Genomic DNA, 144,179 nt, shown 5'->3' with positions numbered 1-144,179 from the left:
CTTAGACGTAGAGCCGAATTTCTCATTCATAAAACTAGAAGAATTTATTATTTTAACGGCTCGAGACCTAGTCATCTTCTCGCTCAGAGATTGAGATATGATGACAAATTCTCCACTATTTCCGCTATCAAGTCCAGTCACTTATATAATACTGTTTCCAAACCCGAGGAAATAGATAGTGAATTTAGAAATTTTTATGCAAGGTTGTACTCTTCGGAAGTTACCCTAGACAGAGATAGATCTTTTTTTCAGAATCTAAATCTCCTGACCTTAAATCAGGAGGAATCTGATCAACTACAGGCCCCTATTTCCTTTGAGGAACTTGAAAATGCCACACAACTAATGAAAAATGGCAAATCACCAGGTTGGGATGGTATTCCTCCTGAAGTTTACCTGGTGTTTTGGGGTCGCTTAGGTAAATTTATGTTACAGATGATCACTACTTCTATTGATAGAGGATTTTTAAATAGTGATACTAACTCTGCCATTCTCACTGTTCTTTTAAAACCAAACAAATATGCCACCATTTGTAACAGTTATTGACCCTTGTCAATTTTGAATGCCAAAATTAAAATTTATGCCAAAGTGTTAGCCACCAGACTTGAAACACATATGCCCAAACTACATCATGATCAGTCTGGTTTTATTAAAACCCATCAAGTGGCAGATAACATACGAAGACTACTCCATGTGATCAACTTCTCTCAGGACATTCCCTCATCTTGTGCAGTCCTTTCTTTAGATGCTAAACAGGCCTTTGATCATCTAGAGTGGGAATATTTATGGTATGTACTTGACAGATGTCCAAAGTTCATTAAGATGATAAAAACGTTATATGCTTATTCCTCAGCTATGGTCATTACAGGGAACATTTTTTTATCTTCCTTCCCCATATCACGGGGTTCTAGGCAGGGATGTGTTCTATCACCTTTATTATTTGCCCTTTCACTTGAGCCATTAGCTCAAAAGATAAGGCAGCATCCATTGATAGCTCCTATTACTTTATGTAACACATCTCACCACATATCATTATTTGCAGATGATATTTTACTTTACTTAGATAATGTCCCAACCTCCCTTCCTGAAGTCCTGGATACTTTCGAAGAATTTAATGCTTTGTCAGGATATGAGATTAACTGGTCTAAGTCATCATTACTTCCATTAAATTCATTTTTTGACCCCTCAACCAGACCAGTGGACCAGACCACACACTCCAGTGGTGAAGTCCTTCAAATATCTGGGAGTGGATATTTTTCCATCCCTATATTTAATTACAACTAAAAGCTTTCGGGGCATTCTAAATAGAGTACAGGCTGACATGTCCCAGTATCCCCCAAGGGATGCTCATGGTGTTCCCTGGGGGCAACCTCTCTACACCCATTAACTCCATCTCTTATTTAATGTGGGAGTTCGGTCAAGTGGTTTAGTTTCCAAGGTTAATAACTTGTTACTGAATTCTTCGTGTGGTCCTCTCACTGTCCATTAGGTGTGGGAAAGAGAGTTTGAACATCTCGGTGGTGAGATCAATTGGTTTACAGTTTGGGCCCCCTTCACGTTGTAGTGGGATATATTACGTTATTATACTTTGTTATTTTGTGTTGTTATTGTAACAAATTCTGTTATGTTTTTTCTTTGGAAATAAAAACAATTGATAACAAAAAAAGGAATAACATATTAAATTAAACTGTGAATTTGCAGTAAATATACAATGCTAGGTTATTTTTGTATAAAAGGATCTATTAAAAGAAGGCTGTGGCAAAAAAAACATGATACAAGATAGATTAACACATATAATAGCATATCAATTACAAAGGCAGACCTAATTGCACTGATCCTTTTAGGCCTTATTCTAGATTTAGGAATGATCTGGAGCATAATGTCAAGGGACTTTAATTTGCACTCAGGATTACAAAAGGTTATGCTTTCATACATAACCTTGGCGTTAGCCTACAACTGATTAGCAATCAGTTAGAATTTAGAAATTCTAACAATCAATTTAGAAATTGGGGGGTATGCAGATATCCATAATATCCTAGTTGCTACAATCTTCACACATTAGTTGTATTGAAAATAATCTTGATATGGACAGGAATTAAATTGTTGTAATCTACTAATCTCTACATTGTTGAAAGGTTAAACATGATGACTTCAAGCTTCCACACTCACATCAGTTGTGAGAACATTGCCCAGAGGACTTCAAGTGGTTGTTTTGTACTATTTTGAGAATACTATTGTTTGTACAATTATTGTGCAACACAGTGGTGCTTGTATGAGTGCAGCTAGATCTTCCTGCAGGGAAGTAGTAGGACTACACACCTCTGATCTTCAGGGGTGATACTGTGTGAAACAGTGAGCCAGTGAATGGGCTGGAAAAATCACCGTCCTGAATCCTGTATTATAGCATAGTCTTATAGCACAAGATGGGAAAGTTTCCTCCCAGCAGGCATCTGCTAGCAGGAGGAAATCCATTCTGCTTGCTATTGCAAGGCCCAGCAGTTATCCTCACAGACCTGAACAGCAAAAACTGTAAAGGCAGTTCTCAAAATACAGAGAGCAGAGATCATAATTTAATCAAATGACAAATGAGATTATACTGCTGTAAGAAAATATGGTAGTATGCTCAGGCCCGTGTGTAAAGGCTGGGCAGAACAACCTGCTCATAACAAATAAGTAGATGTAATGTTAACTGCATTACAGTAATCACATTTAGGTTGTAAATGTAGTACACATAACCAGATTAATAGACTGAGATAAAAGATAAGAGATACATATTTTGTATCACTTTGTCATTTCCGCATCTCAGTTTTAAATCTGTGTATGTACCAGAAAAGTGAAAAAGCAGATCAAAGTATTATTATAAAAGTATAAACATATGACATTTTCTTTTTACATTTTCCTTTTCTTCATGTACGACCCTAAAAAGACCATCAATCCTTCTTGGACATGTAATAATTTACCACATGAGCTCAGATTGCTGTGAATAATGAGGAAGCTTTTATGAATATTAGCATAATCTGGTTTTTCAAAGTAAGCAAATATGTCAAAGTCAAATGGCACGTACTTAGACTAATTTTAACCATCATTTGCATGCATATGATAATTATAGTACCAAGGTCCTTGTCAAGCTATTTAGATGGCACCGAGTCTAAGAGCTAGCTCGTCATGTGTGTTGTAATATGTTAATGAAAGTTGCTGAATCTGCAATGATAGTAGTGTTGCCTGTGTGACCTTGAACTCAAGGGGATTAACAATTACTTGCATGGATAATTTGAATGTCAGTATACTCACGTGCATGCACATTTTTTGAAAGCACAAGATGTCCTGCACTGATAATTCAGGAGATAAAGTCGACAGTAAAAATAGGTGACACAAGATTAATATGCACCAATATGTTAAGAGGTGATCAGAGGTGAAAGACGCAAAAGAAAATAAAGGAAAAAAGTGTATGTCCGTTCTGTTGCTGTTGGCAAAGACAGGCTGACCCACTTACCAAGGATGTACAGCCTGACAGAGAGCGTGCATGGAGGCCAGAGAGGCCACCAAGGAGCTCCAGCCACATAATGTGTGTGTGAGTGTGCCAGCTTAGTTCTATTACTGACTTATTGCCTCTGCCTCTGTGGAGTCAAGGCAGGCTTTGAAAAGGTATGGACCTCCCATGGTACCATCAGTCAAACACACACCACACACACACACACCTTCCTTTTCCCTTTTTGTCTATCTGTAAAGCACACAGTGGGGAGAAAGCCACAGTAGAGAAACATGGAAATTGCATTGATGGGTGGCCTACAGTGGAGGCCATCCTTCCCTGAAGTCCCCCACGATGCATTTATACAGAAGCTAGCCTCCGTTCATTCCCTATAATATTGCATTAAGTGACCCTTTCACCTGCTGATCGACATGAGGACACAAAAAAAGGACAGAACTTAAATAATTTAATTAGAGGGAAAGACAATATCTACAGATTAGTCTGACACAGGTGTTGTACTGGTAGGAAAATGACTTCATTGACTCAACTACTTTTCTTGAGCATATCTACAGCGTAACATGTTTGGCTCTGCAATTTTTCAACTTGCTGAAAGGATAACAAAGCCAAAGAGTGCACATCTGTTTCGCATATTGAAATGAAGAGCGACTTTTACATCGTTTTTAACAGATAATCGATAGATTCTATATTGTTGTATATTCAAAATTCTTTAACTAAGCTGTATTTAAAGCTGCACTTAGCAGCTTTACAGATTGTTGGCTCCATGTGGCTGTGAAAGATAACATTGTAAATTTTCATCACCACTTGAATGTTATTTGACATACAGTATGTAACTTGATGAAACTGTGGATCTTCTGTAGTTAGTCACTGTCCGCAATGACAAAAAATGTATCTGGTTCAACTGTTTTTGGTAAATCTGGTTTTCTCTCAGTGGAGTGCAGGCTCAGTGGTGCTTAGGAAATGGTTTTGTGTTTCACTCTGTTTCAGCCCCATACATTATTGATTTGGGAAAACACTGTGATGAATGTACAGCATCTCCAGCCTCTGTTTTGACCAGGATCTGTTATTTGGTCTGAAAAACAAAAAAACAGGTTTTATTGTGTAAAACATTGCTGCTTTAGCAAATCAATGTGGGAAAACTACAAATGTATACAGCACTGACTCTATAAGTGTAACATATAATCATCTACTTGTTTTCGCAGGCAAAACCAACACTTAAAAACCAAAACAATTTAGCACATTTTTTAAAATTGATTTGTGTCTGAAATTGAATCATGTGGTAGTTAAGAATGGAAGTTCATCCCGTAAGACAGTAGGCCTCTGAGGATGCATATCTCACTGCTGCATGTACCAGCAATCATCTGGACCAACTGGGGACACGGTGGCTTACCTCAGCAGAGGCTTGGTGGAAAAGCAGACAGCGGCACAGAGAGGAACGTGTCAAACAGAGGTGAACTGTAAACACAGATGGGTACAAATATGTTCCATTTATAAAAAACAAAACAAAACAAAAAAACATTCCCCCAACAAATGTATCAAAATACATAAACAAGCACTTGCAACAGTGAACCCATTCAGTTACTCTGTCAAAATACATAATAAAATATTTCATAGCATAAAATCATGAAATAAGATCAGAGGACTGCACAATAACATAGGTCAGTATGTTATGAAATACATTTTTCTTCTTCAAAAGCATCACATTATTGCACCAGATCAGCCACAAAGAGATTGTGCAAAAAAGTAATATATTACAAAATCTAATATACAGAAAATGTGTGTTTCTTCCCTTGGTGCTCATGAAAGTAAAGAAAATAAAATAAAGGTATGCAGCAGAGAGAGGGAGCGAAAAAAGGAGATTATGTATTGTGCCTCCAAGGAGAGGACAGAAAAGTTAGGCAGATGAGAAAAAAGATTATAAGGTGTGGAATGAGAGAAGTGGAGGTGAGAGACAAGGAGTGGGAGAAGATGAGGTGAGAAATGAAGTGTGAGCCAGTCAACGTGGGAAAGAGGAGGGGGGGGGGGGGGGGGTGAGGAAGGAGGGGATGTGATATGATGTGATGGGGATCTCACATTTCTGCTTTTTTAAAATCCTGAGACCATGGGAGGACATGGCTTCCCCAGCTCTTACCAGATCTGCCATCAAGGGAGACTCATGAAGACTGACAGATGAAGTAAGTAGTCGCGTAATGCAATTATTCAGCAGCTGTTCTCATGGCTGTACCTCTTACTTCTTCTGATTCTCTGGTCTGAGAAAGATTTGATTTCTAAGGAGGGTCTAACTGGGGCAGAACACAGAGACAAACACTCTAATTAATAGATAATTACAAGGCTTTATAATTCATCAAAGTCCTGCATAGTCTCCAGAGTTTCAATACAGATAAAACATTAGAGTCCTCAGTTCAATCAACCTCAGCCTTGCAGTATTTTCTCCTCCACATTTGAAGGGTTTTTCATGTTTCTGTCCTCATTCTGGGTATAAATGGAGGTGGTGGTGGTGGTTGTGAAACAGGGAAGCCCCTCTCTCTCGCTGCTGCAGCTGATATGCTCTGGTGGGACTGTATCTATTATGCATACATATTGCCTACCGCTACATCTTCATATTTATGACACACCAGTCATGCTGGATGTCTCCAGAAACCTTCACTGGATCCAAGTCAACCTGAAGAGCAGAATCATTTGAAGTGGCAAAGTCAGATTAAAGATGTTGGAAAAGTATAGCAAAGTAAAGACTGGTCTTCTGTGTGTGTTTGTATGTTTTTTCATGTGTTGGTCCACATGAATGCTTTACCTGCACGGCCACTGTTTGTTTATCTCTTTGTCTCCACCCAGCTCGCAGAGATCATCATCAGGCTCAAACAATAACAGAGTGCCACAGCCAGATGATCTTCAGCCATATTTCTCCCTCTCCCCTTGCTTTTTGTCTGTCTCCACCATCCCTCTCTCCGTTGCCGGGGTTACAGCAGGACCTGATGCAGTCAGGCTTTGTTCTACAGATGGCCCTGTCCTTGCTCTTCCTCTCTGTCATGTGCAGCTGCACTCTTGCAGTGATATCTAATAGTTATGCTAATATGAGCAGTTGATTAATTAGTCCACACACTCAGGTGCTTTGTCCATATGGGCCTCCTCTTCATTTGTGGATATTTGGATTATAGCCCCCCTGTGTGCTTTTCCTGTTTATGTATGTGTGGATAGGAAGAGGATGTGGGATAGGTCACTGGCTGAGAAACAGGAAGATACTGCTCGTAAAAATGAAGTGATTAGAATCTGGAGCCAATTTATCATATACAGTAGATTACTAGTGGATTTAATTAGTTGTATATGGAGTAATAAAGAGTCATGACTATGGTTGCCATTGCATCTCAGAATAGCATATCAGGCTAGTGTATTAGCAGTAACAATTACGATAATAATAAGAATAGCTTTTCTCATTGAAAAAAAAAATGTAAAGGTTACAAATGCAGATATTACTATGTAAATCACCCATGAAGTCAACATATAAAATACACTCCGAATACTGTTCCCTTGTTAATAAAAGATGTCTGACTTTCTCTTTGATTCTCTGACATTAGTCCTCCTGTCATTCCCTAAGTCCTCTCCTGGGGAATATAACCAGAGACACACTTAAACTTTCTCTGCAGCTCAAGGGAGACGTGACGAAGCAACATTTACATCCAGAGCCTCACTGACAGGATGTTTCAGCACCATCCTGTCACATCCTCCACGGAAGTTTCCCCTTCATACAATGAAGCCTGTCTTTGAGATTTATATGTTCACACATGCTCAAACGTATCATTACCATTTGATCCTTTTCCCTCCTGTGAGTGGCTTTATCTTTGAACCTATGATGCAAAACCACATAAAGCAATAGTACAGTTTGTAACAGCTGTTAGACTCACTGTGAAGATAAGAAAAAACCCTCCAAGAACACCTTATGAGGAAAAAAACTTAAGAAACCCTTGTTGGGCTGGTTCAAAGATGATCCTCCTCCAAGATGGCTGCATGTAAACAGATGCCAGAACAAAACAAAAACTGGGCTGTAGCATAGCTTAATTAGATAAAAAGGAAATAAATAAGCTTCCTTTTTATAAGCTAAACATCGAGTAAAACAGATGCTCCATTAGAGCAGCTGTGGCAAAAGGTGGTTGGTGGTAAACAGTCAAATGTGAGTATTTCCTGATGAGATCAAACAGCAAATTTTTAGTCACTAATGCACATGTAGTCTACTTGTGGGGTAAGAGCCATCAACCACACATAAATGCTGACCTGTAGACGTTGGGACAGGTTGCCGGATACGTGATCCACATGCTTGGTTTTCTCTTAAAGACATTAACTTCACCCTTTTCCAGGAACTGTGTGAATGGAGACTGCTGTGCATCCCTTACAGAAGATCCAAACCAGCCCATTTTCTCAAGTGCAACCAGATGTCCATGACCTCAGCCAGCTGAGCTGTTCTTCCTGCAAAAATGACCCATTTCCCCCTCACATGTTCTCTGGGCCTGTTTCAATGCCTTTCACACAGCCACATTCCAGTTTCAGGCATTCAAGTGCAATGTGCAAGGTAGCCTAATTTCGTAGGTTAATAAGGGAGTTGGGGTGGTCCTATATTTAACATGGAGAGTGGAAACCACATTAAAAGGCCCTTTGGCTGTCCCTGAGCTGTTTCCCTGTGGACCAACTGGCCCTTTTAATACAAGACAGCTTCAATGTGGCCTCAATAGGAAAACAGGCTCTTCACACAGAGAGTTGTCAAAAATTAAACTCTCAGCCCCAGAATAGGACTCTGACTGTGACTGCAGCCTTTAACTAATTTCAATTTCTTCCCCTTGTATCTATTAGATTGTTCGTTTTATGTTTCTGACAACCAGAGGGTTGTGCTTCCAGTACTGGGTTGAACAGATCTCAGTTCAGTTTCAATGCATTTTTGGAACCAATGTCACTGAAATTTTAATCTTAATAAAAGTAGCAATACCACAATGTATAAACACTCCATTACAAGTAACAGCCCTGCATTCAAAATATTACATAGGTATGATCAACAAAATGTACTTACCATATCAAATGTATTTATTATGTCCATTACATGATGATTTAAGGGCTACACTATTTAATCAAATTTCCTTAATTTCTGATTATTTTTTCTGGATGAATGATTACAAAAAAACTTGAGCTGTGTTTCAGGAAGGGAATCTTTTTTGTAGCTTATTTTATTTGTAGATCTCGTTACAGAAGCTTTTTTTTTTTTTTTTTTGCAATGTAATGTAAGAAGGTGTTGTTCTTGTCTATTTTTGACAAATGTTTCACTACTGCAGCTGTTTTGGTATCCTGTCAGTCCATGTGGGCTGACACAATAAATAAATAAAAAATATATGAATAAATAACTATTATGCAAGAGAATGGCCTTTGTCAGAGTTACATTATCATACAACAATAAAGGTTATTATTATTAAGTCACATTTAAGCAGCATTTTAATATTGGATCATGTCAAGTTGAAGCTAATTTTAACAATGTTATATACTGTTTAATCTGTAACAATGCATTGTATTTCATAAACTCTTTAAATCTTTATCTAAAAAGTAACTAATCAAAACAGCTGACAATAAATTCAGTGGGATAAAAAGTACAATATTTCCCCTTGATATGTAGTGAGGTAGAAGTGTAAAGTGGTGGGAAATTAAAGTCCTCAATTAAAATACAAGTGCCTCTAAATTGTAATTAAGTATGGTACTTGTGTAAATGTGATAACTTACAAATTGCTGGTTAACAATAATTTGACATTCTAATGAGTAGGTCTAAATTATGAGGGAATGTATGAACAACAAGTTAAATAGCTAACATGATTTTGGGTTCAGTTAGAGTCTATTGGAAAGATATTAAAGTTTTTGGACTGCATCTAAAAGTTAAAAGAATATTTGTCTGTGTCTCTGGAGACTCGCTTCCCATCCATTTTCTAAATGCAAAAACCACAATTGGTGCCCCCCTGTGGTAGTATCTAAAAAGTAACTGCAGCATTACATTGTGGTCTAGGTTGGGATAAAGGTTAGCAGTTGTCATCACAGTTAAGGTAAACCTGTACTATCCTTACAAGTACAGTGCAAATACAACACTAGTTTTTTGTGTGAGGGTGGGACTCTATTTGTCAGGTTGGGTATTGACATACATTGGCCATGTTAATAGGGGACTTCTCAGATTAGTCCGGTCATTCAATGTTTGTTTAATTTAATCTGGAGGAAGCAGATGTTCATGAGCGCCTAACACAGTCATCTCTCACAATTAGCCCAAGGTCCCTTTCCTCCTTTCCTCCCTTCCTCCTTTTGGTGTTGTGTTCCCTCCACTTGTTGATATGTGGTCTGAGTGTGTGTGTTTGTGTGTTTGTGTGTGCATGCCTTACTGTGATGTACAGAGTATGAAAGTAAAACACACTTTTTTCAAGGTGGACCCCATCTGTGAAAGACATCAGAGGAGCTGACTAAAAGTGAGCTGCTGGAGGTTTTATGACAGATTTGGTATGTTCTTTGTTGAGCAGATTCAAGTCAACTTTCAGGCTTCCTCTTTCTCATTTTATTCTAAGCTCACATATCCACCACCATCCACCCACTTACACCCACCCACACACACACACACAGGGGTGCATACACAAGTGTTTGGCATTAACAATATTATATTTGAAGACTTTCTACTGACTACATTTATCCCCAGACCCAGAGCAGCCCTTTGTAGAAGTGAGGACCAGCACAAATGTCCTCACCTTGGGGGATTGTCCTCATTTCCTCTGACCTTGTAAGGAAGTTTTAGACTCATTTATAATGGGAGATCCCCTCAAACCTCTAACTTTCCCCTACTTGCATTGCATCCCGTGTAGGTGGTGCTTCACTGACCACACAGGTACTCAAATTCACAGTTGGCAAAAATTCTGAATAAAGAAGGAGGCCGCATATAGGTCAACATTTGTTTATTTGTGAATGATCTAATTTCATCACCAATGTTCTCATTTTAAAATGATCAAGAAATCTGGCACATCTTAAACCACTGAAGGCCAGCAACTGAGGGGTTTCTTTAGTTAGTCTGTCCCTACATGTGAATTTTTTTGTGTGGATGTTGAGGAAAAACATGCTCCCATTCTACAAAAAAGTGGAACTGTCATACAGGAAGCAGCCAAGAGAAAACACTTGTAACCCAAAACACTGAATGTCCAGATTAAGGTATGGATAGTGTTTAAAGGTTAAAATCTCATCAGTTGGCAGGTTGGAGTTTTAAACATTTCTAGGTGGCAGAGCAACTCTGGAGGCAAAATAATGATATTATTGAGTTGAACCTTAATGAGTGGTGCTATTTTTTTCCCCGAGCAGTAGCTATTGACTTGGCAATACAATGCAGAAATACAAATAGAAATAACAATGACTTTTTGGGACCACTTAATAATATGGCACCCTTTTATAATGCTTTATAGATCAGTTATAATCCATGAATAAGAACAACCTTTGAGTTGTTAGGCAGTGTTAGGCTCTTTGGGTTTATAAACCCTTTATAAAGGGTGCCATATAAGAAAGTGTTTTCCCCAGTTAATACATGACCACAGAATGTATGATCGGCTTGGCTAACTAGTGGAGATCACCAATTGCAGCCAATGGCCAGACTTCATAATATCGATTGCCATCTGTATGACCTCTTGTCTTTTACTAGGTTTTATTGTATTTGCTGAAGTGCTTTGGATCCTCGGATATGAACCAACCAATGAGATTGTTTCTGCCTGCAGAAAGCTTTACCTCAGAAATATAAAAAGATTCTTAGTTTGTGGTAGTTTTCATTGGTTTTTCATTTCAGCACCTCGGACAGCAGCCCCCTGGGGTTCACAAATTCCCCGTGACTGGACAGTGAATTTTGAAAACCAAACTAGTATTGGATAATCTGTAGAGACAGGCGGATCAGAAACTGATTTCTAAAACAATGTATTAATCTATTTGATACTTCACCAGACTATCTGCCTGTGATGAATCATTGTTATTCATTTTTATAAGTTTCGTCTTGTATTAATGATGACATCTTTGGTCACTTGTCAAGTGGCAAAAATGCCTGGTCATTTTTGGCAGCGAATATCATTAAATTCATTCCATATGTTTGTAAAGTAGGATAAACATCACCAATGAGCAAAGCGGAGCTTGTAATCTGTGCGAACAAAAACTCGTCACGTTTCAGGTGAGAAAAACGGGAATCTCTCTCTCTCTCTCTCTCACTCTCTCTCTCTCTCTCTCCCTCTCTCTTTGTCTCTCTCTGTGATGCTCCTGTATTTGCCCTTTTGATATTCACCATATTAGTCCTTAAATATTATATGGGGTTAGTGTCTATGTGTGCCCACGATACCATGATCATTATTATGTCTATATGACATATAGGACGTGGTAGTTCATTCATTCTTTTTCATATTGCTCTTATGTGAGCAACACATTTTCTCTTACACCGACCTGTTCGATCTTTTTCTTCTCTTTCCCTTTTCCATCCCTGCCCTCCCTTTTTGTTCCTCTTCACTTGAACACGTACCATCGCCACTTTCCCCTGGGACGCAGGGATCAAACACTTCAGCTTTCAGGTGGGATGGCAATCATTCCAACAAGATTTCTTTGTGCGTAATTAAGAAAGTAACGATAGTATTATGAACTGTATTCCACCTCCATTCAATTGTGCCATGGCACACCCAAATTCGTTTTTTGAATGAACTAAAGCTGTAACAAAAGGTAATGCTGGTGCGTCTGCCCTGGAAAAATTAGGCTCTGACATATTTATGAGTAGCCCATTTGAAAATGTCCTGTCTGTGGGCAATGACCTTGTTTAAAAATGAGATTGTTTGGACTCTCCTAAGTGTGTGTGTGCATGAGCGCGTGTCTACAAGACGGAGAGAGGGGCAAAGCAAGGCGGGCACGCCCAAACGATGGTGTTGAATGACGCTCGTCTGTTGCTTCTTGTGTACATCGGTGCGTCCTGCGATTGGAGGAAGACGGGAAAGGTACCCAGCGCTGGCGCGCTGTGGGCGGGTGAAAGGCCTGTTTATAAACCCAGATCTTCGCCGTGGGCGGGAACAGCAACGATAGAGAGTGAAAGTGAAGAGCAGGAAGAGAGAGAGAGAGACGGTGGAGGAGACTAGGCTGTGGCGGCGGCTGTGGTTGACCGGGGTTCGCGGAGGGGGCGAGGCGGCCGCCCCTGTATGCGTCTTCATCCGCGCATGGACGACCACCTCAGCCTCCTACAATCACCCCCGCCGAGCGCAACCAAAACCCGGGGCGACAACCTGGTGAACCACGGATACACCGAGACAGAGGCCGACGTGATGACGGTTGTGGCGTGTGACAACATGCTGGAAGAGTCTGCGGCTCTCCCGGGCCACCACTCTCTGGACCGTTATGAACCGGATCACGAATGCTGCGAGAGGGTGGTTATCAACATCTCAGGGTTACGCTTCGAGACACAACTCAAGACTCTCTCGCAGTTTCCAGAGACGTTGCTGGGGGACCCCAAGAAGAGAATGAGGTACTTTGATCCTCTCAGGAACGAGTACTTTTTCGATCGGAACCGACCCAGTTTTGATGCCATTCTGTATTACTACCAGTCTGGTGGGCGCATCAGAAGACCCGTAAACGTGCCCATTGACATTTTTTCTGAGGAGATCCGCTTCTATGAGCTGGGTGAGGAGGCTATGGAGAAGTTCAGAGAGGATGAGGGCTTCATAAAGGAGGAGGAACGGCCTTTGCCAGATAATGAATTTCAAAGACAGGTGTGGCTGCTTTTTGAATACCCAGAGAGCTCGGGTCCCGCCCGGGGCATAGCGATAGTGTCTGTCCTGGTCATTCTCATCTCCATTGTCATCTTCTGCTTAGAGACATTGCCGGAGTTCAGGGACGAGAATAGGGATCCGATAACTATTGCGCCTGTGATAAATGGCACACTCCCATATTTCATCAGCCCCTTCTCTGACCCATTCTTCGTGGTGGAGACGTTGTGTATCATCTGGTTCTCCTTCGAGCTGCTGGTGCGCTTCTTTGCATGCCCGAGTAAAGCCACGTTCTCAAAAAACATTATGAACATTATTGACATCGTGGCCATCATCCCCTATTTCATCACCCTGGGTACAGAGCTGGCAGAGAGGCAAGGAAATGGACAGCAGGCCATGTCATTAGCCATTCTGCGCGTAATTAGGCTTGTTCGGGTGTTTCGCATCTTCAAACTCTCGCGTCACTCCAAGGGGCTTCAGATTTTAGGACAGACTCTAAAGGCCAGTATGCGTGAACTGGGCCTGCTCATCTTCTTCCTATTCATCGGTGTCATCCTCTTCTCCAGTGCTGTCTACTTTGCTGAGGCAGACGACCCAGATTCGGGTTTCAACAGCATCCCGGACGCATTCTGGTGGGCTGTTGTCACCATGACCACCGTGGGCTACGGGGACATGCACCCCGTGACAATCGGGGGGAAGATTGTGGGGTCTCTGTGCGCAATCGCCGGTGTGCTGACCATTGCTCTGCCTGTACCTGTCATTGTCTCCAATTTCAACTACTTCTACCACAGAGAGACTGAGGGCGAGGAGCAGGCACAATACCTGCACGTGGGCAGCTGTCAGCCTCTGGCAGACACAGAGGAGCTGAGGAAGACTCGCTCCTCATCCTCACTCAGCAAGAGCGAGTATATGGTGATAGAGGAACATGGGATCAACAGCGCGTTCAAACAGCAGCCCAACTTCCCCACCAACACACAGAACAACTCGCAGAATTGTGTGAACATAAACAAAAAGATTTTCACCGACGTGTAGCCAGTATTAGTCTCATGGCCCTGAACACAGGAAATGGGTGATGTGTCAACACACAGCTGGTTCTGTTGTTGCGCACCAGTGTGTTGAAGCAGTGGTAGATCAGATTAAGAAAAAAAGGAATAAAGAGAGAGAGAAAAAGAAAGAGCAAACCCTGTCTGTTCAGAGACGCTGCTTTGTGCTCCATTCAAAGAATCAGGATTTTTCATTTCAGTGATCTGAATTCATAATTCTCTTCCATTCGCGCCTGGAGAGAAAGAGCTCCTTAAAGTATTAGGCCTGCTATTCCTTTCTGAGTGGGGGAATTGACCTGTTGTGCATTGTGCAATAGCCAGTATATTATCACAACAGGTAGAAATAGACGCTTTATAACTGTGAAAGATGACTGCAAATGTATGCTATACTCGAAGGACACTCACATTGTATTAACATGCGTTATGAGTCGTGATTCGTCAGTCATAGCCTGTGTATAATATTCAGAATCATTTAAATATGTGTGTGTGTTTAAACACATGTAATGTATTAAAAACACAGTTCAGCATATATTATCTCAATTAGACCGTTCTGTGCTCTGCCTTTATTGTGCGTTAAAGTCTAGTCCAAATGCTACTGTCTTTAAAATCAATCCCCTATAATTCCTTGATATTAACTGTCCTGGTAGCTATTTAATGCGTAAACGGCACCATGTAAACACAGGGGCCAGCCGTCTGTCAGTGTGTCATTATCGACGCAAGACACACGTGAGAGAGGAGCAACACAGAGCTCTTTCACGCACACATACAGCGATCAAAGATGGAGCGCGCTTTTCTTTGGATGCCTCAAATATAGCCCGCTGTGATGCAGTCTCCATGGCGACGGTCGTTTCCTCGGTAACCCCAGTCACCGTTGCCATGGCTCCTCTGTTTCCACAGTAACCTCCCAGATGGCTTGGAAGCTATATTGAAGATTATCATCTAAATAGCTTGTCTCCAGTCTGTAATAAGACTGTTTTGTCATCACGTGCGCATCACTCTGCGTGCGTAAAATACAAGCCAAAGCATGCCAGCGCCACTATCGCCAATCAACGAGCCCACTCAGTGATTTACATTGACCCAAAGACAAATTGGAGTAAGGAGGTCTGTTATTAAATTGCCACCATGTACTGCCCCCCCAAAAAAACGAACCAGGCTCAACTGGTGCTAAACCCGAGAAGCGGAAGGAGAGGCAGAGCATAAGGAATTATGAATGGACTGGGAGCACATTGTGTCTGGCTGTCCTGAGTGCGCTACTGCGGGCTATCAGCAGAGGCTGCTGTTCTCCCACTGATAACATTGGTAAGTTCTGAGCACTGTCGTGCCCGTCTCCTTGTGAATTACTCTTTTGCCTGTAGCCATGAGACCAGCGTTTTTACTGTTTGTAGATTTACATAAGTGTTTTATAGACCTGTCAATTCAGGCAGAGCCGATATTGACTTGATTCCCAATCTAGAGAATTACTCTCAAGAGAATGCACCTTATTGAAATGACATGACCTCGACTCTCAGGTGCAGACCAAAACACTGTAGTACAAATATGCGTTTTATAGCTAGTTTTGTTTCTTTTTCTTTCTTTCTTTCTCTCTTTTAGTTTTTCATGTTAATCCTTAACAATACAGTGATGTCTAACCAGCTGCAGATGTGTACATGTTTACATCTCCATCATCCTGACTGTGTACATTATATAGGTTCATGTAGTGTTCCCAGGTTGTCTTTCACCTTCAGCTGACTTTGTCTATAAAATGAGGCATGAAATGGGCACCTACAGCGTGCCCACCCTGCGTGTCTCAGCGCTGCCCCCAGGTGGCCACCATCCCCTACTAACAGAACAGGTGGCTTTGTGACCTCTGTCTTCTTTTGCCAATGACAACACAGAGACACAGAGGTCAAATAACCTTTAGACTATGGTTTGATACTTGTATCACTATTGGATACTTTACTGTTTCTTACCTCTGCTTTGTCAAATGAATACACAAGAGAGTATTTTCTTTTGTGCAGGTTTTATTATGTATTGTATGAGCTAAAAAAACAATATATTATAATTTGTTTATATTAGTGTGTGAATTGGGTTGAAAATTCTCTCGGCCACAGTGTGAGCCACCACCTCGCCTTTTTTCTTGCACCACAGTCTTCTCTTTGAAACTGCTGCACTTCTATCACTGCAGATTAACTGTATGCCTAAATTTATGTTCAGTGTCCTCCCTGAATGTGATTATTCTAACTGAAACAGAGACGATGGTGCGAAGGACATAAGAAATTTAAAAGACAGGATGGGGAATCTATCAAGCAACCATGTGTGTGCACTTGCATTTGTATGGTACTAGAGTAATAATACTTACGCCTCTCCAGTCATGGTTGAGTGATAACAAGGTCATTCTCATTAGCCAGCTTATCCTGAAGGCAAAGTGGGAGGTCCCACAGAATGACCTCTTCATCGATTATTCCTTTCCATGTTGACCCTTGACCTTGACTTCATATTTTTAAGTGAAAACCTCCATACTGGTCATCAGTTAAATGGCTTGCTCATTTCTCAGGTCGAACAAAAAGCTCCAACGAGGAGAAACACTGGTCTATTGATCAGAGATATATTATCCAGGAGACAAGAGCTACTTGTTTGTCATCTAATAAGATTGGTCAGTCTGGAAGCTATTCTCATGGGAATTGGCAGGATGGATTGGAAAAGAGACAAAAACACTGACATAATACATTACCATGCATACTCATCTTTTCAATTCTTATTCTGTCCACCTCTCCTGATGTGCATCTCCACAGCTCACTTGAGTTTCACACTTTTTTCTCCTTACATTTGCTCTTGTTTCTTTAAATTTACTGTAGTGTAGGCATTTAGCTTGTACAGAGTACTTTGCAGTAATTGAGTTTCTCTCCTCTCCTCTTGAGCTGACAGTGTTTACAGTTTGATTTTTGCATGAATGGTAATGAGACAGCGGGGAGAAGCGGAGCAGCCTTGTGTTGTCAACAAGACCACTGAGCTGTGTGATGGGTCTGGCCGCACTGTCCGACTCTAACAATTGTGCTTGTTCTTTTCCCTACCCTCCTCCTCCTCCCCTTTTACTCTCTCAGGTGAAAGCTGTTCCATTTTTCTTCTCAGACCTCCTGGAACCCCCGATGACCCCAATCAGACAGCCTCCCATACAGGTTAATAGACTATATTTGATAAGGAGAGTCAATATGACATGACTGAACTTCAATTAACATTCACTGAAAATCACTGATAACGGTTTTCTCATTATTAAAGGATAGGTTCACAATTTTTTAAAGTCCGTCTTAAAACAACAGTCCCATATGAACACTGAAAGATGTTTTGCTCACTGTAATCATTCATCCTGTTTATTCTGGCTATTGCAGTTTTTCTCAATCGCTTACACACTATGACTGGGACAGTTAACTAAAAATCCTAAACCATGACGCCATCTACCAAAAGACAGACCCATTTCCAAAAACTATAAACACCATTCCCGTTTTCACTCATGTGCTCAAATGTGCTCATTTAGAAATCACTGGCATTCAATATCATTAACTCAAGTCATCACAGCTGGAACCCAATTAACCCAACCCAATTCTGCAGGTGGAAACACTAAGAGTCAAAACTGTTCACACACCAATCAGAAGCTCAGGATAGATAGATAAAAGGGCCATGGGTCATTTCACTTGATTTGGAACAATGGATCCACAAACAATGGATTCTATTGGTTTATACTGGTAAATACATGAAAATGATTTTACTGTATTCATGTAAAGAATACAGTTCATCATGTAAAGAAGTTGTTCTAGGGGGAAAATCATAAGCACCATGATTCATTGCAGTTACAGGTTTTTACTGTAGTGTTTTGAATTGATCTCACCAGTGTGTAACCAGCTATTTTGTAGTGTGTATGTGTGTGTATTTGATGGCTTTTGTGTCATTTCTGAAGGCAAAGTTTGGTTTAGATGTAAGATTACATGGTTTTGAGTGGAGAGTTTGGTTTTGACATGGAAATTTGAAGTTAGTGAAGATGAGTGTGCAGTTAAACAAGAGTTTTGGGAAATGGAGCATAATTTCAAGAAATGCGTCTTAGCAATCAAGAAAAACTGTAAAAGATAACTTTCAGCCATCTGAGTGAGACAAATGAAGTGGATATCTTCCAAAGTTACATTTGTTTTAGTATAAAATTCCCTCTTTGTGTTTCCTCGGACAGTGTCTCCATATTGAGCTGCAGCAGAAGTATAGTAACAAAAAGAGGGAATTTGGTACAAAAAAGACGATAACGTTGAAAGACATCTGGTTGATTTGACTAAGGAGGTTTCCTCCATACGGTAATAACGGTAATGGTAATAAAAATCTATTTGAGCTTGAATATTGCTTTAAAACAGACTTAAAAAATTGTGAACTTACAGTATCTGATAAAGATTAATAGCACATTAACCTGCAGTGACCCTTTTTTCTCCTTAGGGATGCTATAACTCTGGTCTTCCTGTTGGGCCAGATGGGCCAAAGTTAAGAATTGAGACAGAACTCCCACTGGATCAATTTTTCTTCCCCTTGCCCTCTTCCTCCTGACTGGTGTCTTCAAACCTGGACTTCTAAAAAGATGTGCCTAGCAGTTCTCCCCCTCCAGTGGATCACCACTCAATCCAAAATTCAGGAAATGCAAGAATTAACAAAAATAACAGTTGTAAATACTCCACTTATGGTTTTGTAGCCGCAGTTTTATGACTGCTTCTGTTCTGGAGTTAACGCACTGTGAGTGGATCACAGGATCAAATGTGATTCAGGCAGTGACAGAATTCAGCTGGAACTGTGTTACGGACTCTGACATTTCACCATACTGCTTTCTCTATGAAATTCAAAAGGACAGATTCAGGAAATAGCCAGCAGTTTTGTAAAGCACATTTAATTCCTGGGATTTACAAGGATTTCTACATTCTGTATTCATGTTTCTGGGAACTGATATTCCATTACGGACAATAACTGACAAACAGCTTTTGCTTCCAGTCAAAAGTGGCAAAAACTGAGGCCGGTCGTGATTTGCTGATATGAAACTGTGATACAAATCAAAGACTGTTAGCCATATGCCTTTGTTAGCCCTGTGCGCTCTGTATTGCTAATATGTGAAACACACACATATGTACATACATGTGCTGGTTGCTGCTATTCCCCTGACCTACACATGGAGAACAATACAAAGGCATGCACACAAACACAGACACACGCACACGTATACGCAAGCCTGTGGAAGGCTCTCTTTTTTTTCCCAGAGTGCACTGGTGTTTTTTGGGATGGGGCAGAATGTTGTCAGGGGAAGACTGTGTATGTCAGTATTTGTTCTGTGTTATTCTGTGCTGTCTTAAACATGACTCATATAAAGAGATTATGAGTTGTACTGTCTTTATTTGACAGGAGCTGCAGCCTGCTTTCACTCAATTATCTAGAAAATGTTACTCACTTATGTCTTGGGGAATATCTAGGTCTATTATAGACCTTATTATCTATTCTGTGTACAGTCAGTATGTTTCAATCATGTCAACTATGACCAGAGTGGGTTGAAACAACATAACCCATGTGGTTTGTGTGCAGTTAATCCTCTTCTCTTATTCACTCCAATATGTTGTTATTCATTAAAAGCAACCTATTCCATTTTAATCATTAACATGATAAATTGTTTACAGTAAGCCATTAGATCAGGTGGTTCCAGTACTCATACAATATATGATCTGTGGTTTTGCACATGATAAAAGAAATAGTGACACATTTTTAATGGTTTAATCATTCAATATTGTCCTCATTTCCTGAGTAAATTGGAGCATTAGTATCCAGAAAATGCTGTTGACATACAGGAAATATCACTGATTAACAAGTGTTTCCCATGTAGAGACTGTGACAGTGAGTCTTTTAGTAGGGAAACCACACTGACTCGCAGCCCTTTAGACAGCTGGTGACAGAGAAACACACACACTTGTACAGCAGAAATCTCTACTGTAGTTCTGAAGAGACAGAACAAAGGAACCTCTCTGTAAAAGGATAACCAAGCCAGTGGAAAACTTCATCATCTCTCTGCCGGGGAGATAAATATTAACATTCTAGCAGAGGTTTACAGCCATCACACTGTCATGCTGTGCAAGAGCAAGTGTGCTTTATTGCTCCAGTGAGCCCACCAGCTTGCAAATAACTCTGCCATCTCCCTCGGCTTTTGTGTGGCCGTGAGTATCAAACTATGTGATGCATAGATGGAATGTGAAGATGTAATTCTAGATTAAATACTCCCCAGTACAGCACAATTATGGACAAATCTATCCTACACTGTTTTCTGGCTCTTTTCCTGATATTTTCTTTTTCTCTCTCTTTGGTTTTTATTGTTAAACAGGTTAATGAAAGGTACACAACCGCCTTCAAGATCACAAAAAAAAGTACCTGCATATGATGTCATGAAAGCTCACCACCAGCCATGTCGCTACAATAGGAAATCTCCATAGCAACAAGGGAGGGTTGTTGGTAAGATAAAGAGAATGACCATACAGACCAGATACAGCCCTCTGCAGGTGCATTGGAGGGATCACCACTTAAGCTGTTTGTATCAGTGTCAACTGCTGCAGCGTTAACACACACACAGCCTCTGAGAGGGCAGGGGTTGGCCGTGTATCATCTGTGTCTGTGTGTGTTTATGGGTATTGTATATGTGTGTCTCTGGCAGAGGAACAGCGTACTGCCCTACAGGCAGACTGGGTCTCACCATGCAGGGACTCCATTTGACAGCAGGTCTAAGTGGAGTTAAGACAATGCCAGCAGAGATATTATGGAGCCAAATGCCAACAACAGCTAATGAGGAAAGTGTGATGGAATGACTTTAAAGTGCTAAACAAGGCACATTAAAAAAGACCTGCGTTTCAGCATCTTTAAATGAATTTAGCTTCTTAACATGTTGTTTTAATTATGTTCCTGACATACATAACAAAAGATAGCAATAAGATAAAACCATTAATCTCTGGGCTACACTGTATGCTGTAAACATAGGCCTACTATATGAACATGCACACATATATATTGATTCACTCATTCGTGTAATGACATATTTTCATAGATTTAATCATTTAGAACTGCCAGCTTCACACATTCAACCTTTTGTACATGTGATTTACTTTTTTTCTTAGGACTTTTCAATTGTGTGATATTTCCACATTCACCAGCAGAGCCACAGTATTGGCAGCGCAAGCATATATTGTTGCTAAGGATGATGATGCTGTTGCTAGTGCTCCCACAAAAATGAGATTATTCCTGGATGCTTATTGGCTGATCAGTTCCAGTTTTCAGCCACAGGCGTAGAAGACAAGGCGGGACTCCCATCCAGATATATGCTCTATATGCAAAGACACACACACACACACACACACACACACACACACACACACACACACACACACACACACACAAGACAGTCTCAGACATACACATACACACACTCAATGCAAACAAACACATTGAAAATAATATATGCAGCATAGTTCAGACCCAGATGTTAAGATGCATTTTGTTTTTTCTAGCTGGTGGAAGGGGTGATCTGCTGCCAGTCATCTCCATTTATGCTGTCAAAACAAACAGACAGATGGCAGAGAGGGTTATAGTACAAAACAGAGGGAGAGAGAGATGCTGCTGTGCTCTACTGGATGACTCATCACTCTGTCACTGTGACCTTTATCTGCTACCCTCTCCACCGTTATTGTTCCATCCCTCCCCTTCATTTTCATTTTCTGCACACCTTTAACTACATTTCCTGCTGACTATGTTACTCCCCTGACTCCCTCTCCCAGTCATCTTCTTCTTTGTGACATATATCTGCTCTTTCCGACCTAATTTCAACCATTTCCTCTTTTGTTTCGTATCATTGCTCTGGAGTCAGGTGTTGTCTTCCCCCAGGGATTAATGCTGGGTCTGACACAATATTACCACATGTTCCCAAAAGTCGCTGTCACATGAGTCACAGAGAGAGAGAGAGAGAGAGAGATTGGTAGCTGATGCTTGTGGCTGTCAGGCTGTGGCTCGTATACATTAACTGTTGAGTTGATTGAACTGACCAGACAGCCAGCACTTTACCGCTGCCTGCATTGTGGGAAGAGAACGTTTGCTAGGGGAGATTTCCCTCAGTGTCACTGCACATTCAGTGGATGTGTAAGCAAAGAGATCTTTGTATATAATGTATATTTAATATGAATTCTGCCATATATACGTACTCATGCAGTATTAACATCTTTAATATACTCACAAGTTTCCTCTTTTAGCTAAGCCACACATCCAGGGCAGTTAGGCTCTCATTGATTTTTCCTTGTTTTCTTAGGCTGAGAAAACAGCAGAAAGTGAAACCACATCCAGAATCAATAGCGGAGTACTATACTCCTGGTAAGAACACCATGAAAGCAATGATCATCAACAGCCTGGCTGCTCTCAACAGGCAGGTAGAGAACTTCCAAGGGCAATCTATAAATACAGAGGGACCCCAGTGGGAGACATACAGAGAAAGAGAGAGGAGTGAGGGGAGAAAATGTAGGGGGAAAAAAAGGATGAGGGGTCAATGTAAGCTGATGTTGTAATTAAGTTACTTAGCTGGTTGTCATCGAGGAGGAGGCTCCCTCCTTGAATCCAATGCCTGTTGTAGGAGCACTATTTTAATAAATGTCATAATGAATTAAGAAGAGAAAGAGGGATTTCATTTGTTCATAGTGAAATGAAAGGTTATGATGGCATTTGGAACTGTCGCTCAGGGAGAAACTAAATTGTAATTTAGCCATATGAGGTGTGTAACAACGCAGGTGTCATCATTAATGCCACTTTATGCATGAGTATGCACTTGGTTAAGTTTCCCCATTCTCCATTTAAGTTGTATACAGTTTGATAAAAAATCAAAAGATCAACTAGGAAGCACATGCAGCTAGTGTGACACTATCCAAGCATGTGTGCGTGTGTATGTTAGCATATCAATTTTTCTTACACATATGTTTTTACTTTACAGAAACATGTGCAGTTAGGGTTAGGATTAGGGTAACCCTAACCCTAACCCTAACCCTATGGTACAACTTTTTTGCATGCACATGTTGTGTATTACATCCGTGTGTGTGTGTGTGTGTGTGTGTGTGTGTGTGTGTGTGTGTGTGTGTGTGTGTGTGTATTGTAGCTTGTAAATGAGTGATCACCTGCTGCAGCACCAGTAGAGGTCATCCAGGACAAAGCTCCTCCCCTGCAGTCTGCTGTCATAAGTTGGATCAACGCCCTCTTCTCTCACTCTCCTTTTCCCTCTCTCTCTTCTACATGTCTTGCTGCATAGAAAAGGGTGGAGATTTTAGGTGTGCAGTAGGTCTGCTGACTCACACACTGATACATAAACATGCTGATCGCACTCACAATAAATCTCAATGGAGCCATTTATGTGGGTCCTCTCTTGGATTGCAGAGAAATTCATGAATGTAAATGATCAGAAGTTTATTTATTCTCTCAGTAAATTTATTGAATGTGCACAAGTGGGCATGGTGCACACTCCCTGTACTTTCCTGTCCTGACCATCATTATTTGATCTACAACAAATATCTGTTTTCTTGTCCACAGCTCAAACAAAACTCAGGCCACAAATACATTTCTGTCTAGACATACTCAACCTCCCCCTGAGTCTGGGGCCCTTGCCCAGTCACTACAGTGCACCAGCTGGCAAAAGCAAAAATTGCCAAATACATTTTTAAAAAGATGTTTAATACAGTAAAAAACACTACTCTGCAGCAACAATGCTCACACACGGTTACTGCAGCCATGTGGGGTCATTAGTTGGAAAACATTCTTAAGTTCCTCCACGAGGTTCCATCTGGTCTGCTTGGCTGAACATAAAACAGAATCAATGGTTCCATCCTGCTGAGACTTGGCACAACCTGAATACAAGAAGGAACTGGAGACAGAATTTAGGATCTAAAATGGTTGGAGGGTTAATGGCCCTCAAAACAGCTGATCAGCTTCCAGTAAAACTATTTCTACAAGACAGAGTATACTGCAAATGGCTTGAGTTAGAGAGATTAGTTTATTAACATCAACTGTATCTCGCACAGATTATGTTCATATGCAGCTTTTTTTGAGTTATTTAAAGTTTCCATCTAATCAAAAAAATGTTTTTCATCTTGCCACTTTACCTGGATGTTTGAGCTTCACTGTGCAGAATGGTGTATGTGCAGAATTTGACACCGGAAGGCTGTTCTCATATTCATTGCTGTGCTAACCTTAAATCTGATTTAAAGGCATGTACATGAGTGCGATTTGTGACATCACAACTAGTTTGAAGCCAATGGGCCAGTATGCAACTTATACAAATTTGATGTGGAAACTTGAAGCCTCCAGTGCTCCAGTTAAAATTATGAAATGAAAAATATTTGCAAATTCATATATTCTGGATTTTTCAGTGAGGGAGCAGAAGCAGAATTCATTTTGAGGATTTTAACAAGGTAATTGAACCTTTGAGGAAAAGCCATTTCAGAAACAAATCAGTATTCACTTTAGTCAAGCACTTTGGTCAACACCTGTTCTTTTTAAATGTGCTCTATAAATAAATTTTACTTTGACTTTTGACTTTATCCAAAGCATATTTTTATATTTCTTAATACATGCCTGGAGGGGATCTTTAAATATGTTTTTGGCAAAATCCGAAGCTGAACATTTTCTTCAGTGTATCCAACAGAATATTTTTATTGCATGTATCTGCCAAAAAATCCCTGTGGCATGGCAGCTGTAAAGGGATTTTTCGGGAATCGTAAGGTTATAGAATGGTTTAGAGTGTGCAACTAAAACCAGTTGGTTGAGGTCAGGGATTTTTTTTTTTTCAACTCAATTTTATTTATATAGAGTCAAATCATAACAAAAGTTATCTCAGGGCACTTTCCACATAGAGCAGGTCAAGACCGTACTCTATAATTTATAGAAACCCAACAAGGAAAAACTCCCCTTTAACAGGAAGAAACCTCAAGGAGAACCGGGCTCTACGTGGATGGCCATTTGCCTTGACCATCATAAGAATGTTCATTCATATGAGGACTGACTTTTAATATGAGATGTGATGTGAATGTTGCCACCATATGAAAATTGTTAATGCAGAATAGCTGCAAGAATGAAATGAAACTACATTTAATACAGTATATGACCCACACTTCCACCAATCCCAGCAAACTCAATCCCATATATCCCATTCTCTAAGTGCCCTTTTCTCCATCCTGTTACTAAAATTGTGTTATAGATAATTGTTGAGAATGTGGTGGTGGATGATGAATCATTGCACTACTGACACCCAGCATTGGATATTGGTGGCCGGGCTCTCAACTGCCCTCCATTTAATATTGGTCCCTCTTCATTTACATTCTTGGACGATGAGGATTTAAGAGTTCCTGGCCATCAATCAGCCTGCTTATGTGAGAGTGTCAATACCTCCTCATTGAGACCTTCAGCCAGAGTGGAAAACTGCTTATCAGCTCTGTGCAAAGTGAGCCACTGCTGTGGTCCCTGTGGTCCCATATCATCATCTTAATCAGTATTTTGACACTTTGATTGGAGTAAGATTGCATATCATGTTGAACCTGTCCTTGGGCAGTACAGAATGGCAGAGCAAGGAGAATGTATGGGGGAGGACGTGCAGTATTCCTCATGTATTCTCTGGAGAGTTGTGGAGTCTCTTTTTCTTTCATGTGCAATTCCCGCTCTCTGCCTGAAGACATATCTGGGTTTTCACCTGTCCCACTTTGAAGCAGTGGAGGAAAGCAGGGCAGGGAATAATCATTGGACTCTCCAGCATTAATTCCATAATTTTTAGTTTATGATTGCATTAAGAGCTGTTAGCATCAGTCTTGTGTGTGTGTGTGTGTGTGAATTTGTGCCTGCATGTGCTTAATTGGTCTGGGCAATAATTAGTGGACTGTGATACAGTAAACAGGTCTGTAAATAATCAGAGCATCATCAATGGCTCGACAAATTATACTGTGTAGAAGCCTGCCTCTACATTCTGCAAATGTTAAGGACCTCACAGGGGGATTTTTCCTGTTAAATGGCTTTCTTTTGGGGAGATTTCCTTATCCAAATTGAGAGTCTAGGGATAAAGTGTGTAAAGGCTGTAAAGCCCCCTGAGGCAAATTTGTTATTTGTGATATTGAACTATATAAAATACTTCAAAGCTACTCATAATATGTTTTAGCAGATAGTGTCATATTTGTGCAAACATAAAGCACAAACACATACAATATTGGAGAATGATGTTTAAATTACTCAATTTGTTACTGTTCTCTTAGCTCAGACGAGTTGACCTGGGACTTTGGTGTTCTGTTCACACAATGATTACAGGTATTGTATCATGTAGGCCTATGTTGCCAATTATAGATGCATCAGGGGAAAATGGCAGGCTGCAAAGAATATTTTAGGGGTATTTGTTATCAGTTTATATTTCTAAACATTTTGTTTGTAAGTATTCTCACATGAGATGAGTATGTTTGGCTGAAACCCGTTTCCACTTTGTGGTGGGCGATGCTTCCCCTTTAATGTGGAGCAGTGAGGACAGGAGTGTCGGGAAAGGGGGAGCGTAGAGGGATGGGGCGAGGCGCGCAAGAAGCTCTTAGTATGCGCTGCGATGCCCAACTGCAGCCCACGCAGCTCAACTATGGTGAATTATGGTGAAATATGAGAGACATGGGAAGAGCCGGCAGCTCAAAAACAGTTGGTCGTGATGAGATGACACAGCCGCTGGACATATTAGTCAAATAAGGGAAGAAGGACAGATATGATGGAATGGACTCACGACCTCTAGGCACCTTTTAAGAGGAGACAAACTGGATACAAATACATGCGTCTGCGCACCAAGAGAATCAGGGTGAATTCCTGCATGCCATTATCTGAAATTATTCTGTAGTCCAACAGATAATGCTATGTTGCTTTGTTTAGTGCATGGAGTATATTGTGACTGTCGATGATCCACACAGGAGAGGGTTGCAAATGGCTTGAGCATGTCTGGCACCTGCCACTCCAAACTAACTCACTCGCACTTATCAATCAACTACAACACTGCCATTTAATCTTTAAATACCCCAGTGCATGAACTTGGCTGCTTTGACACATATTTTCTGAGAAAAAATGTTTTTCACCTTTTAAAAACGCCATCAGAGGACGTGTTATTCCATGGAATGGGTTGTGAACATAAGCCTCCATTTGTTACTAATGTGCATCATTGGTGTATTCATATGGATATTCCCTATTAGAAAAAAGATGGTGGAACTTACGTGGAGATGAAATAAAAATTAACATTTTAACGAGTTAAAAAGCACAGATGAAAAAAAACATAATGGTGGAATACGGACCTGTTTGGGATCAAACAGGTGATTTCGCCTTTGATGAAATCTGCCGATGTATGGGCGCTTCCGACTAGAAATACTGACAGCAGCGCCTCCCGCAACCTCCCTTCTTTAAGTCTGCAGATATCAGGCTAGAGGATTACCTTTGCTGTTATTGACAGCGGCGGCATATTGTTCTGAAGTGGGGGCGTCACATTTTGCTGATGTCAGAATTTTAAGATTTACTTTCACGAAAATTACTTTGTTCCCACCACAACATCATCGCCCCTCCAGCCGACTTCAACCTGTAGCCTACTGTAGCTGCATCACAGCATGTATCTGCCGGTCACTGAGGCGAGGGAGGTAACACCTGCATCCTCATCCCTTGTCCCCTCTCCCACTCCCACTGCTGCGTTGCTGCAGAGCTTCGGGTGATATATGGCTGGCAGAAAGGAGCTGCTTTGACCGTGGGGGCTGACTTTGGACACTTCTGCTGGGCCCGTTACGCATCACCACCACAATCAGAGGGCAGACTGTAAACAAGTCTTAGAAGAGCCTGTGAAAATAGGTAGGACTTTTTGATTTGCATTTAGATATTGCAACTTTGGTTGTGTCTCTAAAGTAGCCTTAAATACACCTGCATTTTAAGACAGCTTTTGTGCCATGGCCTATGACGTGTGAAGTATATGTCACTGGCCTATATGTCATCTACTGGCTATGACACATTTCCCTAAATGGAACTATTAATTTAATTAAATCAGTGATTTGCTGAAGTTTTTCTGGGCTTTGGGAGAGAATGTTGGTCACATCATATATACAGAGAGAGGAAATTCATCTCAGAGATTGTATGGAGCACTCAGTATATAATCAGATTTGTTGGTTGTAATTGCACCCTGTGAGAGCTGATGCAGTATTACTGGCGAGCATATTGATCCTGCAGTGTGCTCTTATGAGAGAGAACTCATAACCTAATACACATAGACACAATGGAACCAATATGCTCAAATGGTTCGGCCCCCCCGCTTGTTATTTTCAACTGGTCCTGCGCTTGACTGTTTGCATGAAGGTCTTGAAATAGTAATATCTGTAATATCAGTAATTCTGGGAATTACTTAGCCTGTGGAAATGTTACATTTAACAAAATAAAGAGACTATAAACAGTTGTAGGTTAGAAATATATGCCAATTAATACAAGTTGTTGAATGTGCGTGCTTAAAATCTTTCATGCTCATCCAGTACAAAAGACAAAAACATGGCACACATGGTAATCACAGCTAACATCACAGCCTTTCTCTGCCCTCTGTCCTGTCTTTTAGCTCCTCACAGGCAGATCTGCCTATACCTGAACCCACAAGCGTGTGGAGCCTTTATCTCCTCGTGGCCTGACGTGGCCCCACCCTGTCTGAAAGCTGCAGGTCCCATCTCCCTCCAGTATGACGGTTGCGACCGGCGACCCTGCGGACGAAGCAGCAGCACATCCAGGTCAGCCTCATGACCAATATGACCCGGAGCCGGATCATGAGTGCTGTGAGAGGGTCGTCATCAACATCTCGGGCTTACGCTTTGAGACGCAGCTCAAAACCTTGTCCCAGTTTCCAGAGACACTGCTGGGCGATCCCAAGAAACGGATGAGATATTTTGATCCTCTCCGAAACGAGTACTTTTTTGACCGGAATAGACCAAGTTTTGATGCTATCCTCTATTATTACCAATCAGGAGGGAGGTTGCGCCGGCCTGTTAATGTGACCCTGGATATTTTTTCTGAGGAGATCCGGTTTTATGAATTAGGTGAGGAGGCTATGGAAATCTTCAGGGAGGATGAAGGTTTCATAAAGGAAGAGGAGCGGCCTCTGCCAGAGAATGAGTTTCAGAGACAAGTGTGGCTGCTGTTTGAGTACCCAGAGAGCTCAGGTCCTGCTCGCATCATTGCCATCATCTCTGTCATGGTGATTCTTATATCTATTGTCAGCTTCTGTCTGGAGACACTGCCAGTTTTCCGAAACGAAGATGAGGAGATGTACAATTATCCATTCCAATCTATGTCCAACGTAACCTCTACCTATGACAGCTCTACATATTTTACAGATCCTTTCTTCATTGTGGAGACCCTCTGCATCATCTGGTTCTCTTTTGAGTTCCTAGTCAGGTTCTTTGCCTGTCCAAGTAAAGCTGGATTTTTTGGCAACATCATGAACATCATTGATATTGTGGCAATCATCCCCTACTTCATCACCCTGGGCACAGAGCTAGCAGAGAGGCCAGAGGACAGCCAAGCAGGCCAGCAGGCTATGTCTTTGGCCATTCTCCGTGTCATTCGTCTAGTCAGAGTGTTTCGTATCTTCAAACTCTCACGTCACTCCAAGGGGCTCCAGATCTTGGGGCAGACTCTGAAGGCCAGTATGCGTGAGCTGGGCCTCCTCATCTTCTTCTTGTTCATCGGCGTGATCCTCTTCTCCAGTGCTGTCTACTTCGCTGAAGCAGACGAGCCACATTCCCAGTTCAGCAGCATTCCTGAGGCCTTTTGGTGGGCTGTGGTTTCCATGACCACTGTGGGCTACGGAGACATGGTCCCAACTACCATTGGAGGGAAGATTGTGGGGTCTCTCTGTGCAATCGCCGGTGTGCTGACCATTGCCTTGCCAGTACCTGTCATCGTGTCGAACTTCAACTACTTCTACCACAGAGAGACGGAGGGTGAAGAACAGGCACAGTATCTGAATATCCCAAGTGTGCCTAAAGCCAACTCAGCTGAGGATCTGAAGAAGAGTGGACGGAGTGGCAGTGGATCCACTCTCAGTAAATCCGACTATGTGGAGATCCAGGAGGCTGTGAACCACAGCACTGAGGACTTCAGACCAGAGGCCATGAAAACAGGAAACTGCACCCTGGCCAACACTAACTATGTAAACATCACTAAGATGCGTACAGATGTATAATGTCAGCTGCTGTAGATGGTTAACTTAAGCTCGGGTCTGCAGGGACTGTAACAGGAGGATGAAGGTGTGACTCCCTGTACTGACCAACGTATGGCACCCAGTATGGAGGTCCAGAGCAGACGAGTGAGATTAACTTGGAGAAGAGGTCAGCAGAGAGAACGTCATGTTCTCCCACGTCCGAAGGTCCAATCAGAGCATATCATAGAACTGCCATCCGTCTTATTTGGGACATTGTTTGTGTCTGCATGGAGTTAGTCTTACCTATGTGACAGTAGTCGTCCTGCTCGCAACAGTAGCCAAATAGTAGCCTAACCAGTAATAATCTATATTAACAGCATAAGGGACCACCTGTTTCTACTTTCCTTCTCAAACTGCCGCCGGGAGAAGATGCACGCCAACAATAATTTAGATCAGCGTAACTTTTATTTTAAAATGTAACTTAATTAATCAACTTGTGATTAAAAACAGGCCATACTATCAGCATTCATGAGCAATTTCTGCTGCTCTAACTGCCAAGGTCCTGACTCAGAGAAAAACAAAATCACTGAGATCACAGCCATTGTGTCAGGGCGAAACTGAATTCAGCAACAGAGAAAGAAAGAGAAAGAGTGATACTAATATGCTTTTGGCCAAATGGTCGTGTGTTGCTTTCTCTGTGAGAGAAAAAAAGCTTCATTCAATGGACCTGAGTGCACTAGCATTCCTGCCTTGGCCCTAACTATATATTGTCTAGTACAAACTAGTGGCCTCTATAGAGACCAAGAGATAGATGACAGTGCTGTGCTGTAATTCTGGACCACAACAGCACACCACCTTATTTTTCCTGCCATTGTTTCTTGATGAAGCTCAAGAGGATTTATCGCATGTACACATACCAAGACTTTGCCTTTTTTTGTTTACAGCCAATGCAGGCTAGCAGGTGGATGAAAGAAATATGTCTTTAAACAGAGTGAATGTCTTGTTTATTTATTCGTGTTTGTACATTTTACTTGTCTCCATCAATGTGTGCTTCTTTAGCAATAGGATGAATGTGTGCTTTTCAACTCTCATAGGGTGAGCACCCACATTTTTTATGGTTGAAACACCCAACGTGGAAGGATAGATAATGAATATAAGTAGTGTTCTGTGTGAGTGCCTATTTCTCCACCTTTTTAACTGTACCTTTAAGTGTCTCTTTAGCTGCCGCCTGGGTCCACTGTAACAGATGTGCAGTGAGTAATGTTTAGTTTGACACTACTGCCCAGCATAAATGTTGCTGTTCTTGACTTCATAGCATTCCATGTTTGTAGAAATACATAAAATGAGATTAAGGAACCAACTACAGTGAGATTTAAGTTAGTTGTTTTTGTCAGAATCCAGTTTTGTAACAGTTAAAGGTTCATGGCAGCAAAGTTAACTGGTTCAATGTACAATTAATTAAGGCTTTTAATGTATTAACCCTAATATTTCACAATTCTAAAGGCCCGACCAAAGCATGAGCTCAATCAGGCCAACTGAAATCAATTTAGGAGACTTTTAAGGTCCATCTATTGTCATACCAGCAATGCCAGCTTTGTATTATTCAGTCTTACTGTAAGCTTGTGTATAATATCCAGACACCCATTAGCAATACTGATGAAATCGATTGCTCCTAGCTAATTTAAATGGATGAAGGATCTAGCATCATCAGTTTATCCTGGCATGCCCTCTCTCCCATATAGTTCTCCCGTTAAAACAACAAATCAAAATTAGTGAGCTTTGTCTGCCTCTGGAACAAGTTAGATAAAAATATTTTGCAATTATTTCACTGTTAGATTTTACAGCATCAAGTGTCAATCATCAGGTCACCAAAGACAAATGTGCTGCCACCTGGCTTATCTTGGATTGTAAAAGAGATTTATTGTTTTCTCAGTATTTATTTATTTAACTTTTTTGTACCCATGCATTTTGAACAATCATTACATTGGTGCATTTTGCCCATATTCTAATGCAGGACGTAGGCTATGTGTTCTTCATCAGCTTTTTATCAAACAGATGCTGTTCTGCTATTGTAGTACTGCATGTCCTTTGAAGTTTTCATTGTAGCATGCGTTAGTATGAATAATACTTAAAAGGCAAATTGACTTAAATATATTCCAATATCTCTATAGGTACCGGCAGTATGTGCAATATATGAAAGACAAGTGTCTTGTATTAGATGTGTGTACACTTTGTATATGCACCTTCTTGCCGTTGCTATTTGAAATCCATGTGAAGTATTTACCCAGAGGGCTTTGTGTGCCCACGAGAAGATTTGTTTTCCATTTATAATGCAAGGAAGATTGATAAAGTAAGAGCTGGTTAAACAAGAGAGGAAATAGGAAGTTTGGTGAAATAGAGAGTCCAAAGCCACAGGGACAGCTAAACATATGATCCACAGTTCAGACTTTAACTTGTGTGCTGCTCCCTTTAGCTTTATTGTCTTTGTAGTCAGTTTCAGTCACAGCCCAGTAACTGTGTCTCATAGTGAAAGCACAACAACAGCTACCTACTATCTGCTGCCAGCACAGTGGATGCAGACTCAAATAGTTGGTCAGTCAGACTTTTTGCTCAGCCAAGTGTATCATAATGCTCCAAGGGACTGTCTGAGTGCCCCTATCTCTGATATATAGGTCCATCAAGCTCAGTGTGTAGTGTTTTCTGTGTATGTGTATGTGTGTGTGAGAGAGAGAGACAAAGAGATTGTGAGAGAAACAGAGCTTTTAGATACAAGCTGAGCATGTAGCTCTTAGAGACAACTTGCTGGCAGTTATCGGCCAGAATGACTATGGTGCTCTGTATATTCTATTCCATCACAGCACACTGTTTACAGCCTGTGTATATTTATTCAACACATGCATATAGTATATTCAACAGGTAAACAGAGGGGAATGTCTTGCCACACTCACTACAGATCAGATCTATCAGCATGTGTTGACTTATGAGATATGCTACGGCATCAGCCAAGGCCAGTTACTGGGAATTGTGGAGTGGAAATAGAGGAAAGAAGAGGAAAGGTTGGGAAGGAAAATATGTTAATGAAAGTTAGATAAACACTGCCCACACCCTCCTTTGCTTTTTACTCTGATGTGTAATTGTATTTCTCCTAACAAGCTTTTATGTGCTGGAACACCTATGTGACTTTATGTGGCCTGAAAGCTTCGTCTGGACTGCCGTCTTTTCCACTCTTGTTACCAAGCACACTGTTGAAGTGACACTCTCTGTCAAGACAAAAACATTCTCATGGGAGAAACCAACATTGACGGCACATCAGGATAATCCGAACACAAGGAAAACACATCTCTGCTGTACTTCATAATACAGACTAGAGGACACTTGATACACACTCAAAGACTTTTAAACATATACAGCCAGTGTACACACACTGCCTGTGAACATACATATACCTTCATGGTCACCTCTGCTGTCAGGAGAGTCACCTGTGGTTCTATCAAACATCAAGGCCACAAAGTGAATGGACTTCAACCCACTGCTGGTGATCAACAAACGTAGCCATGTAAACAATGTATCTATAAGCTGCTTTCAATGATGTCTTAAAATGCCTAAAGCTTCAGCTTTAAATTGAGCTTCTGCCATGTTCAGATTCCTGTGTAGCAGGGAATCGAAATGTATGCTTGCTGAACTAATCCAAGAAACTAAAGTTGTGCTGTAGGTGAATTATCTCTTAGTTTTGGTATGCTCCAGGGACAAAGGATGGAAGTATATTAAAAAATCAAAAAGGAAATATAATTTCTATGAGAACTTTAACTTATTTGTGTCATCAGACACTGTATAATTGATCTGTTTGTTTGTTTTTTTCACTATGTTTTTCTATTTGAATGTCATTATTAGGTCACCTTTGAGCCTCACACAGTGCAGGGGCTGAAGTCTGACTAAAATACACATGCAAGCCTTGGACAAATAGATTCTGCCTTTATATTTTTACCCTTAGCCAACCACCTCCACTTACTTTCTACTTATGCCACTTCCTCTACCTTATTCATCTATTTGCCAATCACAAATCTTCAGCTCCTTCACTGTATTACGGCCTCTGCTCATAGTGGTCTATACTCTGTCTGTATAAAGCCTGTGTTTTTTTCTACCATTGTAAGACCATGACGCAAACTGTCCATTGTTACACACAAAGGAAATATGGATCTGAACACTTGACATGCCCTTCACAAGGACTTCCAATGGATATAAACCGATTGAATAGAGAATATCTACACAGAGATTCTTTCATCATTCAAAATAATTGTAAATTATAAAACTACTATGAATAATAATGGTCTTGATGATGATATAATAATAACATCTTTATGATAACCTCAAGCTGCTGTTGTGTCTTTCTCGTGATGCAGGATGTTTTACAAAAGGCCTTGTGTGAAGACAAGCGTCTTTTTAAAAAAAAAACAAAGGGATTTGTAATTCAAATTGGGGATTTAGATCAGTTTGGATCATAATGATGCCCATACTGTCCCAAAGGCCACATCAATTTTCCAGGTGTTTGGGATAATGATTTTTAACTGTGATGTTTTTCACCTTAACAATAAACAGACATGTGACAAATTAAAGGAAAAACCAACATACAGTGTTTTAGTAAGGTGTTGGGCCACCATGTGCTGTCAGAACAGCTTCAATGCTCCTTGGTATTGGTTCTACAAGTCTCTGAACTCTACTGGAGGGATGAACACCATTCTTCCAAAAGATATTCCTTCATTTGGTGTTTTGATGATGGTGGTGGAGAGCGCTGTCTAACGCATCCAAAATCTCCCATAGGTGCTCAACTGGGTTGAGATCTGGTGATTGTAGAGGCCGTAGCATAAGATTCATTTCATTTTCATACACATCAAACCATTCAGTGACCCCTCATGCCCTATGGATGGGGGGGCATTGTCATCCTGGAGGAGACCACTCCCATCAGGATAGAAATTTTTTAACATGGATAAAGGTGATGACTCAGAACAACTTTGTTTTGATTTGCAGTGACCCTTCCCTCTGAGGGGATAAGTGGACCCAAACAATGCCAGCAAAATGACTCCCATAGCATAACAGAGCCACCAGACCCCCTCACTGTAGGTGTCAAGCATTTAGACCTGTACCAGTTTTTCCTTTTATTAGGTGCACTTAATGCAAAGAGAATTAAGTCATGGGAATGAAAACTGAAGGTTCCATATACAGCATAAATTTATGAAAGCACCACTGAAATTCCTGACCATTACAGAAGGTATATTTGAATTGACTGTTGACCCTCACCTTCTCAATGGTTTTGTGTCCCGTTTCCCATAAGTGAATCTTACACTCTCTGTGGTTTACTGAGAAAGCAAAGTGGTCTATTTATAAAAAGCAAGGAGGAGGAAAGAGAGGCAGAGAGATTTAGAAGGAGTGTAGAGAGCAAAATGCTCTCGACTCCTGGTTCAACATGGAGTGGGACAAGTACAAACACTCTGTAGTATCCGTGCCATTTAGTAGTGTCTCACACATCCTAGTAGGTGGAAATGTTTGTCTCTCCTCTTGTTGTAACTCCCTTATGCTCTCATCACTGCTCCTTGAGTTCTGGCTTCGCTCTCTCTATTATTTTCCCCTCTCACATTTCATTTCCCACACATTTTCTCTCTCTCTCCCTCCATTGCTGCTTCTCCAGTGGCTCTAAGCACCAAAGTAATGCACAGTGGGTGATCTGATTCTCCTCTCAGACATATATTAGCAGGAGTAATGCTCCATCTGGTTGTCTAGGTGGACTGGGTTCCGGTATGTCAGCTAAGGACAGTAGCCAGGCAGCCTTCCAGATAACTGATGGATATTGATCCACTGATTGCTGTAAAAGGAGCTTTGCTCAAGTTCTCTTAAAGCCCGTTAGACAGCCAATATGCCACCTATATCACAAATCTTTGGTTTATCCTGTCTTACAATGCATGCGAGGATGTTCCCTGCTTTTGACCTGACTTACTTTGAAGGCAAGGCTCATTAAATGATTTAAAGCGGCCACAAGAAAATAATAAAACTGATATATTAACAGTTAAGTTTCCCTGCCTATATCCTCTTCTGACGCCTGTCATTTTGATGGACACAAGTGCACTTGTGTTTGTATGTTGTATGAGGCAATACCCAATAGACCAAGTGAATGCCTCACACGCTGTGAACATTTGCCCATTGCAGTATGAGCTGATTTATAACCTAATACACAGCCCATTTAATGGCCTGTCAACCTGAACTTGCTTTATAGCAGACCAGCTTCCATGAGGGAAACCTCTGTGTGTACTGTGCACATCTGTTCATTTATGTGTGTGCATGTGGAGGAGGGGAAGCCCTTTTTTCATTATTCCTGTCCCAACAGTGGAAGCCCCCTGTGTTCACCTCTTCTATTAATAGCGCATACAGCAGGTTTCCTTTGTGTTTATAGGGAATGCCTCCTTCTTGCTTTCAATAGGTAAATAGAAGATTGTGTATATTGCTGCTGTGGAGGACTAAGATTTTGTGTTAGATCTGTAGTTTTTGTCGAACACAAAGGAAAATCTAAATAGATATTTTTAAATAATGTGAACTGCAATGTAAAAAAAAAATTTTTTTTTTAAATTCAAAAAGGTCTAAAAAAAAACATTTTGGTTGCAGGAAGGATGCATGTTTGAAAGAGGGAGAGAATAATGGAAGGGGTGGAGTGGGAGCAGGGTCAGATTTTGAAGAGGAGGTGAACATATGAGAAAAGAAAAACGCCACCAGGGAGCTCCAGCCCATCGATGTGTTTAATGAGCAGAATTGATTTACGGGCTTGGCCTACATTCTGTAGGCTGCTCTCCATCATATATGTGTAGTTACAGCTAACCACGGTACTGTAAGGGTCTTCAATGTAGACTTTAAGATACCTGTGTAGTATATATAAAAGCTGTTTATAGAGCTCTGTTTTACAAGGAGAAATCCACGAAACCCACCAATTTCAATTAAGAAATATTTATAGATAATGTAGAATTAAATGTAGAATTTTGGCCCAAAAACCCCTCATTTGATCTTGTTTCTGCAGTTGATTTGCAGTTGTTGTCCAGTAGATAAGGTTACCAATTGATGTTGATTCCATATATGTGAATCAGCCATGCTGTGTATATCATCTGTCTTTATGAAGTGACAAAATTTAACATGGAAGCAAAACAAAGCACATGGCACCAAGAAATGTGTTCCAGAGGAATAGCAAAACCAGCTTAAGTATATACATAGCATAGCAAACACTGACATGACCTTCAGAGAAAAAACTCCCAGGAAAATATCTTATATCATGCATTAGTCTTTCAAAATGGTGTCAATGAATAAATTAGCATAAACAATGCTATATCTGCTATATGTATATATATGTACTTATGGATGACCCGAAGAGATGAAGCTGAGCCTTGTGCAAGCAGTGAACTTGTATCACAAGGACATACATACTTCAAGATTTTTTAAATGAACACTAGTTTTGAGACATTTCATGTGAGGTAAATCTGAGAGCAGATGCTCTCATGAGTCATGCAGATATCTATCAGATGGGTGGACAGAAGATAAAGAGCTTCCGTCAGAGTTTCCTGCTCTGCTGATTCATGCTCAATCTTTATGAGCCATGCATTCAGCAAGTAACTCACATAACTTAACACATAACTATTGTTCATTGTTCATTCATTCAGTTCCTTATTATGTTCCTATCTGCCCCCTAGTGTCCATGAGGAGGCATGGCAAAGTGTATTGTTTTTTAAAATTGGGCTAAACTTTCATACTCTCCTTCTTTCTGTAATGCTAGTATACTGTGCAGCATTCTTTGCATCTTTTATACTACGTGTCTGCACAGTATATATTTTTAAAAAAAAATCTATCATCATTTTTATTTCCTCTTTATTCAAAAAAAGTAGTGAGTATACTGTGTGCCAACTGATTTCACATGTAAATGTATAGGTGTCAAATTGTGCTAAATAAGAATGTTTACAGTAAATGTCATGCAACCCTAAAACTAAATGTTACAAGACAGACAAATCAAGATTTTATCTTTCTAGGTTTAATATCTGCCAAAAAAAAGAAATACAATTCCACAAGTACTTCGTCACCAAAAAGGAATTAAATTATGAATGAATGAAGGAAAGAAACAAAGAAGAGGAGTGACGCATCGTTCTTCTTTTTACTTTTTCTGAAAAAGACACTTGTTCTGTGGTTTTACAGTTTTTTGCTTTATTACAATAAAATGAATCAGAGGCTCTGTGACACCATGGACACATCACGATCAAAAAATCTCAATTTCCGTACACCACAGTAAACCCATTCACAAGAGAACAGAGAGCTTTTCTCTACTAGTGTTCCAATTTGCTGATGAACATTATGGACTCTTTTATGGTTCTTTGTATGAGTCCATGTGGAGAGACAAAGCTGTGTGTGTGTGTGTCCGTGTGTCACCACAGTGAGGAAACAGGCAAATGATACCCACTTCCTCTCCTCCTCTCTGTACCTCCGCCCACTCATTGGTCACAGACATGATATAGGGGGCTTAAAATATCCCACCCACATAAATAATTCAAAAATTCTAAAAACCGTGTTCTAAAATCCCTCCTGGTCTCTATTCCTCTTTCCCGTTTCTCCATCATTCTTTTGGTCCCATTGATATTTGTCTTTCTGGAGGTGGGTTTCAAGTTTCAGGTTCAAGTTGAATCTGCCTTTCCTTACAAGCACAATGTAAAACCACTGGACACACACACACTAGTCAGCGCTGTGCTTTTTTTTCAATACCTCTTAGTGTATTGATCAAGTATGCATCAGAAGTGGATTACATAATGGGGTGGTAATTGGAGAGCATTAGCCATTGATGGTTACTTCACTTTAGTAATTGTATCTCAAACTCAAGGGTTGATTATTCTGCCTCTATTTATCTCAACCCTTGAAGACTGTAACTATTTTCTTATTAAAATTCAGCATTATAGCATTCTTTAATGAGTCAGAAACTAGACAGAAAATCAGTGATATGGCAGGAGAGTAACCCAGACTTTTAACCTTCCACCTGCTTCTTTGTTCATCACTAATCAGCACCAAGCACGGAAGAAGACATTTGAGATCCCACCAATCAAATGAATTCCTGGATGGAGCTCGATAAAGAGATATCAGTAGGCCACAGATTAAGGCAAAATATGATGAACAAGTAGATTTTTTACTCTCCTGACAAAACTGAAAACCTAGTTTAACACTTGTACAAACTCTTCCCAGCATCCTTTCTCTTTCCCCTTGTCTTCACTCCAGCTTTGTCTTTGAAATTTCCTAACCCTATTCTCTTTGGCCTATTTTTGTAACTCCAGTGGGAAAGTGGAGCAGATGCAGAATGTTGGCGGTAACAGCTTCGTAAGGAATAAAGACAAGAGAGAAGTGTCAGTGAGTGAGAGAGGAGCAGGAGATCAGGCCTGTTGAGACATGCAGTCTAGGTTTCCTGGAAGAAGGCGGTGCAACTCATGAATAGGGATGCTGGAAACAGACATTAACAGTCAGAATTATCTAGACTCATGTGGCTGTGTAGCCTGGACAGCTAGCAGTGAAGATTCATGCCGTGGGGAATGCCTGATCTATATATAGGGTGATGATTTGAAAAATCAAGAAGACATGTTAACAGTGCTGGATGAGGCTTAATAAATATGGCTCATGTACGTATGGCTTTAAAAGTTTAAAAATTGGGAGAACAGTCAAAAGTTGTGTAAAGAATTGAAAAAGAAAGTCTCAAATCTGTTCTCTTCCCTCCAAGTTGAGTGTGTCAAAGTGCACTCCCACCATGAGCCTGCAGAGGGAAGCCTATCCATACTGTGCAGCACTGCCCATGTGACTCTGTGCCATCCATGCTCAGTCATGAGCCAGACAGTAGCATCTCCTCCCCAGCCTGAGGCTGCATGCAGGTCCAGAGGTCAGCCAGTGAGAGCATCTGTGCCAGACACATCCATTTAAAGAGCGATGATGGGAGATTAATATGACACTAAGCAATGCAGTGAATCAATCTTATCCAACTACAGCGAGTTTACCCTTTTGACCTGCATGGCTTATTTAAAATGCATTATACTGTCGGTACTTAGGCTACTTGTGAATACGCAGAAGACAACAAAGTAGCGCAGATGGCATTGTCAAAAGTAAAAAGCCTGCACTGAATCCTGGACTAGGATATTTTCTCAGGTCTATTTTAAAACAACACTCATATTCCCATATGTACATTGAAAGAATTATATACTGTAATCAATCCTGATCGTCATACTAGCTGTGAAAAGATCTCCTCTTAAACAATTTCACTATAAGTGATGAAGGACAAAATCCACAATCCTCATCCTGTACAAAAAATAATTCTTAAATTCAGCTGAAGCTAATATGAGTCTTCTGCAGTTTTTCCAAATCAAGTGACTATCTTACAAAGTTACAGTCTATGGACAGGAAACACTGTCCATCATGGATGCACAATTCATGCTTAAAAGACTGTAACTTTGGAAGATCCCACTTAATGTATCTATAACTCAGACCAGTGAAGCCTCGTATTAGCTTCAGCTGAATTTAAGAATACATTTTTGCATGGAACGAGGACTGTGGGTTTTGTCCCCCATCACACTGAAATAGAGGTTTAAGAGGAGATGTTTTCACAGTCAGTATGGAGAGGATTGTGACCAAAAATGCTTTCACTGTACATATGGGCATCTCTTGAAAAAAAGTGAACCTTTCCTTTAAGGATTTTGTTGTGATAAAAACAGTTCCTTGCTTCATTCAGCATTGGGATTAGAAATGAGAAGAGAAAGTGATCATGACTGATGGTGGTGCAGTCAAGAGAGCATAAGGCAGCCGGCAGAGGTTAGAAAACAACCCTTTTTAATCTTCTAAGTCTCTCTCTCTCTCTCTCTCTCTCTCTCTCTCTCTCTCTCTCTCTCTCTCTCTCTCTCTCTCTCTCTCTGTCCCTCCCCTCGAGATAAAGCGACACAGCTTTTGGTTTGAGTACGAAGAAAAACAGGGATTTTGCAAGCAGGGAATTGGCCAAATTAAACGTAATCATGCTCTTGTTATATCACTCTCACATCTGGCCCCGGGGTGACCTCCACCGTGCCTGCTGTCGGTGTGGTCAGCACCGGGGTGACGGGATGCGCGCTGTGGTCAGTCGATCCAGTGCGCACTAACCATGCCTCCGGCACGGCCCGGAGCGCCAAACTTTCACCAGCAACGTCCGGAAGTTTGTGGGATCGTGACGGAAATGAAGGTAGGCTACTTTCCTCTCCTTAAACAGTGTGTTTCAACAAGTGCTTCAACACGGTTTCTGTGAGATCGTTTCAGTTCAACCAGCTGTTGCACAGTCGCGCTGCAGGAGCGGCGTTACTGTGTGTCGCTGGATCAACTGAGAAATCACAGCTTTCATCTAAATATTTCTAAATAAAGCTAGGAATGGAAAACTTGACGTTAAGGCAAACAGAATAACAGGAAGGGCCTGTAATCTCTCCATACTATATGTTTTTTCACTGAATGTATAAAAAGTTGTTTCTGAAACTGTGTAAATGTCAACATTTCTCAAGTGATATTTTGTTTTCTCTCTATGTAGAGTTTGGGAATATTATTTCAGCACTCTTTAGGACCATTTTGTCTTGTGATGTACATTTTCTAATTTTCCAGTTATTGTCAAAGATGTTCAGGATTTAGGAAAGTCAGCACCTGCTTGATTTTTCTTGCATTATGAGTATAAACAGCTATTATTGCTATGATATTTAATGACTTAATGTAAAATCTTAATCTGCAAAGAAAGCCGAAAATACAACTGGCACAAAAATGTAATGAAGTAAAAAGAAGGATGTTTACTGTAACTTTGAAATGTATGAAATGGAAACCTTCAGGTGAAAAGTGTCACTTATTATTTCCAACATCTGGCCAGAGGTGATAACATGCCTCTGCAGCATTATATTGCTCTTTTGTCAATGTGTAATTTTTTTTCCTGTGTATGAAAAAAGGTGTGAGGTAGAGATACCGATCACCTGAGTAATTCCACCACCATTTTATGCACTGTTGCTGTTTGCGTTGGCCTCTGTCTCATGCAGGGTTACATGCTGCCATTGAAGTTCAAACTATAATTTATCTCTAAGCAAACTTTCTTTCAAGTACTTGGTGACTAACAATGGTTCAGTCTACACTGTTCCTGCCATCATGCAGGAGACAGAATGAGCTTTGGGGCAACCTGAATGCCTGATTTGAGATTCCTTGAATATTTAAGCGTCTCATTCATTTTCCCCAGAACTCCTCAAATCTCCACCGCACCTCCATCCTCCATCCACCTGTTGTGGTATTTATAGCACACTATGGAGCAAAGATTTTGTTTTAAGGATAAGATGTTTAACTATCTTTAAATACAGTATGTGAAACAATTGTGAATGAATTTACCCTTTTTCTTATTTACCTTAACATCAGCAGTTACATTTTTCACAAGCTGGTAAACAAAAAGTTGTAGACTTGTTGCAATGAGTCCATGCTGTCCAAGCTGTTGTTGAGAGAGAGAAAGAAAGTCTGTAGGGGTCAAAAGGGGTACACAGCGTGTCATATGGTTGTTTTAACAGCAGATGTGGTGATTCACTCAATATGCATGGTGTATTTTGGCATCTGTGTTTGCGTGCGTGCATGCGTGCGTGCGTGTGTGCTTGTTTGTACGGCACCTGAGATTAGTGATATGTAATAGAGAGTCAGACCAGATGGCCGTATTTTGGCACAAAAGTCTGGCACAAAAAAGGGTTTCTAAAACATAATGCAATATTTCTGTAAATGAGACAGGCTTAATCCCCACTATGGAGGAAGAATGCTGGGGTGGGGTGGGAGGAAATAGAGGTCATGCATGTATTTCATTGCTCTTGGGGTAAAATTAAGGACAGTATTTAACATTTTGGCTCTGTTTTGTGAGGAAATAACCTGTTACTACGTTGTGATAGGTGATAGTCATTCAGATTTCAATGAAGTTTAGTTACATGAAGAGACATTTATATGAATGCTTGTAAGGGAAGGTAATGCAGACATGGCACGATATTGCTTGTGGAACAATGGACGATGCTTGTCATCTGGCACACAACTGTTCTTTGCAACAAGTTAAAGAAAAAAATCTGGAAATGGGAAGAGATAATAACATTTGTTCCTTTTTTCAGTTTCTCTTGTCTCAGGAAATATGAGAAACTATATATGGTAGGGAGATCACTTAGACTGACAGAACGAGTCATGATTTTTTTCTCAGTCAGCTTTAGGAGTAATGGGATCCTATAGGAATATACTATTCTCTGCCAAAGTCAGAACAGGGTTGGTTATTTCACATTTCTAGATTTCTGTGAGGGTTTTTTTCCTGTAGTCTTCTCACTAGTTTGAAGTGGGTGTGGCTCAGTCAGAAAAAGGTGATATGTACTTACATGCACCAGTAAAGATTTAGCAACTTTTAAACAGAATCTCGAAGAACGAATATTGCATGAATATTTTATGTGATCAAAAAATACTCCGATTTGTTCTCTGGGGTACTTGTTTAAGTGTATGATCTGGTGTGCTGTAAATTTGAACCTGCCGTTATCATGAAGAATCAAGTTGAAGCATGTACTATTTATGTACAACTATGCTTTGACAATGATTAGCCTCTGGCTGGATATCTGCGCGCGTGTCGGTGGGTGTGTAACACTTTCATCCTAAGGACAGACAGACCCATGCTGGCACATCAGTCTTTTTGTCAATCTCTGTGCCAGTAAGTGAGGATGTCCTTCTGTCAGAGTGTTGATTTGGCTTTTTTTTCTTTTTTTTTTCAGTATTCGATACTTCAAAAGCGGCACTGAAGCAAATAAATGTAACTACAAAGGTGACTACTTTACAGTAAATAGGCTTACTACCTCAGAGATTATCTATGTTTTTCTTGAACCAGAACAGTAGGTTAAAGAGTATGTATACACTATCTATCTCTAGATGTTTATTTTAACCATTGAATAGCTCTGACTGAGAGGTAGGTGTGAATCTAAAGCACAGCATGCTAAATGCAGTATTTTGGGGACAGCCCGAATCTCTGTTCCGGTGGGTGGGCTTGAGATATTGACCTCAATAATACAGCTGTAAATCTTCTTAATCTGTTGATTTATTTCTCTGATTGAATGAAAAACAGATGTCTGTACCTGTTGGAAAGCCAGAGTATAATTGCCAACAGTTCTGTCAATATCTAAAGTAGGCCTACTGTATGTGCTGTTTTTAGATGCTCTACAGGAAGTTTATAATTTATTAGGAAGTGATTTTGGCTGCGTTTTGCTCGTGCTGTTGTTGCTGTAGTATGTGTGGGTTTTGTCAAAATGCCAAGGGAGGATTTGGGTCCCAGCTGCTGTGCGCAGGGACTTGGCCTGGAGCCTGCAGACACACCCATGTCAGCATCAGCAGCTTACATCTTATGAATGCCTTGCGGAGACCACATGTAGACCACAAATCTGCTCCACACAGACACATGGAGTAGGGATGGGTATGTGTAAAAATGATATTTTGATGTTTTCTAGCATTTTATCAAGAAAACTCATATCAGCTGTCTTTAATTCAGTGTGATGTGGTTGTGTCATCCAAAATGATGTACTGGTATCCCTGAATTCTTGATATAACTAGTCACTATGGTAATAATCAATCCACAGTTTCCCTTAGAATAATCTTCTTTAATCAATGCTAACACAGCAAGGTGCACAACACAAAACACCCAACTTCCCTCTCTTGGTATTCACATCACACTCCTTTTTACACTCACAACTTTCCTCCATATGACTGCATTTTGAGCTAAAATGAATTGAGTAAAGAGGCAATTAATGGTTCAGGTTGAATGTTACAGATCTACAATAATTTCAACAGAATTAGAGGTGATGGTGAAAAAACTACTGAATTAATAATGATAAACATTTAATTCTGCAACCCTAAAAATCCCAAATAATAATGAGGATTTTTTTACAGCTAAAATATGTAATATACAGCAATGAATTTTATAGTATAATAACATGAATTAGTGAAGTTAACCTGAATAATTGAGGTAAAACAAGTTGTCATGTAACCAATGTTGCAAAAACAATAATACTCTCATTCACAGCATCCACAAATAAAAATCATTACACACACATACACGTTCATACTCTGTACAAACGTACAGGATAGTGTGCATCATTTTACTGCCACTGAAGATCACTATGAGTCTATTTTGCATCTATTTTTAGCTAAATGAGAAACAGCGTTTGGCTCTGGTTTTGAGACCTGCATTGCCAAATGGACATTTGTAATTGTAATTGTAAAAAAGCTCGAGATGCTTGATAATTTAAAATATATTCTAAATTTCCATCTGTAATACTGTCTGAAATTGTTTGTAATGCTAACATTTATTATTATTATTATTACTGTATTGCTATTTAATAGTATGTGCTTGTAAATGTAAGGCAAGGCAAGTTTATTTGTATAGCACATTTCAACATCAAGGCAATTTAAAGTGCTTAACATAGAGCATAAAAGGCATCAATTAAAAAGTGTTAAATTTTGAAATAAAAAAGAAGCTAAAATAGAATAAGACAGATAAAACAGGAGAATAAAAGTTACAGTGCAGTGTAAGATATTAACCTTCAAATTTGGTTTAATTAAAGGCAGCAGCAAACAGAAAAGTCTTCAGGTGTGATTTAAAAGAACTGAGAGTTGCAACAGACCTGCAGTTTTCTGGGAGTTTGTTCCAGATACATGGAGCATAAAAACTGAATACTGCTTCTGCATGTTTTGTTTTGACCTGTCCCAGTCGACCTGAGCGGTCTGGATGGTTCATAATGTAGCAGCAGATCAGAAATGTATTTCAGCCCTAAACCATTCGGTGCTTTATAGCCCACGGTAGTATTTCGAAATCAATTCTTTGACAGACAGGAAGCCAGTGTAAAGATCTGAGAACTGGAATGATATGATCCACTTTCTTAGTCTTAGTGAGGACTCGAGCAGCAGCGTTCTGCATCAGCTGCAGCTGTCTGATCGATTTTTTTAGGGAGACCTGTGAAGACAGCGTTACAGTAGTCAAGTCTACTGAAGATAAATGCATGAACAAGTTTTTCCAAATCCTGCTGAGACATAAATCCTTTAATTCTTGATATATTCTTCAGGTGATAGTAGGCTGACTTTTTAATTGTCTTAATGTGGCTGTTGAAATTCAGGTCTAAGTCCAAGACTTCTGGCTTGGTTTGTGGTTTTTAACATTATTGATTGAAGCTGAGTGCTGACTTTTAATCGCTCTTCCTTGGCTCCAAAACAATTACTTCAGTTTTATCTTTGTTTGACTGAAGAAAATTCTGGCACATCCAATCATTGATTTGTTCAGTGCACTTATTCAGTGCTTGTATTGGACCACAGTCCCCTGGTGATAAGGTCATGTAAATTTGTGTGTCATCTGCATTACTGTGGTAACATATTTTGTTGTTTTCCATAATCTGAGCCAGTGGGAGCATGTAGATGTTGAACATGTATGACTGCAGGAAGTGCAGTAGTATGACGAGTGTGGCACCTGGTACCACCACCACAACAGGGCCCTAGGTCGCTAGCAAGACCCTTCTGGAACGAGTTACCAAACTCCATCTGATCCGCCGAGTCCCTCTTAATCTTTAAGTAAAGACTAAAAACCTAGCTCTTTCGTGAACACCTCCGCACTTGATGGACTGAAAAAATAAAATAAAATCTGCTTCTATGAAATTGTAAATTGTAATTGTTAATTGAGTATGAATCTTTCCCTAACTTTAACCAAGTTATTTTGGTGGCTTAACCATAACTTAAATAGAATTTTCACTCACAGGCATAGCAGTTGTAAGATATTAACAGTGAACATTTTGTATGTTCAGTTTGCACCTTCTGTCTCATACATTAGAGAAAAATATGACTCAGGCAGCATTATGTTTCTCCCCTGTGTGTGTGTGTGTGTATATATATATATATATATATATATATATATATATATATGTATGTGAGTGTGTGTGTTACTTTTGTGTTTGTGTGCCTATCTGTGATGGCTCGCAAGTATCTGTGTTGATCCAACGGAAGAGATCCCTCGGCTTATGGCACTGAGCTGCCCAGCCTGCATTAATCTGCTTAATAGGGTCAAAACTCTGGTCCAAAAATATCAGCTTCACCAACCAATGCCTTCACACAGACAAAGACCCCCCACATCACCAAATTACAGGAGCATAACAAAGGGTCCAACATACAAGGTCAACCATACTGTATGTACTGTACATCATGAAGTAAGAATGCCTCCCAAGGTTCTCTACACAGAGTGAAAAGTTAACCATAATGCCTGCACGCTTGTGTAAGCGCACTTAGCAGATACACCAACTGTGCTCAGCCACAAACATCTGGCACACTGCAGATTTATTCTTGTGATAATGAATATTATTCAGTAAAGTATGCTGAAATTAGGACTCCAGTATGTGATGAGGAGAGTGAACAGTCATTTAGACACAGACATTGTCTATTAAGCAGGAAGCATGAACAACTGCAGCAGAGCTTTACATAATAGTTAGAGCAAATTTACATAACAGTTTACCAGCATAGTATATAGTTTATACAGTATGTAGTTTAGCACATTATTAGTATAGTACAGTACCATATACTATACCTCAGTACAGTACAGTGAAGGAAAAATGGCAGAAATAATAAATGAAAGGGCTAAAAGTCATGAAAACGTAAGAAGATTAAAGAACTAATGAACTAGAAGAATAAGAGGCAAACTGCTACCCATGTTTCCAGGTGACTAATTAGGATCAGCTGTGACAAAATCAGACCCGAGGTCCTCTAAGATTGAAATGTGGAATATTCACATGGATCAGCTGCAAGGAAAAGATCACATAAAACTTTAATGAAGCCTCAAGCCTGAGTGGAATTACTTAGGACACACATACACGTGCACAAAGACAAAAACCTACTATAGCTAATGTCTGCTTCTAAACCATAGTAGTAGGTTTGGGAGACGTAATAGCTGTAATAAACTGTGTTTGTCTCAAGTTTGACCTCTATAGCTTTAAAAACCTTCTGCAGTATGTCTTGAAAGGTCTGACATCAGCAATCAAGTTCCTCCTCAAACAAACAAAATGGACCTAATGTGTTGTCAGTGGGGAGGGGACATAAATGTGACATGATTCAAATAAATGTGCATTAATATATGTTTATACATTTGCACAAGAGTGCAAAAGTAGATCAGTCTTCACACTATGCTTCTAAACTGACTGGTAATGTAAGTTTTTGGTGAATGCTTTTCATTTACCAAACTTTGTCTAAATGTGGAAACACTGTAAATCCTCTGTTGTATTAATCAAATCAGAAAAGCTTAATACTAAATGTTATGAGGACTTATGATATGTGTACGTTAAAAATTGGATATTGGACATACATGCATTTCTTGCCAACCAGCTAGGAAGGGATTGGCTAGTAGTTAAGCTAGATCTGCCTGAACATCTGTTCATGTTTACACATGGTAAAGTCACAGGGGTTAGCTTACTAAAATGTACAGCATGCGATACCATATTTCTGATGCAGATTCCAATATTGTGTTTGTGTACATTAGAGCATCACATGTGGCAAGAGCTGTTATCTCATGGGTTTCTCCCACTATGATTCGCTGTGTATTAATAGAATAGCAAGAATAGATGGAGCACTATGGGTTGGCATGGGCCCCACACAACACCTCTGTTTTACGCTGTAAAACCACGAGTCAAGGTCACATTGCCGTCTTTCAAGCATTTAGCACTGCTACAGAGCACAGCTGCTGTTGTCTGGCAAACTCTTTATCTTAAATATCTAGTAATTATTCATTTTTCATTCCATTAATTTTTCCATTTTTTTAAAGCCCTGTTAATCCTAAAATCAATTCCTAACCCCCCAATGTGTTAAAACATTGTAATTTCAAATATAACACAGAACCTCAGATAGTCATGACATTATTTGAATGGAAAGAAGTCAAAAGAGCAATCTTAAATTTCAGTATGTAAACAAATAGCATAGTTGATTTGATTGTGATTCAATTTTTAATATATAAAATATTATATACATATATATATTTATATACAAAACTGTTTGCTTAGGGTTTAAGCACATATCTGCATATGTAATCCACACTGGCTTATCTTTTAATTCATGAGACTAAAAGCTCGTTCAGTGTTTTATATCAATGTACAACATTTGTCAGTGTATATTGTTTTTGTTTGTGTTTGTTTGTTTGTTTGTTTTGATTTGGGTGGTTGGTTGTTTACTAGGGCAGGGGTGTTTTGTTTGTTTTTGTTTGTTTTTGGTTTTGTTTGTTTGATTGATTGGTTGTTGTATAGATTTTTGTTGTTTTTTGTGGGGAGGACGTGTTTAAGCATTTGCAAGTATGTGTTAGTTTTGTTTTTGTTTTTTGTTTTTGTTTAATTGGTTGGTTGTATAGATTTTTTGCTGTTGTTTTTTGGGGGGAATGTTTTTGTTTGAGCATTTGCATATTCACATTCAGTAGATATATTGTATACAGTACAGTAGATATACTGTATGTGAATATGTTCGTGACTGGTTCTCATGATGACCCTACTTAGGCTGAAATGCACAAAACTGATATCCTTGCATGAGTACTTTAAATTTAGTCACAAATCAAACTGAAGAACGTAAAACAGGATTTAAGTCATCTCACAATTACACAAATATGAATGGAAACAGAATAAGACATGTTGATTAATCAGCGTTGACAAGGTGTTGTTCATACATGCTCTTGAAATTATATGAATAGAGTGACAGCTTCCTTACATGCCTGTGCGTACAAATATGTTTTACAGTGTGAGGAGGTATGGCTGGGTGTGTCTTGAGTGTCAATCTGTGGAATGTGACATAAGACCATTTGTAACCCCTGCGGGAGCCAAAGAATACCTAGCCCTAACCCTTCAAGAGTTTAAATTTCATTTTTGTTTCCTGCTAATGATGGAAGATATTTGACTGTAGAAGGTGAGAGATGGAGTTTTCATAATTTAGACTGTATTTCATTAATAATGCTTGTTCTCTACCTGCACAGTTTAAAGTTTACAGTTAAAGAAAGTGAAGTACAGAGTTCAAGGAGGTGATAATATCGGATTTTACTGAGTTGAAAGTGAAAGTGGAAATCTGTGTGGAGTGAGGAAGGAAGCTTTGGATCCTCTGTCAATGTTGCTCTCGTTCAACATGTTAATGGATTTGTTAAACATCCATTATTTATGGTGATACCGTAAATAAGACAGATATGGAGACGGCCTATCAGTGTGTGTGAGTATGTGTGTATGTGTGCTTGTGTGTGTGTAGGGTGAGTGAGTCAAGCATGAAGAGATCTGAGGATGTAATCACACCGTTCTAGTCTAGGAGGCCATGAGCACATCACCCGAGAGCTTATTGCACTTATGTTTAAACACACACACACACACATACAGATACGTACACTTATATACAGACACACACAAACACACACACACACACACACACACACACAATTGCTTGCAAACAATAATAACAATAAGATATACCTAAGTGAAGCAATCTTGAACAAGTTGTTTGTGTTTCTGCATGCTTGTTTGCATGTGTTTGTGTGTGTTTGTGTGTGCACATGTGGCCTTTGCCAAAGCTCTGGTTTCTACTCCAGCATAAGGTTACCCAGTGTAGTCTGTGATAGATTAGTCATTCTGATCCCAGTTGTGAAGGTAGAAGAAAGCTGCAGCAGTAGCAGAACCTGTGGAGGAACCTTTTCTCCCTCTCCTGTTTTTGCTATTTTACACATACAGCGTATTGTACACACATGGTCTGTAGAGCTTTTGCTAAGGAAGGTAAGCTGTGTTTGTGTTGCTGTTTGGCGCTCTTTTTGTGAACCTGTCTGAGTAGTTTATAGTTCCCATTTCCCATTTTCTTCTAGTGAGAGTGCAGAGCAGCTTTTGCATTGCAGCTTATGAAATGATATGATTAAAACAGAGAGCGTATTTCATATGTCTCAATCTCACTCAGAGGACATATCACTCTCAGCAGATCTTGGCCCCGCTGTAATTAAAGGTAAATAGCTGAATCAGTGTGTCCATCTGTTTTGGAAACCATTTGTCTTTTTGGGCAGTCACAGCAGTCACTTTCCATTACTTTCAGAGACAGACATTTAGTAGTTGGCAATTCTTTCTGTTGCATCAAGTAAAATTAAATATTGATGCCATATTGAATTATTGAAAAAAAACATTAGGAACTGGTCAAGCAGAGCAATATCACGGGCTAATTTCCAGGTATTGATCTATTGTTACAGCAGGACTGTTGTCAGGGTGCGCTGGTTTGCAGCTTCTATTTTAGGATCATGAAAAAGTTCTGGTTGCTCAAAGGGTCAAATAATGAGGAGAGGAGAAAGGAGAGGAGCAGGGGAGGAGAGTTCTTGAGGGTTTGATTTGATTTGGTCTTTATCATATAATTTATTATGTAATTTTATCTTATTTTTACAATCCTTTAAGTCTTACTTCTTCTGTTTCTGACTTGTTCTCATTAGACATCTTTACCAGTTTCAAATTAGCCCTCTTCCAGTATGCACAGTCTGTCACAGTTTTTGCTTCTTTTACCCACTCATCGTCATCTGTTTCTTCTGCTCTTGATTAGCCGCCCCTCTTCTTTTGTCAGGGCTGCTCTCTCATCATCCTGTCTATCCATCCACCCACCTATCAACTCCCATTCTATCTCATTGTCACTTTCCTTCTTTTGCATTCTGTCCTCATCCCACCCCGTCCTTCCTCCCACATCCGTCTTCCCAACAATTTTCATGTCATCCTCCTTATTCACTCAGCTGGTCCATCTTGTTCTTTCTCTCTCTCTCGGTCTCTCTCTCTCTGTCTCTCTCTCTATTTCCCAGCAGGATTGGTATCACTGGCACTGGTTTTAGGAGGTGACTCATCTCTGGAGTCTTTAATTAAACATCTGCAGTCATCAGCACTCGGTCACACACATACACACATGTACAGTATAAGCACACACACAGCATTCAGACAAACACATGCACACTTCACAGATAAGTTACTATTTGTTTTGATGTTTATGCCGATGAAAAGTAGTGGGTAAATTTAAATGCAGACACAAACAGGAAAACAGGAACAGTGACTTAAACAGTAACAGTAACAGTAGACTTAAATGGCACAGTGCAGTTCAAATGAGAGCCCTGGTGTCTGGAGGAAGTGAGGCCCATGCTATCATTCCACAGCCAGTTAATTATGCACTAATGTATGCACAGTCCCAGTTACCCTGCACCATCTTCTCCTCCTACAACCTTCATTGGGGTCATTACAAAGATATACAGGGTGTGTACCTCAACTCCCTTTCCCATGAGAAGGTGTTATGTATATGTTCATGTAAGAAAGAGAAAGGAAGACAAATAATGTGTGTATGATAATAAGAGAGCTTGGGGTTAGGTTTTATAAATTGGGCACAAACCCTAAAAAATATAATTAGTTGTAGCCAAATACACAGATCAGCCAGAACATCAAAACCACCTGCATAATAATGTGTAGGTCTTCCTCATGCCACCAAAACAGCTCTGACCCATCAATGCGTGGACTCCACAAGACCTCTGAAGGTGTCCTCTGGTATCTGGCACTAAGACGTTAGCAGCAGATCCTTTAAGTCCTGTAAGTTGCAAGGTGGGGCCTCCATGGATCGGAATTATTTTTCAGCACATCCCACAGATTCTTGATCGGACTGAGATCTGGGGAATTTGGAGGCCAAGGCAACACCTTGAACTCTTTGTCATGTTTCTCAAACCATTCCTGAACAATTTTTGCAATGTGGCAGGGTGCTTTGTCCTGCTGAAAGAGGCCACTGCCATTAGGGGATACCATTGCCATGAAGGGGTGAACTTGGTCTGCAATAATGTTTAGGTAGGTGATACGTGTCAAAGTAACATCCAAATGAATGCCAGGACCCAAGGTTTCCCAGCAAAACATTGCCCAGAGCATCACACTGCCACCACCAGCTTGCCTTCTTCCCATAGTGCATCCTGATGCCATCTCTTCCCCAAGTAAAGGACGCACATGCACCTGACCGTCCACATGATGTAAAAGAAAACATGATTCATCAGACCAAGCCACCTTCTTCCATTGTTCCATGGTCCAGTTCTGACTCTCACACCCCCATTATAGGCGCTTTTGGCAGTGGACAGGGGTCAGCAGGAGCACTCTGACCAGTCTGCAGCTACACAGCCCCATATGCAGCTGCGAAGTACTGTGTTCTGACACCTGTCTATCATTGCCAGCATTAACTTTTTCAGCAATTTGTGCTACAGTAGCTCCTCTGTGGGATCAGACCAGATGGGCTAGCCTTCACTTCCCACGTGCATCAGTGAGCCTTGTGTGCCCATGACCCTGTCACCAGGTACTGGTTGTCCTTCCTTGGACCACGTTTGGTAGGTACTGACAACTGCATACCCGGAAGTCCCAACAAGACCTGCCGTTTTGGAGATGCTCTGACCCAGTCGTCTAGCCATCACAATTTGGCCCTTGTCAAAGTCGTTGAGATCCTTACGCTTGCCCATTTTTCCTGCCACCAACACATCAACTTCAAGAACTAACAGTTCACTTGCTGCCTAATATATCCTACCCCTTGACAGGTGCCGTTGTAATGAGATAATCACTGTTATTCACTTCACCTGTCAGTGGTTTTAATGTTGTGGCTGATCGGTATGTGTGAAAAATGATTTGAACAACCAGAAATATTTCAACATGTAACAAATAAGCTACACTTACAAACAAATTAAAATATATATATATTGTGTTTGTTGTCTCCTTTTTTTACAGGTACATGAATCATCACACTGTCTCCACAATAACAGACTGTCAAAAAAGTAGCAAGAAGATTACTTCTGTCTTTCTGTCAAAAAGAAGTGGAATCTCCTCCTGTTGTTAAAATCTTTTTTTGTTCTTTCTTTCCATCATTTTGCTGCCTTCCCCTCTTCCTCCACTTTCTCCCCCCATTTCTGTATCTCTCTCTCTCTCACCTCTCTTTCTCTCACTGCTGGTTTCCAAAGAGATAGGTATCTAAGACACAAGGAGTCACGATAGAACATGTGCTTTCAGACGTCATATTCTTGTCACTTGTTAATTAACACCAAACAAAGCCCTTAAGCATGCACTGTCAAAAACACACTGACTCTCTCTTTCTGTCTCTCATTCTACAGGTGTTGGAGGGGGAAAAAAATAGAGGCGGTTGTCACTTTGTCCTGTTACTGTAGGTTCTGCTGAAGACTGGATGCTCTGCTGCTGATTCTGACGACTGAGCCTCCCATCTGTCTGTCTCTGTGTGTGTGATTGTCTTATCCTGGGGTCCTACAGCTTTGCATTGGCTGAACTGCAGCCATGGAGGTGGCCCTGGTAGACTTTGAAAGCCTGGATGACCTTGATGGCAGCCTTGAGGATGAAATGGACACTGATGCTGATGAGACCACAGCTCTCACTGTGGACATGCCCCCAGAGCACAACAGCCCAGGCAGCAGCTACCGTCTGCAAATCCCTCAACCATCCTCTACGCCTTCCCACCACAGTCCCTCAGTGACCTCCTGCATTTGGGATTCCACCTCGTCTTTGCCCATTCCACAGATACATACACTGGGAGTACCACAGTCTCCAACAATGCCAACTCCAAGCAGACAGGGGCGCACTAGCTGTGCCAGTATGATCTCCAACTGGAAATTGCTGTTAAGAAGTGAGGGCACTAAGGAGAGTGAGATGATCTTCAGCCGGCTCACTAAGGAGTGCTGCGAGGATCTGTTTGTAGATAAACGAGGGCTGAATGATGGAGACCAGAAAGTCATTATTAACATTGCTGGTCTGCGTTTTGAGACACAGCTCAAAACATTGGACCAGTTTCCTGACACGCTGCTAGGAGACCCTTTTAAGAGGATGGACTACTTTGATCCCATGAGGAACGAGTACTTCTTTGATCGGAACCGACCCAGTTTTGACGGGATCTTGTATTACTACCAGTCAGGGGGTAAGATCAGACGTCCAGCTAATGTTCCCCTGGATGTGTTTGCTGATGAAATTCTGTTCTACGAGCTTGGAAACGAGGCCATGGAGCAGTTCAGAGAAGATGAGGGATTCATAAAGGATGTTGAGATCCCTCTACCTGATAATGATATCTATAGGCAATTCTGGCTGCTGTTTGAGTACCCAGAGAGCTCCAATGCGGCCCGGGGTGTAGCACTGGTATCTGTTTTTGTAATTGTCATATCCATCATTATTTTCTGCATGGAAACACTGCCAGAATTCAGAGATGACACTGACACAATTGTGCCCACAGCAGTACAGCCTTTCAACCAATCCAGAGGCTACACTTCTGTGGCTCCACCTGGTGTACAGCCTACAACTTTCACTGATCCCTTCTTCATTGTTGAGACGGCCTGCATTGCGTGGTTCTTCTTTGAACTGTGTGTGCGATTTTTAGTCTGTCCTAGCAAAAAGGAATTTTTCCACAACCTCATGAACATCATTGACATTATATCCATCATCCCCTATTTTGTTACTGTGGTAACAGAATTGGTCACAACGCCTGAAGAGAACTCAGGACAGAACATGTCTTTGGCCATTCTGCGTATCATCCGTCTGGTCAGGGTGTTTCGTATATTCAAACTCTCGCGTCACTCCAAGGGACTACAGATCCTCGGACAGACTCTGAAGGCTAGCATGCGTGAGCTTGGCTTGCTCATCTTCTTCCTCTTCATCGGTGTCATCCTCTTCTCCAGTGCTATCTACTTTGCTGAAGTAGATGAGCCTAACACACAGTTTGTCAGCATACCTGATGGCTTCTGGTGGGCTGTTGTTACCATGACCACTGTAGGCTATGGGGACATGTGTCCAATTACCATGGGGGGTAAAATGGTGGGCACCTTGTGTGCTATTGCTGGTGTGCTGACCATTGCTTTGCCTGTTCCTGTCATTGTCTCCAATTTCAACTACTTCTACCACAGAGAGACAGAAGCAGAGGACAAGTTGCCCATGGCAGATGCTGTTGAACAAGCCATGAAGTCTGACACAGACACCAAACAGGGTAGCAACACCTCGCTGAATAAAGCCAATGGCATCTGGCAGATGGGCAAAGGGTAATAACTGTAGAAGAACAGTATTTAGGGAGTATTTTAGAAAGACTTTGCCACAAAGCAGGAAAGAAATATGAAAGAAAGGAATATAGAGGAAACTGTTTTGATTTTGATCTAATGGGATCAATGAGATATTCCATTTGTGAAAAATGTGTTTTATAATGATATACAAGATGTACCATACTTACCTCTTTTGTGTCTAATATGAAAACGACTCAGTGAAGATAATGGACAGAATCCACTACATTCATGTTCAGGATTTGTATGTCAACATATTTTAAATTTACTTTGGTTTAAGAATTTTAGTTGCATAGAAAGAGAATAACATCCTTTATTGTTATATTTCAGCGGTATATATGTTTAAAAGATTATAATTATAATTTGGTTTCATTGTTTGGCCATTAATCCTATTTCTTATAATATTTTACTCACCAGCTTCACAGTGGCAACCCTGTCTCGTAGAATTTTATGTTTATACACTACTAAATTGTTTTCCCAATCACATTGTGTTGGCAAACATGGATGGCGAGTGTACAAAATGTAGGATGTCGACACCAGTGTCCAGAATCCTGTGTTTGGTGTGTGGTTGAAGGGACTGCAGATGAAAATTAGCTATAAGCTAACTCTGGTACAGTACATCAAATGGTAACATTTATGTTTAACACTGTAAATGGTCCCTTACAAATAAAATAGATAAATAAATAAAAAATAGGCAACAAAGGCACTTTGGTTAAGGTTAGTGAAGATTGTGGTTTCAGTTAAATGATAATAATGATCTTTTTCTGATGTAAACAACTGCTGCCAGTGTCTAAAAGTAACCATAAAAAGATTAATAATGCTGTACTACCATTGGATATTGTACTGCTAGATTGGAACAGAAATCAAAGTGTAAGTTTTTTTTTGCTGTCACAGTTTATTAATATATGAATATACAGTAATTTCTAGGAGACAGGGGTTCACTTTAGAGATTAAGGTGTTAAGGACTCTTAAAACAGCTCAGGGTCTCAGAAAGGTTTAAATAAATCAAGTCTGCAAAATCTGCAGTGCAGAACTTTTAAATATAAATGAACATGCATGCTCTATGGGCAAAGCATGCACACTAGAGACTTCTGCCGGCCAAGCGGCTAACTTCTGGTTAGCCCTCTGCTAATTTCAATGGTGATAAAATAATTGAATTGTGTGGCTCTTCTAGACTTTCCAAATGTTATCTGGCCAAATGAATTAAATTCTGATAGTGAAACGAGTCATTTTGCAGGAGTTGTGTGACACTCAAAAAAATGTATTCACTGTTTTACAGCCACACCAGTAGCAACAGAGTAGGCTACACGGAGCCCATGAGGTAAGCACGTGTCAATAGTGTTTTTTTAATAACTCTCACTGCCAGAGGGAGGAGACAAAAGTCCCACACTCCAACTTTAATGAAAAGTAAAGTCAAAAGTTAAATGTCATAACCCAAAATGTTCACATGATTATAATTGTCCACTGCATTGCAGAGCTATTTCCTGGTTCAGTTTAAAGGAATTACCTTTCTGCTGCTGGAATAGCTGACAAATCATTGTATTTGTACAATGGTTAATAGGTTATGGAAAGGTGAGTAACAGATCATGTAACTCTGTCTGTGCAACACACAGTTCCTACAAGTTTAACAAGGTTTCATGGCTCATCCTGTCTTTAGGTTATGTTTTGTTTTTTCTTTCCCATTTAGTTCTGAATTTTCTGTGTTATTTTGGTATGTAACTCTCCTCCCGTTTCAGATCCACTTACTGCCCTTGTGTGTTTCCCACTCCTGTCTTCGTCATCATCCCTTAATGTCATCCACCTGTGTCTCTTTACCCTCACTTCTTTTGTGTATTTAGTCTGTGTGATCCCTGCTCCCTAAGCCAGTTCGTCTTAGCCTTTTTCCAGCATTATTATCCCAGTTATTGTCTTCTAGTGTTTTTGACCCCGGATCTGTTTTTTGACTCTGCCTTTGCCTAGCCCTTTTTGTCTTGTTGCCTTCTCTGACTGCCTGCCCATGTACCAAACCTGCCTAGTAAAGACTTTGTTTTGGAAACTGACTGTGTGAGTCATGCATTTGGGTCTAGCCCTGGTGTACCAGACACTCCTTGTCACAAGGTAACACTGGAGATGGCATTTATAGTGGACATTACCTTTCATCTTTCATCTTTAAAAACAGTGTCTAAGACACATGTTCTGTGGGTTCCAATAGATGCTACCACTGCCACAATGTGCAATGTGCATAATCATAACTGATAGGAGTAATGGCCAATCACATATAAGAGCAAGGTTGTTAAAAAAAAAATCATAAACACAAACTAAAAACACATAAAAATCCCAAACAAAATGTTCCTTTATGTGTCATGAATGAGTAACTTGTGTATAGTTTCTAGATTATCGCCCAGTTGTATTAATTTATTTAAAAAATGTATCGCATTTCTATTGTATTTATTCACTCTGTTTGATAAGTAGCATGGACAAGAATCCTCCACTATTGATAGCAATCTGACTCCACAGTATGTATTATAATAGAGTGCCTTAAATCATGCAATGTTGGGATACTTTTAATTTTGCCATACATAATCTTAATACCTGTATGTTTATCATGCATATGTGCTCAGTTTTTTTGATTTCAGCTTGAATGTGGCTGAAAAAAAAGTTGTAACTTTTCTCCATTCAAGCCTTTTGTCTTTTTTTGTGAGCAGCTAACTCTGTATCTTATTTTAACAACAAAATTGAAGAGGAGTTTTTTGTTTTTCAAAATGCTGTCCCACAAAAAAACATTCTGACATAAAATACAATTGAACATGTCCAAAGTATAGGGGATCAAATCAGCATCAAAATTTGCATTTCATGTTATAAACATGATCAATTTTGTAAATTTGTGAATATCATATTAAGAAAGTAAACTTTTCAGTTACATGTAAAATCATGTAAAAACACTGAGAAAGTGAGACAAAGAAGATAGAAGCCAAAGACAATTGCTGAATAAAGGGAATAAAGGGAACTGTTACAGGGTCATGGGACATTGGGCCAAAATGTCCTATGACCCATCTTATTTTGCAGGAGTAAATGTTAATTATGCTGTATCAGTGTAATGTATTAGTATTTCTTTTATAACATGTTTAAAAGAAATCTTGGAAAGTGACGTGTTAATTCAGATCCAGGAATATGCTATAATATTATCTCAAAATAGCTTTAGACTCATGTAATGTTTGTCTGGATTTCTGGTTCAGCATAATGATGAAACTGGGATTATATGTATGTGTTTTCTGTGTTTGACAATCAGTTTCATGGTGATGATGATTATGGTAATGAAGTCAGTTGTTATGATATAGTCAGACCCTCATTGGGAAAGTCACTGTTGTACAAGTTCAGAGGTAGATTGGCCTGAAGTGATTACCTGCGTCATCATAGCTACAGCAGGCTGGGGTTTATTACACCAATAAGACCAGTACACTGTATTTGTATTTGTACGTATGATAACATTTCAGTATATGATTTACTGTAATGTAGATGCAATATATTCTGGGATTTTACATGATGTCTCCTCATGTTTTTTGTGCTCTGATGTGTTTATAGAACTGTGTGTGTGTGTGTGTGTGTGTGTGTGTGTGTGTGTGTGTGTGTGTGTGTGTGTGTGTGTGTGTGTGTGTGTGTGTGTGCTCATGAGAGAAACAGAGTTAGTGTTCTTTTGTTTTCTCCTTATCTCAATCAGTGTTTCCTCTTGTTATATACGATTTCATCATTAGTTTCAGTAACCTGTCTCTGCTTTCACTGTAATGTTAGTGCCCACCACCCCCTCCACACACACACACACACACACACACACACACACACACACACACACACACACCAAGATAAAGGTCACATCAACAAGACAAGTAGGGCAGTGTAGCAACCGTATCACTGGAAGTCATCCAGATAACAACAGGATGCCAGTCTCTGGTTGACCTGGAGCAATCTGTTAGCCATTGATGCTAGGTTGCTTTCACCTGATACCCTTCTCACTGGACTCACCTCAACACCTCGTCTCAGACTGAGGAAGGCTCCTGCCAGCTAAACAGATGGATATAGTAAATGCGGCGCATCTCTTTCACTCAAAGCAATAATCTGTGGCAGGAGAACAAAATTATAAGACATCACTTCCCCATTTTATATATCATTTAAAATACATCTCACAGTCAGCAACAGGGATTAAAAAAAAAAGCATTTTCCACTTTCTCCAAGTGGGGTGTCCTGATTTCTTTATACCAAGCACCAATAAAAATGTTTTATGTATATTGATAGTAGGTTGCCAGATATGATACATTCAGAGAAGTGATCAGAGCACTAACAAGATGGCATCTCATGACAGCAGGGAATTGCTTGTTGCAAATATATAATATATTCATATTGTTAATGTGCATAGATTTTTTAAAACAGCGAATAAAAGAAAATAAATCATAAGAGTACACCATCATAATGTGAACACATATCAGGTAGCATCAGGGTTTTTTTAATTTATATTTAGCATTTTTTAATGAAATCCTTCATATTCCCAAAGCCAAGCGATAAGGTTTGGGTGCACTTCACTTACAAATACTTTTTTTTCAATGAAAGTCTGTATATGTATCAGAAGTTAACAGTAGCCCTGAGAGACTTAAATAAATCTAAACATAGACAAAAAAGACTAAAAAAAAAATTAGCACAGAGGTGGTGTTAAGTCCTTCCCTAATTGCTCATGCAGAAGATATACATTACCCATGAGATTTGACTGTTCCAGACTCACAACACACAACAAAAACTAATATAACAACTTTTGATTTGCAAGATATGTCTAATTAGCAATGCAGATTAAGATGTATCACAGACAACTTTCAAGCTGATTTTTTTTGTGTGTCTCATCACAGCTGTTGTTTTATTATGCAGGGTTGGTTACAATAACACAAACACAGTGTTTCCAATATTTCAGACTCTCAGAATGATGCTGAAAGGTGCAGATGAGTATTATTTGACAACTCCTGCTCCCCAAATCATTGTCTGGTTGAAAGGAATCCTAGACGATGAATGGATGTATGATACAGACTATTACTACAGGACCGTAAAAAAAAGAGGGACATCCAAGGACAAAGAGTGAAAACAGAGCTGCCAATGGAAAAAGAGAAATGGGGGATGAACATTACTCGGGAGGAGATGGGAAAGGAGAGTTCACGCTACCTGGTCTCTGGTAATGGACTGTCAGCCACATAGATAAGTTACACACAGGTGTGGAAATAGGTTACGAGTGAAATAGAGCTCTGGCACACACATAAATCTGTTCCCTCACACACAAACACAAACACACAACGAATGGAAAGCAAATTAACTTTTTTATGTTTCAGCTGGTTCTTAGTACCATTGTTGAGTGTAAAATTTTCAAAAGCTTTATCCCTGAAGGCACTTATTTAATATTTGAATCTATAAAAGGCTGATTGGCTGATACACCATTCACTCAACGTGATATTTAAATGGTCAGTGATAGTAGCAGATAGTCACAACACTCTCCAGAGACATGCTACAGAAACAAAAAGTTTTCATTAAAATATTTTTTTATATTAAAATATAAAGACTTTTTTTCAGATGCCAAGATGACATATATACATGTTGACATATGTAGTTTCCTTACCCCATTTAGCATTGTTTTTATACCTCTCATTTAAACTGATGCATCATTACTCTGTGTTGGTCAGTGTTTAAACATTTAAAGACTTATTGAATACTTTGTTACTGTTAAACCAATTTACTAACACATTACACAGATTAAGGGAGTGTCTTCTCTAAAAAAGAATCTTTGTCAGATGATGATCCAGGTTTTTAATCTTGCAATAACAGCTGAATTTTGAACAGAAACATGGTTAAGCCTAGTCATTTCCATGGATTCAAACTCATATTTGAAAATGATATACCCATCCAAAATGCTAAATCCAAATATCAGCCATCAAATCAGCCAGGATTAAAACAGCTTTTGATATTAATCCTAGTGTCTCTTTCTGGTGATTTATCAAGAATGTGTGTGCGTGCATGTGTTTGTGTGCACCCCATATTTTCATGGCACTGTGGGGTTTAAGCCACAGCCAGTCAATCCAACTGCATCCTTGGCAAGGTCGGGTAGGTCACTAAAATTGTATTCCAGTACAGTCACTAGATGCCACGTCAAAATTGTAATCAGTAATGTAATCCAAGGGATTATCCAAACTCAATAATAGATGTTATCAGATTACTTTCCATATTTGTTGTAGAAGTAAATAAGGTATTATATATAGAATTATATCTTAAATTACAAAATCATAGAAAAATTGTATTTGTACAAACCAAAAATTATATCTGTTGCTTTTAGGAGACATACAAGTCTATTTTGATGAAGTTTCTCAATCTCACTTCAAAACGGTACCCAAATAATCTTCTACTTTTTCAAAACAAAAAATATATAATCTATGATGATCTTTAATGTATAATGTAATCAGTCTGGTTTTATTTGTTTGTTTCTGAGGTGTGTGAGACAGAAAACCTAAAGAGCATTGCACTTTAGTTTTTGGATTGTGGGTCTGTCTGTCATTTAACTTCAAGGGGCCTACACAACAATACACATACTCTCTAGGGAGCCGAAGTGTAACCAGAACCTTCAGGTTCTGTACCAGAAATAGGAAAACCTCATTTAAATGTAATAATGCAAATTTTAAAAAAGCAGCCTTAACCTTTCTCAACAGTATGTTGTGTTGGTTACTCCATATGTTCATATAAGGATGGTCTTTTTTTTATTTATTTATTTTTTAAGATCTAATATCATTGTCGCAGCAGCCTTTAACAAACCCCATTTCCCATTTTAGACCATCACAGGTTAAATGTCACAGCTTTAAGACTGCAGAATTTACAGCTAAAGAGTTATAACATTTTATGTTTGTGAATACTACGGATATGAATGTTGAACCAAGTTACACTTACAGTTTTTTAGCTGTAGCTGGGAGCTGTAGTTTTTTGTATGCGAAAAAAAGTGATTGTTTAACTTAAAATTGCAAAGGTTTCAACTTCTAAAAGTAAGTGCTGTAGTAGATACGAGTTGGTCCTAGAATATGAAAAGAAACACACTATTTGTTTAAGAAAGACCAAAGCTGAATGAGAGACTGCATTGAGCTACAGAGGTTTGTGGAACAGGGGCCAGCCCAGACGTGACATCATGGCTTTGCGTCTTTGTATCCTCCACTGTGCTATATATGGTCACAAAACTCCTACACATATTTAAAAAAACAGGAATGCATCTGAATTTAAAGACATAATAAGATTGAGTGCAACAGCCATCCACAGGAGTGTGGATCACACTCATGCAGGTGCAAAAATTTTCGTGACTGACTCAGGAAGATTCCAGCCTTTTTTTTAGCCAAACACCCATGATCGTGTTTGTGTAGGTGACAGCAGGAGTGTTATTTTTGCATGCAGTATTTGAAGTTAATCTGCTGGGGTGACATAAGATTAAACTGCTTGGGCTTCCAAAGGCCCACACACACATAAACCGATACACACAACTAAGAAATATATACTTTCACACATTTACTCATTACATAAATACAGATTTGGGCCAAATCAGGATTCGTCTGCTCTTCCTTACAGTGCCTACCTTTCCACTTCAGCTGAAGTATATTTTCTCTATGTCCACACTTTTGTTATTCAAGTGCAAATTAACTAAACTACATTGTTAACTTTAAAAAAAAAAAAAAGAAAGTGTATAAAGCGTGTGAGTTTGTGTGATCAAAGGGCTGAAATAGCACAGTGGAAGATCCCTGTTGAGCGCTTAAAGATGCATGAGAGTTCTCCATCATTAACGAGATGCTTTGATGGAAAGTTCCACGATGGAGTGAGAGATATGGGAGGCGAGTGAGAAGACAGACAGAGGAGGGCACAATAGGCGTAGAATGGAGGGAGAGTTTGTGTGACACGCAGAAAAGAACTGGCACAGTGTTTATTTCTGTTCAAGCTGTGTGTGCATGTGTGTGTGTGTGTGTGTGTGTGTCTGTTATTCACTCTTTTGCATCTTCATCTATAATTAACTGTCTGGTGATAATAGCCTACTGTCATACAGACAGTGCTGGAAAGACCCAGATTGCAGTTTTTTGTGGCCCACTGAGCAAAAAGCTTTGTTATTGGTTGGTTGTTGTTTTTGGTTAAAAAAAATAATAACTCTTTGCTAAATTTTCTAACTTTTTGATCGAATCTGGTATTTTCTAATCAATCTGAAAAGTTCAGAGTAGCAAGAATGCACATTTTATGACTTAGACATTCAAATTTTGTCAGCATTGTCATGACAAAAAGTTGGTTTATCTTAGATTATTGTTATTATTGTAATTATTTTCACAACTCTAGTCACCATGACTTCCTGGGCTTTTACTATGAAGAATGAGAAACAACTAATGAAATAAAGCAAACTAAATGCCTTGATTTTGTCAAGAGGAATCAAATATACAGTAGTAGTAGCAGTACAGGTATGACAATTAATCACGTCTTTTTATGTTATAACTCTTCTTATTCTGATATTGGCCATTGATTGAATTGAATACCAAATGCCTTCTAAAGAAAATGTGAAAGTATCTCTAGTTGTGCATTGATTCCAAAATTATTACGAGTATGAAAAAAATAAAACCTGGTTATTAGAAGTACAGTGAGTAGAGGGTTAATATGAATATTTGATCAGTCCTGATGTCTCACACACAGCACTGGTGGCTATTGTCCAAATTTTTAAATACTTGTACTTATGACTAAAAGCCGGAAGGGTCAATTCCAAGGAACCCATGGAAAGAGCAGCACTCACTTCTCGTAATGAGGGCATTACGACTACTTAAGTGCCCTAAGAGTCAGGTCAATTTTATTTTTATAGCCCAATATCACAAATCACAAACTCTCAGGGGGCTTTACAATCTGTACATCAACATCCTCTATCTTTAGACCCTCGATTCGAATACGGAAAAATTCCCTTAAAAAAAAAATGTAAAGGGGAAAAAATTGATTTCGTACAGAATAGACCATGGCACAATTAGAGAAATACAGCAAGGCCTTCAACCCTCAAGTGCTCCACTGGAACATCTGACAAATCAGGCCGTGGTTGTACAATACACAGCATGAATGTGTGTAATTGTTTGGGAAGCAGGTCATTCTGGAAATAGAGAACATCAATCTCAGAGACCGTGGGTGAAAAAAAAAGTAGGCTAATGCAGGGACATAATCATCTCAACTGTGCATCGGGAAAGTTTTCCACTATATGTACTTATCTGCCATTCATGAGAGAATAACAGAGCATTGGTGGTTAAACCATGTTCTTACGAGATCAACTCAGAACAGAACTGTGTTTCATTGTAACCAGTCATGAGATACATTCAAGTGGTAACCTCTGGCTCTTGTCATTAACATTTACTGTAACACACAAGTGTGTAACAGGCTGTAGATGACTCATCTTTGGAGTTGACATCTAGTTGACAACTCAAGAGTCCTGCTTCAGAGAAACGATAAATATGAAAAGGGATTGGTGACAAATTTATCAAACCATTGTAACAATTCTACAATTTTTTCATATACCATTGAGAAGCTATAGCAAGTAAAGGGGTGTGTGTGTTTTTTTTTTACCGAAGTTCGTTTTTCTTGAAGGACTTGCAATAGATTTCAAATGGTTATTATTCCCTGTAAGTAAATTATTGGATGTACCAATCCACAGTTGAATTACATTATTATTTGTGATGTAATTAACAGAGATGATATTGCCAATATCATGTTAATATAACTGATTATAATCACAATGTTTAAATTGCACAAAAATCTAATTAGAACAATTATTTTGACTATTAAACTCTACACTTTGGTACATTTCCCACCAGGAAATACTTTCTAAATTAAAGGGATGATTTGATGAAGTGAGGCGATGGGAGAGGAAAGAGGTGAAGATGTGAAGATGTGAAACAGTCAGATTTAAGACAAATAGAGAGCTGCCAGTCTGTTTTACAAGGAAAAGACATTCCTTAGTGCAGGGCATCATCACCTTAAGACAGCATTTCTTCGTCTAATCAACTGGGCTCTAAATTTGGGAGACGCAGGAGGGTGAAGAGGAGGAGGAGGAGGAAAGGATTAAAAACAGAAAACTGTCAATCTGTTGCTGTTTATTACTCTGTTAGATCACAGGATCCTGCTGAGGGTCTGAGAGATCCACGGAGGACTCACACGCACAGACACAAATCAAAACACACTCTTTTATTAAAACATGTAAGTTGTGCTCCCTAGTGAAACCTGACAACATCTGTTTAGCTCTGTTGATTGAGTGGACGGAATTAATCTGAATTATCCCCTCGAGATCCCACAGATTACCCATCTTCAGGACAGACAAACAAACAGCGATAGTTGGTCACATATGTCCTGAGCATCTCAAAATGAAGAATTTTCTAGAACTTGCACATCTTTTCACGATTTGTTATTACAAACAGTCATACTGCAGTGTTTTTGTTCCCATGTCTAATTTTAGTTTTATGGCTTTAATTTCTTGGAAATTCCTGTCTGGCAGATTAATAACTCATGCAGTTAAAGCAGCAAAAATGCTCACAGTAGTGCTACTCATCAAAAAATTACATTACATTCATTCAAACAGGAGAGATAGTTGTGATACCAACTCACAATGTTATTTCAAGACATATCCAGGTGAATCTTGCAGACGTAAGGTGATTGTGGCAGTAGAATAATGTGTGTGTGTATATGTGTGTGTGCATGCGATAAGAGAACAGAGACAAAAATCTATGAGTGAGTCCTGTTCGTTAGTGTTTATGTGTGAGTTGAGAATATGGGAATCACAGAGTTTAAAGGCTTTTCTTCAGCAGTCACATAATGGAGAATAAACACTAGACTAACTCGCTATGACTGACTGACCCCACACATACACACGCACTCTCACACACTTAGACATACAGTAATGCACACAGACAAATATATACACAAACTGAGATAATACCATAAGTGAGTGTTTATACAGTACGAGGCACGGAATGCATCTCTAATGCCTTAAACCCTCTCTCAAGTGTAAACCAGGAGACAAACACACACAAACACAAGCCTGCATGCATTGACACAACATGAGAACAGAAATGCTAGATTTAGATACTGATGGGTGACAAATTAAAGGAATAAATGACCGGATAAACACTGTTCCTCTGAATAGATAGATAGATAGATAGATAGCTGTATTTGTTATTTTTCTCTACACATTTATTCAGGCTTTTTTATTACGATCATTTTCTGTATGTTAGCTTATGAAAATGAAGTAAATATGTAAACAATTAAACAATTGAACCTTTACAAATATAAATATCTGTGTATGCCAAATGTCTTATACCATCAGTTCTTACACAGCTGACAGGAGAGAGATGACAGGATATGATGGAAGAGAAATGGAGAATGACATGCTACAAAGGTCCCTGCCCAGACGTAAACCATGGGTGCGGTTTATGGTTGGCACCTTAATCCCTTTACCACAGGAGCACCTCTCCCTTTCTTTTTTATGTCTCTCATTTTGAACAACTCCCCAGTCAGACATAAACAACCACCTTGCCTCACCTCTTGTTCTGCGTCTCCTTGATATCTCAAATCATTTATCATTTGATAGCACAGAAAGAGCAATTTCTGATTTATTTTTTTACTTATTAACTTGACATATTCATTCATGTGTGAGCCTGTTTTAACAAAACAAAAAAAACAAAAAAAACAGATCAGATGGAGACTCTGTATGTCAGGCGGTAAAGGTCACAACCTCTCTTCATCACCTCAAAGGTCATCCTCATTTTGTCCTCAGTGCTCCATCTCCATTGATCAGGCACAGTGAGGCAATGACAGCATAAAATCAGCCAACCTCCCTATCTGTCAACCTACACCTTCTTTCTGCAAATCAAAAATTATGATGAACACACGCAAACAAATGTCAACCTGCTTGTGTGTCGTCACAGCCTAAATACATGCTTTTCACTCTGTTGCCAAGCGGATTAGTGAAAAAGTCGTGTACTTTTAGAGGTATCATCACCAAAGAGACAGGACGCAGCCAGTGCTCTAATTTTAGCCATGTCAGTCATTTCCTCTGATCAAATTTTTATGGCCTTTGATGCTCCAGGAGGGGAGAGGAGGAGAAGAGAGGAAAGGAGAGGAGAGGAGAGGAGAGGAGAGGAGAGGAGAGGAGAGGAGAGGAGAGGAGAGGAGAGGAGAGGAGACAAGAAGAGAGGAGAGGAGAGGAGAGGAAAACAACTGAAAGAAATAGAGAATAAACATGCTTGTGATTTTCAGTTTACAGAATCTGTTCTTTTCCTGCACATCCTGAATGTATGAGCCCCTACATGTTTCAGTTGTACAGACACCACACTCTGCCTCCTCTCTGTCTTTACAAGGCCAGCTGGTTGCCTGCTGACTGGCCGGATCAGTGGCTGGTGTAGGACAGCAGCAGATGTGTGTGTTATCCGTATGATCCATCCACATTCATTATATAAGAGGATCGCTCCACAGGTAATAGGCCATCTGTATAAAAAGAACATGGAGCACAGATATCAAATGGTCAGTTCTAGCTCAGTGCCAACACATGTTACTGTTCAGGCAGGAGTGTGAAAGGTGGATTAGCTGATCAAGCGTGTTTGTGGTGGGGGGCCCCTGTAGTTTCAGGATTAACACACCGACCATGAACTGTTCAACCCTGTTTAGGGACCTTTGCATTGATATCTTTAATAAAGGCATAAAAATGCCCATAAAGTAATTTTCTTAATTGTTAGTCTCGTAACTCATCGTAATTTCACAACAAGACATATTTTTACATTTTTTATCACCATATTTCACATATTTTATTAATCTAAAGAGTATTCTCAAGTAGATGGAGACAGCAAGTACAGTGTACCGAGTAGCGGCCAGTGCAAAGTTGAATCCAAATCACTAGAGTTTTGATTGATTGTGATTTGACTTTTCATCTGAAAGGCCTCCTCAGTTCAAGGAGTCCAAAGAGAGAGATTGTTTTTTTTTTAAGATCATTTGTTTACTCTTGTGCTCCACCCTTGTGCTCAATACTCCACCTTGTGGGTATTTAATGAAACAGCATTTAAGATGTTCAAGGATTTATTATCAGTGTCACCAATAAGTCATATAGTGTTTTCATTCTAAAGTCAGTTCTTCCATTGCAGCTGGGAAATGAGAAGAGATAGGAACAAGAGAAAGCCTCTTTAAATTAGGACTGTACAAAAATTATTGCAGTGAGGAGGAGGGCTGAATCCTATACTTCATTTTATAAATTAAAGTGTTACCCTCCACTTGACTTGGTAAAAAAAACTGCTTTGTGGCAAACATAATAAAATGCCAGATAGATAGATAGATAAAAGGTTTTTAAAACTACAAAATGAGTAAACCAGTCATAGGCACCAGCTCTTTGTCTTCTGATGGACTGCAATATTTTCACCCCACCCCAGAGTAAAACTAATAAAGATGTGTATGAATTAGATCCGATGTTTCCATAGCCTAATATGTATATGAGCAGATGTTTGACTGCTTGTCACAATCAAGCAGCATTAGACATTGTTGCAGGCCTGAAAAATCACCCTACAGAGCTCAGGGAGCTGCAGTTTGTATCCAAATGTATGGCTGCATCCAGATAGAGATATTTGTCAAAAAATTTTACAGTAGGCTCAATCATTGCTTTAACTGGTAGCTGGAGGTTTCTCAAATAGTGACAGCAAGCAAACAAAAAGAACATTGTACAAGACAAATAAGATGAACACTTTATTCATTTGCAGTTTAGAACTGGATTCCAAAAGCATTTTCATGATGGTTACAATATTTTACAATGGAGTAATAGGGGAAGTCAATGGTTTCTCCTCCTACAACATTAAAGAGTCATAAAGCAACACTTTACAATCCTTTTTCAGAATTAATAGATTTTATTGCAGCCAATTCTAAACCAGAGATGCGGAAATGCCAGAGGCCACCGAGGCTCAGTGTTGAATTGGTATACAGTGATGAGGTATAGCAAATGCTTACATTCAAGGGGACAAGGAGTGAAAGAGTGCAATGTTCAAATGGCACATCACAGGACTAGTTGTTACCTCTCATGCGAAAATGAAATTAGGAACGCTCTGGATAAGCACCCTGAAGCTAAACTCTCAACTGGACTCAAACCTAAAGTGTATTTGTGCTGAATATTCCCCTAGAACTTTGTTATTATTGGCAGGACGCATGACTTCACACAAGTCAGCTGATGAACCACTGAGATCCACACTTCAATTTTTGTGATGTGATAACAGAAATCACTGTTGGCAAAAGTCTTTAGAGCAAGAAACGCTTTCCAAGAACCCATTCCCTAATGAACCACACAATATTTTCACATTCATACTTTCAGTCGGAGGAAACTGATTTTGGTCAGCCAACAACATTTCACCTACTGCCACTTTCAGACTAAACACTGGTTGTCCTTATGGGACTTTTCCATTATATATTTGTAGTGTTGCTTGTATATTTGGCACCTTTTTGGTTAGTTTTACATGCTGTAACTATTCTACCAACGCTAAAAAGAACCAATTACTACTAAAACTAATACTGATACAGTGATACAGTTTGAAAAGTACAATGAAATAAAAACATTTTAACCAGCTTTGCTTAAATGAAGCCCCCTTCAAATGGAACCAAACTAAACCTTCAAGTATCTTCAGTGCTGCAGTCAATGGAAATATGCACTCAGAAAAAGCCTAACTTTACAAAATACATGCGACCAGCTGTACACAGAATACATTTTTTACATTTCTGCTGGGTGAGCTGTGTTTAGAGTCAGAGGCTCTCTCTGTAATTCTGGTTTCTTGTAATGCCGTGATGGAGTGACAAACCGTCTGTGCAGACTTCTGTGCCTGGCATCTTCTGAGTGGGCAGAAGAGGAAAGCTTATGGCGAGGTGTCGAATGCCTCTGTCTTCGAGGAACCTCATATTCTGCTTGAACTTTCAGCCATTGCAACAGCAAGATAATGGGCATTACCCTAAAATGCAGAAATGAGTCGATTCCAGTCAAGTTGAATCCAATCAAGTCAGGTTGAGATGAGATGAGACATGAAAAAATATTAGTATACAGAATGAAATAATCAAGAGTAGTGAAATAAAATGGTAATTCTGAAAGCATTGAGCACAATTTCCAGTGTAATTATTCCATTAAGGATGTTGTCTTACCTGTCTTTTATGTTCTTCTTGAGGCTACAGACAAAAATGTTGAAAAAGAAGAAGGTAAAATGTCTCAGGACATGCCAAACCCAGACAACCAACTTTGGAGCCTGCCTGAACAACAACTCCAGTCTGCGGAAGACAGAGAAGACACAGTCTGCTGATGAGTCACCAAGTCAAATTACACTGCATTTGTAATTGCTAAATTTATGCTTGCGTCTCTGTATAAGGTCAAAAGTATGACCTAATTAATACCAAAGTCAGGAGATTGGCAGGGTAAAATGTAATGTGAGATGGATTGGTCTGGATTGGTTAGTGTAAAAATGTTGTATGGTTGCCTCTAGATCTGTCTTAAATTCGAGTGCACAACCTCATTGTTCCTGAAGGGTTGTCACAGTCCTGTCTCTGTTATGTACTGTATGTTCAGTGGATTACCTGCGCCTACTCCGGAGCACAGCTAAGAACGACAGCATGAGAGGTAGGAGCAAGCTGGATACAATTCTTGCAAGAAGTCCAAACATGCTCAGATATGTCACCAGGTTGCCCAGCAGCACTGAAACACAAATAATGGCAAAAGCAAGATTTTGCGTATAACAATTTGAATATTTTGCTTTATAGGACATTCATAACTTACAAAAATCGAGTGACAGTAACAGCTGTTCTACTAAATATTGATAAATCTATATTTACATATACAGTACAGACCAATATGACAAACTTCAGACAGATCCTTTTTTGTTGTTTTTCTGTACACCTTATAACAGTGTGTGTGTGTGTGTGTGTGTGTGTGTGTGTGTGTGTGTGTGTGTGCCAGCCGTACCATTTTTTACTGTGTCAAAAGGGAGAGGAGGTTCTTTAGTCGTCAATTTTCCCGTCGATTGGTGTTCAGTGGAAGAACTGCTTGTCTGCACGCGTTTGTTGTCTGTTAAAGATTTCAGCGTAGTGGTCTTGTTTTCCACCTTCATCTCCTCCTCTTCCTCCGTAGTGGTCTCCAGGTGTATCAACGTTTTAGTTTGGTTATAGTTGTGGGCCCCTTGGGATACTTTGTGTATCATCAAATATGGGGCAAGACCTGCATGCGAGGGGAAGATGTGAAAAAGAAATAAAGAAAGTAGGTCAGATCAAGTCCATACATTACAGAAATTAAAAGCATCTCTAATGTTACTTTTTTCCCCTCCTGTGGATATAGTTGACTCACCATTGCTCAGAAGAAAATGAATGGCATCTTTGTAGCCGCTATGGTAGGCTTGTTCCAGAGTCTGAAGAGAGAAAGAACAACACACAAACAGATATATAAAAAGATTTCACAAAAACAAATTAATGGTTTAAATCATTTAGTAAGTCTTTATCCTTTTGTTATTGTTGATGGTGATTCATCAACAGGTGTGTATTGAAGTGTCAACCGTTCTTGACTCAGTTTACTATTACTGTTTTTTTTGCAGAAGTCATTTAAACAGTTAGATTGACAGATATGTTTATGGTTTAATATATACTGTATTATATTGTGGCAAGTTAGAGTTTTTCTCTGAGTATAAACGTCTGAACATGCACAGTTTAGCGTCTATTGACATACAACAGGGGACTGACCTCTAAAGCCATGGGGTACAGGGCATTGAAGATCCTGAAACTGTTAGCCATGTTGCCTTTTAAGGTGGTTCCACTCACTACCATGTCCCACATGCACGGTGTGTCTGCAGGACAGATGTCTGTCTCTCCAGAGAATGGAGACACTGTTAAGGTGTGACTGCAGGGTAGAGGCTGCATGCTGCTGAAACCACCATCCACATAATGCTGGGAGATAAGATCAAATACTTACATCTATGATACACACTAAACAATGTGCTCGAAGTGAGTTTGTGAGAATGCCATAAAATACTTACTACTCCTTTGAAGGATGGAGGCAGTATACCGCAGTAACCAGGCACAAAGCAGCTACATAGCAGAGCCTAAGCACAGAATAATGAACAAAAAATGGTTAATGGTTGTGGTGTTTTTCTTGCTGGTCTAACCTGCTGAGGGTTCTTACAAATCAATAAGATGTGAGCCTGTAGTGAAAACTAACCTGTACCACATCCTCTTTGGAGTGGAACTCAGATATGACAGTTTGTTTGCCATCGGTCAGACGGGTCATAGCCACAGCGAGGCGTCCATTGGCCATTTGGTGTGCATCAGAAGGAAGATGTTTATGTAAAATATACCTTATCCAGTGGAGAACATTGATTGAAGGGTTAAGTGGTCCAAGTGTTAGACCCTTCATCTGTTTGGCAAAATGCAGCATCTCTTCACAAACGGCAACTGTGAAAGAGATGATTTTCAGTCAGAAACAGTATTTACATGCTGCAGAAGTAGATTTATGACAAAATATAAAGTCACTTACTCAGGCTGATTTCACAGACTACAGCAGCTGCTACCAGAGATCCGGCAGATGCACCAATGACGCAAGGTGCTGCACGCACTATCCCGGGTGCATAATTTCGTAAGCACTGGGCAACCCCTAACTGGTAGGTGGCCATGAATCCAGATCCAGAGAAGGAGATGGACAGAGGAACTTCTCTATACTGACAACTGGATACACCTGGGGCCATCTTTAAAGGCTATCAGTTGAAATGTTTTCAGTCGTAGATGGTGAAAAGCATGAGTGCTCTTCGAAAAATTCAACTGTCTTTTAGAAATAGGCAGGGTTAAAGCAAGCTGAGATGAGTTATCCAGTGGAGAGTTCCTGATGGTTTTGCAATCAGTGTTTTTAAACTAACCTCAATTAGATATACCAAGTTGGTCATGCCCATGTGATATAGCATACAACACTCACAGTGTTTTATCTATTTCTGGTCTGAACAAGTTTTGGTTGGCTTATCTCAGTCTGGCTTCCATGTGATAGTGAAAAGCTCCAAATTTTTGGCAATGTTGAACTAATGAATGAGGAGTACAAATCCACAAAAGTACAAATCAACAAAGCAGACTTTAATAAGCCCTTTCTTTTAGTATTTTTAGTACAGACTCAAACAAAAAAACATTTTTAGGATTTCACAGTAAAGTACTTTAAGCACTATAGCTACAAAATTATTTAGTTAGTTATTTCAATATACAAGATAAAGTTAAAAAACATATATATATATATATGTATGTTTTTTAACTTTATCTTTTGTTATTTTTTCATCTTTAATTGTCTTTTTCTTAAGAACTTCAAGGAGCAAAAGCTAATATTGTCATCTAACTCTTAGTAGTACACCACAAGAGTTTCCATGAAAATAATCAATAGTTTCATATCATACACAGACAGTCAATGAGATAAGTTATACTTTTGAACCAATATACAAACACACTGTCCGTTCTATTGTCCTAATTTCTATTATGTCTGGGATTCAACAGCAGCTGAGCCAGTTGTTGGGACCACAGCACTCCCTGCAGGCACAGATGGCATCTTTGAGGTTTGGTTAGACAAGAAGTGGCACTCTGTGTGTTTTCCTCATGTTGCCTATATCTTGTGAGCTTGCTAATGCTGCAAGTGAGGTGCCAATTTACTTTTTAAATTTCATCTCTGTCCCAGAAAATTTTCTGTACATTGACCATTAATTTACCTTTGTTTTCAGTAGTTTGTCTACTCCATGTAAGGATTTACATGCCATGAAGAATTATTCACCAAAGGGGTTAATCTCATCATTATCGATAATAAAATAATAATGTAGTACATGTTGCATCATTTGGGTAGTGAGAGATACCAAAGTGATAAAAAAAAAAACACTGTACAGTTGCCACACACTTTCCATGTCATACAAAATATTTATTTTTCAAAGCAGGAAAAACATTTACAATTAACCTACAGACTACTCAAGATTAGTCAAGAGACGTGGCAGGGTAAAGTGTGAGTACAATTAGTCTATAGATTATTCCAACTAGTTACTTTGCAACAAATGCCTCGTCTTGAAGCTGATATAGCAAACTATTTGTGAAAAAACTGCCTGTACAAACTGGAATTCAACCTGCCACAAAAAAATGTTGGTTTTTTTTGTTTGTTTTGTGTGTGTGTGTGTGTGTGTGTGTGTGTGTGTGTGTGTGTGTGTGTGTGTGTGTGTGTGTGAAGACTAACAATCACTCCACCCTGCCACATCCCATCTAAGAACAATCTGTAACAAACTGGAACACTTTCGCAGTCATTTCCTTCACTTACCTACAAATGCCATATAGTATGTGTTTTTGTTTGTATTGCAATAATGTTGAGAAGCCTGAGAAATTTCAATTCTGAAAATTATTTGGGTGGTTGGATATTGATGTGATTTCTTTCACAGTTTTCATCGTCCCTTAATGTTAGTGTTCAATCTGATCACAGTAATATATACATTGATTCACAGCAAAATGAAAAGCTATCTCATAGTGCAAAAATCCAAGACAGTACACCAAGCTGTAAATTTTGTTAAACCTGTACATACAATGAGTTGTTTTCTGAAGCTGAAACCAAAAGATAAATATCCAGAATCTCCATTTTTATTCTGTAATAACTGTTTTTGTATCATATTTGGCGCATCAAATCCTGCTCTTCTATCTGCATGGAGCACCAGTTGGAGGAGGCTGTGGAGAAGCACGATCAGGGGAAACCTCAAAATGGTCATCACTGAACTCATGTGTAGGACTGCTGTCTGTAAAGTCCTTGTCCTGAGGAGGAGTGTGTTCTGGGGACTCTTGAGGCTCAGCCTGCTGTTTCCTGATGTCCTGTGGGGTTTTCAGGAACCTGAAGAGAGATATAATAACAATGAATGTGTTTGTTGCTGTGGGGAGAAGACAAAAAGAGAATGACAAAGAAAAAAAGGGCAGAGACCTGAAGAGGAGTTTTTGTCCACGCTCCTTTTTGATGATGTTGAGCTTGTAGTAGTGCCGCAAAGCACGGGACATTTTCTCATAGGTCATATTGTCTCGGTTCTGTAAAAAATAAATTACACATCATCAAGGCCCAAGAGCTTCACCTTTTTGTCTCTCCACCTGTGTCTCTATTGGCCCTGTAAGATGAACCACACAGACCTGGCTGCTCACCTTGTGGTTTCCCCAGAGACGAGCCAGCCCGTTGGGATCAACCACCCTGAACACCAGGCTGTCCTGGTTCTCCCATCGGATGTATTCTTGGTAACGGTCATCACACAACAGCTGATATACGTAGTCCCACAGCAGTCTGCACTCTGGCCATGTTTAAAATAGCAATAAAAATCATTTTATGAAAACTTATACAGTAGTACTATCATTAAATTGTGGTATTTAAAGCTTTATTAAGTAAGTACCTGTAATGTAAGAGATCAAGTCAAATACAACTCAATATCACACCTGTAGGCTTGTCCATGTGTGTATGCCAATACTTATGCTATTGAAGCTTATCTAGTAAAGTTTTAGGAGCAGGACCACACCTCAACCTGGGTGCCACTGCGGATTCCCCACAAAGCCTCCCCACACCGCATCCAAACAAGCAAACAAGTGGAAGAACAAGCCTCATCAATCTTTTCTTTGATAAATCACTCATACATATCTTGTTGATGATGTGGTCCTTGCTGGTGAATTACTGTACAAGTGAATAAAATGACTCATCTGAATCAACCCCCAGTCTGCAGCTTTTGCAGCTTAGAGCCACTTTCAGTTCACTGTTTCAGGTCTGTTAGTCTGTATTACTGTGGACCTTGTACTCAGCCTCATGGACAAACCCAAAGTAAAATAAATGAAAGCTTACGAGTAAAAGTGTGGTTGAATAGCAATGTCATAGCAAGTAAAAGAGACACAGATATTTCTTTTAAGAGGCCATAAATCAGGGTTACATGGTGAGTGGGATACTATATATAATATTGGACTTAAATTTGTTAGTTGCTAGGAAGAAGACTGATTGTGTAACAAAGGCTTGATGATATAGAGCTATTCTACCCCCTACTGGTCGAAAATTGCTTGATGCAGCCTTGAAATATTTTCTTTAATATTTACTGTATCTGTGCACTTTCATTGGGATGACATGTATTTGTGTTTGTATATTTTTAGATTGAATAGTACAGCTGTTAATAAATCAACACAATACTACCTGGGATGCGGCCGTTAGCTTTGTGCAGTGGGCTCCTAGGTTTCTCCCGGCTAGACAGGTTGAGAGGCTCCTGGATGATGCACTCTGTTTGGGGAGTACCCTGAACTTGTTTTGGAAGAGATGTAGAGACAGCTGCTGGTCCATCTAAGAAAGAGAGATAGATACAGAGACAGAGAGATAGAGAGGGCCAGATAATCAGACATCATAGTTAATGATGAACACTGCTGCCAAATGTGGTAAAGTAGTTTGTTATACCCACTACTATGTGTGAGAGGAGCAGGGTAAGTGTGCAAGATCAAAGGGGCGATCTCTGAGAAGTTACATGTGCTCTGTCTGGCTGGTCGCAGTCATTACAACAGCTGCCGACACGGCGGTGGTGAAAGCGAGGGAAAGAAATATGAGGAACTGTGACAGTAAGCTAAAGTGAAAGCAAAAGTGAGCCGCTTGAAGAGTTTACATTAATGTGTGTACAAAAGATCGATGCAATGTTCAGGAGGCCATTTTACAACTTGAATACAGTGCGTGCAACAAAGTCATTGTTTTGGACTCTGGAGTTATGAGATCTTTGGTTTCCAGGTAACCATGACACGCCCACTGGCACATATCCTACTTCCTAGAGTGGAAAGCACCTTTTTTATGGTCGGGACAAAAAAGGAATGCATGAGTTTGTATTCCTCTATCGAAGGGTAAAATGTCTTCATCACAAGTGGAGAGCAACAAAATACTTTTCTCAAGTACTGTACTTATGCAGTTTTGAGGTGCTGGCACTTTATTGCAACGTTACAGGGAAATACTGTTCTTTTTTAAACACACTGCATGACAGAGCATGAATTCCTACATGAGGTGATTACACATGCAAGTGGTTGATCAGGAGGTATTCAGACCCACAGTCTAACCAAGATAAACAAGTTTGATTTGATACACAACAAAGTCAAACAATCAACTGTGTGAATGTGTATGTGTGTATTCTTTGCACTGCATGCACCACTGCACTATGTGTAGCACAACCCTGTGCATATAGTACATAACAATCTGACCTGTATGTGGATAGTTTGTTGCCCAGCTTCTTCTATATAATAGCTATATGCATGTTTGCTTGTTTAGCTTGATATCTTTAGCTGTATATCTGTATGTGTATCGTCCTGTAAATTTGTTCTCTGCACTGTGTTTGAATGTACTGAGAGCTATTGTGAACTGGAGTTAAATTCCCTGAATGTGACAACATACTCGGCCAATAAAGTAGATTCTGACTGATCCTGAATATGTTACAGGTGTGGCCGAAATTATTGATACCCTTGAATTTTATTAAAATAATGCACCATTTGCCCTGAACAGTGTTGAAATTAAAAATATATTTTATTATCAATGCAAGTCTATGTTTGGTTTGCAGTGGAACAAAACAAAAAGTTGTTATAATAAAATAACTGAATTCATGCTTATTCTACAAAAACATTCTAAAATAGCTTGGACAAAATTATTGGTACCCTTTAGAAGTTGTAGTTGTATAAATAAATGATTTGTAGTGATACTTTAAGCAGACTTTTGTGTTTTACTTAGTATCGCAGGTGTTTTCAATCTTATAATCAATCATGCAGCCAGTTTAAAGGCTGCTGTTTAGTGCCACTGTGCATCATATTGAACATGGAAAACAGAAGTAAAACTAGAAAGTGTGAGAGTCTGAAGACATTGGTAGAAAGGTAATAGCCAAGCATGGTCAACGTAAAGGTTATAAGACCATCTCCAAAGAGCTTGATGTTCCTGTGACCACTGTTGCCAATATTATTAAGAAGTTTAAGGCCCATGAAACTGTAGCCAACATCTCTGGATGTGGTCGCAAGAGGAAAATTGGCCTGAAATTGAACAGAAGGATTGCTTGAATTGTCAAGAACGAACCAAGGAAAACTTGGAGAAGTGGAGATACATTATTCAGAGTTACAGAAAACGCTTGATACCATTTTCATTTCTTTTATTGTATCAAATAATATGTTAAGTTGTAAATCAAAAGCAGAGTTTCAGTTATATTCAATGTGAAATAAAGAATGATGAATACTATATACTTCTGTCAGTTTTCTGTCACGTCTGTATAATGTTACTGACCTGGAGAGTCCTTGACTGTGGGAGGTTGTGGCTCTTGGACATTGTGAGTGGGGACCTGGTGGCTGACTGTGGTCTGGATGTGTCCGGTTGCCAGGGAAGGAGACGTCTTCGGGGGGTCACAGACAACACTCCTCCTTTGCTGTTTCACACACTGTAGGATTTCATACAGGACATCTCCTGCAGAAAACAGGGGAAAGGGAGTGCATATGAAAAACACAGGCGTGAAAGCAGTCAGCATGCTCTCTTTCTGCATACACACTCATTTTTACCTGAGCTGGGGCAGCGGCGTCTGAAATCTTCCTTTGTGAGCAGGCACAGGGCTCGGCCATTCATCTCAAAGCGTCCCTTCTCAGGCCGGCGCAGCGAGTACTCCTTCTGAGCCCAGTGGAGCCAGTGGGCAACGTCGTCCTTATCCCACAGTGATGGGTTTATTCCTAGAAAATAGATGCATATCATTCAAAAACACACAATTACAGACTGTGATTGTGCTGGTGGAAGGTGCTCAACTACTTTGTTGCATGTAGGTAACTTTCAGGTAAACACAGGTGGATATTTCAAACAGAATTTGACTCACGCAGCCGTCCAGGTAGATGCCACAGATCTTCCTGAGTGGGAGGACTGGCCACCGGAAGCTGATTAGGCGGGGAGGGATGCCCACTGGAAGGAACACAGGCTTGCCTTCTCTGCATTGGAGAACTGCTTTCTCTGTTTTCTTGCTACAAAACATTCACATGTATGCACATAAGTACACACACACACACACACACACACACACACACACACACACACACACACACACACACACAAATTTGTTACAGTATACAAACAGAAATACAGAGTTACAGCCTAGTTAAAATTTAAAAAAAGTTTTCAGTAAACAATTGCAGCTAACATGACCTAAAATTCAATACTTTTAATCTCCAAAAAATACACTTAGGCTCTCTGTGTGCTTTTTAAGGCAACACATTACACAACACATTTGCGCCTTAGACGTTAATTTACCTTGACCAAAGGTGGCAGGGAAACGCTCTCCATAGAAAAGTCCTTTATCGACTCTACAAAAAAAAAGGGATTATTTCCTTAAACGCAGACTTACAACTCATCCAATAACTGAAATAAACTTCAGGTTAAACCTCCTTGGGCTCCATTTTAAGTGAAGATTTCATATTACTTTCGAAGATATAAAAGTCTATTTTCACATTCGAGCCTTCCGGGAAATGAAAACGAAAGAGACATAATCCTGGCGGGGGTGTGTACAAAACAGGCTGATTGGAGGAAGCTGCTGCAGAGGACATTTCCACATACAATTGACTGCGATCCAGCAGCGTTTACTGTAAGAGTGTCGCACCCGGAGTAAGAGATAAACAATCATTTGTTTCCGTATTTTTCATACTTCCATCGTATTGAATGTGAATATAATGATGAATAAAACAATGAGGATTATTTGTGGGTGGAAATAAATAAAAATTGCAGGCAGTGGGTAATTTAAAAGCATAGGAGTGTGAGGCGCGTACATGAGCAGCGCCTGCGCTCATGACAGAAATAGTCCAGAGCTCCTCCTCCTCCTCTTCACACACACGAAGACAAAGTTCACCCGCAACTGCCGTGACGGGGCTGTCAACGTCTTACTGAGCAACAAACTAGGTATGGTGTGTATCCAGACAAGTGCTGTTTAGGATGTGTATTCTCAATAATGCAGCCACCATGTTTACATTCAGTTTAATTCAGTTTACGGCAATGTGACGCCCCCAACCTACATGTTGGTAAATCACATCTAGGCTACGGTCGAATGGGGCTCTTCTCATTTCTTTATTTTGTGCCTCCTCGTCTCCTCTCTCCCAAAAAACACCCATGGATGGTGAAAAGGCTGCTTCTTTAAAGACATTTAGCATATACATATTGTTTCTAAACAAAGAAGTGCTCATTTTAGCCGTGGAGTTGTTCAGGATGTGTCATTTTACCAAGAAAGTGAAATTCAAATTTATAGTATTGTTCTATTGTGACAACAGATTTATATTCTCATCAAAAATAGACAACATATCACATGATTTACACGTGTTTCTTGTGTATGTTTTTGGTATACAGAAATATATAAAGTACCACAAAGCTTATAATCTTATACAGTACAGATAAGTGCTGAATACTAGAAAGATTCAATACTAAAAACATTCACAGATGTAAAAGTGTAGGTTCACGTCAAAAAGTATTAATGCATGTATCAAATACATGACTTACACACTTATTTATATGCACGACATACAAAATATAGTCTACAAAGCTGACGTGTCAACACTTGTTATTCTAGTTACTTTAAGCTTATTACTCAATATATGACTCAGCTTAAAAAGGAAATGAAGAAATTGTCACAAGCAAGTAACCAGACCTCATGCAAACTCATTCACTAATCACACAACATCAACAGGTTACTGAACAACGACTCAATTAAAAACTGGATCAATTCAAAATGAATGAATGAGTCCAGACAGCTCACTGTAACTTCAACAAGCAAACTACCTACTGCACATTGTATGATCTCTGCTGCATTTTTTTAAGGAGATAAATTCACACAACAGCCACAGAGAGACATTTAACCATCAGAGAAGAAATTAGCGACCAAAGAGAGGAGAGAAGCTGTATCTGACTCAGGTTATCTGATGTCTTCTTTCTTTCATTGAGATGAAGTATCCATGTCACAACATTTGAATTCATTAACAAGCACTGAAAACATGTTTTATCTGCTGAGTGACTTGTTATTCAACCATAACCAAAATATATATACTTACTTTGATATTTTATGTACCTTAGACCACATTTAACTTGCAATGTATGTTTTTAGTTTAAAATGGGCAAAATTTATCTATTTTATTGCTTATGATGAACAGAACAGGCAAATAGATTATAAGGCACTGAGAGGCTAATGATAAACAAAATAATTCCCCAAATAACTTGTTTCTATTTTTTTATATGTTAAAATGAGCAATAACTGTTACATCTGTTGTGTTATGGCTCAAAATTGACCGCATATGTGCTTGGGATCATATTTGCATATATATATGTGTGTGTGTGTGTGTGTGTGCATGCGCATGTGTTAAATAAAATATAACAATGTATGACATCTGTACATTCTTGTTTTATATATTATCACGTTGTGATTTTGAATTAAAAGTAAATATATATAAGTTGTCATGAATACTGTTATGCTCATCTGTCAGAGATCATAAAATACAGCGGTAGTTTATAACAAAACAATGGACAGATGATGCAGGTTTGCTGCATGTTATATTTAATTGACATGACGGCTCCGAAGCAAGGATGTCTCATTTTATTAAATACTTGTTGCCTCGACTCCTCTCTCCTCGTGTCTCTTCCTCGCCTCCTTTGCTCGCATTTCAGGTGGGAGAGAATAGAGGATGTACAAACTGAGAAATGAGAAGAGAGGATAGTCTTTTTTGCTTAAGAAGGTTCCTAACTGAGTGAAATGACCCGGAAGTATCTAAGTGGCTGCCATGATAAGAGCTGGAGCAGGAAAGGTGCACCAATGCTTCCTTTCTAATCCCCTTTAGCATAGGATACACCTGACCATCCTTTATGAAAGGAAGGAGATAATTCCGTCCCACAATTCTTTGCGGCAGCAAGCGACGCACCATTCACAAATTCAAACAATTAAACCCACATTACACATCCACAGCAGTCTGTGTCCCCTCCGTCCAAAGCTGTGTTCAGCTTGTTTGATAACAGGATGAACAAATGTACAATGTGATATAGGGAGACCAGGGACAGTTGTAACACCTTGAATTCCTCCAATCAGAAACAAGCTACAGTGATTACACTCGCTCTACACGTGCTCAGTTAGATTGTCTTCTTGCTTACAAAAAAGGAGCCACATTTGAAACTCCCAGAGACAGTTATCAGCAAAAGTGTTTTTTGAGGTAAAAATTTAACTTTTCTATCAGATGTATTTTTTTGGATACTGTCCTGAGATCAAATGTCTATGAATCCAAACAAGTATTATTAGAATCACTGTTTTGTAAGCTAAAAATAAAAATGGCTATCATGTGTCGAACTAGCAGTCAAGCTAGTTCACATGAGGTGAAAAATGGCTGGTGATACTGGGACAGTTGTAACACCTTGTTGCAACCATCCCTGAACCAAGTTTCATTTATATTTTAAAAATCTAAAGGCCTACATAAACTAGATAGATAGATAGATAGATAGATAGATAGATAGATCATAAAATTACATGTTAAGTTAATGATAATCATTTGTATGCTAATAGTCAGTGGAAACACATGTGTTTGTTTACAGTATGCTAAATTTCAGAAAGAGAAAGACAGACAGGGGAGTCCCACTTCCTTTGCTGGAGAGGGCTTCAGATGGCATAAAACAGGGCAAATCAGTCAGGACAGTGGCCAGATCATACAGCATTTGCCATTGGACCCTGTACTGAATGTTGTCCTCAAACTAATCCATTTTGATTTCATGTTTAAACTTTTCTGAGGATGTGTGTTCTACCCATTAAATAATTTTCTTGCATTATAATTTGATGGCTTCCCCTCTTTTTTGTCATGTAGTGTGAAAAAAGGTATTCATTTTTTTAAATGAAATGAATAGTTACAATAACATGAATGTTAAATAATCTTTTTCATTCTGAGTATTTGATTGATTAATTAAGTATATTTTAGACATGTTACAACCGTCCCTGGCATGTGTTAAACTGTCCCAGTGTACAGGGACAGTGGATTGACTGTATTTAAATCAATTTTATAACCTGTACATATTTCATAAAACCACTTAAATATATTGTTTCAGTAGTTGACACATTGAAATTTATAATATAGCAAATGGACTATTCCAACGTAGATGGTTTTTGATTTATTGGGAAAATTGCAAAAAGTGTTACAACTGTCCCTGGTCTCCCCTACTTATCGTTTCTGCTGCGGGGTGGAGGTGGGGGGGGGGTTGTGACCACTGCAGGTATTTAATAATCCTTCCTCTGTAGCTCAACCAGGAAACACTGTCAATCAACATTAATTAATATTAGATCCTAACTGGTCCTGTCGGTGTGTGTGGAGTTTTGAATAATCAGTGATGTTACGCTGCTTTACACTTTTTCTTTTCCTACACAGTGTTTCCCTGTTGAGCTGCAGTAGAAGGATTATAACAACATGAGGGAATTTTGACTGTAACGTTGAAAGATATCTACTTGAGTTTATTAAATACTTGAAGGGACCACCCCCATTAAGAGAGACTCTGTGCACATTTATGCATGAGGCACAGCAGCGTAACTTTTATTATTTAAATCTCCAGACACGCCGTTTCTTCACATGACAAACAGCAACAAAATAATGCGTTGTATATTTGTTGTTCCTGTTATCAAACAAGTTGAACAGAGCTTTGGACAGAGGGTACAATGTCAACAATGTCAACTAAAACTGAAAATGTATAAGCTTTGTAAAAGTAGACTTTATGGCAGAGTTGTTGTATTGGATTGCATTAGATTGCACAGGTGTCCCTAATAAAATGCTCAGTGAGTGTATATCCAATAGAAATTCCCTACCATGGACGGAAAGCATATACTGACCATAACATATTGTAGGAACACTGCAACGTTCCTATTGTCAGGATAAAATATCCCTCTGGCTGGAGAGAAAGCTTGGCCAGATAAACTAGTGCTTGTGTGTAGATGGTTTGTATACCTATATACCTACAGTATAGTGCATGTTAAAGTGTTGAAAACTCAGAGGCCACAATAAGATCCAATGCCCAACTTAAGTATTGGCTACTCTTATTTCAAAAATCTATAAAAGTTATGATAATATACATAATATACAGTACAACCAGGTACTCAAATTCCAAAAAATCTTCTCTTTTGTTCTATCATTCAGCAGATTGAACATTATCTTAATGCAAGAAGTTAAGGTAAGCAAAGTCCAACTCACTCAAAAGCAAAAACCATGAAAGGTTTCAACAAAGGGCTGTTTTTCTCCTGATCCCGATTGTTAAAGTATCTGGGTCATAATCGGCACGTCTGCTGATTACTGTGGGATCTGACAGGAAATCCACACCATTTGTTTTAATTTTGGAAAATTAAAAAAGTGGGATTAGAAAAGCTCAGTTACATTTGATTGTTGGAAAAAGAGAGTCTGGTGGTAGCAAGTATCAAAGTTCATCATGTCCAAAATATTAAAATATTGGCATTAACATTTAATGAAAGTATTTCATATGATGATGAGATTGCCACAATAGAAGACAAGTGCTTAACAAAGCCAAGATTTGTAAAACATGGGGTCACTTGTCATGCTGTATGTTACAATGATTTGTATTGCTTTTCGTGGTTGTAAATATCTGAAATAGTATTGTAGCCACCTAACAATTCCCACCTGTCTTTTCTTTCATATTTCTCCAGTGATGTGGGCTGAAAAAGTTGGGAAACAGTTGGGCAAACCGACACGATCACTGGCAGGATGGCTGGTCAGTAAGTTCTTTACAGTGCACAACCAGGTCCTTGAGGAGAATGCCGTGCAGCTTTGTGGGATCCAACCTGGGGACACTGTGCTGGAACTGGGTCATGGCCCAGGTCTGGGTCTGCAATCAGCAGCCAACCTGCTCACAGAGCCCACAGGCCGCCTTATAGGAGTGGATTACTCAGAGTTTATGCACCAGGTGAGGTATAATTACTGTCAGAGTGGAATAAAGTATTCAAGTTCAAGTTTGTTTATCACATGCATGTGTTAAAGTTTGTTTCAAAAAGAGTGGCTTAAAAGCACAAAGCAAAGCCAAATCTGCCCAGCAATACAAACTGTAAGCCTTTCTATACACAAGGAACAGCTCCTTAGAAACAATAATTAAGAAAACATAGAAGAAAGAAGCAGGCGGACAAAAGCTGTAACTATAGTGGGACAATATTGTATTTGAAAGGGGAACATTTCTCAGTTTTGGAATATTTCTCCCCTTACAGATGGCTAGTGAGCGTATAAAGGAACTTGTGGCCAGTGGTAAAGTGACCCTACACCACTGTGATGTAGCAGCGATGCCTCTGGAAGACAGCACTGTGGATAAAGTCTTTCATTGCAACTGCTACTACTTCTGGCCTGACCTCAGGAAGGGAGCCACAGAGATACACCGGGTAATGAAACCAGGTAAGTAATGACGCTGTGGTGTAATAAAGACTGTCTTGTAAGGAACATTTGTCATGCAAATTAAAACCTGTCTCAGACGCTTTGGTGATTTACGACCTTACTCCTAGTTTTGACTATGTCTTTTTTTCTCCCTTTTGAATCCCCCCAGGGGGCCTGATGGTGACCACGCTGAGGCTGTCCAATGTGGCTACTATGGCAGCAAAGCGAGTGATGCCAGGGCAGAACTGGCGCCCAGAGGCCTACATGGCAGCTCTGAGAGAATCAGGCTTCACTGATGTCAGAATGGAGGACAAACAGCACAAACTCATTACTTTTCAGGCTATCTACGCCACTGCCTTAAAGTGAGAGTGTAATCAAACTACAAGTGAAAGATTGTGAGTTTTCCACCTCATTTATGTGATTGTGAGGTTTTATATGATGATTTTCCTTTTGAAGATGGAAATGTTGTGTTTTATAATGATGATAACATGATCAGAAATGTCTTTCTACTGGCTGTAGGTTGTTTCCTACGTTTGATTCTCCTATCTTGAGCATCAGAAATACATTGTATTGTATTCTGAGTGCTATTTGCCATGGTTGAAATATCACCATATTAACAAGGATATTTCCTGATATCAGTATATATCACAATGTAAGAAATTGTATGCAAAGTCAGTAATCAAACTATTTTTCAGAACAATAAACAATCTTCCACTTTTACATGTCCATTTCATGAGATCGAACTCTTTATATGTGTAAAACAAAAGTGCTGAGCTCTTGGCTTGCTTGAATATCTTCCTCCACTGGACAGACTTTATGCCTCAAATAACTTTCACTATGATAAGGTTGAATATTCTGAACTAAGACTTTTGTACTTGATAACAGTCCATAGCATGATGCTTGATATACATAGCAAAATAAGTATAATAGTGTACTTATATATGCACTGATAATTAAATAAAATATACACAATAAAATAAAATAAAAGCACAAGTAGCATAGAAATAAGCAGGGGGCCACAAAGTACAAATAAGGGTGCAACACATTAATGAAAGTGCAGGGTACTAGTTACAATGTTCCAAATTAATAATGTAGTCTACATACTGTCAGGCATCTATATAATAATAGTGCATAGCAATAATCCCTTGTCAGTGTTAGTGTCCAGCACTGAACTATCTGTTTATCTAAACAGATATAAATAATCTAAATAAAAGCAAATTGGTAAAATATCTAATAGTCTTTGGTTGAAGCCATATACATAGTTGACATACAGTAAGACTGAATTAATCTTTATACCTCACTGGAAGCGTGAAGACCGTGATAAACGCCACCAAAGTCATTTCGGTTTGTCCAAAATATTGAAGTCAGCCACAGTCGTTAAGGAGGGAACTCGAATTCAACGTGATTCAAAATATTTTGTAAGCATCTCCAACAAGCCAAGACATGTGTTTTCATCTATTTCAATAACACTTTCAATGTAACAGTGGGTGGCGATCATGCTCAAGGTGAGTGCAACGCGCCATTAATACCGAAGAAGAAGAAGAAGTTGAACGCGGGCAGCGCTGATGACGTAGGGAGAGGGAAATCCAAAACAGAAACCACGTCGCCTCATTTCGGCCTCTCTCTGTTGTTAAGCCAAACAGCTGTTGTTGAGAAGTGGACGACAACTGCGAAAGAGGGAGAAAAGTAAGCGAATGTAACTTTATATCGAGTAAACAACATCTTATTTTAACTCCAGCGTTGTTACTGACATTAGAATGACATGCTAATGTTTCCATAGCGACACCGTTTGCCAGGCTAAAACTTTAGCTAGTATCTTATAAGCAGTGTTAAGCTTGTGACAGTATAGTTTTACGTACGTAATCGAACACCCAACTGACTAAACTTATTATCATACAACGATTGATTACTTTTTTTCCGTACCAAATTAATCAGTCAATAGTCTGGGTCTAACCCGGGGCCAAAATCACTGCTTCTTATTGATATAGCTAAGTTACACCATTCACTGTTGAACAGGATGCAGAGGGCTTCCCGTTTGAAGCGTGAACTTCAGATGCTGAGCACCGAGCCACCTCCCGGGATAACATGCTGGCAGACTGAGGAACGGATAGACGACCTCCGGGCACGTAAGTACGATCGTAAGGGTCCAGACACCGGATCTAAAATAAGACTTAATTTAGTTATCAAGAACACTGTATATTTCATCAAAATAATCAATTATTGTCTTAAAATTCAACTGAAGTCACATTTAGTCACCTCTTTTGCAGTAAAGATATTGTCTGTATTTTTTTAATTTGTTGGCAAAGGATCTTTTATATTAAAAGGAAGAAAATATAATTGTATAAAAATAAATATAATAAATATAAAAAATGTTCCTTTTGCAAAGCTGCTGGAGGTGCTATGGTGTCTGTGTTTGATTGTCAGCAGCTGGCATCCACCAGTTCTCTGAAACTTACACTGTAGCTTTTGAAGTCATGGGTAGACAGTGTTTTGATAGTGGTCGTATTGAAGCAGCACGGTGAAAAAGTTTTGCCACTTTAGATGTCTAGATTCTTATCCTTTATGCAATACCATCAGAAGGGGGTGTCTGATCAGTCCCAAATGTATTCTGCAGCATGACAATGGCCCCACACATACAGCCAGAGTCATGAATAACTATTTTCATCGACAAGAGGAACAAGGAGTCCTGCAGTAGATGGTATGGCCCCCACACAGCCCTGATCTCAAAGTCATCGAGTCAGTCTGGGATTGCATGAAGAGACAGAAGACACTGAGACAGCCACAGAAAGTTCTCCAACATGCTTGGAACAAGCTTATGTTAATTTGATTCAGTTTTTTTCCATTTACTACACGTTGTATGAAGTTAATTGATAAATATAAATCATTCATGGCATTATTTTTGAAGGCATCCTCACTTAACTTTTAGTGCCTAAAACTTTTGCACAGTACTGTAAATGGACAGAAGTGATATTTGCAGGTATGTGCTGTTTAATGTGCAGCAGCTGACCAGCTTATTAAAACTGTTATTAGCAGTACCCCTTCCCTGGTGAATGTTTGTTTGGTCACTTGCCCAACAAGCTAAGGTGCAGGACAAGAAAAGCTATTCAGAGTTTTTGTTCTAAGTCTGCGGCTGTTGTGCTGTATAGCAGGCTACTGTCTGGCTGATAGTCAATATGAACATCTTCCTACAGAGAACGATATTCCAGTATTTACAGAGCAGACATGTAAATGTAGCAAAAAAATATTTAATTTCAGTTGGACTTTAAGTGACGCAGTTTTATTCTGGTAACAGGTCACCACAAGGTCTATTCACTAGCTGTTCTGACACTTTCAATACTGTGGCACAATCTTCCTCAACTGATAGACATGTCATAATTATACTATTTTGTTGCCTTAATTTATTTTCTTGTACTGACACCGGCACCAGCACAAATTCATTATATGTTTTTTTTCTTAGTGAACATAGCTTCTGATTCTAATACAGTTTGTGATTCAATGGAATGCTTTATTTTCTTTCCCTTGGTTTACAGAGATAGTTGGAGGAGCAGGAACTCCATATGAAGGTGGACTCTTCTCCCTGGAGATCAAGGTCCCAGAGAGGTAAATTTCTCTGAGGTTTAACATTTTTAAAGCAGTGCTCTCCCCCATTTCTTTGCTACAAACCATTACTACTCTGTAGTAGGACTGACCTGCTACTTTCCTCTCATAGGTACCCATTTGAGCCTCCCAAAATACGATTCTTGACCCCAATCTACCACCCAAACATTGACAATTCAGGACGTATCTGCCATGACGCTCTCAAACTCCCACCAAAGGTTGTAACATATTGCACGAACAAACCAAATTATCTGAAGAGTTTGGATCAAGATGTTAGAAATAAGATGCACCAGCTTACATGTGTTGTTATGTTTCCTGCTTTTTATTTTTTATTCAGGGTGCCTGGAAGCCATCCTTAAACATCTCCACAGTCCTCACCTCCATCCAGCTGCTCATGGCTGAGCCCAATCCAGATGACCCACTCATGGCTGATATTGTGAGTTGCACTTGATCTTGCAATCACACATAGCATAGCATTGATACTGTGCACAATCACACTGCAGTTGTTTGATTAGTTTGGTTTTTTTGGAACACAAATATTGATGTGTGAAGTTTTTGCTTCATTATTTTTTTTAACTAAGTGATACTATGCTTCAAAAGTAATCTCTTTCAAGTATGCCATTTATTTACAAGCCAGATGTTTTGCTGAATGGCAGAGTAGACACCTTTACCTCTTGCCACAAAAATACAGCCTCCTAGAGTCTTAAAATCACAGTATAGAGTATTTGCGAGACTGTGATCGATTGTGAAACCCTACTGTATACACCTGAAGAACACCGTAAAGAAACACTTACATTTTTTGATTACAGTCATCAGAGTTCAAATACAACAAACAGCTGTTCATGCAGACGGCCAAGAAGTGGACAGAGGAACATGCTGTTCAGAAGAACACGGTAAGTCACTCCAGCCTATAGGTGAAGCAGTTTTAAAGTATTTGCTGTTGTTCATAAATTGAGCAGTTATTCTCTTGAATCTTTTTAAAATTCTATTATATACTGACCATCTCTGGTGGGCTGCATTGTTAATAATGACATGTTGACTTGGTGTATCTTGTCATTGCATTAGCTGTTTGTAGTGGTATCTTCTACCCACAAGATGGTGCTGTTCGCCCTTTATAGAATTTAATCTTCAGCACTACAAAGTGATGCAGCCTGTACAATTTATATTGAAATGTGACCTTAACATTTCAAACTTTTAAGTTTTGGATATGGAAAAGTTGAAGATGGCCAGTGTTGTCATTGTCTGAATGAGTTTGTATCTGTCTGTGTTCAGGGAGTCGCAGAGAGCAACAAAGAAAATACCCCAGATCAGAAAGCATCATCACGCAAAAGAGAGGCCCTCAGTGCACAGCAGGAGGAAGAGGAGCCAGCAAAGAAAAACTGTGTGTAGTTTCCACCACACTTGTTAGAGCCACAGGTCTCTTCTCCAGAGCCACCATGCTTTGCATACCTGCCAATTTGTAGAGTATAATTTTATTTTTTAATTAGTGGTAATACCTACTTTAATGTACCATGTATGCTTTTGTCTTCTTAACTCTGAAATATCGTCATATTTATATATATAAAGTTTATGTTTGTGTTGTAATAATAAAGTTTTTTTTAACGCTAATTGATTGTTGAAATTAATGTATTACATACAATGCCTTGACTTCTTGAGTGGTGTGAAAGTGTGTTTCAGAAAAGTAGCATAAACAAAGTGGTTGATGTATACAGTATAAAGATAATAATTTTATTCAAACATATGCTTACCAGTTGTATACAAAGTATGTACATCCTAAATAGCAACACAAATTGTTTTTTTTTTTACAAACTAAGGATTTATTTCTTAACATATAAAATTATATATTTGGTGTTTATCATATAAAAAGGGAGACAAACATCATAAGGCTGTAGTGAGTCAATACCATGCTAGTTCAGAGGTAGTTACATTGTATGTACATATTGCTAGCCTACTCTAAAGTTTGTAGAAAGATAGCTACATCCCATTCAGTCTGTATGCTTGCCTCATGTTCGACAGTTGCATATTTGAGACAAAACCATGTAAACCATATGAAATTGTATGTGCGATCTGTTTCCTGTTGCATTTTGCCACCACATGAATAACTTTAATAACAGCGATTACATATTTGCAGAGCAATATATCTGACAATAGCATTTCTATGAATGAAAAATGTTAGCTTACTCTGGTAAAATGACCTGGTGTGTCTGATGATGAATCCCTTTATTTGAAGCAGACCTTAGCAATAGGTTAGAGTTCATAATAAAATAAAATTTAAAAAAACAAATTAGATACTCCACTTAAAATATTACCGAACAATCTTTAACTTCTAAGCTGCAAGTCTCATTATCACATTTCAGTATAAACATTTACACTTAGAATTCTACTTGCTCTACCTAAAGTCCCCCCGGCTAAACCACTGATTTGTCTGATGCTTATATTTTCCATATAGTTAACGGCTTTTGTTTCAGCTTTCTTTTTGTCATGTGAGTCCATGACTGTTGCAGTCCACTGGATAGTGTCTGAAATTGTCCTTTATTTGAACAGTAATGCCGTATTGTGATGTTTCCTTTGATAGTCTTTATTGTGAAGGGAACTTTTAGTTGCACTCTCCATTTTCAGAGGCACTTTGTTGTGCTCTCATAGACTTCTCTAGAGTACTCTACAGTCTCTGTGTGGACTCATTCTGAGGTGCTTGAAGACTGATAACTCAGAACTGGTCTTGCTGCTTCTGTACGATAATGGCCCTTGAGTGTCTATAGTGTCCCAACTATTCAGACAGCTAGCTTGGAGGCTCATGGATGAGAGGTGAGAGAGGGAGTCATAGTAGAGTGATACAGGGGCCAAGTGTTACGAATCACATCTTGATCCAAACTCTTCAGACATTCAGTGTCATCCAGGCTCCCTCGTTCTGTCACTCTGTCTCTATCTCTGGCAGTGGGAGTGGGTATCTGGCAAGGAATGAGAGGAACAGAGGAAGTAGACGAGCAGTGGGAAAATCTGATTGGGTCCAGCCGAGGTTGGAGAGAAGAACCCCCACTGTACAGGGCATCAGCATCAGTGAGTGACACCTGTGTCGACGAATCAGAGCAGGAGCTCTTCTCTGTCTCCACAGACACCAGTGAGTCCAGAGTGTGGTCCCGACGTAGCTGTGGACGTGCTTTGGGGCGAGGCCAGAAGAAAAACTGGGAGTGGTCTCGTGTGAAAAGCAGGAATAGGAGGGGGTTTAGGCAGGCAGGCAGGGGCTGCAGAAGCAGGAGGACTGATTTTAGCACCTCCTCCCCCAAAGAAAGGAGACCCAGAAGGGAGCAGAGGGAGAGGAAAGCTACTGGCACATAGAGGAGGCCATTTGTGAATATTAGCCAGGCAACATGTTTGATCATGGCACAGTCCCACAGGCCCTCACACTCTCCCCTAAGTAACTCCCAGTAAAGTCGGATGTATGAACCTGTGACTATGAGCAAACACAGGGTGTTCATCATAATGAGCGCCAAGGGGAAGACTAGGGAGGATGACATCCGAGAGGCTGGGGGTGGCAGGGGCGAGGGAAGGCAGAAAGGTGAGGACCCGTACTCCCCTACTCCAACCAGTGGGAGACAAGCCAGGGTGAGGGAAAGAGTGAGGCAGAAAAGTGCACATGTGCGCACACTTCCAAGAGAAGGGGACTTCCCATAGGCGCGGGCACATGTCACACTCACACCACACTGCACAGCCGCCAGAGTCAGCAGCAACACACTTGCCTCAGACGCAAACACCCAGACCCATCCCGTCGCCTGACAACCAGGACCCCCTTCCCAGCGGGCACCGTGGTGACCAAACTCTCCCAGGGTTAAAGCGTCCACAAGGGCCAGGGTGCATGTACACACACCCGTAAGTAGATTTGAAGCACCCATGCAGGCCACAGTGAAGCGGAGTGGTGACAGGTAGCCGGGTGAACTGAAGAGGGACAAGAGCAGGAGGGAGTTCCCCAGGAGAGATACCAGGGAGATGGACCACAAGCCCACACGAACCAGCCAGCTGCCCAACAGAGAGTCACATGGACGGAAAGGACCTGCAACACCACAAACAATACAAACCAAGTCAGCTTTAGATAAACAAGCTGTAAATGTCCTCATACTGTATTTGTGAGAAAACAGTCTTCGAGCCAGTTGATAACAACGTGATTGTGTTACTGAAGGTATAACTTCACTTACCTGGAGTGGGTGTGCATTGGACACTGGTCTGTAGTTTGGATTCTTCTATTTCTAGCTGGAACTCCTCCAGGTCAGGGTCATCTGGAATAACACATTGTTAGGGTAAAAAATCAGAGGTCCAACATGTTTGGGCCAATCTGTTGTACAAGGTCGGTTTAGCCTGTTTCAGGTTCTATGACAGCTTATTCTGTATGGGTATACAGATTATATGCATGTTAGATTGTGTGTGGCATTGGCTGTAGGGGGTTGGCTTTATAAGGGAGGTGATCTAACATTCTTTCGCAGTGAAACAAAAATATTTCTAAAAGATAATAGACACCTCCATGAAATTTCATAATGATTGTTTTTATAACAATTAAAGGTGAATAAATTTTAATCAGCGATATGTCATTGTTCATCTTTTGCTATTGTTACCTTTTGGTACACCCAGAACTTTTTAATTAATTTATTTTTTCAGCATTAATGGTGTTGGTTTAATGGTTTTAATTTCAACTTAATTTTGGTTTATTGGTGTTTATATTTTATGCCTGCCGCAGGAATGCATGGAAGGGTCAACACTCGAGTGTAAATGTAGATCAGTTGCCAGGTAGCTGTGGTCTCAGCGAGGCTCTGACATGTTTCAAGCAGGCTTATGTCAATAATTAGGCAGTGAGCACAGACATATGGGACTCAGATTTCCATTTACGACTTTACCCCTCTACCCAGATTGGTACCATTTGTGTTATATACAGTATGTATGCTCACACAGATATTGTAAGTGTGTGCTTTCTTACAGTGTGTGTCAGCATGGATAGGGTACATGGCTACAGTCCTCTTGTGCAGGTCCTCGTCAGTGTTACTCTGCTCAGTGTCCCACTGGCTGGCTGGCTTGTAGCTATCACAGGAACCATACACACAGCACTGGTAGGCATAAGGCATTTCAATCACCCTGTAACAGACAGATGGGATGAAAAAACAAACAAAATTACATATCATCAATAGGGAAAATGTGAGTGAAACTGTCAGTTTTTTGAAGTCTTTGTGGTGGATGGTTGTATGCAAGCTTTTACAGTATATATACAGTGCTTTTCAAATGTCTTTCTGCCAGGAGTTCTGGTTTGGGCGATGTTCAACAGTCATGCTAACATTGCCACTTGATCACCTGCCATCTCCTATTACTTCTGAAACTCACTCTCCATTTTTATTGTACAACACCTTTCCAGGCCTTCAGGGATGCTAATCTTTGAAACAAGAATTAACTTGCTGCTGATAAATGCTTTCTCATTGTCAGAGTTCAGTTCAGGAGTGGCTCGCAGGTATACACTGTAATTAGTCCATTGTCGAACTTGGCTGCTTTTGGTAAATTGAAGATATTAATAGTAAGTTGAGAGGAAGGATAATTGAGGGGATGGGAAGGGATGCATTGTTCCTTACAGCCACAGGTTACACACCTGGAGCAGTAAAAATGTACCCAGTATGTTATCATCTTAAATCACTTTTTGTCGAGAAACCAAAATAGAAAAGTTAATATTAGAGACAAGACAGAAAAGAAAGATGCAGGATGGTGTGTGTCTTACCTCATACGGGGGAAGTGATCAGGACTGAAGGCCTCATATAATTCTGTGTTGCCCCTCAGCTTGAGATGGGTGAGACCCCCCAAACCTGCAACTGGCACTGAGCTAAGTCTGTTCTCAGTCAGGTCCCTGAGATAAATATAGAAAGAAATTGAGAAAGAAACAGAAGGGAGTGGGTGTCAGATCAGAGCAAGCCAGTGTGTTTTTATTTCAGATATTGCCGAGGGTCATCCTCGGTAACAAAAAGGCCTTGTCTTTTAGATTTTTGAACTGTTCAGACAAGGCTCTCTATCAGATTCCCTCCAGATAACACTTCCTGTCAGATGTAGTGAGTTTGCTTGTTTAGCTAGGCATACTTCAACTAGTCTTCACACAATGAATCAGTTTATATTGGCATCACCTGAGATGAGTCTCCTGGCCACACAAAGGGGTTTTGCAAACAATAAATGCGTATCAGTGCTCTCTGTAGACTCTGCCAAAGACAACTGGTTTTCTGTGGCACACACAGTTAAGTACAGAGTGTTTGTGTAAGGCTACGGCTCTGACACACAGCTTAACTTTGATTAAAGATACACAAATACTAAGGGAGAAGAGTGACAATGCTAGAGGACCAGATGAAAGGGAGAAGAAGCTTAGTGACTGATATGTATCAAGACTAGCGTATTTACTCACAGTTTAATCAAAGAGTGAAGAGAGGCGAAGGCATCTGTGTGGATCCACTCGATCATATTCCAGCTCAGATCACTGACAGAAAAGACAGCAAACTGAAATGCACTCAAAGAAATTGGAATGACACATTGAATGTTGTATGTCTATTACCACTAGATGTCAGTAATGGGTCATAAGTGTACATAGTTTGATCTTGATTATGGCCTCAAAACCTTTTTGACTTTTGAATCCTTAAAATGAACTAATCTCTACTCCAAACTATGAGTTATGAGCAGTTTAACCAAGAATGGTTCTCCTTTCACAGATGGTTTAATATTCCTTGGAGAAAATCAGAGGAAAGTTGGAGGACTTCAATCTACAGAATTTTGTTTCTAACAGATTTATATTTTGCTTTTCTTCTCTTCTATCCCATTCATCATCTGGTGACACCTTGGTGGGGTCCCGATCCCCATGTTGGGAACCACTGATCTAGACAATGCATTTCCAAGAAAATAATATATGACAATGGAGGAAAATGCACTTACAGTGCTCGTAGAGAGGTGAGCTGCTGGAAAGTGCTGGACTCTATCCTCCTGATTTGGTTATGCTGTAGCCCTCTATTGAGAAAAATACATAAAGGCATACACACCCACAATTCAAAATGTGCAGGTAAACAAAAAAAACAAAAAAAGATTCTGATGCATATGTGCATGCGATTGTTGAGTGTTGGGGGCGGCTACTACTCACATCTCTTGCAGTGCAGAGCAGTGGTAAAAGCTGGGCAGATCCTCTATCTGATTGTAAGACAGCTCCCTACAACAATACACAATGCACACACACACATAAATACAGTGACCAGCTGTGGATTTATAGCGTGGGAAATCATGGGGGTGACAGGATTATTTGAGTCTTCGGGTGAACAGTCGGCTCTGTGAGCAAGGCGATATAGCAGGACAATAATTTTGGGGAGTGATTGGATTTCATAGCATCGTGATTGTACAAATGATTGCTTGGGGGCACAACTCTCCACAATCGGGTTTTGTGTATCAGTTTTTGTACCTCTCACTCTCTCTCCCCCTGCGCGTGTTCGTGTGTCTGTACTCACAGCACTCTGAGGCGAGGCAGCTGCTCACATAGATCCAGAGGGAGAGCTGAGAGACCGGCCCGGGTCAGCGTCCTATAGAGAGAGAGAGAGAATCCTCTGATCATTGTTGAAGTGTAAGCAAGCGAAAGGATTCCCCATCTTGTGAGTCTAACTTGGTCAGACAGGGAGCTGTGTAGGTTCGCCAAACCTGTCATTGGTTGGCATAACTAGCTTACCCCTCCCTATCCCTTTTCTGAGTCTTCTGTTCTTTCCCCCTCTCTCCTAGAATCCTAAAACACACATATTATCTCTTTTTTTTCTCCTGGCTTTCTTTGTGTGTCTCTCTCTTTCTTCTCCTTATCTCTCTCCACCCTTTTTCTCTCATGTACTTGGACTCTGGGGATTGTATCTCTGCCCTCAACCTCAGTGTCGACTCTTTTCACATTCTTTGTTGCTGTATGTGGTGAAGCCTTACTTGATTAAATAATCCTATGCGTGTGTGGTGGGCGGGGGGAAACACTTACAAAATTTCCAGGCTGGTGGTTCCTTTCAGATCGGGAAACTCGCGAATTTGGGTTGCTCCGTTAAGGGAACTGCAGCAGAACAGGGAGAAAAGTGTCATAAAACTCTCTCTCTCACACACACAAACACACACACAGACACACACATGCATGTGCACATAGACCTTGTCTAACAGCTCATTTCAGCCATCACACTTTTCCTCCAACATCAACACAGGCTGTTTTGGCTGTCTCACTAGACATCATAAGTCACTCCATTCAACATGTTCTTACAACACACTCTCTCTTACCACAACAGCACACAGCACAGCAATACGCTAACACAACATCATTCAGTAGGCCATTACACATGTCCACTCTCACTGCTAGGGACAGAGAATGATTTAAACAGTGTTTGGGCTAACTTAGTGGAATGGTTTCTACTGACCACATACTTACAGTGTGTGCAGCTTAGGTAAGAACTGGAAAGCGGATTTTCCCACAAACTGGATAGGGTTCTCATAGAAATGACTGCAAGAAAGAAAGAGAATAATTATTTTGGACATATTCTGATGAATTTGCTTTTAGGAATGAGTTGTGTTATATTTGATGTTGACATGAAATAGCAATTATGTGTTTATCTAATATGTGCATGTTACAGAATCAAGGATAAGTATTAAGCTCACATGGTTTGGAGCAGAGGGTTTCCCACGAAGGCCCTCTCAGGGATGGCTTTGATATTGTTGTTATGGAAGCCCCTGCAAATAGAAAAACATACTGTAAGTCAGACAGTCTATATGTTTCTGATTTTGTGTGTGTGCGTGTGCGTCTGGTGGGGTATAGAGTGTGTTTGTGTGCGAGAGGCAAGTCATATGTCCTCATGTTGCACCTGCCATTGCACAGCTGAAAAACATTTTTGGATACATGAGATGTAAACACGCACACATACGCTGTATCTGTGACACATATGCACGCTGCGGAACATCTGCTGAAGCTGAGGGAAAACATAGTTTGTGTGTACGTGCTCGGGTGCCGGTGTGTATGTGCAGGCGAGGGGGTGTGTGGGTGTGTAGCCAGCACCTGCTTAGGGCGAGAGAGATTGTATCCGAGTGCCACATTAAAATCACTTAACGGGATTACTTGGGATAACGCAACCATGATAGTCATGTTGGGCAGGTGTGTTTTCGTGTGTGTGTGTTAGTGTGTGTGTGCGTGTGCACTCACAATTCCTGAAGCTTACTCAGTGTCCTGATGGCCACAGGGAACTCCTGGAGATCATTGTAGTTTAAATCCCTGAGAGAGAGAGAGAGAGATAAACAGTCATGATAAAATAAGATTTTGAAATGGCATGATGGAGGTTTTGTTTTCCTGGAATGGAAATCATAATTCATCCATACATAATTTTTCGTGTGTAAGAAACTGTGTCTGATTGCATATGTATGCATAGTCATTTACTCTCCACTCTCAGAGACAGCTAGAGTGTGAAGTTTGGATTTGACCATTGACCTTTGCTGCTCTGACCTGATTATTTAGGTCTGTCTCTGATTAGTTTCCCAGGAAACACAGTATCATAACAACCGTTGCTATAGTCGACACAGCTCATACGCAGGTGTCAGGGAAAGTTTTTTTTTTTTTTTACTGTACGTCTTGTCTGTCTATCAGTATGTACTGTACAGTACTGAACTGATGAAAGAGTGTATGTTTGTGCATACATACGAGTATGTCCTTTCCCATATTAAGACATGTGTCTGGGTATGCACGCATATTATCTATGTTGTCTTTGAAGATTCTTAGCCATCCAGGTCATAGGATATCTAGACATACTAAGTCAAAGTCAACTGGATTTGTTTTTATTCTTTTCAAGTAAGACAGCAAAAATGCCTTTGATTAAGTGCTTCTTTCAAGATATGTACAGTATGCGTGTTTTCCCCAAGTTTCAGTGGATGTTGTGAAATGTCTGTCTCTATCTGCTCTGTCTTGCTGTTGCGTTTTCCAGCAGTCCGCTGGACGGCTCCTCGTAGTAATGATTTTATAATACACACTGGGGGTTGGGGAGGGTGGTGCTGATGCAGATGGTCTCTCATATTGTAGGGTTTTCTTCAATTGCGATGATTATAAAGACAAAGAACTTGAGTTCAACCCAGAATTTATTACGGCCGGGAAGCAGAACAGTATGTTGAATACAGTCTCTTCGAATATTCTGCACGGTTCATTTTGATAGAATTCTTAAAGTCCTCCCTACATCCCTATTCAGACATGTTTCACTATTCCAAATTTACCCCTTCCTTATGTTTCTTATGTTCATGATAAGAGGCACATATTCTGAGAGGGTCATATAGGGGTGAGGCCATGGAAAGAATCCTTTACATGGTCAGCACATTCATATAGTATAGAATTCCCTTACATGGTCAATACAGTACATGCATACAGTATATCCATCAGTATTTCTCATAAGCAATGCCGCTGTGAGAGATTAACACCTCATACCCGCACAATCCCCACGTCAATGACACCTGTCATCTTATCCTGCTGAATCATACGTCTCTCCCAACCACTGACGGCCACAGCACTTTAACACACACTATTCTGGTCCAGAGAGCTCCATCCCTCTTTTTTTCATTCTCTACGTTTCCCTTCATCCCATCAAGCGTGGCTTCCGGACTTACACCGTACATTTCCTAGCAAGGGTAATGACTTTTAAGTTGAGTGTTAAGCTGGCTATACTCTGTGAGAGCACACGCAGAAGTACTTGCTTATGCACACACATGTGTATGCCCACACACATGCTCATAAAAAGTAATGCATAATTTTTTACACTTCAACAGGTTGTTAAGCAGCATACCAGAAAGAGTATTTTCATCAGACCACCATGAATTTTGCAGGAGACACAGTCGTGCTCTCGCAATTTCTCTCGCTTTCTCTTTCCACCTCCTTCATAAGACTGTCAGTTTTCTGTGGTTTCCATATTGGTGTGTGGTTAGGATCTAGTTATTGAAGTTACAACACGTACCCTCCTGTAGCCATGCTGAGCTATATTTGACCCCAGCGCTGCTTAGTAATTACTTTTTACAAAACACAGAGGAATCTGTTGATGTCACTTCAAGGTAATCAAAGAGCAACTTTTCATCTTCACATTCCTGTCGTTCATTTGTTGGTTGTGGTTCTGAGAAACCTTCAAGCACCTGCTGAAATTACCAGGACATTAATCATTATGACTTTACGATTTAGCGCTGCACTTTATTATTCTTTGGCACACTTAATACCTGAGATTTATAGAAACACATTAATTTCAGGTGTTCCAAGTATCCAAACACTTTGACACACAGAAAAAGAAACGAGGCAGACACACAATGTGAGTAAATTGATGGCCCTTGGTTATATTACCTTTCTGAGGTTATATTTCTGGGAGATCCTTATATATCTTAGGGTTATTCTAAGGCAATGTGATTGTTGTAAACATGACTATACGGATTGGATGTTGATACTTGCTGATACTTTGTCATTACAAAGCCTGCGTCAGTGTTTGGGGAAACAGAGGAGGTAGTCATTTGGGCCTATGAAATGAAATCATTTTGGGAATTTGTGTGTGCATGTGTGTGTGTGTGTGTGTGATACTCACAGTGTCTCCAGACTATGTAAACCTTCAAAACATCTCGCGCCCATGCTCTTGATCTGGTTATTATGGAGATGCCTGGAAAAAGGCCACAAATATTTTTCAACAAATCAGAAATTACGCTCTCAAAAAAAACCATTTCCACACAGCAATCATCACCGCCTAAATCAACGGAACAAATAATTTCCCTGGTAAGCTGAGAAACCCAAACCCAGGAGAGTTTAAAGTAAACAAATCAAGATGTCACTTACAGTACGACAAGGGCGGAGAGGTTGGTGAATGCATAATCTGGGATATGTGTGATCTGATTGAGGGCCAGTGTCATGGCCTGCAGGGATGGCAGAGAGTCCAGCGCTGTCACCGGGATCTCTGTTAGGGAGTTGTCATCCAACCACAGGTGTCTTAGAGAGTGAACCCCTCTAAAGGCCCCAGCCGGAACCTCAGACAACAGGTTAGCATCTAGACGCCTGAGGGGTGAGAGGAACTAAGCTTAGCGAGATAATCACCAAGTTTAAGTACAGTATGTTTGCTTATGTGCATCCGTGCTTGTGTGTGTGTTAGCGGTTGTGTGTCGTGGCATTGAAACACTTTGGCTTACAGGAAGGTTATTATGAGCATTACACATCCTTTATTCTCCTCCTTTCATCTTTGCTGCAGCTTTTTAGAAGCTCCTCATTATGATTTATTCCCATGCTAAATAAGCCATGTCTAGCTTCACCAGCACAGACATGTATGAAATGTAAGATGAGAAAAACACAGACTCAAACGTGTAGGAACGGTTTTGCCAAGCCTGTTTTATTCTACCTCACTTTATTTATGTTGTGTAAAGTGTTCCTCTCTCAGTGTCTGGAAAAAGGAAAAGACAGACGGAGGGAGGAACAGTTAAAGATGCATCTTCAGCTGTTCCTCCCTCCTTCACTATTTTCATTGGATTCTCGCCGTTGCCATTAGTTCAGATGTATCCACTGCTCAGACACAAACACAAGCACTTTCAACTGATGAATTTGTGACACCGGACACACACACATGTGCTCTCATGCACACACTTTCATCTCTTCGACCATACAAAACCTAACAAACCTTTGTCCCTCCTCTTGGTGTCCTCAATCCACAGGCAAGAGTGTGACACACACCCCACGTAAATGCACACATGCATACACACTGTCCATAGTGATGAATGATCCCCTAAGGGCAGAGTTGACAAGCTGAGACCACTTCCTCCTGCTATTCTTCTTTCTTTGGTCCCACACACTCATTCATTAATCTCTGTTTCCTCCCTCCGGCCTCTCTCACAATCACATTTTGTTTCTTATATCTTCATTGATGCACTCCCAGCTGCTGCGAACCTCTTTGCATCTCACTCCTTAACTCTTGTTCGTCTTTCAAACATCCCCCTTATCAATCTTCCACTGTGGTACTTTGATTCTTGCGCTGCAGCTCCTCCTCAGCCTCCTCACCCCTCGGAGGCTTCACCAAACAAACAGCATCATCAAAGTGAAATCTGAACTTGAACTCTGAACTCCGAGCTTTTCTCCCCAGGGAAATTTTCCATCAGGAGAGGCAACTGTGTACACTGGCAGATGCTCACACACAGGCACACAGAGAAACACCCTCAAGCATACATGTAAATACACATGAATGTGTGTGTGTGCGCACACACAAACAGCTTCAAGAAATTTTCATCTTGTCCACTTCCTGAGCACAATTTTTTTCGGCGCTAAACATCGTCCTTGTGCATCCTGTGTACTCTAACCATGGACATTGTTTGTCCCTGACCCAAATCACAGGATGAAAGCTACGGAAGACTGTTCAACTTTCTGGTCTGTTCTCCAGGGCAAAATAATAATTGCTCCTCTAGGTGGACCTGCCAGGTCTCCAGAAGGTCCAGACAGAACCAGGAATGTTCCACAGAAGCCAATAAAGCAGCAACTATTTCCTGTTCATCACATCAAAGTCTGAGGTATGAATATGGGAGAGAGAAATAGAGACAGCAAAAGAAAGTTCTCTTAAATGATCCAAGCGATCTGTGGACCTGCCTCCACTGGTTCAATTCTCCAGATGGCCAAAATTTTGTACAACAGGGAAGTTGGAGGAGCACATTTCACTGCCATCGAGTCAAATCTATAAAAACAGATTTAGTGTTGCTTGTGGAACTCATCAGCGGTGATTAAGCCGCTTAACCTGTGGGCTGGGACCCAAAACACATCTGCCTTCAGATGATTGCATCCAACTAAACAACAGCACTCACAGTGTGTGTGTGTGTGTGTGTGTGTGTGTGTGTGTGTGTTGTAATTAGCCTGTTCCAAATGGTGAGACAAATTTCTTGACTCTGTTTCAGTTCTGCACTGACAAAAGGATTCTTGTCTGAGATTAAGTGATGATTTATTTTGGATGAAAGCCTCCTTTATACATTTATACCGATTTAAAACCCATGTGCTGACTCAGAGGCTGTCTCTCCTTTTTTCTTTCTACCTGGTGTGTTTTATGTCAGTGAGAGGCGCCGACAAGCTTCACTCTCCAAAGCCTTTCAAGTAATCTTTCTCTGCCGGGCTTATCATTACTGTAATGACAAGGTACGTCTCTATACACTAGCTCTGTGTGTGTATGTGTGTGTGTGTATTTTTTCATTACTTGAGACCATCTCTATGGGAAGCAATTGAGAGAAGACCACACACACATACACACAGAATGAAGACAGAGACATAAGAATCATTGTGACAGAAAATTGTGAAGTCTGACTTACCTCACTCAAACAAGGACAAACTGAGCCAGAGTGTCTGCCTGTACAATGTGTACAGATGTGTGTGTGTGTGTGCACGCTTGGTGACTATATTGAGGGAGCACACGCCTGCTTTATACCAGACGGGGAAACGTCGTAGGTGGTAGAGGAGTAACATGTGCACGCCCCTCCTATGTTACAACTCCAGCCATTTGTGTTTGTGTGATGAAGGAAATGGCTTTATGGATATTTACAAATAATTATTAATTTGGAAAGCTGGGATGTGGAGTATGTGTGCGGTACAAAGTTGGGAGAGACGGGTCAGGGTGAGGAATTACAGATGAGGTGGTCCACATGCACTCACCCAAACATGCACGCTGACGCACACATATACACTGACCCCACAGATGAGACAATTAAGCCACCAAACACTCTCATTAGCCAGGGGGATAGCGGTGTGGGTGGTGGGAGAAGAGCGGAGGAGAGGAGCGGAGGAGGAAGAGAGGGGGAATTGATGGAAAATGGGGTTGTTTCACAGCTCATTGGAGATGCTCTCCCTGGCCTGCAGTGTCTGCTGTTTCCCTCATGGCTTCCAGATGCTACCATGAACTGCACTGACACAATCAGGCTGTGACTCCTACCGTCAGGCAGTACAGCTCTGAATGCAGAACTATTACAGCCGACGTTGGGGTATGGTCTGTAATATGTCAGTGGTACTCTATACCTGCATTGCGGTTAGAGTTGAGATGTGTGGGTGGGTGGCCAGGGGGATGTTTCATTCCCTGCTGTATGAGGTAGACTAGCATGATTAGGTTGTGTGTGTGTGTGTGTGTGTGTGTGTGTGTGTCCGTGTGTGCGTGTGTGTGTGTGTGTAGGAGAGAGGGACTCACAGGGACAGCAGGTTGGGAAGGTCCCATGGCGCATCATCAGGAAGTCTCTCCAGTTGGTTATTTTGTAGCATTCTGAAAGGCACATACAAATTATTCATAGGCATATTAGTAAAGTTAAATATAGGTTTATAGGTGATAGAGTGTATGTGGCGTGCGTGAGGGCACATCAAGCAGAACAAATAATTCCATAGTGAGGGAAATCTGACACAAGAAGGAAAGGGCCAGTGAAAGCTTGAAGAGAAGCAGAGAATGAAGGGTAGAGGAAAAGAGAAAGAGAAGCTCCTTGGGTGGCCTGCTGATGTCATTCTCAGAAGAATGGAGCAAAAAAGCGAGGAGGAAGTGGGGAGCAAACAATAGCCCTCTCTCTTTCCTCTCCCTCCCTCGCTTTCTCTGTCTTTAAAGTTTTTATCGTGACCAGTCGTCTGATATTAGCGCACAAGGCTTAGAGTCTGCAGTGTGTTGCACTGAGCAGCGCCGTTCTGTGCCTTTATCATGGCATCATGGTGCCACAGCAGTCAGAACAGTCTTTGTGAGTCTGTGAGCGTAAGGCCTTGTCACAATAGTTAATCTGAGTTTACAGTAAAGTTATTATAATAGAAGCATTCTCTATCTTTAGTCTTTGTGAGTGTGACGCAACCTTGATGTCTCTCTTGCATGTCTGAGATAATGTGCAAAAGACTTGTAATATATTTGAGCCTTGTATTTCTTTATTTATCCCCTCATTTATATAGCTATAAATTACATTCTGGAGGTCTCAAGATGTAAAGAGCATATTTTTTTAGATTTATTTACACGTCACATGTTTTTTTAGGATAGTGTATTTCACAATAATCCCCTGTGTCGAATTCGATGATTGCTTCAGTGTATAAATAGTGCAGCTCAGGTTTTGAGAAGATCAGTGAAATGTTTCCATTGGGATGATGATGCCATGATAAATACATCAAATTGAGTCTTTTCCTGTTTTAAAAAAAATTCCCTATGGGAAGCTTCGCTGTACTCCACTCTGGGTTCATAACCTTCTGTGTGTGTATGTGTGTGCGTATATGTCAGCAGAGACTTTGCGGTTACCCTACACAAGGTCAGCGGTCCATTTATGTTTGACACGGCCTGACTTTAACTAATACATTGAGGAAGGAAACCGACAGCTCAGCTGCTCTGAGGTCAAAGAGACCGTCCAAAGTTTGCTCGGATGTTATAGTGTGAAGCATGAATGCTTGCAGACGTGCATGAATTCAGAATATGTGTGTCCTTCCGCAGTAATGACATAATAGCCCAGGATTCATGGCTGGTTCACTCATTCTGTCTTGGTGAGTTTCACAACACAAGGTGAAAGAGGATCAACTTGTGTTCCTGGTAATTCCCCAGATTCCCTCAAATTACAAACCACAATTCTCTAGCTACGTTTATATTCTGTGGCAGGGCTTCTCAAACGTTCTCAGCTAAGGGTCCAAAAGGAATTGAGTTGGTTGCCAAGGCTTATTAAAAACCTCCTTAATACCCTTGTCTCGCACCCACTAGAAATATGGCCTCAACTCATTAGATGCCGCACTCATGAGTCAGAAGGTACTATGGTTTTTATGGTTGCTTTGCACTTTTTTGTGATTTAATACTTCATGGCGGCGCGAACAGTTGGTGGCCATGCATCATAAGGCTATGAACACACTATGAGAAATGGGGTGTTAAGAGAACAGCTTCAATTGGCGTTTTTAAGTGAATTTTTTGTCACTTGCTGTAATCTTGGTGGGTGGTGAGACTGGGAGGTCCCTGCATTACACCTGTGAGGGTGTGTATGTCTGTATGTGTGTGTTTGTGTGTGTGTGTGTGCATGCTTGCCACTGAAACAGGGCTTGTTCAGAAATGAAGGAACTGCAAGGCAGGTCTCCCCCAGCCCATAAACTTTAACTGCAGTTAATGATGCGTGGCCTGTGTGTTTTATTCAAGGCGGGAGCACAACTCCTTCCACTCAAAAGGCTAGATTGGAACAACCCACCTGAGATGAGGACTGAACCACCAGAGTAGGATATGGAGAGAGAAAGGGAAGGATGAGGAGGTTACTTACAGAACTTTGAGGTTGTGGAGACCCTGGAGAGCATGGCCTGAGATATACCTCAGCTGATTCCCTGAGATACGCCTAGGAGAGAAACACAGAGATCAAAAGGGAGAGAACAAAATGTAAAAGTGAAAAATGAAATATAAGTACATATACAAAAAATTTACAAATCTCATAAGAGTTTTCCCTTTTGCTTTATTCTACGTTTCTTGGATTGAGCTCCGATATGACTTCATCCTCGAGTTCTTGCTTCGGGGTTACTGTTGGGGCAGTATGCAAATAACAATATTCTATTCCCTTCATTGTGGTTGCTATTGGCCCAAAGCACACTCTGAAACCTTAACCAATCCTGGGAGCTCTGATGAGTGAGTAAAGACTGAATTGAATGAGACTGAGATTGGGTCAACAAGTGCAGTGTGAAAGTATATTTGCTTGTGTGCATGTGAGCATGTTTATGTGTGTGTGTGTGTGTGTGTGTGTGTGTAGAAAGGTGTATACTATATGTATGTGCACATGTGTGAATGTGTGCTATTTTCCATGTCCTTGGGGTAAATTAGGCCTGTTCTGAGGGGCCTTGAGGACAGCGAGGGAGAGAAACCACACACATTCTCACAAGCAATCCAATCAGTTTGTTTATTAAACACAGCACCTAATGGTCATTTGTGAGTGTGTATAAGATGTCCAAATAAATAACATTCAGTCCAACAAAGTAACTCTCAAGGTCATGAGCTGGAAGCACAGTTTAAACACAGATTTGGTCTTCACGGCTCGAGACCACCCACTTTTATTAAACACACGCACACGTTAAAAGTTACTCATTGGCATCCTTCTCCTCACACCATTGCTCTACAGGTGACATTTTCCTGACATTTCAGCCTTATGCTAAGCAGCCTGCATCTGGCTGAGTTGTTCCATCGCTGCCAGGATATTGAAATTGTGATATAGAGCGCTGCCTGCCTTTCCAAACCACTATCATCCAGATGGTAATGGACGAGGGCTCCCAGCAAACTCCCTCTGACAACTGATACTTATGTCGACATGTCTAAGTCTTATTACTGTGCAGTGTCAAACCACACAACCCAACCCGTGCCTGCCAAATCTCACACTCAGCCCAGTTTAGAACTCTTATAGAGCTCATATTTATCAACACAAACAAAACAACACACACCCGCATATACACATAGATCGGCATACTAGAATACAAAATGAACTGATCGTTATCCAAGCTATTGTGGTGCTATTTAGTCATGCCTCTCAAACCACAGTCAAAACTCTTTCAAACAGACTCGAACTGTGCCACATGATGTCTCAATATAGGTTTCACAGAGTTGATCTGTGTAGATTACAACCCTATGGCTCCAACATTAATTCTTATTTCAAGATAAATGAGTTAAATTTGCTGTTTGAGCTAGTAATTTGATAAGACATAAATTAAGTGAACTACTTTAAAGACATGTCAGATTTTCATTCATAAAGAGGCCTGTATGCTGCCCATTCATTGTCCCTCGGAGGATGATAGGTCTGGTACTTTAATCCCTTTTCAGTTTCCGCTATTGCACAAGCTGGTCACCGGGGACCATTTCAATAGCTACTTTTCCAGAGGTAACTGTTTCAATAGGCCTTGCTGAGGTCCTGACACCAGTAAAAGAGATCTAAGCCTCTTTCTGCAAAGACCCTTAAGTGCCTTCTTTTGGTTCCTATTCAAATACAGTGATTAGTTACAGACGCATTGGAAGGGAAAAAAGATATACTGTACGTAGGTAGCACCAAAGAAAAATAAATGCCTTCTCTATGGGGGGATAAGGAGGGCCAGTAATTTAGAGTTTTAGAAAACAAACATTGTAGTTAAGGCCATGATATGATGTGCATGTCCTACTGCCAACCAGCCTTTCTCTATTAGCTGCACCATTGGAGCCAAAACAGCATTAGAGTGGAATTGCGCTTTTTTTGCCGACTTCATTTGTCAAATGGATAATTATGTCGAAAGTGAAGATGGATATTGAAAAAGGAAAGAAATGTTCAGACATTCTTGATAGACATCAACAGAACACCATGCAGTTGCCATTGACCAACTGTTTCCATGATATCAGTGTGTATTTATGTGTGTACGTGTGTGTAAATGATCGTACGTATGAGTGAATGTTCCGCACTTAGCCTCCTAGTCGTTCCACATCAGTCTCATTCTAATGAAAGGCGCCTTGCTCTTGTCAAACCATGGCTCCAACTGTTTTTTCTTTTAATTTGATTTGGGGATGGTTAGAATTTTTCTTGGCCCTTGGACCACGTAGATAAAAATTCCACCTCAGCATAATTCAGCTCTATTGAAGTGATTCATAGATAAAATAACAGAGGCCAGTGTAGTATGCGAGAATGTACGTATGGCAGAACACTGGAAGGGGTGCTGATGGTAATAAAGGTGAGACCACCCTGCTATCATAGCCCATCAGTGAGGGTTTTACTGAAGCATGCCAACTGCTGATTATCCTATGTATCACCATGTCTTATTGCCCCAAAATAATAAACAAAAAAATACCAAGAATAAATACCTAGGCTGCAAAGACAGCATCATATTTTGAAATACTATCTAGGGTAGTGATTGAACATCATAGTGGCAGCAGGGCCAGGGTGGTTGATATGAGATGATGATGAAAGAAGCAGGAGAGGATAAACAGGCCTTATCAGAGAGAGTGGTTTGTGAGTGTGTGGGTGTGTGTCTGGAAGGACAAGTACATATGCATGTATGACCTTTTCCACCCTTGGTCCATCAATAGAAATCTTATCCCTCCTTCAGTTCGGAGGTCCAGCCTGAGGGTCAACCACTTAACCTGGCGTTAACCTCTGAAATTACTGGAGTAAAATATAGATGTGAAAGATTATGTGTGTGGGTGGGTACATGTTTGTGAGAAAGAGAAAGAGACAAGTAGACAAAACCTATGTTGGCAACACTAAAAGGAAAAAAATTTAATTGACCTAGATAGTCCCAGCTGTGTGGTGCACCTGGAGTATCAAGACAGCCAACATCGTAACCCCTTAACTCTCGCCTACGTCATACTCCTGACCTATCAGCAGACAATCTTATCACTGAGTGGAAGACAAGCAGGGCAGCGCTGGCCTCCACTCACCACGTCTCTCCTCTGACATTTGGATTTTATTTGTACAATAGTCGGAGCACCTGAGAGCACTCTCACGGAGCTGGAGAAACCCAGGCTGAATGGATATTCCAGATTTGGAGTTTACTGCCGATGATGAGATCAGATTCATCAGAATTTCAGACTTGAGCTGATAACGTGTGCTAGCGCCACGCACATTCACTTAAGCTGGTAACAAGAGGCACAGCGAACACTGAGAGGGAATCTGAAAAAAATCCAGTAAGGTAGTTTTACCTGTCAGGTCACTTTTAATGGACTGATTTCACCTTTGTATTTAGGAGGTGAGTGATTACTACTGATAATGATAAGATGAGCATGAGAGACTCAACCCAAATAGATGATTATGAGCGGAGTTAAAGGAAAAAGGCAGAGTGAAATGTGATCTCCGGAACTGCACGGACTTTGATACTAATGATAGGCGGAAGGCGCTTTCGCCTTTTGAAGTGTTTTTCAGGAAGGGCTTTCAGGGGGACAGTTTCACCTAAAACCACCTCGGCTCGTTCCAAGTTGCAATTAAATCAGACATACACAGCGCATCTTTGATATTAGAGCGGAACATTTGAATAGAGAGGGGATGTCTTTGATATGTCAGGTAGATGAGTAACCAGTCTCGGAGGCTGTACCTGAGTGTGGGCAATGCTGCCCTCTCATTAATCCATAGACACGCAGTCTGCCTCTCAGTCGCCTCTCTTCATGCTCCGTCTGACAGACAGTTGCGTGCAGGTTTGTGTGTTTGAATTAAGAGGCAATTCAATGATCAAAGCACTAAATGAAGGCTTAATAAGAGGGACCTGAGATCAATAGAAGATTTGGAAATAAGGAGTTAGACGTAGTGAAAGGGCTGGAGGGAGGGGCGATGAACACGTAACATCTTATTATCAATATTAATGCCGCAACGAATCAAAGGGAGGTTTAGCCTGGCGAGATTTGCTACCTGCTTTATGAATTCATTTAATCACCTCGTATGAGGTTCAAAGGGATTAACTGTCGTGCTCTAGAGGTGAGAACTGAGGGAAGAGATAAGAAGCAGCATGATATACTTTACATTTATGAGCAGTGCTTCTGAAGGATACTCTGTGTAGCTCATAAGATTTTATTCCCAACTCCTCGCTTTAGTGTAAAACAGGATGAAAGCTGGACGTCTTGCCACAAGCAGATTTGTTTTGGTTTGTGAACGCGAAGAAAGCCAAAATTGGAAAAAATTAGAAAGACTATCAAAGACAGTGACTACAACTTGCAATAGCCTGCAGTAAAATGGAGATGGGGGGCTGTAGAAATGAATTGGAAAGGAGGGAGATAGAGTGAGGGAGGGCAGGCAGGGAGGTAGAGCCCAACATCAAACAATTTATCACTCTACCAGTCACAACATGCCTGGCCTTTGCCTCTCCCTGAGCTACCAACAAATGCTGTAGACCCACATCAAACGCTCTCTCTTTTAAACCGACCATGTTTGTGTTTAGGGCCTTGGTTTGTTTTTCTATGCGCTATAAGTTGTTGTAATTGCAATGTGTTTACCATAACTTGCCATGCTTCATCTCTCTAAACCCTCTAAACAGGAGTGAATGTCAGAAATGTGCTTCTCCCTGCCTTGGAATTGTCTCAACACCTCTCCAGAAATGGTCAGCAAGCTATAAAAATTGGCTTTGGGGCAGGAACATCCTCCTTGGAAGAATTACAAAGCAACAGAACCCTTCCATAAAGTGTCAGAACATGAGAGCGATACAGAGGAAGCAAGATCAATGGGGCTGTAAAACACTATCGTCTCTGGACAAACACTGCAGGTGGAGCTGCATCCAAGACCCCCACCCCCTTTTCCCCAATGCAGGCAAATGTCAGCATCGATGTTCAGCATCACTTTTCAGTGTGTGGTTCTCATTATTACGCCATCAGCAATATCTGACCTTTACCATTTTTACGACAGCAAAAGTTCAGCTCAGTTATCCAATAAACGACAGTAAATAAAATTCTTGAATTCAGTTCTCCAACTTCAAGGTGTCACTTAAATTCATTCTTCAGCTGTATTCTACTGTTCATATCCAGTTTGACTGTGACTCAAAGTCTACTGAATAGTTATCCAGCTAACCTTTTACTTTCATCATCATTAGCACATGCCTGACAGGCTGCAGCTGCAAGCATTAGCAAAGAAAACTGCGGACTCTTCAAACACCCAACGCAGACAAACACGCACACTCGCATGCACGCACACATACACACACGCGTATACTGCAGGCTTCAGAAGTAAAAGAATCAGGTGAAGGCTGACATACACACATAAGCCCCCACAAATCACTACACACTATACAACCACATACACGTACACACACGCATTCACACCCTTGGGGCACATCTGTGGCGAGCCTTTGTCAAACCGAGACTTAGCCGAATACTGCTGAGTGGACGGATCAGATACCGGCCAAGTCGACCGAAAACATGTTCAAAACGTTTTTTGGATTTTGCTGCGGCATCTGTGCCCTATGAGAATAAAACCAATACTTTCTGTTTTGTGAAGTACTAACCAAATTGTGTCCACAGCATAGATTATATCAATCAATCAAAGAATTTGGCGTAGACTGCTGAGTCAGATTCTTAGTTTTGTTTGCTTATTTTGTGATCAGATATCTATCCCCAGATTCAAATCACATTCATTTCAAACAGTTTTTTTTTCAGGAGGAGTTCTTATATGGCGAGATAGTGTTTATTTTGTAAAATTAAATGTTTTTGTAGAAAAACGTATTGTTTCTGAAAAGCCAAGAAAAGTAACTCATTTAGTGTATTGACACCTATAACAAACCCAACCGTATCTATACTTAATGCTATAAACAAGACAAACATAAATCTTTGCTCTTTTCATTTTCCCCAGTTTTCCTATCTTGAAGTTCTATACTGTGTGTTTGTCTTGGCAAAGGCTTGTGTCTACGTGTGTACTGCTCCTGCTGAGCTGTCCAGCTGAAAGTCAGAGAGGGCAAGAAAGCAGCGGCTTGGATGCTGAGCACAGAACCAGCTCTCTAAACACTTTAAGGACCATATATTCACTCTCTGAGTGACTATCAGATTCCCTTCACCTCCCTCTTTTGTGGATCTACTAGTGTATTGCTTCAGGCAGTTTCTTGGTAGGAGAGATTAGAGGCAGGCCAGTGTCATCAATCCCCATCACTGAGGTCTGCGCATATCAGCGGCTTGGTGAATGACTGTGTCTTGTCAGGTGTGAGTTGTGGCAATAGAATTTTATTAATTGAATGTGAGTTGAATGATTTTGTACTTACAGTTCTGACAGCAGGTGCAGTCGGTGGAAGGCTCTGGGCTGGATCTCACTGATATTATTCATACTCAGATCCCTAGAGAGAGAAAACAGAAGAACATCAGAATCAAAGTATCAATCAATTCATACCTTATCGATGCTCTTTGAAGATACTTCGGACATGTAAATTACAAATGTTTAAAATTTTTCATGTGGCAATCAATCATCAAGAGTAGGGAGTAGAACACAGAGAGAGGTTAGAGGGTTAGGTAGAGAGGTTGGAGAAGAGGGAGATGTAGAAGAGAATTTTCCCCAATGAATCATTGTTGGGCAGCTGTAATTTCCTCCTCGTTCCAATGACTCTTTCTCTTTTCCAGATGTCTCACTCTACCTTCTCTCAGATCTGACCCCTCAATCTCCTTCCATATCTATCTCTTTTCCCTCTCTGTCTTTCCTGTTCTTTATTTTCCTCCGTCAGGTTTCTCAGGAGACCACCTCCTTCCCCCTTTTGTTCATTGCTGTAACATAGACACACTCCATTTCTCTCTGCTTCTCTGACACACTCTCTGACGTGAGAGGGTGTGTTGGGGGGTGAGTGTTGACGCAGCTGCGTTGCGGTCAAAGAGGGAGAGGTGCAGGATGCTCGCATACATGCATGCATGCACACACGCACACACACATACATGCAGCACACATACAAGCCTACTTTTTTAACACTTGGACAATATGAGGACAACTTATGTGTCAGCCTCTGGTAGAAAACATATATAACCTTGTGGCCCCAGTCATGTAAGGTCATCTCTTTGATAAACACAATGAAAGCAAGGAGGAGTGACGTCACCCCTTCTTTGCTTTCACAGCCCTTGGGGTCTTGCATGAGTCTTGAAGAGTGAGGCACATACGTGCGTGTGTCTGTGTGTGTGTGACACTAACCATTGCTCATAAAGCCAGACCACCGGGCTAGCAAGTGTAAACTGTGCTCTCAGAAGCCCTTCGCAGTTGGGAGTTTTGACACACTCGCTGTTTGTTTGTCAAGTCAGCCAAGCTGACAGGGAGCTGGATGGATCTATCCGCAGGCGTGATCTATATTCAGCTTCAGGGGAGATGTGGAAAAAACACTGCACGGCAACGCTCTGGTTCTCAGATTTGGGTATTTGTGTAGCCATATTTAGCAGTTGTGACCAGACAAATCCAGTATACCAACTGTTTGGTACTCTGTCAAGGATAACATTTAATATGAGACTCTAGGTTTCTCCCCTCCCACTGTCACCTGGTGTGGAATGTTCTCATCATGTGATTGAGCTTGCAACGTTTCCCATGTCCTTTCACATTTTGTAGGTCAGATAATTATGTAGCCTTTTTACAACTTCTGCTGACATTGAATCTTTTCTTTATAAAAGACATGTTAGTTTGCCTGCATGGGAATTTCCTGTTACAGACGCCCCCCTACTGGGAGGTCTGACAGTGCCATCCCAGCTAAGAGAGGTTCAAGGTGTTACTCAAGGACACATACGCAGGGTGGGTGCTTTCGATCAATGGCAATGCAGAACAACACAGAACAGAAGTAGGCCATTAATCTTCCAATTTCAGTAATCACATCACCATTACTGAACTTAACTTGTGTTCTATTCTTATTTTTTGATGAGCAAGTTGCTGTATTGTTTGTATCTCTTGTTCTGCTGGCACACCACAACCACAGGAGTGGCATTGTACACATTTATGCAGCCTGCAGAGAGTGATAATGCATATTGAGAGCTGTCGTGGTAATGTGCCATAAATAGTAGCAATGGGCAAATAAAAGAGGAGAAGAAGAAGAAGAAGGCAGCAGCTAGCGTAAACAATGCAGGTATCAAAACATTCAAAAAAGGCTTTTTGATTGCTCTTGGCAGAATAGGAAATTAAATCTACATATTTGTAAGGCATTACCGTACAATGCAGTTAGGAGTGAAAAGTTGAATGCATGCTGTCTTTGTTTACACTAAAACTCCACCGGGCACCTTTAAATGTTATGGCCTTATTATTGACATTATATATACGTATGTCTGTATGTTCCCCTCATCTTATTTAGCCTTCAGTTTACAGTAAAATATCAAAGTTACAAGTGAGTGACACATAACACATGGCTGTGTTAACAAAATAGTAAATATAATGAATCCCAAATTTGAAATGTTCTTTTAAGTGCACCTCATCAGCTCCTTTAATGGATTTAAAATTTAAAACACTCTAACTTTTTTCTTAAGTAATTCTTAAGTAATTATGAGTAAAACGATTCAGTAAATTTAAGCATTATTGCGTCATTTATTACTTTGTCCTTGTGATGACCCCAAACACTGTTGCTGACATGATACCTCAGGTCTCCCTCTCAACAAAAGCACTGAGGTGATGTCATGTAAATTATATGCTTCGTGTTTGTCCCATTTTTGGCACAATCTGCGCAGTTCCAGGCAGTAATTTGGGAATGAATGAATACAATAAGTGTAATGCACTACTGCTTGATTAAAGTCAGAGGTAAATATAAGTGATAACAGAGTTGCCATGGAGATGACGCATCTAGCGGTAACCGCAAACCAATTGACATAATCAAGCCTGGGTGACATCACATATGACACAGAGAGCACAAATAACCTCATGAATAATAAACAAACACACCTTAATCCTAGTCATTGTCTGTGTATTAATATGCTATAGAGAAAAAATATTTATTGGAACATTCAGGAGGGATCATTAAAGCATAGCAACACATACACACACACATGCAGGCACACACATCACCCAGCTTCTGGGGATGCACCCACGGATGGAGACAACTCTCCATTATCTGGTCCTGATTAAAGAAGCCATAAACAAACGTTGTGTGAAGTCCATAACAGCGGCCTCACTCAGACAGAATAAACACGCAGCAATGGAGAGAGAAAATGTTTAAAAATAAAGACACACAGTGGTGAGTCATGGGGAAAGGTTGAATGCAGCTCAGCTCGGCTGTGCTCTCCAACGAGCTCATTGGGAAGTCGGAGAGAGAGAGAGACATTTCTGCTCTGCAGGCCAAGGCCTCCGCTGACAACTTGACGTATCGTTGGAAGGCGTTGCGCTATGGCTTGTTTTTAAAATCAAATAACAGCTGTGGCTTTTTTAAACCATGATAATTATGATTGATGACTACCACATGTGCATTGTGTCGGCTGGCGCTGTGACGTGCAGATATTTTCAGCGCAAATAAACCGCCGCAAAAGAAATGAGAAAGAGAGCGCTCAAAGATTTTGCAGCCTCTGCAGTATATGGGAGTTTCACAATTAGAATTGGGGTTTCTGTGTCCCCGTTTTATGGGCATCTCTTATGTGTGTGTGTGTTATGTGAAAGAGAGGGGGACTTAGTGCAAGTATGTGTGTCAGTATCTGTGTCTGTGTGTGCAGTACAATATTTTTTCCATTTATAGGTGGCTGCGGTGTGTGTGGTAAGATGTCTGTCGCTCATTTTCACACCCCTATTGTTTTCCAGTGAGCCTGCAGATGTGGTGGGTACAGTCCCTGGTCGCGCCTTCACCACATCATACATGGACGCTGTTGGGGCATGGAAACGGATTGCTGTGTGGGTCTGTGTGTGTGTGTGTATATGTGTATGAGGGAGAGACAAAACGAAAGAGACATAATGGAAGCTTATGTGGTTTCTTTTCTTTATTTTTCATGTGAGTATTCAGTAGGGAACCGTCCTGCCCTATCTTGGCCATCGCGGCGTCAAGAAAACAGGCTGATATTGCTTGCCGGACAACACATCTCTCAACTGGCAGAGGCACACGGGCCATCTCTTCCCCTCAGATCTCCGTCTGCTGCTGAATGATGAACTAAAGACTCCTTCAGCAATATTCAGAGCAGAGCATGCAGACAAGGAGACCCATGCTCATCCCTCAACAAACACAGTCACAAATGTGCCTCTTAACTGACTTTTTATCCCCCTCTGCTCTCAATCTGCAGAATGACTGACAAAGCCCCCAGTGATCTCCTTCTGTTTCCCTGGAGAGGAATTAGATTTTCATGTGCATGCATGTTATTTTGTGTTTAAGCACAGTAGCGCGTGCAAAATTGAGGTAAATATTACAGCAATTGGAGGAGGAAAAAAAAAGACATTTTTCCATTCCTATTCCCTGTATCGTTCCATGATTTGCAGATACACAATGTGCTCTGATAGATCATTTAGTCTTTCCGTTCCAAAGTGTGTGAGTGTGTGTATGCATGTGTGCATGTGAATGTAAGAGAGGAAGGCTTGGCATAGGAAGAAAGGTAAAGCACTGGATATTTGACTGCTTTATGCTGTGATTGATAGAGTAGACTATGGCAAGGAGCTTGTCTTAAGGGGGGAACAGAAGCATGAAGAAGCAGAGGTACATTTCCATTCATCAGCCTCAGCCCTTTCTCTCCTTCTCTCTTGTGCCACTCTATCGCTCACACTAACTCTCTCTCCCTCCATCTCTGTTTCAAATTTCAACTGGAGCATGGGGTTACATAGTCCGGTAGTTACAATAATGTGATTTATCATATTTCCCCTTCGCCGTCAACAGAACTACTGAAGTATGTTATCGGCTGTGTGATCAAAGGCACTGTGTGTGTGGGTGTGAATGTGCCCCTAGCTCCGTTGTAGCCAATTTCAAACTGGAAGCCTTTCTGACAAGGGCTGGTGATTTAGCGCAGCAAAACAACTGGCCACATCATATGAAAAACACTCCTGTTTATGTTCAGAGACATACACACACACACACACACACACACACACCCACGCTACATCCACATGCACTCATACGCACTCCAGGCTCCGGGTGGCTTTTGTGGGGTGGATGATGGACCACCCTGGTGAATGAATATACCCTCAGACCAGGACAGATGCGATCAGCAGTCAGGTGTTTGTTTCTAGCATCAATAGTTAAATGTGTCAGTCAGACAAAGCTGGGCAGGAGCAGGCTGAGGAGAGATGACTTGATACATTTCTCTTTGAAGGATATTCATAGTCTCAAAGTAAAAAGAAAATCTTTGTATGGAAAAGTTTCTGGCATGTTGCTCAAGCATAAAATTGCATGCATCACATGCACTAGCTTACATTGTTGCCCTTGTGAAGGATGTTTTTCATGACTCTCTCTCTTACATATACACACACACACAAGAGCCATACCCTGAGGTCTTCCCTCTCACTTCCTCCTCTGCTCTCGATCTCTTTCTTCTTGCCTCCCTGCCAATCCCTTTCTCCCTCACTCAGGTGGAGACTCTTACCAAACAAACAGCCAATAATGGCAGTAAGCTCTGAGCCTTTGAAGGCGGCTTATCTGTGAGGAACATTAGAGTAATAGATCTTTAGTGGAAAGCAACAACCAGAGCCTTGCCCAGAGGGCAGGAGTTCTGCATTAGCAGTGCTTGAACCACACCTTGGCTGTCTTTTACAGTAACTATGACAGTAATGTCTTCAGTCGGATTCAGCCAGTCTGATCCTCTCCGCTTAGTTCTTTGAAACAGTTAAAGCCATGATGAAAGAGGATCTTTTATTCCACACAATGCAACTGGTAGTCAATGCTTGGGCGCCGCCTTAAAGAGGGCCTAAATGGTTGTGTGTATTAGCATGTGTGTGTGTGTGTGTGTGTGTGTGTGTGTATGTGAGAGAGAGAGAGAGAGTGCAGAATGTGTGTGTACAATGTGTGAGGGTGAGGTCTAAGTGTGTTTGCTTTTTTCTATCTGAATAGACTGACTGCTTTGGCATTCAGTTTCTCTCGTGGTCACACATGAGCTTGCACACACACACACACACACACACACACACACACACACACACATATATACACACACACAAAGGGTCAGGAAGGAGGGTACAATGCTGTCCTCCCCTCCTCCTTCCTCTAAAGATGTGTTTTTTTTTCTCCCTCTCTCCCAGACTTCCTGGGAGGGGTACACTGCCCTTTGTGTCCAAAGGCACTCTCTCTTTATCTTTCCCTCTCTTATTCTCTCTTTCTCTCATTCACTGGGCACAAAGAGTGAGGGAGAGGGCGAGGAGAAGTCTTTCACCTGGACAAGGAGGGCCACGGGGAGGACTCTGCCACAAAAGAGCAGAGAAACGGAGAGGGAGGGAGGAAGAGAAAAGACAAGATAACGAGACAGAAAAGGGAGATGCGTCTGTGTTTTTGTATTCCCGTGTTTTGTGCTCTTTTCCGCTTACTGCGGTTTAGGGGAGAATGACAGGCGGATGTCTGGGTGGAGAGAACGGCTGTTTAGTCTGAGGCCATGTCATGGGAAACATATTCATGCCCTCTGGGACTTATTCATACCCTGGTATACCGCACACACACATACACACGTGCACATACACACTTTATGTCCGCTCCTTGTCCTCCCACACACACCCTGTCATGAGACAGAGGGGAGGGGGGTGAAAGGTCAAGCACTTCAGTAATGGAACAGGAAGTGTTGGAACAGTCGGTGCTACACAACATACAACTGCCTCCAACATGTGGACAGGACTGACAGGCAGCTGTTGTGGGTAGGACATAGCTTCGGAAAAGCATTCATAGCCCTGCCCATAGTCCACTAATCTGTTGTTTTGGCATGTATATTTTGTCTGGTTTTCATATATGTTCTTTACATGACATGTGCCAGAGAGCATTTTTCATTGTAAATCAACGCTAACAATTTATGCCACATAAAGGAAATGTTTCATGAGCACAGGACAAACACATGCCACTAAAACCTATTGAAATAATGGAAAAAATGTGTGGTAAATGGGTTACAAATTTCACTACTTTTCCACACATCCTGAAAAGGTATCTCTTACAGAGATTTTTTTTTCCTGCACATTGATTTGAGGCAGATTCACAGCAGTGGACACAGGAGTAAATGAAACCCGATGAGTATTAGTGTCAGGCTCTATTATGACTTCATTTGGTTGAATGGCAGAAACAGGAGGACACTGGATCCAGTTAGAAGACCGCTCAAATCCAATCCTGGCTCGCTCCTCCTTTACTGCTGCACTCACAGATCTATGATCAGCTCATCTGCTCCATATATTTAACAGTACCCATGGATAACATCTAGAACTGAACTTAGATCAGCACTTGATGAAATCTTACCCCATACCAGTGAGGACATGTGGCTGCTGTTGGTTTAAAGAGATTTAGTTTGGCCTCTTGCCATGCATGTAAAAAGTCCAGATTTCCTCTTTTGCTCCCTCTCAGACATGTAATAGAGATGTGAGTAAGTCTGGCTGCAGTTGCAGAGACTCTGCAGTGGCAGAATTCCCTGCAGCCTCCCTTTACGGCAGATGGAAAATACACCTGTGAAGTCCACTTTTAGAAAGAAGTAATACTATTGCCTTATGCCATCATCATGACCTGACTGCTGTTTCTGCATTCAGATCAGTTAACCTAACCCTCTGAAATTAAGAGTCGTGAAACAGATTTTATAATTCTCCATCTACTTCATTCTCTCCACCTTCTGTTTTCTAGATCCCCTCCTCCACTTTCTGGTCATTTTTGTTCTCGTCGTGTGCCCACATGTGCGCACATGTGTGTGACATTTAAGTGTGTCTGCGATTGCTTCTTTGTTCCCTTTAGCTAACTCCCATCCCAGTGGTCCATTCTGTCAACCTAATCCCTGCTAGCATCGCTGTATCAGCACTGCTCTGTGGGATGCTTTGATGCTGCACAGGGGGATTGGATAGGGCATTAACCATCATTAAGTCAGTTTGTACATGTGAGTGAGTGTGTGTGTGTGTGTGTGTGTGTGTGTGTGTGTGTGTGCAGGCAAGCATGATTGTAAATATAGGCCTATGCATGTGCAACGTGTTTCCATGTGTATAAAGTGCACATGGGGGTACTGTGGGTACGTGCGTGCACATGTGTATGTGTGTGTGTACGTTGTTGGAAAGGGCATTAAGTATCATTAGCTCTTACTAGTCATCACCTGCACACTGCCAGCTCCACATGAGCCACTTTAGTCGGCAGACCTGGCCAGCGATCACACAGATAGGCAGACAGAGACAGACAGACCCATGTTGAGGTACGGAGGGAACTTAAAGAGCTATGGCCTACGTAGACTGCTATCAGCACTCATGTTAACATTGTCCTATACTGTATGTGTAGGGCTCATTATTTTCTGTTTTTATTCAACACAAATCTTGGAATTTATTGTGTTTATTTGGAATATTAAAGATGGGTAAAAATCATATTTTAAAAAGTCGATGATTGAAAGTCAGTGGTGAACTGTGGTAAACAGCGTCCTCTTGCAGCAGGAAACCAAACAAGGTTTGGATTTGTGGGAGCATAAAACTGTATTTAAAATAAGTTTAAACCAGTCTGCCAACCAATCTCATAAATGATAGCTCGCACAGGTCATAGGTACACACATGTGCATGTACACGCACAAGGACAATTAGGGACATTTGTCGTGGCCTGGCCCAGGATAGGACAATGCCTTCTCTGTAGTGGAAAAGAGAGGGTTAGTGCACTTGCACAGATTCGTGCACACACTCACACATGCAAACATTCCCATGGATTCTGGGCTAAACAGCAATCTGGGCCATGCAGGCATTCTGAATTCTCTCAGTCAGAAACAGCCCTTCACCCCTCAACCACACATCATGGGGAGCACATTCCAAACCCCCATGTCATACTTGCGTCATGCTGCTATCACACGAAACATACAGATCCAGATATTCAGTCAGTGGGCACAGGTCTGACCCCAACAAATACCAACCACTATTGTGTTTAGTCCACATAGGCTTGTGACATATAGGCTCTGGTGCATATACACTCCACTTTACTTCCCTGATCTCCACCTCCTCCACCCTAGTTCCCTTCAAGATCTTGTGTCGGGATTTCTTTCTGCTTTTTTTCTAAAGGACAGGATGTGGAGCGGTAGAGCACACTATGGCCTCTGTGTCTTCTCTGCCTGCTGCTCCTGAGGGAATTGTCATTGTTTCCATTGTTGTCCTCTACCTGCCTACCTGCCGTCTGTCCCTGAGCGACATTTAAATGCCTCCCAGGTTGCTCTCAGGAAACCACAAACCACTGCACTATCCAACACTAACTGCCTATCCCTTCTCTCCAACACCCTTCTGGCATAAATATCACTTTTGTAGCAGGCGGAAGTGGCTTTTTCTGCTGGTGTTCACTGCAGGGCCTCCAGGGAATCTAGGAGAGAGCTGAAGAATTGACACTTGGAGGCAAACACTTAAAGTTTGCGGGAAGGAAGGAAGGAACAAAGGAGGGAAGGATGGGTGGACAGAAAGAAGGAAAGAATGGAGAAAAGTTGTGCAGTAAATGCTTCTTTATGAAACTTTTTAAGATGAACAGATTAACTATGATGGCATATGTCACTGTTTGCTTCCTCTGTATAATCAGAGGTGCGCTACTCTCTTCCCCAACTCTGATCATAGCTGACAGTTAGTTGGCTTGTAGCCAGAGCACCTCCCCCAACCACCGTATGCACACATACACACCTTGAAAACATTTACACCATTTGGCTTGGCAGTGTTTCCCCTAGGTTGACTGCTTTGAGGCGGCGGAGAGGGGGGGCGGTGCACTGAGCAAAACTCAGAAGAGAGTCAGCAGCCAGACATTTCTCCATTCTCTGTTTAAGAGCAGCTGAGATTGACACTAAAATGAGAATAACTGGTCCACCTTAAAGGTCAGTCACCTTAAGTGAGCCTGGTCAGGTTAGGCTAACCCATTGTCGCTAACTTCAGGGCTAACCCCCTAACTTTTCCAGCAGTTAGGGAAACAACAGACGAGACTTTTCTTGGTCTTGAGAAGCTGCAGCATTTATTAAATGATACACTGTAGCCTACACTGTACATTTACTGCCATATTGACAACTTACTGCTAACCTTTTCCTCTACTCTACTCATTCACCATCACTTTTCTGCTGCTCGCTCAAGAACACAATCACTACGCGCACATATTATGCACTTCCTTACTCCTTAAAGGAGCTATGCTACACATATAACAGTGCCTTTCAAGTAGATGTCCTTTGAAGAATGAGGAGAGGGAGGATGACTTGAAACAATTCCACAATAACATAGGGTGTTATTGTGCTCGCACAGTGTGCGAGTGAAAATCTTTAGTAGCCCATTGATATTAATGATAGTGTGAAATTTTAGCAGCGGCACTGATAATTTTGCAGTGGTGCACTGCTGCAGAATGAATGTAGGGGAAACACTGCTTGGGTACACACCCTCCACTTTTCTCACTCTGCTGCCCTGAGCTATATACATTCATTTTGATTTTTCATTGCACATCATACATTTACACTTAGTGCCGTATGACTAGCTTCAACACCTGCTCCGAAGACACACACACACACACACTCAAGCACTTAATGTATGGATTCTTGTTCTAACTGAAGAAGGCCAGAGGAAACAGGTGAAGAAAGGAGAATAGGTGGGGGAGGAAGGATTGACAGAGAGCGAGCGAGGGAGGGAGAGGAGTGTAGATGGGGTGGGGGGCTACCATAGACGTCTGGAGCCAGGACACTGATGCTGGAGCTGATAGCCGCTGTATAGACCCTCCACTGACAATACATGTGTGTGTGTGTGTGTGTGTGTGTGTGTGTGTGTGTGTGTGTGTGTGTGTGTATACTCTGCTATTCTTTTATTTTTGTTCATTTTTGCCCCCTCCAATCCTCCTCCTCCATCCCCTACAATCTCTCTCTCTCTGTCTCAGACATGATGTTTACAGTGTGACCCCGGTCGCTCATGATAGGAATCATTCCATCAACATAATGGCTAAATGACACGCACACAACTGTTACAGCCACCACACAGCGGCAGGATGTTGTCTCCTGCATGTGTACGTAAAGTATGTGTGTGCATTTGTTTGTGTGTGTGTGTATGTTTGCCTGCCTAACTTAAACTGGCTCTTCAAAATCTTCTAATATATGTATTTCTCTGTCACCAATTTCTAATTCTCACCTTTCTCCTTGTCAGTTTTCACCCCTTCTCTTCATCTTCCCTCCCTCCATATTCCTTATACTCTTGCTTCACCTCCACTGGCTAGAAAAAAAAATAATTCCCTCAGCAGTCTGGGTGGTCTTCACACACACACAGACATGCGCACACTCACACACTCCTTGGTTTTCCTCTGTCTGGTAATGCGCTAGCTGTGGTTTCCTGGCCTCGGCCAAAACACCGTTAGAAGTTCACCGCACTCACCGCTACCACAAAGCATCACCTAATCGCTGCTCAACTGCAGTCACAGACCAGCCCCAGACTCACATACAAATGCTCTCACACACTTTTCCTCTTACACAAACACATGCACACACTGAAAACTGCTGAAGGATGTGTGAGATGTGTAAACATAAGCACCTGACAACTTTAGAAACTGACAGTCTGTGGATATTATCACACCTGCAAACATTCCAGCTAGATCATGAACATATTAATTATTTTCAACATGATTAAACATTTGCTTTAGATAGGCAAGAGTCCATCAAGAGGACAGTTGACTAATTCATTTGCTCCCAGCAAACATTTGTGACAGACAAACTACTTACTGTGTCACTATGAAGCCATCCCTTATGACAAGTTGCCTTGCTTGCAGCTACGCATAAAACAGCACAGATCCCCAGTGTACGTACTGTACACAGTGTTCTCAAACTCAACACACATTAACACACATGCACACACCCACACAGACACACACCCCTGGGCACTGTCTTTCCTCTAATCTGATATCAAAGAGAAGGTCTTTCAAAGCGTCTCACATGACAGCTCATTTCATGCGTAGCCCACGGAAACGATTATTGTCATAAATCTCTGCCCACTCTGCTCTGAGTTGCTCCGAGCACCTTTGCCTCCGAATAGTTAAATTCCTCTGCAGAGCCGACCTGCATTCACATCAGTGTTATGATACAATTGCTTTTGCTGATTACCATTGTGTATGTACCTGTATGCAGTGGGGTCGCCCAAATGTGCAAATAAACACTAGTAAAATAGAGTGAATCATGCATAGCCTGGATTGCCCTCTCGGCCACTAAAGCACGTACAATTGCGCTCACTTTGAAGAGCTCTCCGATGACACGGGTGAATGATGTCATGTAGTTTCACAGCATTGCATGGATGTGGTTTGTAATGTGGACTGTTCCCAACCAAATCCCTGTGACCTCCGAGCCTACAGTATGTGCTGGGAGGCTAATCCAGCCTCCACAGCACAGTGGGGCGTGCTGGACAGTTCTGCAGATCTTTGTGGGGATTGGACTGGCTCTCCGCTATTGTAACCTTTTATACTCCAGGACGAAATGAGAAACTGAAGCCTGCTGTGCTGTGTTCTGGCTTGATGAGCCACATCTACTCTGTGTGTGTGTGTGTGTGTGTGTGTGTGTGTGTGTGTATGCATGCATGCGGGCAGGGAGGTTGAGGGGAGGTTGTTGATGTTATTTGTGTTTGATGATTTTTATGAGCGAGGCTAAAGAGAAATCTGTGATTCTTGTGTGTGGTATCTTAATTTGTTGCGGCATCTCTCATGCTGTCCAACATTCCCTTCTTCTGCCTGCGTTCCCTCTGCAGTAAGTATGTGGGTTTGTGTGACTGTGTGTGTGGGCGTGTGCGGTTGGTCGCTGAGTTTATTTATCTTATTCTAAATCAGCCCTCAAACTCACTAATTGGTCCAGTTCCACTGTTAGGTAACGAGGGGAAATGAACAATTACTCTTGTGTTTGTAGTGAATGATGTGTGTTTGTGTGCATATCTGTGTGTGTGTGTGTGTGTGTGTGTGTGTGTGTGTGTGTGTGTGTGTGTGTGTGTGTGTGTGTGTGTGTGTGTGTGTGTGTGTGTGTGTACCAGGTATTCCTTATGTTGTGGGGACGTAAATCTGTTTACTCAGTCATGTTGTGGGGACTCAACTCCCTTATGGGAACAAAAAGCAAGTCCCCTTAACGTAAATCGTTAATTTTAGGGTGAAGACTTGGTTTAAAGTTAAGGTAAGTAGGTTTATGTTAAGATTAGGGTTAGGGTTAGGCAAGTAGTTGTTATGGTTAAGTTTAAGATAAGTCTCCAGGAAATGAATGTAAGTCAATGTAATGTTCTCTGAAGTGATGGAAACATGACTGTTTGTGTGTGTGTTTGTTTGTGTGTGTGCGTGTGTGTGGCTGTAGAGGAGCAGTTATAAGCAATGCAGATTTCCACAGAGGGAGTCTCAGGTCATCACTGTTTTTATTTTAGAGGAGGACTGAGAGGCTCAACACTCCCTCTCAGATTCATCACTGCTTGTGTGTATGTGTGTGTGCTGTTCCCCATTGTTGGGCCAACCGCCTGATGTTCTCATAGATAGAGTGATTCCTGGACGGAGTTAGGGACCATATTTCACCGTCATAAACTCTACAGCCTGCTAACTAGCCTGCTAACTGCGTGCTAACATCTGAGCTGCACCTGTGGCTGCGTGAAGCTTGCAGGGTGCTAACATCTTAGCAGCACCTGTGGCTGTGTGAAGCCTGCAGGGAGTTAACAACTCAGCAGCTCCTGTGGCTGTGTGAAGACTGCAGAGTACCTTCATCTGAGCAGCACTATACCTCCTAAGAAAGGGCAATCGCCTGAGGAAGATAGTCTTGTAACCACGAGTCAACTATCAAATTTGTTAGAGCAGCAGAAGGACTTCTACAAGGAGCTTCTACTCCAGCAGCAAGATAACTTCAAGTCTTTCATCCAACTTATAGTTGATGGGACTAACAAAAGACTTGAAGGAGTCATAAAAGATATCCAGGAGGTGAAAACAAACATGCAATTCACACAGAGCTTTGTTGATGATCTAAAAAAAAAGTGGAAAAGGAAACTGAAAAGAAACTACGGGCTATGGAAGCTGAGATCTGCACGTTGCGGGAGGAAATCGATGGGATTATGTCTAAATTTGACTACATGGAAAATCAGTCGAAAAGGAACAACTTACTTGTGGACTGCATCACTGATGAGCTGGGAGCGAGCTGAGAAACTTCTGAAAATAAGATCAAAACCATGCTGGAAAAAAACCTAGGCCTGAGAAGTGAGTGCATGGAGATTGAGCGTGCAAACAGAGTTGGCCAATTCCATCAACATGGCAGACCCAGACCAATTGTTTTTAAATTTCTTCATTTTAAAGACAGACAGTCCATCCTCTCTGTAGTGAGAAGGCTAAAAGAAACTAATATCTTTGTCAATGAAGACTTTTCTGACATAGTGAAAAAAAGGAGGAGAGACATACTTCATAAGCTCCGAGAAGCCAGAGAAAAAGGAGGCAAAGCCAGCCTGAGGTATGACAAACTTGTTATTCAGCCCAGGCATCAGACCCAGGCTAAATGAGCAGACCTGTTTTGCTTTTAACTCGAGTGGATAGTGTTTTTAATATGACTGTATGAATAATGTCTCTGGGTTTACCTAAGAAAGGCTTAAGGATTGCACACCTTAACATCTGTAGTCTAAAGCTTAAAGATCTCTTGATACTACTAAACAATGATAATATAGATAAATGTAATTGCTATTTCAGAAACACATTTAGATATCTAATGACTCTGAATTAGCCATATCTGCTTATAGTATTTTCAGACATGACAGAAATAAGTATGGGGGAGGTGTTGCCATATATTTACAAAACCATATCCTAGTTAGGGTCAAAAAAGATGTGGTGAAACTAGTTATAGAAACCCTTTGGCTTCAAATTCACCTACCTCACATCAAACCAGTACTTATTGGTTGTTGCAACAGACCCCCTGGCTCTAATGATATATGAACTACAGATGCAGACAGAGAGATGTACTTTCTGGGGGTCCTAGACATTGACTTGCTTTCTTTGTTCTGTGCTCTGAAAGGGAGATTACTAGTTGTAATGAATGTATGTAATTTTACTCAGATGATGAACATGCCTATCAGGGTGAGCTCTAAAATATCTGGAGTCTTATCAGCCACATGCATTGACCACATTTACACTAATGCCAGTGAACTCTGCTCTAAGGCCATATCTATCCCTGTTGGTTTTAGTGACCACAATATAGTGGCTATAGCAAGAAAAACTAAAGGACCAAAGGCTGGATCAAGGATTGTGCTGCAAAGATCTTATAAATCCTTTTGCAAAGAAAAATTGATCAATGATATAAAAAAATCTACAGTGGGACAGGGTATGCACAGTGAAAGACATATATTGCACTATGTATGTTCTTGGAGATGTTACACACTGTTGCTCCAACAAAAAAATTCACTGTGAGAAGTGCTTTGGCCCCGTGGCTCGGTGAGGAATTGAAAACATGCATGGCTGACCGGGATGAACTGAAACGTGCTGCAATAAAACTGGGAGACTATTCGATGGAAGAAATACCATCAACTCAGGAACGAGATCAAAAAAAAACAGACTGAAAAAAATATCTCCATCAAAACAAGATTCATGAACTAAAGCATGATGGGAAGAAATTATGAAATACTTTTAACATCATTTTAGGTAGGTCAAAAGCAAATAACCCATCCTTCATAGAGTCAGATGGTGCATTCATTACAAAACCCCTTGAAATGGCTAATTATTTTAACGACTTCTTTATTGAAAAGGTTGACAGTCATAATATGAATAACTCAAATGCTGAACTGTCTGTAGAACTAACTGAAGAATTTATCATGAAAAACAAAGATTGTAGGTTTAACTTGAAACCAATACAACTAGAGGAGGTTAAAAAAAACCTTATCTCAGTAAAAAATCGATAAGCAGTCTGGACTGGATAACCTTGATGGTAAATTAATAAGAATTATAGCTGATTACATTGCTGAACCAGTATGTCACATTTTTAACCTTAACCTGAAGGAAAATATTTTCCCTCAAGCATGGAAAGTTGCCAAAATCATTCCAATATCTAAGAACAGCAGGATTGCCTTCAGTGGGGTGAACAGCAGACTTATTAGTATTCTTCCTGCTTTTAGTAAACTTACAGAGAGACTAGTCTTCTCTCAAATTTTAAACTATTTCTCTGTCAGTGGCCTTGATCCTGAGTTTCAGCATGCCTATAAAGATGGCCACTCAACCTTTACTGCCTTAACACAGATGACGGATGACTGGCTGAGTCAAATAGATGATAAAAAAAATTGTTGGAGCTGTCTTGCTTGACTTTAGTGCTGCTTTTGATGTAATTGACTATGAACTAATGCTAAAAAAACATTTGGCATTTGGTTTCAGTGAAAAGGCTGTCAGCTGGATGAAAGGTTACTTGACTAACAGTCACAGTGTGTACTTTAATGGGAGTTTTTCAGCTACAAGAAAGCTTGAGTTTGGGGTTCCCCAGGGTAGCTGCTTTGGTCCTCTCCTCTTCTCAATTTTTACCAATGACCTACCCCTTGTGTTAAATAAGTCATCTATAACGGTCTAAATGATGTTCTGCAAAATGAACTTGAATGTGTGTCAAATTGGGTAGAAAAAAACAAGCTTGTGCTAAATGTATCTAAAACAAAGTGTGTTATCTTTGATTTGAATCATGCATTGAGGAGTGAGTTGCTTCTCTCCCTCTCAGTGAAAGGTATAGCTTTGGAGCAGGTCCCTGAAGTAAAGCTTTTAGGTGTCGCCCTGGATGAGCAGCTTACCTGGTCTTGTCATATTGATAGGATTGTAGCCAAAATGGGTAGAGCAGTGTCTGTCATCAGGGGTGTGCCTATTTTCTGACTGATCACTCAGCCAGACAGATTATACAATCACTGGTTTTGTCTCATCTTGACTACTGTTCAGTAGTTTGGTCAAGTGCAACTAAAAAAGATTTGCACAAGCTTCAACTTGTGCAGAACAAAGCTGCACATCTATCTCTTCACTGTTCATCCAGGGTGAGTGTAGAGGGCATGCATGAAGCTCTCTCCTAGCTAAAAGTTGAGGACAGATTTTTAAGCAATCCCCTAGTTTTCTTTTGTTATATTTGTACTATGGCCAAGCCTAAAAGCTCACATTTAAAGATTTCATCTATCAATGACAGCCACAGTCATGTAGTAGTTCCTGCACCTAGAACTTGTGCAATGCAGAGAACAGTTTTGCACAGAGCTACAATTCATTGAAATATGCTACCATTTTCCCTAAAAAAATCAACTAGCAAAGCGTCAACTGTATTCTGGTATATGACTCTGGGTATTATTGTTGTCTTGTTGTGGACCTTCCCAGAGATCTTGTTTTGTTTGGTTTAGTTGGTTCTGTTTTATTTGTTTTCTATTTGTTTAGTGCTTTCCTCTCTGGGAGTTTTGTTTAATTCTATTTTTTCTTTATTTTGTTTTTTCTGTTTAATGTTAGAGTTATTATCATTATCATTATTGTTGGTATATTTTTCTTCTGAGTATGGCTGGGCAATATATTGTTTGAATATATCTCTCGTAATATCGTGATTTGGCACGGATGCTGTCTTCTCTGGTTTTAAAGGCTGCATACAGTGGACTGATGTAATTTTCTGAACTTACCAGACTGTCCAATTGTTCTATTTTTTGCCATCTATTATTTAATAATTTTTTATTATATGCCTTACCCATCTGGTCATTGTATCCATATTACTAATGATTGTTTATCTAAAATCTCATTGTGTAAATATTTTTTGAAAGCACCAATAGTCATCCCTACAATATTGTTGAAATATCGATATTGAGATATTTGGTCAAAATATTGTGATATTTGATTGTGTCCATATCACTCAGCCCTACCTTTGAAGCTGAGAGGGTTCTGTGTGTTTAAGCGGTGATCTGGGGGTGCTGGGTGGGTGTGAGGGAATCTAGGTTTTGGGTATTGTTGTTAAGTGTTCATGTATGTTTTATGTTGATTTTTATGTATACACCCCAGGAGGAATAGTTGCTACCCTTACAGAAATGGGGATAGTAATAGTAATGGGGATCCACTTGAACAAATAAACAAATACATGTGTTTTAACTTTCAAATGAACACAGTGAAATCTGGCTGTCGCAGGCTCCCATGACAGCCCAAAAGTTGGGCATTATTCAAATAGAGTTGTCTTTTATGTGTCTCCTTTAGAGTCGTTTGCTACATAAACTGTTGATCTTTCCTCATTCCCTTGAAATCTGTCCCTCCCCTGTTATAATACTTGTAGATCCTCTGGTGAGCAACTGCTCTATCACACCCTGTTTCCTGGATTTGACTTCTATCACTTCAATATCAGTTATCACAGAGTGTCTCTAATCTGTCCTCAGAGGCTTACGCAGCAAAGCAATTTGAAATATCTGGCTGTAAGCATAGATTACGGTCTATGGCTGTTAGCCACAGCAGGGTGGTGTAAGAAAGTGCTCAGATCTCCTGTCTTTTGCATAATATAGGTCTAAAGCTACTCTCATTCCTGGTGGTAAAAACTTTTGATGAATATTGTGAATAATCGTGTTTTTAGTGGTATTTACACTATATGCCATGTGCTCTAGCCGACCTTTCAAACACATGCTCACAAATCATAATTTAAAATTATGTTGACTTGTCTTCAGCCTTTGCAAAATTAAGTCATTCAAAGAGGTCATTTTGTCAGGTTTTCAAACAAAAGAAAATAGAAAATGACACTAGTTATTTCCAGGTTACATACTAACGATTTCTATCCATTTAACCCTTGAGTTTCGGTGTCACAGAACAGTGTGATGCGGAGTGGTGGCAGAAAACTGATTAAACCTCAAACATATTTAGCCATCTGTGTTCAAACACTTCCTCATTCACAAAAACAAATGTTTGTGTCATGTGCTTCCAGCTTTCATGCACACACACACACACACACACATATATATATACACACAAAAAAATACACTTACATACATATACACAAAGCACACACATGTGCACACACACTCTCACGCTGGATCTCCAGTTGGCGCTCGGAAACCTGACACTGAAAGAAAAGGTCCAGTAATTTTGCCTTAGTGGTCAAAACACACACACGCACACACACTCTATCTCTCTCTCTCACACACACACACACACATACACACACGTTCCCACTTGGCCCTGTCCGTTTCTATCTACATGCGGGTTATGCTGCTGTTTCCTGGTTGCACATCCAACCGACTGTTGCTTAATGCTCTATTTTTTAAAAAAATGTTGAAATCTCAGCTACAATTCAGCAGGTTTTTCATCCACAAGAATAACAATTAGGATTTACAATGAAAATGGCACTTAACCATGGTGCAGGGGAGAGGAAGTGAAGAAGTTTGGGGATCAAGGAGAAGGGTTTGGGATGAGATACAAGGTGGAAAGACAGGAAAAGGATGAGTGAGGTCAAGGAAGCAGTAAGAGGCCTGGAGGTGGAGAGGTTAAAGTGAAAGTAGGAGAAGATAACACACCCAAGAACTTTATGTTTTAACTGTAACACGTTTTACTCACAGGTAAGTGGTGAGAGGGCTGATGTTGGCTGGCACAGACGATAGTCCCAACTCCGAGCAGTCCACCATGACAAAGATCCCATCTTCCTCACACTGGCACGGAGACGGGCACAGCAGTGCCGCCGGTCCCTGCCTGTCCTGGATCCTTCCGTACCCCCACACTCCGGGGGCGGACCCCCAAACTCCTCCAGCCATGCAGAGAATCAGAAGTACAGGCAACATGTCTGACTGTCCACCTGTCTGCATCTACACCTGTATGGATTCCTGTCTCGTCACACTCTCTTCTGTCCTTTCTGATGTTTGAAGTGTCAGCTGTGACAAAGTGAGGAAGTCCCAGAGCTTCTTCTCTTTTATAAATTCTCCTCTGTCTCAGTTCAAAAGCCCTTTACTGCCTTTTTCTTCAGTGCAGGTTGTCCACACTTGTCACAAGTTCTACCTCTTCATCCCTTTTTATCTGCTTTTAACTGTCTGTCTTTCCCCTCTCTGTCTCTCAGTCACCACTTCATTCCCAGGGGTTAACTTTGTTGTTACTTCTTTCCCCTCTTTCTTGTCTTCCCTCTCACTCTGCCCTCTACTTTCTCATCGTCTTTCTCCCCCAAACACAGTCACTCTTTCTCCCTCTCTCTCTCTCTCTCTCCTTGTATATATCTCTTGCTCTCTCTGTCTCTCTCTCCTTACCTATTGTAGAAGGAGCGCATGAGTTGTGAATGAGCTACCCTCATTGGCCCACAATTTAGGGATGGGCTGGAGCATCTCCGGAAAGTGGGAGGGGCCCGCGATTCTCAAACTCTTCCCTCTCTTTCTCCCTCTCTCTTCCTTTCCCCCTGTTTTATTTTGCTTAGAAGCTCAATGTGAAGAGAAAGAGTGGGTGTTTAGTTTGAGAAAGGGAAAGGGGGGGTAGGGGGCAATACAGTACTGTGGTGTGGGACAAGATTTCTCCGTGTGGGATCTTATGAATGGAACTGAGAGAAAATGAGAGACAGTGTTTACAGCTGAAAGAGAAAGAAGGGGAAAAAAAAGCTCTAGAGGGTAAGAATGAAGGCAGTAGAGTGTGTTTGGCTGTGTGAGAGAAATGCAGAGGGTCAGAGTGTGTGACTGGGAGTGACTGTTTGGAGGAAATTGGAATTCTGACACTTCAGCACCCCTTAGTCCCCAGAAAGAGCAGAATCCAGTGTCTCGTAAGTCACACCTTCTCAGGTTTCTGCTGCTGGAATGTCGTGATCGTACACTCACAGAAAGCACCGCAAGCATGCATGCACACACGCACTTGGACACCCATAGAAAATAACAGATTATGGGTGACCAGCGCAAAGGAGCTTGCGTATCCATTTCACATACACGCACTCCAGTCCATAGAGAGAAGAGTGTGGATTTGTGAAGTGTCAGTTGCCTCGGGCAAAAGCCTATCTGTGCTCACTCGCAGTTTTTCCACAGAGTCTTGAACATAATCTCATCTGAACCCCCTATCTTTTATTAGAACACATCATTCTAGTTTGTGTAAACTTAGTTTTGAAAAAGAAAACTGCTTTTCTGCTGAGGAAAAATGAGTGAGTATACAGCAGCTGTTAAACTCCAACAGAATACATACTGTACACCTGCACAGGATGTTGCATAACCGCCTAATGATGCATTCTATAATTATGACAAATCAAAGAGAGAAAAACCGGCATGCAATTTAAAAGCTGTGGCGTCTCTATTCTGTCCTTTTGTTAAATTTCAGGCGTATCTCCCAGCCGCAAGAACAAACCAGTAATAAGCCGCAGTAAGGAGGGGAGATAGAGAACTATTCCAATAGAAGAAAATATACAAAAAACAGCGCACCAACTAATGCTGACAATAGATTTGAGGAATTTGCGGCAATCCTAGATTGGGTTAGCATTAAATCACATCTCATAACTCTATTTTCGGTTAATTCACACCTAATGATTCCAGTTTTGGTGATTTTCATGTTGTACTAGAGGGATTACATGGTCAACCATGAGTTGATAAAATATGCCAACCATTTGGGCTCTTAAAATCTTTTCAAACCACACTAAATTAATTCAAAAATGCATGGAAGTCAATGTGGAAACAACGCTGTTTTCTTAGTTCCTGGAAAGCTGAGGCTTGAGGAACTGAGGCTTTCATTCAGCAGTGACAGTATGTTACATGCACACACATGCACAGCCAAGTAAAACATCATTCATGTGCAAGCTTTGCATAGAAACTGAACCTAGAATAAGTTCACAACATGCTATTTGAAAGATAGAGCTACACAGTTAAATGGCCTTGCACCCATTTCGAGTTTGTCTACCCCTCCGACCCGTCTCTCTGTCTCTCTCCTTTTCTGTCTTTCTTTCTCCACCATTCTCTGTAGGCTGAATAGTTTCTCATTAATTAATTAACATTCCTATGCCACTGTGTTTTCTGAGGGGCCTTTGTTATGGCCCTACAAAAACTCTTTCAGAGTTGTTCTTCACATAGTCTCTCTCTCTCTCTCTCATGCTCTCTCTCTCTCTCTGTTCTAGCTTTTCTTCGTCTTTGTAGTGGAATGTCTGTTGTTGCTCCCTTTGTCTATTGACAGTTTAAAAATGCTGAGTGAAGAGTTATCAAGTGATGTTTTATGGTATTTTTTTTTACTCGGAACGGGCAATTATCTCAATGCACATTCTGTAGGCAGATTTACACATAATTCACAGGAGCGCCTTGCGTGATCTTATAGTACACCCACGTACAGCACACACACTCTTTCCCATGGGCACACACGCACATACACAAAAACATGCACATGCTCTTCATACACCTGCAAACTCTTCCACTCCCCGGGCTCTTCGCCTCACCCCCTTCTTGCGCGCTGAACTCTGTCATCTTTTTAAATGCTCTTTAATTGTCTGGCCTCGGGGGAGCCCTAAAACACACATACTGTAAAAACATGCATGTCTGGTCTGCTGCCCGTCTCTCTGTCTGTCTCTCGCTCTCTCTTTTTGGTCTATTTCTCTTCTCTTCAATCACAGATTTGTACTGTACACAACCACGCATGGAGCTCTTTTACCATTACAGAAGTAAGCTGCGTATTTGTTCACATTGCACCTGTTTTGACACGGTTGTGATTGATGTGTGAAAGGTCAAATGTGAGTCAGTGTGATTCATTCCTCTGCTATGAAGGAGTGTGCAGATCCTCATATCTGTTGAACACTGTAGCAGCTGATTTCACTCTCAAACAGAGAGGGGAAATGCTTCTTTAAGGATGTTTGACCTACACTGTGATGTATGTGAAGATAAATCATTCAGCATACAGCAGGATAACGTTCTCTATAGCTTTATCTGATGTATATGACTAGACAGATCACGTGCAATGTCACTTAGTTGTCAACAGAGAGTGGCAGCTTAGAAATACTTGCTTTTCAACTTACCAAAATGCTAATGCCAGTAGTGTTAAGGGCAACAAACAACAGCAGTGTCTTGACAACTCATCAGGATATGCCACTGTCCTATTTCCCAGCATGAAAACTCTTTCACAAAAGCACCATTTTTATTTCATTCCAGATTGGCACATCTCAGCTACTGTATCTTGGCTATTACCTATGTCTGTATGATGCATTTGGTGTGTGATAAATCTACTGCTTGGACTGATGGCGGCCCTTGTGTATATGTCAGTATTAGATTAATGAGCTCTGTGTGTTAATAATGTGCAAATCACAAATTTTTTAGATACCGATTCGGCTCTGGGTTGAACGAATGCCTCAAACAAACACACAGTTGTTAGCATGTGGACAGACATTTGTACATGCATTTGAAAAAGTATGCGTGCACTCTTATTCCCTTTCTCTCTCTTTTCTCTCTTTCACTCGCTCACACTCACACACACGCTATCAAACAGTCTACATCAGATCAAAGCCAGCGCTCCCTCCCTTCTCCTCCCCCATCCTCCCTCTCTCTCTCCGCCATGCTCTCTGGGCTGTAAACACTATCCAAGCAACGGCAGCCTTGAAGACACAAAGACAAGTAGCTACCTGACACCTGACACTAACTTGAGAGCACTCACTGTGGTCTACCTGGGAATAAAACACACGCATACACACACACATACACACACACACAAGGCTACCTGAGCTCCTTGCAGCAAGAAGAGTCCATTCAGGGAGAGAACAGAGAGAGTAGCCGTGCAATCAGCCCCCCACTCCCCCAACACACACACACTCCATCCCACCTCACCCTCCTCACCCAACTCCTCTGCCCCACCCACTCTCTCCATTCGCCAGAAAACCTCCTCCCCATCTCCTGCACATCCAAACTAAATTTCAGACCAAAAGTCAACGGGAGTGTGTGTGTGTGTGTGTGTGTGTGTGTGTGTGTGTGTGTTGCGTGCACCTGTGTGCACATGTCTATAGACACATTTGCCTGTGTCTGTATTTGTGCATGCCTGGGCCGTACAGAGGCAATTGAAGGCTAACTCAGGTATACTCAGCGGAAGCAAGTGAGACGCCGTGGGTCGCTGGTGGCGGCAACCTAGGTGTGTTCACTGGCTTTTCATGTGAAACCACCTGAAAGCCAACAAAAGGTCCCTCTCCTTCCCTCCCTCCAGACCCCCCCCCCCCCGTCCCCCCCCCCGTCCCTCTCTTCCTCTTTGCATCTCACAGTACAAAGGAAAGGAATGAATGAAAGAAAGAGGGATGGAGGAAGGGGGATGAGGTAAGGGGTTGAGGATGCAAGGGTGGGGCAGTGGGGGGAGGGGGTGCTAGCGAGCACGCAAAACACTGGAGGGGTGGAAGTATTTTCCTGTGTGTTTGTGTGGGACGATTGTAGGCCTCTAGGGATGTGGTTAGCCATGGAGTTCAGCACAGCACTCCATCACAGGTTGGGGTGTTGAGCTCTTCACCTCAGCTGGAGGGCTGGTGGTTTGTGTCATCATTCTGTTATGTAAAACTTAAGAACTTTTATTGACGAAGCGTTTCTTTTTAATGCCTTACTTCAAATGAATGAGTCAGATGTAAAAACTCTAATTTAGTTATAAGCACAAAGTTCAGCAGCATTGTGTCTTTTATAATAATCCAGATAAACTACATCACAGTTCACAGTTATAGATACTTTATTCCAGCAGTGGGAATTATATGTTTATTTATTTATTTCATTTATTTGTAGGGGAACTTGTAAAATATTAGATATAAATGTTACCATTTGATGTATTGTTTCATCTGCAGCCAACAGCACTAAACATACTGGATCATATGCATAAAAAAAAATTACACTCAACAATACGTCACACAAACCATACTGGCAAAAAGTGTATGTTAGATAAATTAAAAGCAAGGATATTTGTACACAAAGCAAAAACAGTCACAACAGCAGACTTTTCAATTTGACTTAAAAGCCACTGACAGAACTGTGAGTCTTTCTGTTGTCTGGTTTCACTGAGTTGTAGCTTTCATAGAGAATGCTGACTACACAAATGCTGTGTGACAAAAGAGTACGGTACAATCTCTTATGGACGACATTCTTGAGAATTTTACACTGTATACAAAAGTGAACAATGTCAGATGGAGGGACAAAGCCATTTAAAATGTCATACACAGGACACATGTTCAGATATAATTAAATTATTAAAATTTTCAGAGCTTTATTATCAGGCATAGTTTGATATCTTTATTAGTTTAATATGGAAGTATATTAACATAAGATAAGATAAGACTTTATTGATTCCCCCGAGGGGAAATTTGCATGTTATAACAGTGCAGGAAACAAGGAAACAGATAAGAACTAGGAGTAATAAACGCATATAATATAATTGTAATAACACACAACATACTATACATTATATACCTTATAAATGTTACAGTACTTAGGCTTTATGCATAACCTGACCTAGGTTGTAAAAATTGAAAAGGTGTGCAAAATATATGCAGAAATAATGGTAGATGTAGCTAAAGTTATATATGTATGTGTTACATAGCTGAAGTAATGAATACAAAATAAATATGCATGCAGTCGTGTTATATATATATATATATATATGTATAATCTCACTTAAGGAGAAGAGATGTATTGTACCAGTTTAGCTAGTAAATTGGTTCAATACATCCCCCATATATACATACATACACATATGCAGACATATAGTTGGGATGGAGGAATGTGTGTTTGGGGATAGAGATGGTGGTTTTGGGCCTTCACAGCTGTTTACCCTGTTGTCACAGTTCTTGTTATACAGTCTGATGGCAGTGGGCACAAATGAGTGACTGAAGCGCTCTGTCTTCCTCTTGGGTGGAATTAGTCAGTGACTGAGTGAGCTGCCCATTTACCACAGTTCACTACAGAGTGGGTGAGAGGGGTTGTCGAGGATGACACTAAGGCTGCAAGTAACTATTTTTTTATCAATAAATCCATTGGTTATTTTTTCAATTACTCGATTAATCTAACAATTATTTTTTCGATTATTCTATCAGTTATTTTCTGATTAGTCGATTAATCCACTGGTTAAACCGATAAATAATTACTAGAACTTCTACCATTAATCTTTCAACCTTTTATTCAAGCATTTTCTCATAAAAATACTTATTTTACTAATGGAAATTTCCAAACGTGGGCCATGCATACAGCAACATCGTTTTTATGGAAAAAAAACTTGCACACAGCTTTGCGTCTTCCTGAGGCATAAAAAGACACAAAATAAAATCACTGACATATTTTAACATGAAATCTGTGAATAAGGGAACCATTTCAAACTTTAACTTTTACCTAATGATACTATTCATCACAGAAGTTAAGATTTATGCAGTGTAGGCCTAATTGCAAAAGGTGTTGTGAACTATATTCTGCCATTAACTACCATAGATAGTGTTGAGTATGATTTACATCAATGGTTATTGGCTGATTGTAATCAGAAATGCACTTGTATTATTTATCTGCAAAAGGTTACTTACTTACTTACAGCGTAATGTTAAATGGAAATCTACACTGTTTAGTTTTATAGGTCTATATGAGCATAAACAAACTGTTTACGACTTGCAAATGGGCTCAACAGCAGCATTGTCATACTAGCCATTAGCATCTGCTCTGCATTGAATTCTTGTCCAAAACACAACAGATTAGGATGCAACAACTCCCGGGCACTGGCTACCACCGAACAATCAGACAAACGTTTTGAGGTGTGGGAGCCCCAGGATGTTTTCTGTAGAGATGCTCATGCATAGCAGTTGTGCTGCTGTGGTAGTCCATTTCAGTTTTACAAAAAGTGCAGAACACCATTTTATTACATCTCTATTTAAAGAATTCCTGCACTTTTGACAATCAGGTTCAGGAGCCACCATAATTGGGGATGAATGTAAACAGTGCAACGCATCAACGCATTCCACACAAATATACGTATTAACGTAATCAAGGTAATCGTCGTCGTTCCAGCCCTAGATGGCACTGATCTTGTCCCTCGTCCTCCTGTCTGCCACTGCCTCCATACTGTCCAGTTCCAGCCAAACCACAGATTTGGCCTTCCTGACCTGATTTATTAAGTTTGCTGGCATCATTGGCCTTGATTCCTGCTCCCCAGCACGCAACTGCAAAGAACAGCGCACTCGCTACCTCAGATTGGTAAAGGTAGCTTTTTGCACTTGTTAAAGGAGCGCAGCTTCCTGAGGAAGAACAGTCTGCCCTGTCCTTTCTTACATAACACATAATATCAATATACAACATTTAGCAACTAGCTAAACTGGTATAATACATCTCTTATGTGAGATTAATGTTTTTTGTACATGGAACCTGACAAATAAATATAATGAACTAAACTAAGAATAGTAGCTGTACTGGTAGCATAACTTACTGATGAAAGAATACTGACAAAAGTTAAACACACTAAAAAAAATGTGACAATAATAGATATAACTTAACATGTCAGTAAAAATTACAAAATGTTATAGTATTGCTTTAATATTTTTTTACTCTCATTATTGTAATAACTAACAACAAACATAAGAGGGAGCCCCTTCTACACCGCAGACTTTCCGCTGTACACAGGAGCAGGTGAGGAAAGCAAAGTCTTATCAGCGCTGACAGAAAAAGAGACAAATAAGCATATGTCTCCCATCAGTGAGGATTGCATCTGTATCTGTATGGAGATACTCCTGTTTTGAAGAAGCTGCTGATGAATAACTATTGTTGAAGAAGTGGCAGCCAAAAGCAGCAATGAAACAAAGTGAAAACATCTCTGTAACCACACACTGCGCAGTCAAGTGTTTCTTTAGTGTGTCGTAATATTGTTGAAGGACTTTCTTATTATTTCAGTAATTATTGAGATAATATTGCACACCAAGATAATACCAGCCAAGAGATTTTTATTGACACATCAAACAACATATCTGTACATTAGATTACATCCAGAGTGAACTATGTTTGCAAGCATGCTCATGTTGACTAAATGACATATTGAAAAAAATGCTTGTGATCTTAACAGGACAGATTACTTTAAATGCACCACATCCAAACACTTTCCTTGACATTGAGATGACTCTGTTGTACCCGGACAAAGCTATTTCGTGTGTGTGTGTGATCTCTGTTCTACTTGTTTTCTCTGCAGTGACAGTGTGATATACGAGGGTTAATATGGTGAAATAGGCTGACTAAAGTAGACAGGTCTATACCTGTACACAGCTGAAGAGAGAGAGACACTCCAGTCTGTTTGATGCTATTCTGAGCGACGCCACTGGCGCTGCAATCAGAGGGTGTGTGTTTTTGAGTGAGTTCACAAGTGTGTATGTGTGTGTGTGTGTTTGTAAATATGATCTATAAAAAGTTGATTGACCTAGAAATAGAAATGTGGTGATTAATGTGCCAAAGACAGCCTAATCACACCCCTGTATGCAAGTTCATGTCTGCAGCAATGTGTGTGTCTGTGTATATGTGTGTTCATTTGAACTTGTGCACTCGTGTGTGTGTGTGTGATGAATGTTTGTGCCGTCTTTGTGGTTCTTACCCACTTCAGCATGATCGTATCAGCCATGTCAGTGTGGAAGGAGACTGATGTGGAATGTTAACAGTGACTGAAAGTATTGGACTGTCTCCATAGAGTCGCATCCATGCAGAACCTAGATAGGACTGGCAGGAGACGCAACACAATATAGTGAGAGAAGAAGAAAGGAGTCTTATTGTAGGTTTCACATGAGCCTCACAGAATTCCAGTCATCTGACAAGTACTGAGCAGCAGTTGAAAGATTACACATATTAAAACAAACATGAGGCACCTGGGAAGTATGAAACTTATCATCACTGAAAGCCTGATTACAATAATCTTATTAAATCATACCATTACATTATGGGAACTGCTCTTTAGGGGAGCCAAAGTTGAATTTTAACTTAGCTGATGAAATGGCGCCATCTTCAGCCAACAGACAGAACAGCAACACTGCAGCAGGTCAGGAAGACCCAACCAGCTGATGGCGACAACCCTTTTGTCTCACTGAAAAACTGTTAAAGCTCCCATATCATTGTTGCCTGCCTGAGAGATTTTTTTTAAACGTATATATATCTAGTGCTATGGCTTGAACAGTTTTCATAAACTTGCTTTAGATACAATGGCACAAGCTAAGATTGGTGTTCTTTCTGGATGTTTTCAATGAAATATGCTTTTAAAACCAAGTTCTCACAGGAAAGACAGTCACACTGGACACTGATACTGTAGATATAGCAGGTCCTTGAATTCCAACAAGATTAACCTATCACGTTTTATAAAGCGTCTGCCACCTCAAATGCTGAATACTTAATTAGTTGGTGAGATTTGAGCATTTCTAGCTGCATTGTTTCAAACTGAAATTAATATTATAGTATAAAAATCTCATTTAAAATCTCAAAAATCTAAAAAAAAAAAAAAAAAAAAAGTATCAAATTCCAGTGATCGAGCCCCTCAAATTGTTATATACCAAGTGCTTATTTTGTTAAGAACATTACATTTACAGTTATAACTGACATTTGTGATATGAGACACTTATCCACAGTGACTTAAAGTGCTGCTCACTATTAATTATTAAAGGCTCTGCACACCCACACAGGTGTTTTCAGTTATCCTTATTAGACCTCTGCTCAGGCTGAGGACTCCATGTACATTTAATTTGAATGATAATAGTGTAATTTGTCCCACCCAACAAAGCTAACAGGAAAGTCAGGAAGATGTCAGTCGAGCACAGTGAGTACACGCCTGCGCAGCCTTGAGATTAGGTCTAATCAACCAAAGTAATTATCATCCCCTGTGTGGGTTTACTAGGGGTGAGCGGTGCCTTTAGACATCACCATCAAAACCAGTGATGATAAACAGGGTAGCAATCCAATAGGCCTTTTTTCACAGTAGGAAAAGCTCAGGTGTAAATAATAAAGTTAATGATGGATTAAATTACAACTGAATTTCTATTATGAAAAGTCCAAATGTCTGCTGTAAAGAAGGCCTATAATCATCTGTTTATCTACTTATTTTATTCATTTAACTTTAATTTAACCAGAAAAAGTCTCATTGAGATTAAAAATCTATTTTACAAGAGCGTCCTGGCCAAGACAGGCAGCAGCATAATCAACAGGGTTGCGGACATAAAAAAAA

The 144,179-nt window shown here is 40.5% G+C and overlaps 8 protein-coding genes and 1 long non-coding RNA gene across 15 annotated transcripts; 5 read left to right on the top strand and 4 right to left on the bottom strand.

Moving 5' to 3' along the window:
• The first annotated feature begins 12,556 nt into the window (after window positions 1-12,556).
• Window positions 12,557-18,756, top strand: LOC121895456 (potassium voltage-gated channel subfamily A member 3). The gene is made up of 3 exons (XM_042408616.1): window positions 12,557-15,590; window positions 17,372-17,446; window positions 18,741-18,756. Exon 1 carries the CDS (start codon window positions 12,685-12,687, stop codon window positions 14,278-14,280), a length of 1,596 nt encoding a protein of 531 aa, XP_042264550.1. The 5' UTR covers window positions 12,557-12,684; the 3' UTR covers window positions 14,281-15,590; window positions 17,372-17,446; window positions 18,741-18,756.
• A 2,944-nt stretch (window positions 18,757-21,700) lies between these two features.
• On the bottom strand, window positions 21,701-27,728 carry LOC121895493. Its single transcript, XR_006095783.1, has 4 exons — window positions 27,644-27,728; window positions 23,471-23,593; window positions 22,546-22,618; window positions 21,701-21,868 (listed from the first exon to the last, which is right to left on the bottom strand). It is a non-coding gene; the product is annotated as an uncharacterized LOC121895493 (long non-coding RNA).
• A 367-nt stretch (window positions 27,729-28,095) lies between these two features.
• kcna2b (potassium voltage-gated channel, shaker-related subfamily, member 2b) lies at window positions 28,096-34,776 on the top strand. Its single transcript, XM_042408620.1, has 2 exons — window positions 28,096-28,184; window positions 28,933-34,776. The coding sequence occupies exon 2, from the start codon at window positions 29,050-29,052 to the stop codon at window positions 30,550-30,552; it is 1,503 nt and encodes a 500-aa protein (XP_042264554.1). The 5' UTR covers window positions 28,096-28,184; window positions 28,933-29,049; the 3' UTR covers window positions 30,553-34,776.
• Window positions 34,777-41,499: 6,723 nt separating this feature from the next.
• LOC121895453 (potassium voltage-gated channel subfamily A member 10) lies at window positions 41,500-60,165 on the top strand. The gene is made up of 3 exons (XM_042408612.1): window positions 41,500-41,764; window positions 54,713-56,632; window positions 57,927-60,165. Exons 2-3 carry the CDS (start codon window positions 54,891-54,893, stop codon window positions 57,970-57,972), a joined length of 1,788 nt encoding a protein of 595 aa, XP_042264546.1. The 5' UTR covers window positions 41,500-41,764; window positions 54,713-54,890; the 3' UTR covers window positions 57,973-60,165.
• An 11,139-nt stretch (window positions 60,166-71,304) lies between these two features.
• On the bottom strand, window positions 71,305-74,418 carry LOC121895488 (patatin-like phospholipase domain-containing protein 2). Its single transcript, XM_042408660.1, has 9 exons — window positions 74,211-74,418; window positions 73,896-74,128; window positions 73,714-73,779; window positions 73,421-73,624; window positions 73,032-73,092; window positions 72,654-72,905; window positions 72,269-72,386; window positions 71,843-71,965; window positions 71,305-71,655 (listed from the first exon to the last, which is right to left on the bottom strand). Exons 1-9 carry the CDS (start codon window positions 74,416-74,418, stop codon window positions 71,421-71,423), a joined length of 1,500 nt encoding a protein of 499 aa, XP_042264594.1. The 3' UTR covers window positions 71,305-71,420.
• A 1,439-nt stretch (window positions 74,419-75,857) lies between these two features.
• Window positions 75,858-88,573, bottom strand: etv7 (ETS variant transcription factor 7). 3 transcript variants are annotated; one of them, XM_042408624.1, is made up of 9 exons: window positions 88,391-88,573; window positions 80,979-81,031; window positions 80,551-80,692; window positions 80,246-80,410; window positions 79,977-80,153; window positions 77,880-78,023; window positions 76,859-77,001; window positions 76,647-76,747; window positions 75,858-76,559 (listed from the first exon to the last, which is right to left on the bottom strand). In XM_042408624.1, exons 2-9 carry the CDS (start codon window positions 81,009-81,011, stop codon window positions 76,370-76,372), a joined length of 1,095 nt encoding a protein of 364 aa, XP_042264558.1. In that variant the 5' UTR covers window positions 81,012-81,031; window positions 88,391-88,573; the 3' UTR covers window positions 75,858-76,369. The 3 variants fall into 3 exon arrangements, with proteins under 3 accessions (XP_042264558.1, XP_042264557.1, XP_042264556.1); XM_042408623.1 differs by lacking the exon at window positions 88,391-88,573 and adding an exon at window positions 86,357-86,375; XM_042408622.1 differs by lacking the exon at window positions 88,391-88,573 and adding an exon at window positions 81,148-81,268.
• zgc:194242 (uncharacterized protein LOC100005854 homolog) lies at window positions 81,339-87,814 on the top strand. 5 transcript variants are annotated; one of them, XM_042408641.1, is made up of 5 exons: window positions 81,553-81,620; window positions 85,865-85,895; window positions 86,383-86,639; window positions 86,935-87,115; window positions 87,264-87,814. In XM_042408641.1, exons 3-5 carry the CDS (start codon window positions 86,385-86,387, stop codon window positions 87,458-87,460), a joined length of 633 nt encoding a protein of 210 aa, XP_042264575.1. In that variant the 5' UTR covers window positions 81,553-81,620; window positions 85,865-85,895; window positions 86,383-86,384; the 3' UTR covers window positions 87,461-87,814. The 5 variants fall into 5 exon arrangements, with proteins under 5 accessions (XP_042264573.1, XP_042264575.1, XP_042264574.1 ...); XM_042408640.1 differs by having other exon boundaries at window positions 85,862-85,895; XM_042408642.1 differs by lacking the exon at window positions 81,553-81,620 and adding an exon at window positions 83,720-83,905 and having other exon boundaries at window positions 85,862-85,895.
• A 59-nt stretch (window positions 88,574-88,632) lies between the features above and the next one.
• Window positions 88,633-92,299, top strand: ube2t (ubiquitin-conjugating enzyme E2T (putative)). Its single transcript, XM_042408659.1, has 7 exons — window positions 88,633-88,780; window positions 89,111-89,220; window positions 90,625-90,694; window positions 90,804-90,909; window positions 91,029-91,127; window positions 91,501-91,584; window positions 91,964-92,299. Exons 2-7 carry the CDS (start codon window positions 89,112-89,114, stop codon window positions 92,078-92,080), a joined length of 585 nt encoding a protein of 194 aa, XP_042264593.1. The 5' UTR covers window positions 88,633-88,780; window position 89,111; the 3' UTR covers window positions 92,081-92,299.
• A 76-nt stretch (window positions 92,300-92,375) lies between these two features.
• Window positions 92,376-133,822, bottom strand: LOC121895711 (leucine-rich repeat-containing G-protein coupled receptor 6). The gene is made up of 18 exons (XM_042409133.1): window positions 133,629-133,822; window positions 114,351-114,422; window positions 107,948-108,019; window positions 105,889-105,960; window positions 102,531-102,746; window positions 102,286-102,357; window positions 99,891-99,959; window positions 99,353-99,424; window positions 99,126-99,197; window positions 98,691-98,759; window positions 98,188-98,259; window positions 97,830-97,895; window positions 97,628-97,699; window positions 97,107-97,178; window positions 96,438-96,563; window positions 95,655-95,809; window positions 94,882-94,962; window positions 92,376-94,739 (listed from the first exon to the last, which is right to left on the bottom strand). Exons 1-18 carry the CDS (start codon window positions 133,820-133,822, stop codon window positions 93,484-93,486), a joined length of 2,880 nt encoding a protein of 959 aa, XP_042265067.1. The 3' UTR covers window positions 92,376-93,483.
• Window positions 133,823-144,179: the final 10,357 nt, after the last annotated feature.

This window comes from Thunnus maccoyii, chromosome 4 (genome assembly GCF_910596095.1).
Source record: "Thunnus maccoyii chromosome 4, fThuMac1.1, whole genome shotgun sequence".
Taxonomy (NCBI): Eukaryota; Metazoa; Chordata; class Actinopteri; order Scombriformes; family Scombridae; genus Thunnus; species Thunnus maccoyii.
This window is presented reverse-complemented; position numbering and strand designations above follow the sequence as displayed.

Bases quoted from the DNA above. Each gene is read 5' to 3' on its own strand.
- zgc:194242 (XM_042408639.1), top strand. From the start codon at position 81,491: ATGAGCAGCGCCTGCGCTCATGACAGAAATAGTCCAGAGCTCCTCCTC. The intron at 81,621-86,382 runs GTATGGTGTGTA...ATATTTCTCCAG, and splicing joins CTTACTGAGCAACAAACTAG to TGATGTGGGCTGAAAAAGTT. The intron at 87,116-87,263 runs GTAAGTAATGAC...GAATCCCCCCAG, and splicing joins ACACCGGGTAATGAAACCAG to GGGGCCTGATGGTGACCACG.
- LOC121895711 (XM_042409133.1), bottom strand. From the start codon at position 133,822: ATGGCTGGAGGAGTTTGGGGGTCCGCCCCCGGAGTGTGGGGGTACGGA. The intron at 99,198-99,352 runs GTGAGCTTAATA...TCTTTCTTGCAG, and splicing joins AACCCTCTGCTCCAAACCAT to TCATTTCTATGAGAACCCTA. The intron at 96,564-97,106 runs GTGAGTAAATAC...TATTTATCTCAG, and splicing joins CTTCACTCTTTGATTAAACT to GGACCTGACTGAGAACAGAC.
- LOC121895488 (XM_042408660.1), bottom strand. From the start codon at position 74,418: ATGGCCCCAGGTGTATCCAGTTGTCAGTATAGAGAAGTTCCTCTGTCC. The intron at 72,387-72,653 runs GTACGGCTGGCA...TTTGTGTTTCAG, and splicing joins TTTTGACACAGTAAAAAATG to TGCTGCTGGGCAACCTGGTG. The intron at 71,966-72,268 runs GTAATCCACTGA...TGTCTTCCGCAG, and splicing joins GTGCTCCGGAGTAGGCGCAG to ACTGGAGTTGTTGTTCAGGC.
- etv7 (XM_042408623.1), bottom strand. The intron at 80,154-80,245 runs GTAAAAATGAGT...TGTTTTCTGCAG, and splicing joins ACGCCGCTGCCCCAGCTCAG to GAGATGTCCTGTATGAAATC. The intron at 78,024-79,976 runs GTCAGTAACATT...TCTCTTTCTTAG, and splicing joins CACAGTCAAGGACTCTCCAG to ATGGACCAGCAGCTGTCTCT.
- LOC121895456 (XM_042408616.1), top strand. From the start codon at position 12,685: ATGCGTCTTCATCCGCGCATGGACGACCACCTCAGCCTCCTACAATCA.
- kcna2b (XM_042408620.1), top strand. From the start codon at position 29,050: ATGACGGTTGCGACCGGCGACCCTGCGGACGAAGCAGCAGCACATCCA.
- ube2t (XM_042408659.1), top strand. From the start codon at position 89,112: ATGCAGAGGGCTTCCCGTTTGAAGCGTGAACTTCAGATGCTGAGCACC. The intron at 90,695-90,803 runs GTAAATTTCTCT...TTCCTCTCATAG, and splicing joins GAGATCAAGGTCCCAGAGAG to GTACCCATTTGAGCCTCCCA. The intron at 90,910-91,028 runs GTTGTAACATAT...TTTTTTATTCAG, and splicing joins CTCTCAAACTCCCACCAAAG to GGTGCCTGGAAGCCATCCTT.
- LOC121895453 (XM_042408612.1), top strand. From the start codon at position 54,891: ATGGAGGTGGCCCTGGTAGACTTTGAAAGCCTGGATGACCTTGATGGC. The intron at 56,633-57,926 runs GTAATAACTGTA...ACTGTTTTACAG, and splicing joins ATCTGGCAGATGGGCAAAGG to CCACACCAGTAGCAACAGAG.